Source organism: Polistes dominula, unplaced genomic scaffold (assembly GCF_049000335.1).
Source record: "Polistes dominula isolate Pdom_NZ unplaced genomic scaffold, Pdom_raw_medaka contig_25, whole genome shotgun sequence".
Taxonomy (NCBI): domain Eukaryota; kingdom Metazoa; phylum Arthropoda; class Insecta; order Hymenoptera; family Vespidae; genus Polistes; species Polistes dominula.
The window spans coordinates 1-113838 of NW_028301094.1; the positions used below are offsets into that span (position 1 = coordinate 1).

The following is a 113838-nucleotide window of genomic DNA, read 5'->3' on the forward strand; positions in this document are numbered from 1 at the left end:
ACCCTGACGCAACCCTGACGCAACCCTGACGCAACCCTGACGCAACCCTGACGCAACCCTGACGCAACCCTGACGCAACCCTGACGCAACCCTGACGCAACCCTGACGCAACCCTGACGCAACCCTGACGCAACCCTGACGCAACCCTGACGCAACCCTGACGCAACCCTGACGCAACCCTGACGCAACCCTGACGCAACCCTGACGCAACCCTGACGCAACCCTGACGCAACCCTGACGCAACCCTGACGCAACCCTGACGCAACCCTGACGCAACCCTGACGCAACCCTGACGCAACCCTGACGCAACCCTGACGCAACCCTGACGCAACCCTGACGCAACCCTGACGCAACCCTGACGCAACCCTGACGCAACCCTGACGCAACCCTGACGCAACCCTGACGCAACCCTGACGCAACCCTGACGCAACCCTGACGCAACCCTGACGCAACCCTGACGCAACCCTGACGCAACCCTGACGCAACCCTGACGCAACCCTGACGCAACCCTGACGCAACCCTGACGCAACCCTGACGCAACCCTGACGCAACCCTGACGCAACCCTGACGCAACCCTGACGCAACCCTGACGCAACCCTGACGCAACCCTGACGCAACCCTGACGCAACCCTGACGCAACCCTGACGCAACCCTGACGCAACCCTGACGCAACCCTGACGCAACCCTGACGCAACCCTGACGCAACCCTGACGCAACCCTGACGCAACCCTGACGCAACCCTGACGCAACCCTGACGCAACCCTGACGCAACCCTGACGCAACCCTGACGCAACCCTGACGCAACCCTGACGCAACCCTGACGCAACCCTGACGCAACCCTGACGCAACCCTGACGCAACCCTGACGCAACCCTGACGCAACCCTGACGCAACCCTGACGCAACCCTGACGCAACCCTGACGCAACCCTGACGCAACCCTGACGCAACCCTGACGCAACCCTGACGCAACCCTGACGCAACCCTGACGCAACCCTGACGCAACCCTGACGCAACCCTGACGCAACCCTGACGCAACCCTGACGCAACCCTGACGCAACCCTGACGCAACCCTGACGCAACCCTGACGCAACCCTGACGCAACCCTGACGCAACCCTGACGCAACCCTGACGCAACCCTGACGCAACCCTGACGCAACCCTGACGCAACCCTGACGCAACCCTGACGCAACCCTGACGCAACCCTGACGCAACCCTGACGCAACCCTGACGCAACCCTGACGCAACCCTGACGCAACCCTGACGCAACCCTGACGCAACCCTGACGCAACCCTGACGCAACCCTGACGCAACCCTGACGCAACCCTGACGCAACCCTGACGCAACCCTGACGCAACCCTGACGCAACCCTGACGCAACCCTGACGCAACCCTGACGCAACCCTGACGCAACCCTGACGCAACCCTGACGCAACCCTGACGCAACCCTGACGCAACCCTGACGCAACCCTGACGCAACCCTGACGCAACCCTGACGCAACCCTGACGCAACCCTGACGCAACCCTGACGCAACCCTGACGCAACCCTGACGCAACCCTGACGCAACCCTGACGCAACCCTGACGCAACCCTGACGCAACCCTGACGCAACCCTGACGCAACCCTGACGCAACCCTGACGCAACCCTGACGCAACCTGACGCAACCCTGACGCAACCCTGACGCAACCCTGACGCAACCCTGACGCAACCCTGACGCAACCCTGACGCAACCCTGACGCAACCCTGACGCAACCCTGACGCAACCCTGACGCAACCCTGACGCAACCCTGACGCAACCCTGACGCAACCCTGACGCAACCCTGACGCAACCCTGACGCAACCCTGACGCAACCCTGACGCAACCCTGACGCAACCCTGACGCAACCCTGACGCAACCCTGACGCAACCCTGACGCAACCCTGACGCAACCCTGACGCAACCCTGACGCAACCCTGACGCAACCCTGACGCAACCCTGACGCAACCCTGACGCAACCCTGACGCAACCCTGACGCAACCCTGACGCAACCCTGACGCAACCCTGACGCAACCCTGACGCAACCCTGACGCAACCCTGACGCAACCCTGACGCAACCCTGACGCAACCCTGACGCAACCCTGACGCAACCCTGACGCAACCCTGACGCAACCCTGACGCAACCCTGACGCAACCCTGACGCAACCCTGACGCAACCCTGACGCAACCCTGACGCAACCCTGACGCAACCCTGACGCAACCCTGACGCAACCCTGACGCAACCCTGACGCAACCCTGACGCAACCCTGACGCAACCCTGACGCAACCCTGACGCAACCCTGACGCAACCCTGACGCAACCCTGACGCAACCCTGACGCAACCCTGACGCAACCCTGACGCAACCCTGACGCAACCCTGACGCAACCCTGACGCAACCCTGACGCAACCCTGACGCAACCCTGACGCAACCCTGACGCAACCCTGACGCAACCCTGACGCAACCCTGACGCAACCCTGACGCAACCCTGACGCAACCCTGACGCAACCCTGACGCAACCCTGACGCAACCCTGACGCAACCCTGACGCAACCCTGACGCAACCCTGACGCAACCCTGACGCAACCCTGACGCAACCCTGACGCAACCCTGACGCAACCCTGACGCAACCCTGACGCAACCCTGACGCAACCCTGACGCAACCCTGACGCAACCCTGACGCAACCCTGACGCAACCCTGACGCAACCCTGACGCAACCCTGACGCAACCCTGACGCAACCCTGACGCAACCCTGACGCAACCCTGACGCAACCCTGACGCAACCCTGACGCAACCCTGACGCAACCCTGACGCAACCCTGACGCAACCCTGACGCAACCCTGACGCAACCCTGACGCAACCCTGACGCAACCCTGACGCAACCCTGACGCAACCCTGACGCAACCCTGACGCAACCCTGACGCAACCCTGACGCAACCCTGACGCAACCCTGACGCAACCCTGACGCAACCCTGACGCAACCCTGACGCAACCCTGACGCAACCCTGACGCAACCCTGACGCAACCCTGACGCAACCCTGACGCAACCCTGACGCAACCCTGACGCAACCCTGACGCAACCCTGACGCAACCCTGACGCAACCCTGACGCAACCCTGACGCAACCCTGACGCAACCCTGACGCAACCCTGACGCAACCCTGACGCAACCCTGACGCAACCCTGACGCAACCCTGACGCAACCCTGACGCAACCCTGACGCAACCCTGACGCAACCCTGACGCAACCCTGACGCAACCCTGACGCAACCCTGACGCAACCCTGACGCAACCCTGACGCAACCCTGACGCAACCCTGACGCAACCCTGACGCAACCCTGACGCAACCCTGACGCAACCCTGACGCAACCCTGACGCAACCCTGACGCAACCCTGACGCAACCCTGACGCAACCCTGACGCAACCCTGACGCAACCCTGACGCAACCCTGACGCAACCCTGACGCAACCCTGACGCAACCCTGACGCAACCCTGACGCAACCCTGACGCAACCCTGACGCAACCCTGACGCAACCCTGACGCAACCCTGACGCAACCCTGACGCAACCCTGACGCAACCCTGACGCAACCCTGACACAAACTCTTAAAATACCCAAAAAAACATATACACAAACTTTTAAAATCCCAAAAAAAACATATACACAAACTCTGAAAAAACCCAAAAAAACATATACACAAACTCTTAAAATACCCAAAAAAACATATACACAAACTTTTAAAATCCCAAAAAAAACATATACACAAACTCTGAAAAAACCCAAAAAAACATATACACAAACTCTTAAAATACCCAAAAAACATATACACAAACTCTGAAAAAACCCAAAAAAACATATACACAAACTCTTAAAATACCCAAAAAACATATACACAAACTCTGAAAAAACCCAAAAAACATATACACAAGCTTTTAAAATACCCAAAAAAACATATACACAAACTTTTAAAATACCCAAAAAAACATATACACAAACTCTTAAAAAACAACAAAAAAACATATACACAAACTTTTAAAAAACTCAAAAAAACATATACACAAACTCTTAAAAAACCACAAAAAAACATATACACAAACTCTTAAAATACCCAAAAAAACATATACACAAACTCTGAAAAAACCCAAAAAAACATATACACAAACTCTTAAAAAAAAAAAAAAAAAAACATATACACAAACTTTGAAAAAACTCAAAAAAACATATACACAAACTCTGAAAAAACCCAAAAAAACATATACACAAACTCTGAAAAAACCCAAAAAAACATATACACAAACTTTTAAAATACCCAAAAAAACATATACACAAACTTTGAAAAAACTCAAAAAAACATATACACAAACTCTGAAAAAACCCAAAAAACATATACACAAGCTTTTAAAATACCCAAAAAAACATATACACAAACTTTTAAAATACCAAAAAAAACATATACACAAACTTTTAAAATACCAAAAAAAACATATACACAAATTCTTAAAATACCAAAAAAAACATATACACAAACTTTTAAAATACCCAAAAAAACATATACACAAACTCTGAAAAAACCCAAAAAAACATATACACAAACTCTGAAAAAACCCAAAAAAACATATACACAAACTCTTAAAATACCCAAAAAAACATATACACAAACTTTTAAATTACCCAAAAAAACATATACACAAACTCTAAAAAACCCAAAAAAACATATACACAAACTTTTAAAATACCCAAAAAAACATATACACAAACTTTTAAAAAACCCAAAAAAACATATACACAAACTTTTAAAATACCCAAAAAAACATATACACAAACTCTGAAAAAACCCAAAAAAACATATACACAAACTTTTAAAATACCCAAAAAAACATATACACAAACTCTGAAAAAACCCAAAAAAACATATACACAAACTCTTAAAATACCCAAAAAAACATATACACAAACTCTTAAAAAACAACAAAAAAACATATACACAAACTCTTAAAATACCCAAAAAAACATATACACAAACTCTGAAAAAACCCAAAAAAACATATACACAAACTTTTAAAATACCCAAAAAAACATATACACAAACTCTTAAAATACCCAAAAAACATATACACAAACTCTGAAAAAACCCAAAAAAACATATACACAAACTCTTAAAATACCCAAAAAAACATATACACAAACTTTTAAAATACCCAAAAAAACATATACACAAACTCTGAAAAAACCCAAAAAAACATATACACAAACTTTTAAAATACCTAAAAAAACATACACAAACTCTGAAAAAACCCAAAAAAACATATACACAAACTCTTAAAATACCCAAAAAAACATACACAAACTTTGAAAAAACCCATAAAAACATATACACAAACTCTTAAAAAACTCAAAAAAACATATACATAAACTCTTAAAAAACAACAAAAAAACATATACACAAACTCTTAAAATACCCAAAAAAACATATACACAAACTCTGAAAAAACCAAAAAAAACATATACACAAACTCTTAAAATACCCAAAAAAACATATACACAAACTCTGAAAAAACCAAAAAAAACATACACAAACTTTGAAAAAACCCATAAAAACATATACACAAACTCTTAAAAAACTCAAAAAAACATATACACAAACTCTTAAAAAACAACAAAAAAACATATACACAAACTCCTAAAATACCCAAAAAAACATATACACAAACTCTTAAAATACCCAAAAAAACATATACACAAACTTTTAAAATACCCTAAAAAACATATACACAAACTCTTAAAATACCCAAAAAAACATATACACAAACTCTTAAAATACCCAAAAAAACATATACACAAACTTTTAAAATACCCAAAAAAACATATACACAAACTTTTAAAATACCCAAAAAAACATATACACAAACTCTGAAAAAACAACAAAAAGACATATACACAAACTCTTAAAATACCCAAAAAAACATATACACAAACTTTTAAAATACCCAAAAAAACATATACACAAACTCTGAAAAAACCCAAAAAAACATATACACAAACTCTTAAAAAACTCAAAAAAACATATACACAAACTCTTAAAATACCCAAAAAAACATATACACAAACTCTGAAAAAACCCAAAAAAACATATACACAAACTTTTAAAATACCAAAAAAAACATATACACAAACTCTTAAAAACCCACAAAAAAACATATACACAAATTCTAACTACACCCAAAAAAAAACATAAACACACAAACTCGTAATAAACCTAATAAAAAAAAAAAATAAATAAATAAATTGATACACACATACTGACTTAACCCTCGCGCGCGTGAATATTGACACGCACACACACATAATGAGTGAACCTTTGCGCGTGACCTTGACCCACATAATGAATGAAACTCGCGCGCGACCTTGCCTTGGATGTCCTTGACCTTCGATGACCTTGACCTGTAAAATCGGCTACAGGCACGGCCTCACGATTGATTGCCACCCCATTAACTAGAGACCAGGCCCCCTCTAATACTAGAAGACCCCCAATTTTCTTATTCTAATTCTTTACTACTACTACTACTATTATTTCATGCTTCTACTATTTCATACTTCTACTACTACTACTATTTCATGCTTCTACTACTACTACTACTATTTCAAGCTACTACTACATGCAACTACTACTACTACTCCTCATCATCCCATTTTCCAAAGGCTGTCATTCTCAGGAGCAAGCTGAATACAACGCTCAGGCCTAAGCGTGTATTGCAACCTGCTCCTGAGCGCAGCCACAGGAGTACTCTGCTTCTGCAGAGTCGGGGTCGCACCCCGATGCGTTGAAATCCACGCGCTTTGCACCTCCCTTTATACTAAATCGGCAAGCCCAACGCTACCGAGTTCAAGACGCCATCTCGTAATTATATATGCAAATGAACTGTACAGCTGACATACATCAAGTTGTAATGGCTTCTCCCTCTTGTCAATCTCGCATGACATCCATTACTTTACTTTAAAATAACATTGCCTTTTATTTTTTTTTATTCTATGTTATTATATACACAAGTGCAAATATTCTTGTTGTTGTTGTTTAAAATCTTTTATAAACTAATGTGCAGTGCTCGTCTATTTATTGTAATATAGTAAAATCTATTATGTGCAATGATTTATTTCTTCTTAAAGTAACATAACCACCACATGTGCCAATTTTATCTTTCTAACGTGATATAGCCTCTTAAAAAAATTAATAATTTTCAATATACGTTATTACACATATATGTCTACAAGTAAAGTGGTATTTTTCTTATGCTAACATATCCATACTTAGTGAAATGATTTGCTATTTTAATTACATATAACCTCTCTCTCAAGTGCAATGGTTTTCTATTTAACTTTTTACATAACCTTTAGTGCAATGGTTATTAAATTAACACGTTCCGTTCATTATATGTACAACTCACGTGGTTATTACATAATTATTTAATATTCTAAAAGGTTTGTGTTTATAATAAATTCAATTCTCTATTAAAATGTTCATGCATTAAAAAAAAAATTCCTTATACGACAAAAAACACATAAATTTGTTTCATAATTAAATTTTACAAATATTAATAATGACAAATAATGGTTGATTTCATTAAAGGAAAATTTCAATGGCTTGGATGATAGGATAGGTGACAAAAAAGAAATAAAATTTGACACGAAACGTGGTAATCCAAAGTAACCTAAAGTGTGCAATGGTATACTTTGTAAGTCGACAAGTAACCTTCTTTAAAGTGCAATGGTATACTTTTCCTGTCGACCTGTCCACCTGTACAGTGCAATAATATTCTTTTTACATTTACATAATAATAGTAAGTACAATGATATTCTTCTTAAGTTAACATAATAATACTAATAATAATAGTAAGTACAATGGTTTTCTTTTGTAGATCACAAACACAAATCCAATGGTTTTCTTCTTAAGCAGATATCTAACATCAAGTTAAATGGATTTCTTATTAAGGAAATATCAAACGTCAAGTCCAATGGTTTTTTTTCTTCACAAGATATCAAACATCAAGTCCAATGGGTTTCTTCTTAAGGTGATTTGGTGATCACTGCAAAAAAAGAGAAGAGAATAAGAAAAGAATTATTATAAATAAAAACAATATTATTCACTTAATTATGATTGCATCACTGTAAGAAATTTTGTTAATTAAATACTTTACACTTTACTACACAATACTTTACACAAAAGTACAATGTGACAGCAGGTAGCCATCTTGAATTTGTCCTAGACATGTGTTTTCTTTCGTCGTCTAGATGGCGATACATATTCTCTCTACCAGTCGGTAACTAAAGTAAAAATTTATGTTAACTTATACAAAAATTAATTATATTATATTAATTCACGTTTTATATGACAAAAATAAATGTATTTTAAACAATATTATAATACTTACTTCTTTAAACAACATCCTATTTCCATTATAAAATACATGATGGTATTTCTACAAAAAAAAACACAAATGAATTCATACAAATATATACATTTTTATGCTCTTAGTCTATTCCCAATAAAATAAGTGTACATTAATAAATTTAGTACATATAGTAAGAACTGCAAACATTAGAATGTAATTATCCATTTCTTTTCTTAATTTGTGATAACTAAGAAACATTTTTTCTATCTAATATTCTTTTCATAAAATATTACTACTCTATATATGGTTTGCTTCTAGTGAAAGTATAAACAGTGACATAACCACAACTGCAATGATTTTCTATTTCAGTTAACATAACTTCAAATTCAATGCTATTCTAAACTTTCTATTTCAAAAATATTTCATTAATATGCTAAAATGTATATATGTTAATAATAAATTCAATTGTCTACTAAAATATTTCTATTAAAATGTTCATGCATTATAAATAAAAAAAAAATACCTTATACGACCAAAAAAAAACATATATGTTTCTTAACTTGTAACAGTTACAATAATTAATACTTACATGTAATGGTTGATTTTATTAAAGGAAAATTAAATGGCTTGGATGATAGGATAGGTGATAAAAAAGAAATAAAATTTGACACAAAACGTGGTAATCCAAAGTAACCTAAAGTGTGCAATGGTATACTTTGTAAGTCGACAAGTAACCTTTAAAGTGCAATGGTATACTTTTCCTGTCGACCTGTCCACCTGTACAGTGCAATAATATTCTTTTTACATTTACATAATAATAGTAAGTACAATGATATTCCTTTTAACTTAACATAATAATAATAATAATAAGTACAATGGTTTTCTATTTTAGATTACAAACACAAATCCAATGGTTTTCTTCTTAAACATTGATATCTAACATCAAGTCCAATGGTTTTTTTTTCTTCACAAGATATCACACATCAAGTCCAATGGTTTTTTTTTCTTCACAAGATATCACACATTAAGTCCAATGGTTTTTTTTCTTCACAAGATATCACACATCAAGTCCAATGGTTTTCTTCTTAAGCTGAATTGCCGAGCACTAATCACTAAAAAAAAAGAATAGAATATGAACACTGAATTATTATTGTAAATAAAAACAATATTATTCACTTATTTAAAGCATCACTATTGAATTTTTGTTAATTAAATACTTTACTTTACTGCACGTGGCAGTATACAATGGCAGGTGGCCATCTTGATTGTGTCCAAGCGCGATGTATTTTCTTTCGTCTAGATGAAGAAACATATTGTACTTGTCGGTAAGTTAATTTAATATTTCCATCATTTGATGATAACAGCATAATCCTACCAGTCGGTACAATGAAGTAATAGCTTGTACCGCTGCTAGATGGCGATACATATTCTCTTTACCAGTCGGTGATAAAAGACTAATTTCCTAATATACATTTTTATTAATTGATTAAAAAGTTAATAAAATTCCAATCATTTATACTATATGATAACAAAATAAATGTATTTTAATAGTATTATAATATTTACTTCCTCTTTAAAATAACTTATTATAATATTTACCTCTTTACATATTTTTGTCTAGATTAGTTTGTAATAGTAGCAGCTGCATATTCTTTTTCCATAATAATAGTAATGAAATGAAATTCCTTGCAAAACAAGATATTTAATAACAAATACATCAATTTTTCTTGTCAGCCAATGGAAAAAAAATTAATATCTTCTATTACCGTGTGTACGTAAAACTTGATAAAAAATTTTGACATGAATTGAATGTCGGTAATATAAAGTATTTGCCACGTGGGTTATCCATATATCTTGTGATGATAGCTAAGATATACATTTCTTCTCGTATTCTTTTGATAAAATATTACACTATATACATATATTATTTTCTCGCAGTGCAAGTATGATAAGAACACAGAGTGCATTAAACTGGAATTGCGTGCAGAATTGAAGTGATGGTTAAAAAATCCCTCATGACTGTATGGGATATTTGGTTATGGATGGAGTCATAGGATTGCGTGGAAAGTTGAAGTGATGGTTTAAAAAACCCTCATGATCGTGTGGAGTCTTTCCTTTTGAATGGTGTCATTGGTATGCGTGGAAAGTTGGTGTGATGGAATTGCATGTAAAGTTGTTTTGCTAAGAAAAGGGACAGAAATGTTTAGATAATGCATAAAGTTAAGGGACAAACTAATCCACACATATATTTTAATAATTAGTAAAATTTCGTATAACAAAATAATATAGATGTACCTTAGTAGGAACTAGTATTTGTTAAAATAATTTGATAATGAGAACATCCTGAATTCATCTATATTTTAGGATTTAATAAAGAAAATTATTTTCCTTTGGTTATGACGTAATACTATTGTACCACACACCAATACATCCAATTTGTAACTATTTTCATCCAGAATTGGCAATCACTAATCACTAAAAAGAGAAGAGAATATGAAAAGAATTATTCTAAATACAAAATATTATTATTTTGATTATGATTGCATCACTATTGCATTTCTTTAATTAAATATTTAATACTGCACGTGGTAGTACACGACACGGCAGCCATCTTGATTTTTTCCACAGCAATGTGTTGCCCGCGAAAATTCAAATAATAAGAAATGTTTTTTTATCATTAATCCGTAACCACAAAATTAATTATAATAATAATAATAATACTTTTATTATCTGAAACAATATTTATTTTGCAAGTGTGTTTATGTAATCTTTTAAAAATAATTCATAAATATGTCACTTTTTTTGTTGTCCAGTTAATAAAAGTCGATTACTGTAACATGAATTACTACTACTACATATAATTGTACATGCATCGAAATATTTTGTTATATAATAATTAATTTTCCATGAAATTATACTCTTATGGTCACGCAAGAGAATTGAAATATGTATGTGTATATATAGAGTATATATTAATGATGATGCTGCTGATGATGATGATGATCTAACATAAAAGACACAGTCGAGGCAAATTCCTTTCTGATTTTACATTTTCTTTGATCCAATTAATCACCCCGTTCATTTATATAAAATTATATGTCGATACAGTCGACGATGATAAGTCGCAGCACAACAGTTTATACAAGAAATCCTTTTTTGTGTATGTGCAATGGTATTATTGTGGGGTGCAAAATAGACATATAAGTGTTTAATATAATAATGTTAGTTGCACTATTGTTGAATTCTTCTTATCAATCTTGATAATAATGATTAGGCATTTCTAGTCAAATTATTTACCTATCCTGTTAAATGAATCAGTTTATCAATCAGTTTGATATAGGTTTGTTTTTTACAAATGCAAGATTGCAATGCTTACCTTTTCACAAATTCTTCTCTTGATTATTCTTTGTTAGTGCACCTACATTCTATTTACCATATATTATAGAATAAAACTCTTGTTCGGATGACATAATCAATACAAATCTTCTAATCGTTAGCCGTAAGAAAATGAAATATATATCCATTGATCCAATGGTGTAACGGACTCCTCTTCTTTTGGGTATAACGTTCTTGGATTGGAATTTAAAATATAGATCTGCATGCTGAATTCATCTAAAAATATTTTTAAAAGTAGTTTATATATATATATATATATATATATATATATATATATATATATATATATATACCAAAATAAGTTTGAAGAGAGAAAATGTTTAGATAATGCATAAAGTTAAAAGACAAAATAATCCATATATTTTAATAATTAGTAGAATTTTGTATAACAAAATATATACTTTACTTACTAGTATTTGTTATAATAATTTGATAAAAAGAACGTCTGGAATTCATCTGCATTCTCGGATTTAATTAAGAAAATTATTTTTCTAAGGTTATGACATAACACTGTCCCACAGCACTTTATCCAGTTTAATTATTTTCATCCAGAATTGGCGATCACTAAATAAAGAATATGAAACGAATTATTGTAAATAAAAAATATTATTCACTTGATTATTGCATCACTAAAAGGATTTTTTTAATTAAATACTTTACACTGCACATAGCCTGTATTTATGGTATTCCAAGTACATTGACAGGTAGCCATCTTGATTTTATCCTAGTGATGTTTTATCTTTTGTCTAGATGGCGAAACATATTCTAGTAATCGGTAAGACATAATAACATTTACTTCCACTAGATGGCAGCCTAAATTTACTAGTCGGTACAGTGAAGTAATATCTAGTACCGATAGGTGGCGATACACATTTTACCAGTCGGTAATAAAATATAGATAACTTACACACTATATGTTTTTATTAATTGATTAAAAATAAATGCAACCTAAATCAATTTTTATATGTTAAATGTAAGTGTATTTTAATAGTATTATAATATTTACCTCTTCTTCTAACAAATCTATTATATTTGCCTCTAACATATTATTGTCTAGATTATTTTTAGTCAGAACAGCTGCATTCTATTCACATAATAATTCACATGGAATTCTTTGCAAGGAAGATATTAATTTATATAAATACATAAATTTTTCTTGGCAGTCGATGAACAATAATATCTTCCATCATCGTTTAGAAAACCTGGTAAAAGATTTTGTACAAGAATAGTGTTTCCTAATAGGATGTATTTTCCTTTTGTTTTCTTAATTTGTGATAACTAGGATGCATTTCTTCTGCTTATCTTCTGTTAGAATATTATGCTATATGGTTTCTTCCAAATGTAAGTATTATAAAAACAGTGCATTAAAAAAGCTTTCATTGTTGCAGTATTGTTGGATTCTTTTTATCGTTCTTTATAGTAAGGAGTAGACACTTCCAGTTTACCTCCCCTATTGTATGAATCAGTTATCAACTCCTACCCTACGAACTTTTCAGAAATACCTTATCCTACGAATAGGTATGTTATATTGTTGTATGTTCATAGTGACATCCATGAACAGACAATGTCTATGTTCAGCAGGATATCTTGGAACCTTTTTGCGGGTTTTGTTACATCTATTAACAGTCTACGTCAATGTTCAGGAGAGATCTTGGAACCGAGGTAATGCAAGACTCTTTTTGATGTGTGTATTACAGTTGCACACATGCGCAATGTTCGGAAAGTCATATAAACTGCATTGAATAAAGGAATTTTGACAGGTGACAACGTGCCAGTCTGAAGGTAAATCTCGAAGAGGAAAATACAAAGATCAATAATTCCGAGCTTTTCGACAATGGTATACACTCCTTTTGATTAATTAACAATTATTTTATTACTTTACTTATTATACACTTTACTTACATTACAGAACATTGTAGAAGTAGAAGTCATTACTGCAAGAATTATAAAATTATTACATAAAAGTAATAATAATGCTAAAATCAGAACGTTATAATCTTCAATTCTATTTATTAATTGTATGTATTAAATTATTCCTGTTTTTTTTTTTTTTTTTTTTAATAACATTTTTCATGATTCATTCAATATAAATTATAGCATAAAGTTGTTTCTAGTAATATGAACGTCGAGTAATAAAAAATAATGAAATAAGCAAAAAAGATCAGTATCTTTACATAATGATATTTTGACAGTAAGATGAAAGACCGGATTATCGGAAGAAAAGTTTGACAACGTTAACGCAAATCATTTTGGGGGGTTTGACGTTAAAAATGCAGGAAATGAGAAGGCAGATGAGAAAATAAATTGTACGAAACGAAAACGCGACAATAGCAGTTAAATTAAATAAATAAAGAAACGATGGGGTGGAAAGGTAAGGGTCGGAGGGTGTGGTCGCGTGCAAGCTGACTTTTATCATTGTCGCGTGTCGTTTGTGCAAACAACCGAGCTCATTCGAACCATCGTTCGTTCGTTCGTTCGTTTCATCAACGATGCATTGTTCGTTCGTTCGTGTAAAGAAGAGACCTGGTTTGTCCCACAAAGCATCCACGGGAAAAACGGACAAGAATTTTTCTCTCCAGAGAAATGGGCTGTCATTATTTTTTTCCTCCAATAGGTTTTTTGTCGTTATTAATAATATTATATTTAGACTTATTATAAGAAAAAGAAAAAAAAACACTGCTGTTACGTAATTAATCGTTTAATATTTTGACTTTGTTTATCGTTGTTGGTAAATGTTTTTATAACTTAATTAATTATAATTGACCAGGGGTAAAAACATTCGATCCACGTTCTCACATCGTCATAGAGTAACAGTTGTTTCTCTAATCATCGCAATCGCCGTCGATAAATTAAAGCAAGATTAAATCTAAATCACGAACTATAAAGAGGAAGGGGAAGACGTAGTTGGGTCTACAGTGCTGATTTCTTGGCTGATCGTTTTGAGATTTGCCAGAAGGATGAACCTTCTATATTCCGGGTATAAATGGGTAGAAAAGGCAGAGAGGATGAACTCTCTGAATATCGCGTGGGCTCTTCGTATTTGGAAGGGCCAGGAATGAACGCCGCGTCGGCCCATAATAACAGGGTACATCGAGACTAAACAAACATACACGCCCCTTGGCATCTTGCACCGAAAGAGCGTTAAGGGAAGAGATTGACGAACGAAAAGAGAAAGAGATAGAGAGAGAGAGAGGGGGAGGGAGTGGGAGGGGGAGAGGGAGAGGGAGAGGGGAACAAATAAAAAAGAAGACTAAAAGACCGAACAAACAAGAATGTATGGGATGAAAAAAAAATTATTTTCTGCCACATCACTCGAATCGCTTGTTAAGATTCGTGGAAAAGAAAGCGGCATAACGAAGGAAATATTATTGGACACGGTTCATCAGTATAAACATTTACAAGTCTAAATGTTACACGAGTTAAGTATACCTAGATATTTAAAATTATTTATGGACTAATAGATAAAGTAGTGTAAGAACTTTCGAAACTCGATATGGGACTGAATTTACGAAGCTCAGGTAGGATAGTTACGGTGTAATGAATAAATATCGATGAGCATCGAGGTCACGAGCTCGGTTAATAAATCGCTGATAAAGCATAGACGAGGAATAAATTGTAAGAGAAGGCAAGTAGCTAAGCTGAAAGGAAATAAACGTGTAGTTTGGGGTGAGCAGTGGAGTTGATAAATCGTTGAAAGAACGCTTTGAAAAAATTTTTTGTTCGATTAACGTTAAATACAGGCCAAGAAAATAGACGGAGAGAGAGATGGAAAAGCAGAAAAATCGGAAATATGTGCAAAATGGGCGAATGAAAGAAATACTACAAAATAAAATGGATAAGAAAGGAAAAAGAGGAAAAGAGGAAAAGAAAAGGTAGATGAGGCGATGGGGGCAAACGAGAGGGACTACAAGAGAAAGAAAGAGAAAGAGAGAGAGCATTCTGGTTTGTGGGCATAGCCATATTGCCGGCGGGCCACAATTATGATAATAGCTCCCCCTCCCCCGTCCTCGAGTCTTAAGTCTTGTTAGAGCAAGATGAGGGCAAGCAACTCTTTTATTTATATCTTCTCGTTTTCAGATTCACCCTCGTCGCCGGCGTTGGTATACTTCAGCGTGGATACCACTGTGGATAGTAGTGTGCTGTTTTTCCCCCGTAATGTAGCTCCACGAGGTCACGAGGTGCCTCCCTAAGAAATCGCTCTTTCCATAAGAAAACAAGAAGGAATGCATAAAGCTTAACGTTTTCTAATTCAGATGTTCATTTGTTTTTTTATGTTTATATCTTCTTTGATCTTATGAAGAACACGAATGTATTTCTATTCATACGAATATAAGTTTTTCTTTTTTCTAATTAGTAATGAAATAAAATGTTCTTTTTCCAGATAAATTCATTTGAATCTCAAGCTGATTTGAATTACATTTTTGTTAGTTTTACTTGCAATATAAAAGGTATGATATTACAAGCGATTCAGGATGCAACGTATTAGAAAATTCGCATATAAATAACGTCAAAGATTGAAGAAGAAGTATTTTTTCTTTGGGGAATCTCGAACGTATATACTCTTCTTAGTTACCTTTTGATCATTAGGAAAGCTAGAAACCAACGGAAAGACGCGTCTCTGGTACTTGAATCATGAGTGAGCGAAACGTTTGATATTACAAAAATCAAAGCTGGAGAAAGCTCGATTCACCCACAGCCGGTTTGGAAATATAAAAAATGAAAGGCCGCGTAAGGATGAAAGGGTAGGTTTTTCGCTCTTTTTCCAGAGGATTCAGTGGCCGTATAGAAAAAAAATAGCGGCGGAACTCGAAAAAAAAAAAGAGAGCAACATATATGTACGAGAGAACATCATATATACGTATACATACATATAATGCATACATATTTGCGTTGAACATACGTATGTTGAATGTTTGTAACCGCGTCTACAAAACGCGCGCAAACGTTGTAAAAGGCAAACGGAGCGTGTTTTATCGCGCGCTTTTCACCGCGCGGCCCTTTTGAACAGTACACGCGTAAAGCGTTAATTGGAGACCGCGTCGTGATCAGCCAAAGAAATTTCCTTTTTCTTTCTTTTTTTTATTTTCTCCTATATTTCTTTTTTTTCTTTCCTTCTTTTTTTCTTCTTCTTCTCTTCCTGTTACTTTTGCAGAAGCTTACTTTCAACACACCCGATACATACTACTGTACTATCTTTACACATATGTACTTCTTATCAGAATATCCATATGTTATATGTATGTATGATTTTCCGAATGTTGCTCATGTGTGTAACGATAATAATAATTCTAATAAAGAGTATATATTCAAACACAGGAATATATCTATATCTATACACTCTACATCCTATGAAGTTTATATGAGACGGCAGGAGATGTTAGAACAATAGGATGTTCCAGTTCGATAAAATCGTGGTTGAAATGAATCACTATCGTAAAATCTTCGATGGCACAAAGGATAACACAGAAAAACACACACAAAGGAGTATCGTAAGATTAATGATATATTATTACGTAAACATCGTCAGTGCATCTAAACTTACACAAAGGAATCGTCAAATTTAACGGAAAATAAGTACATCCAAAGATAATACAACGTATCTGTAATATGTTGGTCAATATTGCGGGTGTAGAGGTATCCGGTGTATGTGTGTGTGGTATGTATGTATGTATGCATGGTGACAAAGGAACAAGAGCAAGCTTGTTGTATGACGTCACGTTGTTACGTGAGAGCGTCGCGGGGAAATGGAAAACAAAGCAAGTTGGTTGTCAAGTGAATTGTTTTTTACGAGAAAGTGAGAACAATACATGCGTTAAAGAAGCGTTATCAAGCGATAGAAATTAGTGAATTTGAGAGAAATTAAACGAGCGTTTTTGAGAGGGAATAAGTGTGAAAGTGAGCGGTGAGGGACGATACAATTCGAGCGGTTCATTTTTTTTGTAAAATAGTGATACGTTACGTGCGGTTTTGTATTTAAGAGTTTACGAGAAGCAGCGGAGGGAGTTCATTTAATTATTGCGTGTGTATTGTAATAAACGTTTTGTTATTAGTTATCTTGTTAATAAAAGTGTTTATTTTCAATATTTTTGTGTGGTACCGGCTATGCGGGAAATTCGGATATCCTTAGTTGGATACATAATAAGTGTTTTCTCTACAATATTTATAATATAATAGTAAAAAAAAGTTATTTTCGTTCGGAACGAGATAGAAAGAGTAAGGGAGAAGAAGAAAGTAAAGGCAACGGATATTGATCGCGATTTGACGCAAAGCTACCGCATCGAAAAGGAAGAAAATGCTTGATCGACCTAATTTCGTTCTTCCGGCCGCTCTCCTTTCTCGATTGTACATCGTCGGGCTTTTTAAGTTAAAAAAAAATCACCATGAGAAAACATGCTTGAAAGTTCTTATATTTGATATATTTTTCAGAAGCCGTTAACAGCCGGCTGGAGGATAAGCGTTTTCGAATAAAAGGAGAATTTGGTGGAGAACTCGGGTAAGATATACGATTGTTTGTCGAGATTAGAGCCGACAAAAGGTTCCGTTCTGCCTCCTTAACTCTTTCTCTCTTTTTATTTTTGCCTTGATTTAAACGAGGCGTCCCGTATTTGCTCTAGATTAAACAGACCTCCGTAAGAAGCCGATGTACTCCAAGTTCTCCTCTTGTTTATGATACGACCAACGGCAAAGCGTTAAAGATCCATTGTACATACGCTTACTTCGCGGATATATTTAATTTTTTCTTCCCTTTTTTCTTCTTTTTTTTTTTTTTATTCCCTTCCAGTAATCCGACTTAATATCTTTCATATGCGAATGTTTCGTGATTCTTATCGTCGGTTTTGTGTTCCTTATACTCATTCTTTTAAAAAGATAATTTAAACAATTGTTAATTCATTATTTTGTTTCTATTTCTTTTTTATATTTTTATATTCATCCCTTAGTACTGTAAATCCTTTGAAGGATACTATATTTTTTTCTTAAGTAACATTTTTTTCATACTTTAATAGATGTTGTTTTATCAGGGAAGAATTTTGGCACTTTTTCTTTTTTAATTTACGTGTTCATAATTAATGAAAGAAAATTAAATGTTCGATCTCAGAAAAGAGCAATGAAATAAAGCTCGTATATCCGTTAGGAAAATAAGGTCGTGTAAATACCAAAGGTTAATGGGTTAATCCTTAGAAGATGACCGTAAAGAATGTCCATCATAGTTCTATTTATGTGAATTTCTTTGATAAATTTTTCATTGTGGACTTGGTTAAGAAAATAATTCAACGTATTAAAGAGATGTGATTTATTATAATAAAAGGTATTTATTTATAAGCTAAAGACTGAATCATTCGATATTTCCGGATCGGGAATATTCGGGATACTTCGACGCATTTATATGCACAAAGCAATGTTATTAAATGGTGTCACATTTTAAATATAATAAAACACGCTCGATTTCTTTCAGTCGCAATATTCTTACACGCACATTCATATTCAACTACCGCACACACTAAATAAGGGTATTTCCCAATATCCAACACACGCACTTTTTATCTCTCATCTTTTCTCTTATCCTCACAGAGATACGATGAAAACCCGCGAAGATAGAAAAAGAGAGATGAAAAGTGGGTGAGTAATAATAACGACAAAATAAATGAAGGAAAGGATTAAAGGGAAGAAAGAAGATGGTTATATAAGATCGATCGAATTTGCATCCGTTGAGTTCATCGATAAGGTATCGTGCTTCGTAGAAGCAAATACGAAACACTCCCGTGATGCTTTTTGATTTAAGACGTATAAAAGGAATATCCAACTGATTTCTCTTTCTCTCTCTCGTGCTCGTGCTCGTGCTGGTGCTCGTGCTCGTACTCGTGCTCGTTTCTCTTTTTCCTCGCTTCTCTCATCTCTTTACAGTTATACTCTTTCTCTCTTCATCACGAGCTTTTCAATCAGCCGCAAATTTACAAAACGAATCCTGCCTCCTTTTCTTTCTCTTTTCTTTTATTTTTTTTTTCTCTTCTCGACAGTAATAACGGCGTTTTATAATCAAGCACATCGTCGACAGAAAAAGGTATAAGAAAGATATAAAGAGAGTAAAAAAAGAAGGAGAATGATTCAAAGGAGGCTACTTGGGCGTCTGAACCACTCGTAAATGTTCAAGAATTATGAAAATGTGGAACGAATATGTCACTGGTCTAGATCGTTTTCAATTTTACATCGAGAAAGATGAGAATTTTTCGATAACATACTCGGTATTGTTTGCATAAGCGTGTTTGCAATATGCTGCGCAAATCTGAGCCGATTAATGTACATCGACTCGAATTTCCTCTCCCTTGTTTCTCTTCAAGACGATAATAAACACCGAACTGCATAACTTTTTTCCTCGAACGACGTCATATTAAATTACGATCCAGTAGAATCAAAATTCTCTTTAAAGGCTGTCACGTTTTAGCGAAGCGAACCTAACATGCAAAACAAATTTTTCTTTATATACTTTCTTATGGTTTTATATACTTGTTAATAATGCAAACTTTTTGGAAGAGCGATAAATTGTTTCCAATTATTGTTATCAAATAACGTGAATGATAGCAATTGTATATTTTTGTAGATCCTTTCACTCATTTCCTTTCCTTCTATATTTATTTAATTTCCTGTTAAGTGTTTGAAGTTAGATCTTAATTTTCGTTAAACAAAACCTTGTGATCTTTCCGATGCGAAAAGAGACCGATCATGCATGGGTTAGGCACAGCTTGTTCGAAATTTCAACATAGTGCAAAGAGATTAAATAGAGTATTTAAGATTTTGTTCTATTCTGTGGATATAGTACAAATTATTGCTCGTAAATAAATAGAAAGGAAAATTTTCTCGATTGGTATTTTTATGGGGGAGGAGAGAAGAAAAATAGAGTAACGACCTTAACTAGAGATTTCTTCATTGGAACGGAAATACTCTAGAAGAACTCCATCATCCAAAAGTTTCGAACAATCGTAGCCAAGTTTAGTTCTCGATCGTTCTTTTTACTGTGTCACATTTATTGGAAGTTTTCCATATCGATGCGACGCGACGCGACGCGACGCAAAGTCTGCAAAAAACGATTGCTTATTCTGTAGACGTTGGTCGTTCGTGCTCGTTAAATCGTAGTAAACGCCATAATTAACGAAGAATGTTATAAACTGAATACAAAAGCAGTAAAAATATGTATCAAAAAAAAATGATGGAAAAGTGTCGATTTGATAATACAATCTCAAGTTTGCGAAGTATGATTCGAGATAAAAAGAGGAAAAAAAAAGAACGTTGAAACCACAATTAGTCGTTCCGCTTCGACATTCTCTCTATTAGGATTATTATTTAGAATCCAAATATGTGGATAGAAGGGAGAGAAAAAACTCCTACACTCTATATACATATAGAATACATATGTAAGTATTCTCTTTCGAGAAGCGTGGTGGGTGGACTTGGAGAGAGGTCGGTTGAACTCGGAAAGGTTCGGTTAGATTCGGGCAAGCGACGACGAGCCCAGACGAACCATGGCGGTAGTCGTGTCGCCCATAATCGCTCGTGGCTTTCACGAGGTAACCCACGTTCGCTCCGTACAACTTTGCTTTGCTCGCTCAAAATCTCGTGTCATTTATCTCGTATTTTATCTGCGAAAAGTACTCATTCTCTCTTCTCTCGAAGAAGAATTGAATGAAACTACTACTGTTAATTGAAAAAAAGTGTCGAGCTGTCAAAGCGCGCGCGCTCCTTTTGACGACAGTGACGCACGCCGCGGTAGGGAGGTAGGGATAAAGAAATAGACGTAAAGAAGGAGGATACTTTGTCGCGTCGTGTCAGGCGTCGCGCTGCCAAGTCGTGCATGCGCGACGCCTTAGCATTTACCAGAAGAGATGATGACCTCTTTGAAAACATTTATTTGAAGTGTTATTTTGTTAAAAATAAGAAATAAGAAGAAAAAAGATAAAAAGCTACACACGTGTCATCCGTCATTTGATTGTGGCTGACGCTGCTTGCGCAGACGCAATGTCGCTGCTCGAACTGACGTCGATTCTTTTCCTCGTGTTTGCTTCACCTGCCTCGGGATACTTCAATCTTTTTCTCAGTCAGACAGAAGTACGCAAACTCATGGGTAAGTTCATTCATCGCGCGCTTAACGATAATAAACGTTCGATAACTATGGATATATGGTTGCAATCAATCTATCATCGGTTGTTCTGTTGAGATTAAATACGCGCCCATACATTAACCGCGAATAATTTTTCAAATATCTTATCTATCTTGTGATTGGTTCGTTCGAACCTCCTCCTCCTATTGAAATTGTCACCATTGGTTCTCCATATTTTCCAACATCATTTACGAATCAATAATCGCGATCGATAGATATTGTATGTATTTGTAATTTAGCACGAGTATCGATTTGCCTGAAGTTATATGTCGATAAGAATTTTATCGGTCATAAAAAAAGTGATGCGTTTTTATTAGAGGTAGTCGTAAAACCGTTCGGCATACTGGATCTTTTCATTGAAAAATTAATTATTTAATGTAAATACTGGTTAACTTGTGTGTACCTGCTTATTTAGCATCGCAATTAAACTCCTATACGATCGATATTAGAGACGTTTTTCATTCACTCAAGTTCGTACGAACTAATGAATAATTATTATCGCGTTACGTCGCTTGTACTATAAGCCTTCATTATCCTTAGGGCATAATTTTAGGTTCAGGCACAACGTATGTATGTACAACATACATGAAATCCCTCGAATCCTAGGTAGGTAAGTGGTGATGCGTAAAACTGTTTTAAAATACGACTGCCATCCTTCTATCCTAGAAAATCTATGTACGAGAGATAATTGGTACTAATGAGACATTTACGAAGGAAATGAATACGTACGAGCTTCTCAATTGATACGTGAATTTCGTTGGAATTGATCAAGCTGATCGTTTTACTTGGTCATAAGAGCGAACTAGAATCGTTTGTCGGTCAAGCTGTGAAAACGTTTTCCTACGTGCAATATTTTACAAACGATTAAATCTACGCGGCGGAATCGCAGGGGATTCTCTTTGAAGTTTCCAACAACAAAGTTAATAGACGCTTTAAAAGTAAATTTATTTATTGATCGAAAATATTTGCTAGTAACAATTACTCCATATTTAAATACAAAACGGAAGAATACATAGTCGTAATTAATTTCAATATTAATGCAATTGTATTAAAATAATTGAAAGAGAAAAAAAGTAAAAGTAAAAAGCAAAAAGATATATAACTTCTAAAAGAACATAGAATATATAATAGGATAGAAGATAAAACTAGTCTTTTATCGTAATATTTGAGATCGAATAAAGATCGTTCCGCGTTCTGATCGTTCCTTAAAAATCATCGCTCGACCGGATTGCATGTGAATCGATGTACCGGAAGCGGGGAGTAATTCGTGCAGCCCACTCGACGGCGCGAACTTTCCAATATTTCCTCGATAATTTCCACGGCGGCGGATAATTTGTTTTCGGCTCGTTGAGCCACGAAAAGCATTCAGCTCGTTGCCCCGAGTTCGAAACGGCAACGGTTCGTTCGTTCATTCGTTCATTCGTTCATTCGTTCATTCGTTCGTTCGTTCATTCGTTCATTCGTTCGTGCATTCTGGCGACACCTGAACCCACGCCTCCGATCAACGATTCTCTTGCTCCTTAGAGAAAAAGAAAGGGAGACAAAAAAAGAAGAAGATAGAGAGAAAATCGTACGTTCCATACATACTGTTTTCGACTTTTTTCAATGACTTATATAGAAAAAAAGTCGATCGAAAGGTGTGTCGTTTGATCGGCTTTCCCTTTGTGCTGCAGGTAGGCTAGTATCTATACCGCTGTGCTTTTGGGAGATACGCATATATTGTAGTACCTTGGATCATCTACACAATAAAATATTTTAACGAGGTTCTTGTTGAAGGTAGACGTGTTTTAGGATCGAGAAGATGAAGGAATTCGTTTATAGTTATATTCTAATCTTTAAACGCCGAATAATCGACAGATAGTTATGCTTATTGTACTTCTTCGTCTTATATTTTTTTTTTAGGATCTTTATTTAAATTTCCTATTGATCTTTATGCTTTATGCTATTTTGGAATGTTGATTTACAAGTAAATGTATATGTTAGTAAACTTGAATAATGTTATTTTTTTCATATTTTTAATAGATGCATTTTTAAGTGCATGTTTCCAATTTCGAATCGTTTAGTACGGTTTCTCGTAATTGTAATAAAGTTAGGATATCGAGTCTCGATTTGCCACGTCGAGAAATCGATTTTGATCTCTGTCGTTCCACTTGGTTACACCCTACACGGTTGAATCCTAAACAAAAAGGTACTTTGGCACGATCAGCTCCAATATTGAAGGCCCTCTTCTTTTATTTTGCTCTTTGTAATCATATTTCGAAATTGTCCTGCTGTAAAATATACGTCGTTGTATATTTCTTTTTATTGACAAGCAAACGTATATCGGCCTATAGACATAAATATTAATATATACGTAGTTATATATATATATATATATTTTAAAACAAGGTTTGAAAATCTTTGGGTTATCTGAAGGAAGCACGATCGCGCGTACGTGCTTGCCAACACCTAAGACTCGTATTGCACCCGAGCGTGGATAAGATAAGCTTCCGAATTCACATTGGCGTCGAGGTTATATTTACTTTACCAGATTATTTTATCGATCTTTGGACGAATAATTCGAGAAAAAAGGTGTTTTATCCGCTCGCGACATCATCGTATTCTAAAAGTTATTTTTATTCTTCTTTTTATATACAATATTACATATATTCTCATCTTCCTAATGTGCGTAGCTTTGCATCAGTATAATACAATACATATAGTAGAAAGAAATATGCAGACCCGAATGATGTTTAAACTTTTGAAAATCTTTTATAATCAAGCAAGGATTTTTCAATCAATTCACCCTCAAAACAATTGAAAATATAAATTATTTGATGTGATTTGTAAATAAGAAATACTTTGAAATTATTTTTTATTTTCAATCATAAATTTATATTTTATGTACAAAATTTCGTTGGAATTAATAAATGGCAAGGAAATAAAATCAATAGAATGATAAAATATCTCCTAGAGGAAAATATTATAATAAATTAATTATCATTTACTTATTGTTAAAATTAAATCAATGAAAGATGTAAGATGGTAAGTTTGGAAGTATATACAAAGTTTGGGTAAATTAATAGCGCATATCCAATTTGAAATACTGCAAAGCAGAACGATTCGTAATCATTCGTCAGAACTCCATGTCAAAACAGGAAAACACGATGTTCGCGAAGAACCTTGTGCCCGAGGCCAGTTTTCGCTCGTGTGAGACGAGCTTGGGTTCGACCTTAGCTAGTTAGGGTCTGACAGGCCCATCTTGATGTTGTTCGAGGAGTGGGGTCTTTTCAAAGGTCCCGCCTGGGCCCCGTGAAACCGTTTATGTACGCACAATGGCGCAGAAATAGGTGGAACACAAACGAACATTAAGAAATTCGATCGGCTCGAGAAAATGTATTTCGACAACAACAGTCGGACACGGTTGTGTTTCTATCATCTACTTTTTCCGATTTTTTCTACTTTTCTTTGTTAATCGATTATTAACATATATATATTTTGTATAACAAACAAATTAAACAAGTTTCTCAATTATCTAAATTTAGTCTGTCCAGGAGGTATTTTCTTTTTTTTTCTTTTTAAGTAGATATAACATTTTCAATATTGATACGCGAATAAATATATAATAAAATAATTATGAAAAATGTGAAAAAAGAGTTGTTAACTACTTCGAGTTAACTATTAGAATTCTCCGAAGAGAATAAAAAGAAAAAAGAGGATATGTATTTTATTTCGAACAATATTTTAAGCAGGTTCGATCGGTGCGATATTTCAAAGTGGATGCTGCACGCCTCTGTCGCCATCAATCTTCGGCTCCTCGTTAAGATCCGTGCTTTAAGACTTCGTTGGTGTGTAGGAGAATTCGTTTCTTAGCGGACAGAGGAGGGCGTCAGAGACAGTACGGGTTGTGTCGGGACGTCATTTACATGAGGACTCGTCGAGAAGAAAAAGAGAGAAACGAGACACGGACCCCCGTGGATTCTCCTCCGAAAGCCAACTTCCTTTTTTTTTTATTTTCTTCTTCTTTCTGTTCGAAAAAAATATTAATCCTTTGAGTAACCATCAATGATATGCTTTATTTGCGAACGTAAGTTGGGAAAATAAATTCTTACAAATGTTCCTTTTATAACAATATTTACTTTTTGGAATTATCTCATACGAGTTTTATTATATTTTCTTGCGAGCTATTTTTTTACGTATCTCTGGAGAATTTGGAAGTATCGTTTTGCATATTTTTATTATCTTTATATACTTTAATCTTTCATATTTGTAGGAAAATGTAGCTATAGAGAAATAGAGTAGTATTGCGAATCGACTCATAATGGAATTGACTTTTTTTTAGAAATCGTCTCTCTTCTGGGAATAAAAACACGCTGCGAGTGTAATGGATACTCTCTCTCTCTCTCTCTCTTTTATTTTCTTTTTTCCTTCCATTATTTCCTACCACCATTTTTCCCTAGGGGTATATCTTCTTTCGGATAGACCTTTTCTCTTGCAGATTATCACGAAGAGAACAGAAAAGAGAAGTGTCTCAGCGAGTAGTTTCTTAATCAAGAATAGCGACACTTTTCTGTCGGAATTTCTCATTACACTTTTTTTTTCTTACTCTCTAGATGAAGTACATTCAACGAGGACGTGAATAAAATGTAATGCGATCAAGCATTTTGTAGAAAAATATAAAATAGTGCTTCAGCGAGAAAATGAATACTTTTGAAAAATAAAAATAATTCATTTTTAGTTTTTAGGGAAGGAAGTTGGTAATCCTCCCAGTTCTCCTTTCACACACTCCTGTCGCCATATGTCGAAATCCCAGATAGACCGAGAACACATCTCAATCTACATCAACACTGACAGATGCTGTATCTGATTGTGAGTTACGAGTTTCTCGTTTCCTTCCATCTCGCGATGATGGTGATTCCTCGTTGATGGCCGACATAACGTTGGAGCCATATTGAGCACCGAAGAATAATATTATTTTAGCTCTCGATCCAGGAATCATGTCGTATAGCGTTGCGACGTTTGCTTTGGTTTCATCAATCTTTGAGATTCTCTCTTTCTTTCTCCCTCGTTCGACAAATAAACTGTAGCTGCGTTACTTATGATGCACCGGCCATACGGTGATTTGATTCCCTTTCTTTTATTCTCTCTCTTTCTTTCTGTCTCTATCTATCTATCTATCTATCTATCTGTCCTTTCCTTTTCTTTAGTTCTTTGTTGCGGATACAGTACGACGGTAGATCCGACCGGTTTCAGCTAGGAACGAGCTTCTCGATTTTCACGAAGGGGAAGGGTGATTCTACGACACAATAGTTACAGTACGTGGTTGATAGGAAATGCACAAGTCTGATCTCGATGGTGATCCCGTATTGAATAGACTCAGATTGGGTGCCAATTGGATTACTTGATAAAGACTTAATCAACTTTAATGAATATGTTTCTTCGTTTCCTAGTACGTGATCAGAAGACAAAATATCGATGAATAGTTGTACATTACTCCCTCGATCTAATTATTGTATTTTATTTATTATTATATTATAATATGTAATATAATATTAATTAAGTAATATTAGGTAATAATTATCGTACAAAATATCGACAGTTTTATAATCGAAACTTTGTACAAAATTATTTACATCCTGTTAACATAGACAAAATGAAGAATTATTTATCGCTCGTTTAAGCGTCAATTCAGGTATATCCCAAATTCTTGATTATATAGGAAAGATCGCGAAGATCGTAAAGCAATGTTTCGAGTAGCTCAGTCACCCTTCCTTCCACCTCGTTATGGGGCCCAAAAAAGCAGAGCCATCACGTACACCAGTAGTGTCGAGAGTCTTTCTCTCTTCTTTACGTGCATGGTCGTTCGAAGTGAATTATAACCGGTGTCGCGCGAAGTTACGCCTTCCTGGATTTAACCTATGGCCTGTGAGAGGAGAAAGGTGGAGAAAAAGAGGCCTGAGGTCGATGGGGGAGAAGCAGCAGAAGTAGTGGAGGCCGTACAAACGACGTACGGGTTGTCCAGGACTTGTCCAGGACTTATGGGTTATTCAGGAGAGGCAACGTTGCTAGAGAACAGGAACAAGAGAGATAGCGAAACACGTTCGTTCGATATATGCTAAGCAGTCGGCCTCCTGTATCGTGTACATGTACCACCATACGACTCTGGTTTCGCACGTGGGTGAGAGACGCATGTGCGTACGCGTGAGTATGCGTGTATCTTTATATACGTACGTAGTATATATGCTATGCATCCATGGGTATATATACGGGGTGTCGGATAGGTTGCTTTTACTTTGCGACTTCGATCGATCTGAGAATGATAAAAAGTGGGGAGAAAAAGTTTGAGCAACTCTCGTTACATTGATTTATTAGTCTTCTTTTTTCTCTCCTATTGTTTTTATTTTTTTACTTAGAAGATAAATGTATTTATAAGTATTGGATGTGGAAGTGTATACAATAGTGATGGAAGATTGTTTGGCGAAGTAACAAATTTTCACGTCCGATTTGATATTTTAAGTGAATGATTACATATTGAAACTTTTTTTTACATATAACGTATTTATTATCTATCTATTTGACAGACATACTGTCAGGTATTTATTGGTAATATTTAGCTCGACGTTTAATGTTTACAGGTAATACACGAATTTGTGGATATTTTTTTTTTTTTACAAATTCTTTTGTTCTTAGAACAAAAACATTTATGTTTAGAAGATATGTGCTTAGAATATCCGCCACCCCATATACGCCCACATCGTTTAGCCGGATGATGGCGAAAGTGAAAAATATCTCGTGCAGCCGTTATAGCACTAGTAGTATGTTCGCGTGCATATGCAGAGGCTCATTCGCGTTATTAGATCTCTCTCTCTCTCTCTCTCTCTCTCTCTCTCCCTCTCTCTCTCTCTCCCTCTCCCCCTCTTTCTTTTTCTTTTTCTTACTGAAGTCGTTGCCTCGAGAGATATCGAAGCATAGTATATGCCAGCTGCCATTGATTCGGTCGTTTACCCCATCTCGAACCAATAATTCCTTCATTTTTGCAAAAATAATGATGCTGATATGATAGAAATTTAATCTTCTAACATTATTACTAATATTACTATTTATTACCAAGAGTTGTAACTTGTGATTAGAAGAAACAGTATAGACTTTTTCATAAATTATCAATAACGAAGTTTGTGTCCATATACTCATCGAAAAAATATACCTATCCGTTAAATTATAATTATAATCAATAAGGATCTGTTTACTTATTTTGTAAAAAAAAAAAAAAGTATCATGGCAATGGTAGAGTAAATAGCGAACAGCAAAACGAGCAAACACTTAAAAGTTTCACTATAATGGAGATGAAATTCATCAAAGGTACTAGTAAATTCAACATTAAAGTAAGTGGACTAGTAGTTCTGCATCTGCAATGAATTTCTACTTTGCACGATGTCAAGTGATACCTGACATGATTCTACAAGTGTTTCAACCTCGAAATATGAATTTGAAGTTATGAAATATTTTGTTCTAAAAAGTAAACATAAGAGATTGATCAAAATTAATAAGGAGAAAAAAAAAGTTACATATGTTCGTAGTAAAGTTAAAAGTAACTTCGTTAACTTATTATTTTATGTAGATAATCTATTGATATTATTTGAGGAAACATATTGTAGCTGGTAGGACGTCTGTATCCCGTGGAGGGATCGTCGGGAACTTTAAAATCCTATATTTCCTGTCTCTTGGACCTGTGGATCACCCTTTTTTCTTTTTCTTTTCTCCTTTTCTATCCTCGTTGCCGTGCCCTTTTGTAAGGCTCACCACGGGAGGATCTCGTTATAAGCACACACCATGCCTCTCGTATTCCGTAGGTGTTAGGTTTCTGACCCAAAGCTCACAGCAAGAGAATAAAAAAGTACGGAAATGGAAGAGAGAGGGAAAGAGAAAACTTTGTCTTCCCGCTGTGTAGTAGACGCTGATTCACGATGGCCTTCTTTTCGGAACCTGGTTCCCTCTTCTTCCTTTATTATTAAAGAACTCACCTTATAGAAAGACCATACTACTCCTCGTCAACTTAGCTAAATGTGTAGTATTTTGACAGCGGGGGACGCCGATATTTTTTTGCAAAATTTAGCCGGGTGTTTCATAAAAAGCGCTCACCTTCCTTTAGCGTTGTGGTTCATTCGCTAAGATAGATTTCTTTTCTGTTCTCATGATCCTCGATGCTCGATCGAGAACTTAGAAATGTAAGTAGTAATTCATCGTCATTGTAACAACCAAAATTTTCTAACTATTTTTTGTCTGTTTAATAGGAACATTAACAATAACAGAAGGATGAAATGTTTTCAAATTTTTTATTGACATGAAGATTTGAAGCGTTCTATTGGTTTTACTCTTAGTTTAAAGGAAGATAACAATACATATATGTATGTATATATGTATGCCTTGCTCTCTACTGGTTTCCATGTTTCTTTACCTTTGATTTGAGGAGTGAGATCATTGAAGTAAAGGGAGTTAGATAGAAGGCACACATACTGTCCTCTTGCAGCAGCTTCTTCTTTTCGTTATGGTCCTTCCAAGTGGTAGCGTTCGTCGTACGTGTTTTGCGAGAAAAGAACCGAAGTGGTGCAGAACCCCTCGTGACAATTGTGTCTGGCAGTGCTTGTCGAGGGTCGACGCCTTCCCTGAAAAGGCCTTTCTCTCTCTTTCTCTCTCTTTCTCTCTCTTTCTCTTTACTACTCCCATCTTGGAGGCTCACGCTTGCACTCTGGCCTGGCTGCGGGCGCAGCAGACATCAAAGGATGTTCGGTGGTTACCACCCTTCTACCTATCCACCCTCATGCAAACTTCTTGCATAATTGTTCGGAAAAAGAAGAAAAAGAAGAAGTGAAAGAAGAAAGAGAAGTAGTAGTAGTAGATGGAAAAGGAGAGAAGAAAGCAAAAGAGAGATCACACAGAGTAGAAACGTAACGAGGTCAGAATCGAGCTGTTCTCGGTAGCTAGTAATAACGAGAGGAATTTCTTTGCTAGATTAAAAGAAGATTACTTTTTTATCTCATCGCCTTTTTAGACCGACATAAGAATACGAAAGGAAAGGTAGTTCTTTGATTTTCCTATTTCTTTGATGACAGAAAGTAAGAGAGAGAGAGAGAGAGAGAGAGAGAGAGAGAGAGAGAGAGAGAGGATTGACTTTTTTTAGCTTTTATCTCAACAACAGTAATAAATAATGATGAATCTTAGAGGAAAGAAAAATAAACGAAAAGGAAAAGAATGATATTAATCTTATTGACCTCCAGTATTCACTGGAGGTGGGTGAAGGTGGGGGCCAAAATCGGAAAATCTCAAACTCCCACCGTTTTAATTGTTATCGGCAACTGTTTTTCATCTTAGCAATCGTCAACGGTTTTCCAATTGTTATAAGAAAGAGAATAACACAAAGGACAGAAAATCGCTTACAAAGAAAAGGACATTGTAACCTAATAGGACGACTTATCGTCTACAAACGTTGAGAGTTTCGATTTTTTAACGACGCTAGTTTCAACGCAGACTATTTCTCTCTTTCTCGAAGAATAATTATTTTCCAAGATCTACGGGGGTCTATCCTTCGTCTTTTTTACGACATACCCTACAGCGTTGGGTCTGTTGTGTTCTTTTCCTTCAGTTCGTGAAGGAGGCAAAGATCTAGAAAGTGCCTCTGGCGGAACTTGTCGGAGGGCAACGGTGTCGGGGTCGTGGGTATAGGATATCTGATGCAGAAAACCGGTAAACGTTTTTTTCTGGACGGTAGAGGCATTGGCGGTGGGACGTAGGAGGAAATGAAGGTAGATAGTTGAGAAGAACACCGAAAGCAAAGACACGACCAAGGGGCATGGCACATTGTCTTCGGGTGGCTTAAAAATCCAACTCGTGGCTCGTTAACCGTCCTCCTATCAGATACCACCGAGACCCTTCTCTAGAAAAAGAGAGAGAGAGAGAGAGAGAGAAAGAAAGAAAGAAAGAAAGAAAGAAAGAGAAAGAATACACTCCATGCACCCGTATTCTTCTTCTCCAGCTTCCTTATCCACTGTCTTCGTCGACTGGTCCACGTGACCTTGTGTCCTACCGGCACACGATCCCTTGTATTTTTAGTATGTCTAGGTAGCTCGATGTTCTTTTCAATATGAATTGAGCAATGCGGTCATAGGGCCATTTGACTGTCTCTCTTTCCAATATTTTTCAAGAAAATGACATTACTACTATCAATTAAATAGATATTAAATAAATATCTCGATTGTATTGGAGAAGTCGATTACATTCGAGCGGAACGACTGCGGATCGATACGCTTAACATTTCTAATCTGCTGATCCACTTATCTGACCTTTTCTTCCTTTTGCTTTTATTCTTTTTCTTTAATCTATTACATCCTATCGGTAGAGAAGCTCTTTAATCAGACATTCCTAAATTGTATTATATTTTTATCGCGATTCGTGATTTTGTTAATTATAAATTTCATTTGTTTATACTTTTATAACTGGACGCGTATAGGTGTAACGTGAAGAACTTTGTAGTTGAAGGAATGAAATAAATGATATCGAATGCACTTACAATTAAATGTTTATACGAATTTGTCCACGTGCATGTCGCTTATCAAAATTATCACCGTACAGTAGCCCACTTTCGTAGATTTGTTGGACAAGCTCACGCTAATATTTGCGGCAACCGCTGGACAAATACGAGGTGATGTGAATCATCTACGCGAAACATTCGTATCGTTTTCTTATCCACGAGTATTTTTCCCCCTCATGGTTTCAATCTCTGCTGTCCCTTTTTTGATAAATAAACTGCTTTCTTTTCTCTATAGTATGACGTATAGTACGGCACTATATCTCGTGGGTAGAAAATACCTATCATGCCACGACGGAGCGCACACACACCTACACACACCTACACACACCTACACATACGTACACGCATACAAGATTTTCCGATAAGTTTAGATTTGCCGTGTCCTCTATTGTTCAAAAGTCCTAATAAATTTTGATTTACGCTATCTTGATTGTTAATGAAAAAAATAAACAGATAATAAAACTTAAAGAAAAAACAAATATACATAATACAATAAATTTTCTCTTTCTTTTCTAGGTCTCCAAGCGGAATTGTTTTACGTGAGAGAAGGTGTGATCAACGATTATGCCATTAAATTCGTTGTACCGGTTCCAGCGCAAGTTCACAAATTGCATTTCACATGGCAAAATCTTGCTGGCAGGCCGGTAAGTGAGAATTTATTTATTTCAAGATTTATATGATAAGGAATAATGTTTTCCTTTGATAAAGAAAATAAGAAGTTAAAAGAAACGATAACTCATTCGTTATCTGAAAAACGTCGACGACTTAGCGATATACGATGCAACCAGCTGACCGTTCAAATCCTCCTTCGTCAAGGTTGAATGGTCACGTTGAAGCTACTATCATATTTTTTTGTTCTTTCTTGTTCTTTTTCTTCTTACTCTTTTCTTCTTACTTTTTCTTCTCCTCAATTTCTCTTTTTTACCTTCTTAGAACATACTTATCAGGATTATCGAAGCATATCCCATTCCTATCCCACACCTCATCGAATTCTCGAACCAATACAATGGCGTAAGACTTGTATATAAGACTCTTTTAGAACGGAGAACTCTTGTTAAAATATCGCGAATAAAGGACAAGGAACGTGAGTACGTGAGTAAATCTATCATAATCGTTTTATGAAGTAAAAAAGTGTCTTATTTGACTTAAAAAATGAATATCCAATGTGGATAAAGTTTTGTTGTTTTTTCAATGTGTGTGTGTGTGTTTTTTAAGTACTTAGATTTTCTTTCTTTCCTCTCGTGTTGGTTTTCTTCGCGGTGGTCGAAGGAATGGTAGGTAGGGTAGATACCTGGACAAAGTGCGGAACGTAGTGTCGGATTGACTCGTCGACGAGGTAGAAAAAAAAAAAAGAAAAGATCTCTCGGGGTAGGACAAAGTGGTTCAGCCACTTCTTCGAGCTCTTCTGTGCGAGCTTCAGAGAGAAAAAGGAAAAGAAGAGAGAGAGAGAGAGAGAGAGAGAGTTATCCGAGAGAGGAAGACTGACGAGCGGTTCCAAGACATCCGTCACCTCCGTGACAAAAGCGGGTGTCCTGAATGGTAGTTAAACTCGCAGGTGGCTGTCGATCAAACTCTCCTCTTTCCACTCTTCCTCCCTTCCCCCCTTCCTCCCTTCGTCCATTCGTTCCTTCGTCCCTTCTTCTGTTTCTACTCACATTGTTTGTAAATCAGTTTGTGGAGAAGATAGGAAGAAGGGGAATGACAAGCATTTAAGGAAATTCTTCGATATGAGAAAAAGTTTGTATACGGTGATTATTCATAAATTAATTCGCGATAGTAAAACAAAAAATAAAATATTGATATTATTTTTTTCATTTTCACTTTTCACCGACTAAAGCTAATTTTGAAAGAATTTCTTTTTTCAAGTTAGATTTCCGAGTTAGATATTATTGTAGTTCTTGAGAAAGAGAAGAAGTGACCCCGAATACCGGATCGTTTGTAAACACATATCATTTGAGTCTCTCTTCTTGCGGACAACTTATTTGAAAGAAAGCTACTGCTTACACAGCGTCAAGTATTCGCGTTAGCACATTTACGGTTTTTTAATTCTTTTTGCGTTATACGTCTTACAGTTCTGTATGCGGTCAAATTTTTAGCATCAAGTTGATAAATCAAAATAATTACAAATTTATGAAAGTAGAAACAATAATATCGTTGATAGGATCATTAATTATCGTTCAATAAAATATTGAAACTCGTTATTTCATTTCAAGATTAATAAGATCAAATTAAAATTATCAACTATGAACATTTTAACTTATTAGTTAAGAAGCTGATGTTAATAGTTAGCCCAGATGGAAGAAAATCTATGTAGCGAGCTATCGTCACAGTTTGGAAGGCGTTGAAATCGAACGCCATTAGAAGCTATTCGTAGGAACATTCGTAGCCATTTCACGAGGAAGTTATTCGTGGTCGTAAGAGACCGCAAAACGAACGGTGGTAGCGACAAGCAGCGTAGTTGACGAGCCTCTTTTATACTTTTCTCTTTTTCTCTCTCGTTTTCCTACATCTAACCAAGAACCGATCATCATCTCGAGCTGGTAATCAGCCGTTGAGGCTTTGCTTTCCTACGCTCTAGTCTCTTCTTCTGCATCTTACAATATTTTTTTCCCCTTTCTTTCCCTCTTTCTTATTCTATTTCTTTCCATTCGTTCTCTAAACTCACTTTGCCCCTCGCGGTGCACAAATTGTCTTCCGAGAATGGTACGCTCGAGATTACCAGAAGGTTCAACGTTCTCGCTCGTTTAGTCTCGCCGACATTGTTTCATTCGTTTTCCTCCACCCTTCCACGCGGAAATACCAACCATTACCCACCTCCTCCTATACACCTAGGTAGTATACAATATAGCTACCTATACCTACCTATATTTATCGAGGCCATCGATGTATTAACCAAAGCCACGACTTTGTTAATGGATTAGAAAATACTCGTCAAGAAGAAAAGTTCGATAGCACCATTCAACAATGTTTCATCTCATGTTTTCGTCAAATGTTTGTTGATATACATACATATATCCTTATCCTATATGGAAGTTATGTTATACGAAAGCTGCCGTTATATCAAAATCGTGTTTTCAAAGTATTCTACAACACTACCATGTTGTAAAAAGATTGAGGATACTCAATTCTCTCAGGTTAATCTCATTGATCCATTAACATTTGATATATCACCCATCTCCTATCTCCCATCGTTTCAATTTCATTATCTTTTTTCCAGTTATTCTTAGACGGTTGTAATTTATTTGATCATTCAAATTATCTCAACTAACCCCAAATGCAATTGACTTTCAGCTTCCTTACACGTTGGACGTAGATATCAGCAATCCATCCGCTCTAAGCAGCTCTCTAAACATCTCTCAAACAGGCGAGATGCCGGTCGGTATCTTACAAACTTGGGCCTTAGCTTTGCACTGTGGTCCATACGATGCCGAAGTGAACCTTACTTTACGGATCAATGTTTCCGTGTCGAAGAAAAATACAACGAGTTTAGAATTTAGGCGGAAAAAGATCTGCTTAAAAGAGAAAAGCAGCTACACCGGACCCGAGGAGGTTTTAGTCGCTGCTTCTGGTTCTACTTCCAGTGGGCAGGTGTTTTACGCAGCCATCGGATGTGCCTGTGCCTTTATCGCTGCCATATGCGTTCTCGTGGTGGCCTATTACGTTCGAGATAAGAAGGCCAGAAGACATAGGGATCCTTTACAGTAAGATCCATTACCTCTTCATGCATACGTACGTTCGTCGTAAAAAAAAAAAAAAAAAAGAAAAGAAAAATTCGTTTTTGTTTCCTTTCTCATGATAGTAGAAAACAAAGCATCGGTGATAACGTTAAATAATGATATATGTATATTGTTATATATTAACGATGAGAGATGAAAGATATGTAGATTTCTAGAGATAAAGAAATCTTATTATCCTTGTAGAGAGTCCAGAGGTCTCAGCTCTGCGTGTAGTGTCGAACGAGGTACAGGAGTTGGTCCAGCGCAAACCTTCCTATCTCCAGAAACTCCACCACCCTCGGCGTCTGGAGCATCAGCCTCCACTTATAGAAGATTAGACGACAGACCTAGTCGAGAGCTGCACGAGAGAATTCAAGAGATCACCGTACAAAGGTAAAGACAAGTAATTTGAATGAAAAATTCCAAACGAAACGAAAAAAAAAAAAAAAGAAGAAAAAGGACTGAAAGCACTCAGATAATTCTAAGAGGTTATCGACACTCCAATCGACTTTCGTGCCAGATCAGGGCTTAAAATACATTTACGTTAAGGCCTATTTTCAAATAATCTGTGTAGATTATAGATATATACTGTGAGTCACAAAGAGTTACGTTAAAATATATGTACGTTAAGACTTAGCAAATATTTATTATATATTAACTTCGACATTTTAACTAATTATCGAGTTAACTAACGAGTAATGAATCAAATGAGTCATTTAAAGACTCACAATCGGAATTGAAATGATGGTGTGTGTTGGTTTTCTATAAGTTAAGACGTACGGCAAGAGCCATTAATTTACATTTCGTATTAAGTCGTGTCCTTTGTACTTTGTAGATGCAGGGTGCGTCTTCTCAGCATAGAAATGGAGGGCACCTTTGGTCGCGTGTATAGGGGTAGTTATCACGAGGAGGGTGCTTCGTCTCCAAGGGACGTTCTAGTAAAAACAGCCGCCGAGCACGCTTCCCAGTCACAAGTGAGTCTTCTTCGATCTTAGTTTTTTCTCTCCCCCCCCCCCTTAAAGTATGATGGAACCAATGAAGTTACATAATTGCTATATTTCCATCGTCGAACTATGCGAATCTTTTGCTAATACAAAGATTTAAAAGGAAAATCGATACGCGTGTGTTAGTATATTTCTTTTAAATTGAAGTATTACTAAAAATGTAATATTAATTAAATCACTCTTATCGATTACATATTTAATGAAGTCCAGTAACAACGTCGTCAATAAATCGATGAATCGACGAGTTCTACTAAACTGAGACACTAAACACATTACCTTTTGTAGGTCGCCCTTCTTCTACGAGAAGGTTTAGCTCTTTACGGCTTGAGTCACCCAGCACTACTCCCTGTTCTGGGTGTCTCGATCGAGGACAGAAGCGCACCCTTCCTTCTATATCCGCATACCGGTTACAAAAACATGAAGAGGTTCTTATTAAGGTGCAAGCTGAGCAGCGAAGGACCACCGAGAGCCCTTACGACTCAGGAAGTCGTCGAAATGGCACTTCAAGCTGCCAAAGGGGTTCAGTATCTTCATAGGAAACGACTTGTCCATAAAGATCTCGCTGCGAGGAATTGTGTGTAAGTACAATAATCTATCTCTCATTACTATTAATATACTATTCTTATCAGTTTCCTACGTATAAACATAACAATTCGTCATATATAGTAATTACATTGGCAGATCTGTCGTAAAAAAAAATGAAGAAAAAAAAGTATTAAATTAATTTAAATACCACAGACAAAATATAAAACTATTGATTAGATACTTAAGATTAAGACTGCTTAAAATGTAGCACATGTAAGTCCCTTTATCGTGCACTTTCTCTTTCATGTTGAATATTTAAGAGAGATAACGGAAATCATCCTTTTTTACGAGCACACGCGTTGCTCGCATCGAGCACTTTAATAAAGCACTTCCCTCTAACGCAGCCTCTGCAAGCTCCGAGGCCGTTACGTCTCGTTACCGAATTAATTGAGTGCAACGAATTAATTAAGCACCGTACACGGTTACTTCGGTGGCTCTTTAATTAGCGATCACATTGTTTTCGTCTTTGAAAAGTGATCTCAAAGTTCTTCTTCCCAACTTTTCTCAATTAACTACACAAAGCTTTATTTTTAAAGTGAAAACTTCTTTAGAATATATAGGCATAACGTTATTTTTATTATTATTAATTATTAACGTTATTATTATTATTATTAACGCAAGAGTTAAATGCTTTTTATTTTTATTATTATATTGTTATAATTGCTGTATTATAACATTATCTATCTTTCGTATGTTTCGTAGGGTCGACGATGATCTACGAGTTCAAATAACGGACAACGCTCTTGCTAGAGATCTCTTCCCTCAAGATTACCATTGTTTGGGAGATAACGAGAATCGACCAATCAAATGGTTAGCTATAGAGAGTCTACTTGGTAAAACGTTTACCACTGCATCGGACGTTGTAAGTATATAATATTCAAATATGCTATTATATAGCCATTTGATATACTATATTTGTTATATGTTTATTGTAGCAAAATGTAAAAGCAGCTTAATTGTTCTTACCTTTTTTTCTAGTGGGCATTCGGTGTTCTCCTGTGGGAATTAACGACACTGGCGCAACAACCCTACGTCGAAGTAGATCCATTCGAGATGGCCAGTTATCTTCGAGACGGTTACAGATTAGCTCAACCGATCAATTGTCCTGACGAGTTATTCGCAGTGATGGCCTATTGTTGGGCCATGTCTCCCGACGAGAGACCTACTTTCGGACAATTAATAGTTTGCTTGCAGGATTTCCATACGCAATTGACTAGATACGTTTAATGCTCGTACGAGTAATAGTGAAGAAATAACAATAATAAACTCCTTTAAATGTCGAACGAATTCGACTTGGGTAGGGGAAGAGGAAGACGTGTGTGTTCATGTATACATTTGTAAGCAGGGTGATCAATTTTAATCTAATCGTAAGAGCATAAGTATTTCAGTGAATAAGTACATAAAATGAAATGAAATGAAATGAAATGAAATGAAATATGTGAAACGAAATTATGAACATTCACTAGCATCTATTTCATTTGATACAATTCTTATTTACTTAAATACTTTCTACATGAATTTGTTGAAATTTTTGGATCATCCTGTATATATATATATACGTTCAATAGCTATCTCTCGCGTTCAAAGTACTTACTATTGCAAATTCGCACGTCGTTCACGTGTCGCTTATTTTACTCGAAAATCGAATAACTCGAATAGTCCATGCGTTAAGTATCGATCCTATCCAATTGTCAGCAAGCATTTCGTCTTTCCTCCGCATACCAAGCCACGATATATAGCCTACATATTAGAGAGAGAGAGAGAGAGAGAGAATGGGCATGTATCGGATATCGGATAATACTTACATAAATGATGATCGAAACGTCGTGATTAGGAATATTGGAAAGCGATCAATCTTCTTCTATTAGCGAGAAATCAAGAGAGTATTTCATCAAAATAAATTCGATAGTCTGCTTATAGCAAGGTGATTTGTCCATGTATGTATATAGTAGTGCGCGCATTGTGCATTTACGATCGATCAGCTTTCTATCAGCTCGAATAAGAAGGACAGGGTTTCGAATGTCGTCATCAAAAGGGAGGGTTATGTAGGAAAGAGAAAATGAATGCTTCCCTTGCCACGCTAGTCTTTCGACAGTGCCAATTCTTTTTGTATTTTTGTACATACGTACTACTTATATTAATTCTTCGTACGCACCTATTTCTGTATATGTATATTTAATATTCGCGATAAGCGTACGCTTCGAAATTCAACCAGAGGAAAATAAAAAAAGAGAATATATTCTATGTAAATATACGTATAATATACGTTTGCGTTTATTGAGTCGAGAGAGTCGAAACGATCGAAAATATTCTATGCTTTTTAGTAATATCATAGCCAAATGGCGAACAAGGAGAATAATATTACATCTTTTACATCGTCTCTCTTACGACTCGACGAATTTATTACTATAAGTATCCTTAAGAATCGCTATGAATGTACAAACTCTCTAGAAATGTTACAAATCAAGAAAAAAAGGAATAAGTTTATAATGTAAAGAGGGGAAAAAAAAAACACAAAAAAGAAAAAGCGATACGATAAAAAATGAATTTTTTTCTTTCTACACATTACTCCAAAAGTAAAATGTCGTAAAGATCATTTCTTCCTCTGATCCTCTTCTTCCTATTCTTGTTTCTTTTTCTTATTCGAAAAGTCGAATACCGACACCGTCAACCAACCTTAGCTATTTTCGTCTTCTTTCTTTCGAACGACAAGGGAGGAAAGAAGGAAATAAGGAAAGGGGAGGAGAAGTTTGGCGACGTTAAAAGTACGACGTTAAGTAACAGAAAGAAAAAGACTAAAAAGGCAGGCGAAGAAGGGTGTGTTTGAAGGAGTTTCCCTTTTCTCGGAAATCGTTCGTCAAAGGCAATGCAACTGAGTCCTGTAATTCATGCTGAAGCTGAAACTGGGTACGTCGTCGTTCGTTCGTTCGGCTGGCGACGCGTCGGGTGACTAAATTAATGGCGCATCGTTGACGTCTTGTTTAAAATGACAAATGGTGGTAGCGTAGGTTGTTCTCTTTCTATCTCTCTCTCTCTCTCTCTGACTACTTGTAACAAGATACATCGAGCGTGATACGATGCGTATAGAACGAACGACCCGTACAACGCGACGAATTCGTTTTGTTGGCCGAAATTGAGAGAGACAAAAGTATAATTAGCACGTTTATATTTGTCACTGATCATCGAGGAAAGTAAAAGAGTAAAGAAAAAATATCATTTGTGCAGATCACACATGTTAGAAGTGAAACCTTGAAAAAACCAAGCTTCGAGAGAATGAGACAATTGTCGAGTTTTGTGACTTACTTCAAGGATGTAAGTATGCCATAAAAGAAATAACAAAAGGGTACAAAAGTAAATGTATAATCTTTCGTTGATTGTATATGAATATGCAGCATATTTACATCGTCAGTAAAGAGATTATCGTAGCTAGTGTGTAAGATTTCATAATAATGCATGTCCGATTAGGCACGGTACATTAGGCGCTTGCTTTTCTACGCTCCATCAAACGCACACCAATGGTTCTGGATGGGAGCGAGTTTAACAACCGAGCTAGGGGTTCTTGGGAAACCGGAAGCTGGTATGTACTCGTACGTGTGAAAAAGAATGTAACCCCTGACAGATAATGTTGGAACGTACGCATAAATGAGTGTAATCGCTCATCTCACCGAGTAGTCAGTTAAACGGCGTACTTTCTCATCGATCCTTGTTTACAACGTTAACGGTGTTAGATGTTTCTCGTCATTTTTGCTGCAGTCGTATCTTTTAATTTTCGATTAATGCAAAATTGTAAACAAAAAACGAGTACAATTTATTACAAATTATATTTTTAAATTGATTTTTATTAATTTTGCGTATCTTACAAAAATATCTGAAAATGAAACATTTATTATATAAATGTAGATAAGGAAAAAAAATAGACAAAGCAGAGAGAGAAATAAAGCTATTTTCATTGAAGCACACTATCTCGTAACGTCAAAGGATCTCAGAGGATTTACGTAACACAAGACGAGAGAATAGTAACGATTCATTGTTGAGCACGTCACGAGCGTAATCACACGTATGCGCAAGCAAGTACGTGAATCCATGCTTTCCAAGTTTAAACGCATCCGTGATATAACCGGAAGGAAAGGGTTTCAAGTCTTTATTTCAACTCAAGTCAATTGTAATAATAGGATTTAAAATGAATTCTCGACATAATTGAATTTATTTAAAAAAGAAAATGTATAAAAATAAAAGTCTAAAGAGGAAAGATCGCTAGTCGGTTGACATTGAGGCAAAAGAAAGAATAAGAGAATGCGTTTATTTAGGAAGTCGCAAAAGGTTGCCTATTCTCGTAGGGCAACGAGGAACGGATTTAATGAATTTCAATGAGCTCGACGACCCTTCGTTGACGACAAACTTTGGGCAAACATCGAGGCCGCTTTGCAGGTCGACTAGAATTACTATCGGCCGAGTATGTGTAGTCACTGCAATCATGGGATTCTAGGGTGCATTCTGGAGTAGCTATTTCTCCTATGTATGTATGTATGTATGTATGGATGGATGGATGGATGGATGGATGGATGGATGGATGTGTGTATGTATGTATGCTCTTAGGAAACGACGAGCTACGAGTGCGTTTTCGCGAGCACGCCTTTTGCCGTTCATTCACAACGATTCCTGGTGGTCTAACAAGGGCTCTCCGTCCTTACCCTTTGTTTTTCTACCGACGTGCATACTCCGCCGTAATTAACCGGTCGTAATTACGCGCGATAAAGTGCATCTTTCTTTCGCACGCCACTTTCTTCTTAGGAGCTTTTCGACGATCCTGTTCACGCCTATATAACTAACTAACTAACTTATATATTTAGATATTTTTCCGATTTTCTAAGATTATCATTTAAAAAGGCACATCCGTTACATATAGGTATGAACAAAATTCGGATTCTTTTTTATCTTGCATTAGATGTGTGGTGGGTGTTTGCGTGAAAGAAAGAGAGAAAGAATGATTGCTTTATTAAAATGCGTGCGTAGCGTGAGGACTGTTATGTGTGCGTGTGTATGTGTGGGAAAGAAAGAAAGAGATAAGGAATGGTTGCTTTGTCAGGATGCGTGCGTCTAGCGTGAGGATGACGGAACGAGAGGCGACCGTTCCTTGTTTCTCGTCGAGCTACTGTTGTGTGTGTGTGCTATGTGTAGCGTGTGTGGCGAAGAACAAGCGCAAGCTTGTGTATGACGCATGATGGCCGAGGGTGGGAGTAGAAGCATCCGGTGTGTGTCATGTGTGTGCGTGTGGAGCGAAAAACAAGCGCAAGCTTGTTGTATGACGCATGATGGGCCGAGGGTGGGAGTAGAAGCATCCGGTGTGTGTTGTGTGTGTGCGTGTGTAGCGAAGAACAAGCGCAAGCTTGTTGTATGACGTCATGATGGCCGAGGGTAAGAGTAGAAGGTGAATTTTTGTGAGAACAGTGAGTTTTGCGAGTTAGTGAGTTAGCGAGTTTGTGAGTTTTGATTAGTGAGAGCAAGAGTAGAAAGTAATAGTGAGGAGAGCGAGTATAGAAGGAGATAGTAAGAATAAAGGGTGATAGTGTGAGCGATTTTTAAGTTAGCGAATCTTTGTGAAAGCATTGTGAGAAAGTGCGTAAGAGAGCTCTGTTGAGTGTTACATTAGTGTAATAAGTTAAAAATATATTGATTAACTCTAGCAGCGGCGGCAACACGTGGGATTTACTATTCTTAATAGAATAAAAAATAACCCAAGTCTCACAGATGTTAGTAGCAAATATGTTTTGAAAGGTTTTCATTATTTAAGAAAAGATGAACAACGACCATCGTTATGGTATAAATTAATTTTAAATGAGTTTCTTTATACATTACTTATTCTTTCACAAAACAGTCATTTTGACTGCTTTTGTGCAATATAGGTATATACAAAGTCTCGGGCAATCTAGTGTTAATAATAATTTATATTCTAGAAATGTGATTATAATCGATGATCATTATCTTTCACGTTAAAACTGTCAAAGTCTAATTATTGATTTTTCTACGCTAATTAAACCATCTCAATTAGCAGGATTAATAATCTTGGATCTTATAGTAAATAAATTCAGGAAGTAATTAAGATTGGCAATCCAAGACATCAAATTAATCCGGTATAAAAAAATTCTTCTTACCGATTTCTCCTTCGTATGTCTTGATTTTTTTTTTTTATTTTATTCTTAGGATTCACGAAGGTCATCGTAATTTTCTCAAGCAGCGATCGTTATTATCCTGCACGCATCTCGTACATTTCATCTCCCTACCCTTTTTTTTTCTTTTTTTCTCTGTTTTTCTCTTTTTTTCTCTTTTTTTCTCTTTTTTTCTGTTTTTTTTTAATGACCAAGATAACCACGACTTTGACGTTAGTAAAGACAACGGATTTGATATTTGTCTTTCGTTCAGTGACGACGAAAAAATCAGTCAACTTGTCACGTCCTTTTTTCTTTTTTTTTGTCCTTTTTAAGCGAGATGAAAAAACTTGCAAGATGGTTGATCGTTTATCTAACTATTATCTTTGTGAAGGAAACAGTTTCTGATTTAAACATCTCTTCGAAGATAGATCTCGACTCGAACGAAATCCATGGAATATCTTCCGATAGTCCTGTCGCTGTCTCAGACCAAAAGGAAAGAACCATAAATGTCCCAAAAGATTCATCGATACGCATCAAGGAACAATTCAACAACCCATGGTTACATCGGTCGAGTCAATCTTTCGTAAGATCAAGTTTCCCAGAAGATTTGAGAAAACGAAGAACGCATCAATCATCCGTGAGCATTTTTTAGAATTTAATTAATCATTTTATTTTTATAAATAATGATATTAAAAAGTGTCGTCATATTTATCGTCATATTTATCGTCTAATTGAAAGAAATAGAAAAAGGTTATGGTTTGAATTTGATGAATGGGCTGTGCAAAGCGATGACTTATGCATTTCTATAGAGGGAAGGATATTATAAATTCCAGACTGTAACTCGCGAATCCATTTTGCAGGAAAAGGGAATAAAGAAAAGGAAAGAGAGGGTTATACAGGGAATCTTAACGTTTCATTTATTTTCTTTTGAAACAAGAAATACTCGAGACGCGTATAGCGTAAAATCGTTTTACGAGTATTCTCAACGACATAAACTGTAAAAAGTATGACTTTTATGGCAAGTGGGCCGCATTTCAGCCCTATTCCTTTATTTCTTATTTATCTTTTACCGAAAGAGCCAAAGACCTAGTTTCTTTTTAGAAGAAACACTTCCTGGTTAACATATTTTTTCTTAGGATAATTATTCAATGCGACAAGATGATAGTTTATTATTGATAACATTTATTTCCAGTTTTATGTTCAAAGTGCACACAAGTTTATATTTCAAAGAATAATTATTCATTAAACAATAAATGTTACATTTGTTAATTTTGTTTTAGGTATCACCGGGAAAAACGGCAAACGCTGTAATAAACAATGTAAGAATTTTTGTAAACGGAAACGAGACAGGAAAGAAATCGAATGTAGGTTCTTGCGAAAATGGTGTTTGCGACGTATCAGTTTCATCAAGAACCAACGAAGAAGGCAACATTGTCACGGACGTACATATCACCGTAATCACCGTGAGCACGAAGCCGAACATCGAAGTCGACGAAATCCCTGTCATCGATGGATTTCGAGGCATCGAAGAAAAACCATCTCCCATGTCACCTCCCGTGTCACCTCCCGTGTCACCTCCCGTGTCACCTCCCGTGTTTCATTCTCATGATCATGCGATACCAACTTTCACTCATCTTCTACGTAACGATATACCGCAAGTAATTTTTGTCTTTATTCTTATCGAAAATTTATTAATTTTTATTCAATATTTATGCTATAATCAATTTCATTTATTTCAAGTCTCCTCCCATGCATAAAATATTATATCCATATCATTTGTTTGTTTTTTTTTTTATCAATTACGTCAGGTTCAAGTCCGTGGATTTCTAGAACCAAATAATGGGGAAGTTAATTTCCAAGATCGAAGGAACTACGGAAGAATATATCCGACTTGGTATAACATGCGTAATCACGAACAGCACTTATTCAACAAGGGTTTTCAAAATTCAAGGCCATGGTTTCCGCGAAGAGTTAAAGTCGATGATAAGATCGAACCTCCGCTGAGTAAAACGAAGCAATCCGAGGAGTAAGAGATTTCTAGAACTTAAGAACAATGCGACGACTATCATCGTATGAGGATTCTCCCGTTGTAAATGTAAACGCGAATGAAAGCAAGGAAAGAGAACGAATACTATGAAAATGTCGTAAAATCACTTGTCTTTATTTTTTTATCATGAAAGTAACAATGACATTTGATTAATAATAAATATGAAAAATCTTCTAAAACGATACGTTTAGCAAATGCAAACGAGTATTTTTATTATTTTATCTTATTGTTTGTCTTTGTTAATCCTTTTATTTCTTACGCATACAAGGTAATATTTAGAAAAGTGGAACTTGCAATATGTATTAATTACCCTGAGAAATAAACATCTCGCTTTACGCTCGATGCGAACATTAGTTTAATTGAACTTTTACATCTGCATATTACATACGGTTATAAACGAGTAGATATACAAATTAAATGCATATAGAAATATATGTATACATATTTCTATAATAATATAGCACATAATTGAATATTATTACATTAAATAACATTATTAATCTTCGACAGTACGGAAAGTAATCTTTCCATTGTCATTTAATCCAGTGGTTGCTGATTTATGAGCAATAGTCCTTCCAGAATCATCTGTAACACTGGAAGATCGGGAACTAGCAAAGACACCAATTGGTCCTCCTGACGGTGCTGGTAATGGGTCAGCAAATCGAGATTCTACTCCTGGTGCAACCTATATCATTGACGTTTACAAATTATAAATATTTATTAATATTTTTATAAGAATTAACAATTGATTTATGATCTCAGCAATTAGATATAAATGATTAGATAACAAAACAATATGTAGCTGTAAGATAATTAGATTGTTAAATGACAAACTTACGGGACTTATCTGACCGGCCTGGTAACCACCTCCAGGTCCGACACTAATACTTGAAATAGCGGATTGAATTCCTGGATCAGAAGAACCAAAACCATAACCAGGACCACCTCCTCCTCCTATTCCGTTATTTGCGTCGAATAACCTGTATGTTTAAAAAACAAAATAATATTTATATATTTAAACACAAAATATATTATTTATGTGTAAATCAGTATGGGAAACACTCGACGAAAAACTTACGCTCGTTGTTGAGCTTCGAATTGTGCTTGAATGCGCCTGAAATGATCTTCCATCATGCGTTGGTGGAATGAGAAGCCGTTGTCAAAATCAGAGCCAAATCCAGGGTTAAATCCAGGTTGGTAACCAGTACCTATAGAACGTCGTTCAAATTCATTTAGGAAAAATTTGCTATTGAATTCTATTCGAAGTTATTTTTTTAACCCCTTAAAAATGTTCGTTGTCGAAAATGGACGAGAAATAAAAGTAAGTTAGACATTTGGTGGATATTTCCTTGTCATTTGATGACAAGGTATTCAAGGTTCAAAGGTTTTCAACATATCGCTTTACATTCATTAACATTCTACGCGATCATTTATCAACGAATCGTGGTTTTAGATAAGCTGGGAATTCGTATTTTTCCGTATTATTACAAGTTTTAATGATCTGTCTTTCCAAACAGATTTCATGATTACCTACGTTAATAATAGATAAGCATTGACATTATTTTTCAACGACAATGATTAAATTGATTTTTTCGTTTTTTTTTTTTTAATTTGAAATTAATTTTCATATCATTTCTACTGTAATAACATTCGGTTCCAATTACTACAAAGGTTTTCAATACAATTTATTTGCCATTAGATCAGACAGTCATATTCCTACCTACGGCACCAGGAGAGTATCCTGAATTATCCGGAAATGCGGTTCCAGCACTATTATCGGGGAACCCGCCACGACTATTAAACGATGGTGATGATCCAGAACTATAGGAAGCACCTGCAGCTGCTCCAGCGTATCCGGGTCCAGAATTAGTCCAGGCATAATTAGGTCCCTGAACCCCATTCGCGGGAGGATAATCGAAATTGGGACTGTATGGACCTCCGAAAGTACGACTTGGGAAATTTTGTGGGCCGCTGGATGGTATGGAGTTAGGATTATTAACTGGACTGGCATTATTTCCAGTTGTCGGATTATTCGAAGGTAACTTGTCGGACTTGTCTTCCGTATTGAAATAAGAACGAGAATTTGTTTTAGGTTTCACAGGAGTATTTTGAGAAGCGTCATTGGTGGCCGGCCATACATTTTCGGATCCATATCCATTGGGATTGTAGTAAGGATTATTAAAAGGAAATCCACCGCGCGAATTGAAAAGTGGATTGTCTGGATTACTCGACGATGATGCACCGGCGCTGGCGAAACTGCTAGCGGATGCACTCGCCGACCCGGGACCATGATTGGTACTGGTAAATGCATAATTAGGACCATAAGGAGGTATAGAGTTATATCCTGGGAATGGGTAACTACCAGGTTGCGAATAACTCGGATTAAATCTTGATTCGTTAGGATTAGAACCTGACGACGGTGAGGATGGACTTTTGTCTTTGTTATCGGGCGTATCTGCTTTCATTCGAGGTGATAAGGCCGATGGTTTTTTGTCTCCTTTTTCATCTGGATTAGTTGGCTTCGATGTAGAATCATCTTTGGTGTCGAATGCCGATCTTGATCCCAACTGAGGCTTATTCGTAGTCGTTTCTGTTGATGTTGGATTTGATTTAGTCGTAGGTTTAGACGAGATTGCGTTGGAGGTGGTGGTACTTGGTGGTTTGGTCGATTTAGGTTTTGGTGTAGTAGTTTTCGTGGTGCTAGGACTCGTAGTGCCAGGACTCGTAGTGCCAGGACTCGGAGTGCCAGGATTTTTGGTGGTAAGACTAGTATTATCCTCATTACTCTCAGTAGTTGTCTTAGCATCGGTATCCTTGGAATCAGCCGCACGTTTAATTATCTTGACTAAATCGTAGTCTTCCGGCCCGTAACTATCGACACTCCTTTCGACATCTTGATCGATAAAAAAAACATAATACACGTACAATTATCCGATTAATAATATTCGAATTTTCATTTTTCCTACTCGTATACATGCTATTAGTCCAAGGATACCATTCCATTTTCTTGACCACAAACACAAAACACATTTGATATTTTAACGTAGTAATATGTTAACCAACATAAAAGTAAGAGTAAAAAAAAAAATAAAAAAATTAACTTTATATGATTTTATTGAATGCGCATTTATACATTTATGGAATACTTCCGATTCAACATTATCGAACTGAGAAAGGAATAAGAAAAATGTCATTTTGTCACGAAAGTACGATAAAACACGTCTAACCAGATTTTTTGCGATGATTTTTCACTTGAGTAGCATACTTGGAGAAAGTTTGAAAAGCAAAAAGACATTCATTGTCATTTAAATGAAATGAAAATGAAGAATAAACGATTCGTTTTGAGATGGTATTATGGCGATGAGATGCAGAACGATAAGAAAACATAAAGAGAAAACGGAGGGAAAGGAAAATATCGATGTTTTTGTCCGGGTCAAGGTAGGGAACAGAAACGAGGTCATGGTTCAGAAACGTCTCGGTAGATTATTTCACTGTGGATCGTGATACTTGTTGTTTTACATACATATTACATGCATATTACATGCGAACAACGATACTACGGCGAACTATACTGCCATTACATGTATACATATATCGATAGACAGATATGACTATCTATTATCGCGATTATAGACACATACATAGATACACATACATAGATACACATACATAGATGCATAGAGATGATAGTTTATTTTGCCAGTACGATTCGCAATCGGAGTTTAGAATCACTTTGCGCATTAGACGAAACCGGAAATTCTTGAAAGTCTTATAAGATGTAACAGTTAAATCACTTTTACAATCTTCTTTTAAATATACTTTAATATTTTTTACGATATGCTATAATCATAGAAAATTTTGTAATAACCATAATTTTCAATTGAAAATCATTATTTATGTTATACGTATACTATATACGTGAGGGATTCAACATTAATTAACATTTTCTAATGCGTATAAACGTTTGCAAAATTTCCATGAATTTTTGGGTTATCGAATAATATTCCAATTGATTCAAAACTTTAGACATATGTTCAAAGTTCATTCATCGCTACATAAAATGCATACACATACGTATCTTATTTGCACTTATGTTTAATTCCTATGGCTATACAGTTATATATATATATATATATATAAAACATAAATACACAACGTTAGTATTCGTCATGATAAACAATTAACAAAATTAGTTGACTACTAAATTAAATACACAAGAACAATAAAATATCCAATAAAATCGATCGATCCGTTGTCGATCGGTTTTACTCGACAATTTCGAAGTTTAAGAAGAATAGGTTACTTTTCTTTCACTTTTTATTCCTAACTTTGCTCTTACGATTTGTGTTATATAAATGAAGTTGTCAAGACATTTTCACAGACGAACGAATTTACGTCTCGGTTATCTTGCAACAGTCTTTGAAATCCCGGTTCTCGGCAATTTGTCTTAAACACACAAGGCGATTTGCGTTTACGTAAGATAGCTTCGAATTTGTTTCTTTTTATTATTAATCTCGTAGATTAAAAATGATTAAAAAATGATTTCCCCTTTTTTATCCCATGACGACGTTATAGAAGCGATTGACAAATTTCTAAATTTTATAGAGCATATATAATATTATACAAAACATAAAGATAGAAGTAATATGATACAAGAAAGGTTAAAGAAAACAAAAAAGAAATACAATTAATTTTCTTTTAATCATTATAGTCTCTTTTGTCCGTTAATGTTAGCATAAATGACAGAACAACGATCGAGTAAGAATACGTTTACGTGTTAGTGCACGAATCTAAATGAACATAACTCGTACCGTTGGAACCGATGGTTACATTATTTTTTCTTCTTTCTATTTCGTATTAATTAATATTGTTGTAAAAAGGAAATAAAAAACAAATTAGTACTCACCTCTACGATTTCTACTAGCACGGACAAAGGAATTCAAATGGGCGTTGGATCCAACGACTGCAAAAATGAGCAGTAGACCGTACAGTCTGATATCCATCGCAAATAAAGATCGTTCAAATTACGACGTGCCTTAAATAACAGTAACAACAAAAATGCACAAAATAATAAATAAGAGAAAAAAAAGAAGAATAGAATTTAATTACGTTTCGCTCTTATTGGTCTCTCTTTTGTCGTTGATATATCGTTGATATAACAAGCGGAGAACGCGCAAACCAAAATTTTGCCACTAACAAATTCTGACGTACGTTGTGTTGCAAGAGAATGACTACTGAGTCAGCTGGAGTTGGCGATCATCTTATATAGCATTCGCTCGTATCAACAACGTTACCTCCTGAAAGCATCTTTTTCAGGCGCGATAGCCTGTCTTAGCGAAAACTTCGACGTGGAAGAAGAAAAAGAAGAAAAAGAAGAAGAATTCGTCTTCTCATGTAGGAACATCATCTTCGAGCTATTACGAGTGTGTGTACGACGGGCGAAACGTTGGAATTTCACAAAAAATTCATTCTTTTTTGACTCGTCTTAATGAATGATGTAATCTTTCGATATATATTTAGACACATACTCTATAAAAAGTTGTTATCAAGCAGCAGCAAATGCATTGAAACATGCGAGTTGTATCTTTTCGTTTAATTTTGATGATATACGTATAGGTAATTTATATATATATATATATATATATTAATCGTATAAACCTTGGCAATGATCTTGTTTGGTCTATACCACCGAGTATCGTAATCGACCAAAATCTCCATTCATTTTTGTACGTCCGACGAACCTTGTAGACAAATTTTTTAATCGTTTGAGCAAAATAGTCGATAACCCTGAACGATAATGTGTGGCCAAGCTAATCGATGGTCAAAGTTCTTTCTAGTTATTCAAATAATCCAATTAAATTATTTCAACTATGATTTTTGTTTTGTGTCTTATTCAAAAAAATATATTATTATTCTTCTTCTTCTTCTTCTTCTTATTATTATTATTCTTATTATTATTGTTATTAAGAGGAGAAGAAAAATATGGAAATAAATAAAAACACCGTAAAGAGAGATAAGACGATTTTCTCATTTTCAAAAGTAGAAACGAGTAATTATTTATAAGCAACCGGATCGTGACCGGTCTGGCATATCCTGTTACGCGTTGATAATCGATCGTTGAGAATCGAAAAATAACGTTTCTCGCACCCCTCGAACATACGTAGGTAAAGTACATAGCCAAGAGAAAGAATTAAATAATAATTCAATTTAATATCTATGGTTCATCGATTAATGGGTAGCACCTATCAAATTACTACCTGCCAACGTTTCCAATTCGAAGAATATTATGCAGTTAATTGTTGGAATGTTATCATAGGATGAAGACAAAGAAAATCACGTCAAGTTGTTATTTAAGTGTTTGAAATATCACACAGGAGACTCACCGATGAATGAATCTTTTTCGGTTTTATCGTTTCGAACAATGTTATAAAAGTAAATTTAAAAATACATTTAAAATACATTTAAAATACATTTGAAAATTTGTATTGAGATTTTAAGTTTGTAGTACACATTTTCTATGCGACAAAGGTATAAAGAAGACAAATAATGAAATAAATTACTTCCTGAAAGTAGAACAAAATAATTGTCTGACTGGAAAGATATATATATATATATATATAATTACATATGTATAAAGGTTTATCCAAAATTATCAGAGCATTAAATCATGAAAATAATGAACATTAAAATATTAGTCATTTGGGTGGGTCATTATTCAAAGAAAAAATAAGACAAGAGTGATAATATTCTGATCGGTCTGAAAATGTTGCAGCAAGAGAAAGCCGTGAAAGAAATTATCTGCGTACGATTCATCGTAAGTAAATGATATCCTTGCAATATTTATCTATCCGTGTGTGTACAGATGTCGAATGCACGTGAAATAATATTACATATCAGGAATTGTTTTGTTTAGATTAGAACGTTCGAATTTGTTGTCGAGCGTCAATTGAACATCCTCGATTTAATCGAAAAATCTGGAAAATATTTTTATTTCTAAAATCTAGAAATATTTCCATTTGTAAAACGTACGAAGAATCATCGAAGATCCAACAACGGCGTCGTCGTTAGTTATTAGTTTTTGATAGAAACGTGGCTGACGCTATTGATCATTATAATACTGGGAAATACCCACATTGGCGAAAGTAGTTTACCTCGTACGTAATAATTCATTACCATGAACAACGATTTCTTTCATTCGGTTCTTCTTTCTTTTTTATATCTATTTTCCTTGATACATCGATTGATAAATTTCATTATCAAGGTAAGCAAAAGTATTCCCGAAGAAATGAAAGTATTAATAAATTCGATGCACAATATTTCTAATTCTTTCAAGATTGTTTTATTCTTAAAAATTCATAAACATATTATAATCGAAAAGAGAATTTCGTGATTCATCTTTCAAAATAGAAATTCCACGCGTGAGATTACCAAATTCTTTTCTTGTCAAATGAAATATAAAAAGAGATTCTTTTGTTAAGCACACTTTAAGTGCTATAAAATAAGGAAACAATTCCACGCGTTTATCTTAAACCCTCTTAGGAAACTTTGATAAACAAGGCAGGAAAATACAAATACCAATGGAATGTTACACTCATTAGGTTGTTAATGCTTTTTCTTCGCTTTTAATGTTAGCTTTTTCGAAACGTATATAAAGCAAAAGGACAATTTTCAATTCTTCAGTATTGCTCGAAAATTCGTCGCGTGAAAAGCTTCAAAGGAAAAGGAAAAAGAAAAGAAAGTACATAATAATAATAATAATAAACATGTCGACTATCGCATTTTTAATTCTGGCAGCCCTACAACTCTTGCACGGTATCAAATGTAAGTCTTACATTTAAGGAAACGTTAAATTTATTTCATTACATTATTTTCTTTCATAAATATGAATAACGACAAATTTGACGTAAGCGAAATTTAATATGAGGAATTGAAAAATGCATATATATACTGTTCGTGACTCATTCAAATGCAATATCATTTAATAAATCAACTCTAAGTTTTGATTACATATGTTATTGATTTTTGTGAAATATTTTGGTGAAAATGATACGAGCTCTAATGATATTTTTTTCTTTATTCAGGTACTCCTGTAAATAATGAAGAAAAAGTGGATAGAATTACGAGAGATGTACAGTTCTTAGAGCAACGCCCAAGACTATGGTCATCTTTTACAAATTCTTGGAACATTCCTGATCTTTCATCTATCGGTGATATTTTCAAGGACGATGATAAGGAGGACGATGATGACAGTGATGCAGAGAAAATACCTGATATAAATGAGAGGCTTGGAGGATTGGAGGAATCACAGAAAGAAATGATTTCGCTTTTGAAGAAATTATCCAATGGTGAGATCAGAATCATCTAATTGAAACTATTATTTAAGTAAAAATCTTACGAAAAGTAACATATTACTAAAGATTTTTCAAATAGTCTATTTAATTTTAAGTGACCAATATGATAAATAATTCTTAATGTTACTATACAGATATATCAGCCATGAAGGATCAAATGCAAGAACAAGAAATAAATAAAAATCAACAGAGTCCGTATACTTATATTATTATAATTCACGAAGGAACAGACGTAAAAGTTCACAATTTTACGAGTAGTACGTTCCTGACTAGTCCGCCTATCATAGAAACGTCCACTTTCCAGACAACTCAACAAACTCAATCTCAAACAACCGAACAAAATGAGAGCACTACTGTAAATTCTAACGCTGAAATCGAAACAGTATCGATCGAATCAATTAATCAAGAAAGTTCTACACCCAATATTATTTCTAGTACATCTTTTCCGTCAGAAACGGAAATTCCATCAACAACATTAGAAACTCGAGCTGAAACAATTGAACAAAATGAGAGTACTACTGCAAATTCTAATATCAAAACCACACAAGTATCGATCGATTCGAATAGTCAAGAAAGTTCTACGCCCAACATTATCTCTAGTACATATTTTTCGTCAGAAACGGAAATTCCATCAACAACGTTAGAAACTCGAGCTGAAACAATTGAACAAAATGAGAGTACTACTGCAAATTCTAATATCGAAACCACACAAGTATCGATCGATTCGATTAGTCAAGAAAGTTCTACGCCCAACATTATCTCTAGTACATATTTTTCTTCAGAAACGGAAATTCCATCAACAACGTTAGAAACTCGAGCTGAAACAATTGAACAAAATGAGAGTACTACAGTAAATTCTAATGTTGAAACCACACAAGTATCGATCGATTCGATTAGTCAAGAAAGTTCTACGCCCAACATTATCTCTAGTACATATTTTTCTTCAGAAACGGAAATTCCATTAACAACGTTAGAAACTCGAGCTGAAACAATTGAACAAAATGAGAGTACTACTGCAAATTCTAATATCGAAACCACACAAGTATCGATCGATTCGATTAGTCAAGAAAGTTCTACGCCCAACATTATCTCTAGTACATATTTTTCTTCAGAAACGGAAATTCCATCAACAACGTTAGAAACTCGAGCTGAAACAATTGAACAAAATGAGAGTACTACAGTAAATTCTAATGTTGAAACCACACAAGTATCGATCGATTCGATTAGTCAAGAAAGTTCTACGCCCAACATTATCTCTAGTACATATTTTTCTTCAGAAACGGAAATTCCATCAACAACGTTAGAAACTCGAGCTGAAACAATTGAACAAAATGAGAGCACTACTGCAAATTCTAACGCTGAAATCGAAGCTGTATCGATCGATTCGATCAGTCAAGAAAATTCTACACCCAACATTATTTTAAGTACATCTTTACCTGTTGTCAGTGAAACCACAGAGTAGTCGACTGTTTAAATATATTAAAATGTACCAATTGTAATAAATAATAAGTCGTAAAATAAGTTATACGCGCAATTTATAATATCTGAAAATATGCATTGACGTAATATATAGTAATCTTAATTCTGGGTATAAAAATAAAAAGAAGAAGAAAAAATGAAGCAATGAAAAATTCCATGTTAATACACAATGTTTATTAAAACACGAGAAAATATGTTCTTGAGTATGCATTTCTTCAATGTTATCACGTATTCATTCGAAATTATGACTAATCAAACGGGAAGTTTTTAATATAATTTCAAAAGAGATAATTTCAAGTCAAATAATGTCAAATTATGTTTTATTTTTATCGAAATATATTCAATATAAAAGTGTAGAATCTTTTCAATCTACCTTGATCTACTTTAGAAGAACTTTTGTATAGGCAAATCATCGATGTATTATATCACTTGTTTCTTGAATTAAACATAAGTTATACATACATATATACATTCGATCATTTTGTATAATTCTTCGATTAATGAGAGTACTGTTTTTCTATGTATCAACTTAATTAACTCTATCTATTCTCTTAAGATTATGTGCGTATGTTTATATATCTGAATATGTTTTTATCGATTCTATCATCGAAACTGTACAATTATTGCACAAGTCTCGTACACTTTGACAGAGCCTAGTCAGAAGCAATCTTGTGGGATTCCACAAGGCCATTATAGCTGACTATAGCGTCACATACATCGTATTCAAACGACGTTCCGTATCCATCTCGTTAAAAAATAATAAGAAAAGAAAGACGAAAAAAACACTAAGAAGACGAAGAAACGATGGACCTTTATTTTTACGAGGGAGAGAGAAATAAACAGTTATTTTACTCAGAATACTATTGAACTTATGAAATTATGTCATTGGGTATATATGAATTCGATGAAAATCGAGATGCCCGTTCGTTCGATGACCACGAACAACACTTAAGAAGAAAAGGATATATTACGTGGACAGAGACGACTAGAATTTAAATGTGACTTTTAAGGTCATGCGTATACATTAAAAAAGGGTAGAGCAGAGTCACGGAGAACTCAGAACGTTTTTAGACATGGCTTCGTACGTTAAGTACTTAGTTTTTATTTTTTTCTTCCGTCGTTGTGCTCGCCAGAGCAGGTAAGGAACCTTTTACTATTTCGCTCGAAATGACCGAATATTTTTATTTTTATTTTCCAACGTGCGACCAAATGTGTGACAGTGTTCTCTTACAAATATTCAAACTGTGTCACAACACAGACATTTATGATTCGGATTAGTATAGAAAATTTCAAGTGAAATGGTGACAATTCAGTCACCATTGTGATGCAGTGTGAATTATTGGAACGTTGAAGTATCGATTATATTTTATCTCTTACTATGGAGTACTTGAAATCTAGACGTTTGACAGTTGACATGCATTGTTTCTTTTTCTCCTATTTTATCGTGACATGTATCTGAAATGTGAAAATTAGTTTGTAAGATAATAACTTTTGAAACATGTGGAAGTTGTATATGTCGTGAAATTTTAAAATCAAGGACAGGCTAAGGGAATAGTTTATAATTTGTAGGAATATTACTTTGTTTTGTAATTATTAAAATTTAGTCGAATTTTTCAAAAGTATATTAAAAAGTATACAATTACGGCCGCATAGAAAATTCGCTGAGTTTTCTTGTCTTCTCGTTAAAAGAAAAAAACGAATAGAGAGAAAGAAAGACTACATTTTCCAACGTGTTCGACGTGACGAGAAAAAGAAATGGAAGGTTATAAAAGGTTTAGCGTGTTCATTCCCTTTCGAACAATTTCCTCTTTTCTACGTGTCACGAAGGAAATGTTTTCTTCTTCTTCTTCTTCTCTTCTTTCTCTTTTTCTCTTTTTTTTTCTCTTTTCTCTTTTCTCTAGTCTCTTTTGTTTGTTTTCCTCTTCATTCATGCTCGCAGACGATCGCGTGCACTTCAACGATGAACACGAGAAACGATGGAACACACCACCAGAACTGACACCAGAGCAGGTTACCAGGAAAAAGGTAGAGACGATAAATGGAAGAGCTGAGGCACGATTTCTTCCATTCAGTGCAAGCTTCAACATAAACTCTGGCCAGGACAATAGCGAGGCTTTGCAATTGGGAGCGAGCCTCGGGGGTATCAGTGTATCTCACAGTTCTAGTTTCTCTCAGGTTGCAACCAATTCCTTCGGGAATACAGGGTATGAGTAAAAAGAATTTTACTCGCGACTTCCTATTTTTACGACTATTTATATTTTATATGAAAAGGTAATAGAGTAATAGAGTAGTAAATAAAGTGTGATTAATTGTTTTTTTAAGATCTTCGTTATCTGCTAGTCAATCTTCGTCGTTCGCTGCAGGATCGGCAGGAATTTCTGCATCGAATGCTAATTCATTTAGCGTTGGTCAAACAAGTGCTTCCTCTCAAGCAAACGCACAAAACGGCCAGGCAAGTTCTGGTTCGCAGGCATCGATTGGTTCTTCCGTGCAAGTTCTCTCCGATGGTTTGATACTAGGACAACCTCAAGGTTCAAGAAAACCAATTTGGACCAACATCGGACCTAATCATGATTTTCCTGGTGCGATATTCAAATATTCATCATTATCTATGCATAAACCTGTTGAATATAACGCGAGTCATTAGCATAATTCGATATAAGTAATTTGATACCTTGTCAACAGGTCACCCAATCTCCAACAGACCAACATTAACTATACAAGAAGCACCAATCACCGCCACTAGCAGCAGCAGCAGCAGCAGCAGCAATGGACCGAAACGACCGATAACGTTAACGTTAGGTGGCTACGATTCGCGCTGGCAACAAAATAGACCACAACTCGAAACGAACGAATGGTATCCTAACGGGGGAAGCAACTTTCAAGGACATCAGTGGAGGCCACATTCAAAGCACGAGTATGCTCAAGGCTATCCGTCGATTCCTAACTCGTGGTTGCAGGGTCAAGGACAGTCAACAAGCGGAGGTTCTGCTAATTCCGCAGCTCATGCTCATGGATTGATTACTTCGGTTCATCGAAATCCTTATGGACGAAACGATGGCAACTTTGCTAATGTCAATTCCATGAATCAAGGTGGACTATCTATGGACTTTGTCAAATTTCCTAGACAAACTCATATTCAAAGTATACCAAGAGAATTTGTCAGGAGCAAACAAACGTTCAATGGCAAACATCGAAAAGAAGAAACGGATCTTGTAGAAGGTATTGTATCGGACATCGCAGATACGGTATCGGATTTGTTAGATATTTCGTAATTTTATTTCTTTTGATCTACCGACACTATATTTTAGTGATAATTCATTCATTTGACTCACGATCGTAGAGTTTGATAGATGATTAACGATCTGTTCATTATTTCCTTCTCAACGTTATCTCCTTATTCGAGGATGCCATTCCGAGAAATTGATCCACCTTGAGAGATACAAAGAATTAATTAATAATATTCTCATAAATCTCTTTGCACAGGGATGCAGATTATTATTTATCGTAGCGTTGTAAACGCTCTTTCATTCAAAATATGACCAAGTGCGTTTGCAATTATAGCATTTATATATTCTATGAATCAAAGTATCGAGAAATTGTATTGATTGTCCCATTTACGTCACTGCAAGATGCGTCAAATAGGTTCCGGCGTTTAAACAGGTGAAGGTCAAAATGCACCACAAAACCAACGAAAGATAATATCGTTCGCGCTTCTATTAAATGATGGTACAAAAAATTTCCTCCTTAACATCTGTACGTACATCTTTACCAACATAAGATAAAATAGAAGAAAAAATAATTATGAAAACTTTTACTAGTCCTCTCAAAGTACTACCGAATATATAAAATTAGAAAAAAATTCGAAACCATTTACTAGTACTATAGTAATAATAATATTAATAATTATAATAAACAAGGGACATGCCAAGTTATTATGTTGCAACGAGAAATACAAATGGTTTATTATTAGTATTATTAGACAATCTATAATTATTATCGGAACGTTAAAAACGTCATACGTGTATAGTGCACGTTTGTACGTGCAACAAACGATTGACTGAAAAATAAAAAGTTAATTGCAGGAAACGTGATCGCTACACTCGCAGTAATCAGTATCCATGAATTTTTCTTTCGATAATTTGCGATATTTTGATAGGGGGAAGTGCGAGTGACTAACTAATAACAAGCCAGTACGGATTCTGAAAATCCCCGATCAATTATTACATACTATGGAATTCATTATTCGTATGGTCTAGAATAAAAAAGAAATAACTCTATATAAAGTAATTCATTTGAATGAATTTAATTGATGCAATGGAACAAAAAAAAGAAAATATTTAAAAGAGGAAGAGTTAAACCCTTTTCTCATAGTCGCGTTCTATGCTTTGAATTATTGACTCGATGACTTTTATAGCTTACATACTCGTAGCCATTAAGTAACCCCGTTAACGATCTCGACCGTCGCGTCGACGTGTGCTCTACGAGTAGGAGGTAGTAACCCACTCTCGATAGATAGCATGCATATATGTCAGATTTGTAAACGATCAACGACCAACCAATCGACGATTGGACGAATCGACGAGAAGGAAATGTGAACAAAAAATTAATGATAATCCTACGAAGGATTATTATTCTTCCGTCTGACCTGAACAGCAATGGTCAAGGATAAGCAGGATTAACGTCCCTCTTCTTGGCGATCGTTACTGTCATCGCGGCATTGCTTTCAAATCTCAAGCGAGTTCGCATATAGGAAATGGCCAATGATCTCACACTTTTTTCCAAGTAAGAGGATTGCGCAAACGATTTCGAAGAAATGTAATTATTAAGCTCTACGTAAAGATGATTTAGGGTCCTTGCAGATTATTTATGTAACATGAATTTTTATTAGAAGAAACAACAAGAAACAAAAAGACAAAAAACAACAACGAATTACAATATGCACAAGAGAAAAGATTTAAGCATGAAATTAGATAGATATTAATAGTGCGTATAATTGTCTTGGGAAAAGATCTAATTAACTTGAATTGAAGGGATTAAAAAAAGTCAAAAGGAAAGGAATAAGACGTTAAAAGCGAAAGGAAAAGATGAAATCTGTCTTTATTTTAGGTTGCATACATTATCCGGTAGCATGGATAATGCTTTCGAGATATGCTCTACAATGTTTAATCTAAATATAGCTACATCGTTAAGATAATCATCGGTGAGAAAGAAGAGATAGGTGCAACAAGAGAGTAGAAAAAAAGTATATAATCGTCGAAGAAGAGAGATCGCGAAAATGCAAGGCATCCTGGCTATGAAACGCATTTAACTGCATCCATACGCAAGCAAGCAAGCAAGCAAGCAAGCAAGCAAGCAAGCCTTATTCGCCGCCTGCAGACTCGGTCTCCTTGCTCTTGAAAACAAGGGGACGTACTGTTCCTCGATCTACAGGACGATTCATAACATATTTATTTTGCCGTATTTTGCCGTATTTTGCAGTATTTTGCAGTATTTTGCAGTATTTTTCCAATGTCGTTATTTATGCTACGCTATTACCAAAATGATATCCTTATTATCAGATAAGGATTACGTAAGGGATGCTGCCTTTCTTTCTTGCGACATTTTCTCCTCGATTCTTCCTTTCACCGCGAACACAAATGATGATGCACATGCGTCGCGCGTTCTTATTTATATTATTGAAAATATGAGTGAAATAAAAGAGAACATTTATTAGAACGATTAAAAACCTGATAATAGGTTTGTAAATATCACGAATCTCGATGTGAAATATAAAAGATATTATTTATGTTATTATTTACTCCATAAATTGTCTTAATAGATGCTCAGTTCTCATCTCAGCACGCTTTACAAGTTAAATCTCATTGTAACGAAATTCATGGGACGAATTGCAAATTTGTTACGTGGTTAATGCCTTGTAAGACTCGTTTAAAATAAACGGAAGGAAAGAGAGGGAAGCCCGTACAAGTCGTCGTCGTCGTCGTCGTCGTCGTCGTCGTCGTTTAACCGTTGTAAGGTCAAGGCCGAGATGAGAGGTCGATGTTCAATGCACCATAGATGCACCTTAGATGCGCCATAGATGCACCATCGAACCATGGAACTATCTTTAAAAATGTATGCAATGTTCTCTTCTCCCTTTTTTTCTCCGTGCAACGTGGAAATAAATGAGCAGCGATCGCGAATAAAAAATGCTTACTTATCTTATTTACGTTAATGCAATGCGCTCGTTCGAGTTGCACTTGGAAAAACCCGTCTGAGACGTTAATATTGAACAATGAGTAATCAATTCGCTTTGATTTTTTATCTCCTGCTATTTAAATATTTTATTTAATTATATAACTTTTATTTATATTCATCCTCTAGAAATATATTTAATAAATTATTATGCGCATACATTTGATTATATACTATCAGGAATTATTCTTTTTCCATCCACTGACAATGATGAGATTCGAACGACGATGATCGTTTAAAGTCTCAAGCACGCAATTAAGGGAGAGTTCTCCTCTTGAGAAATTTCATGAGAGATGACGTCTATTCTGTGTGACGAAGAAAAATAAGATGCCGATGATAACAATGCAACTCGTTATCGAATAACGGCGAAAGATGATGCCGAAGGAAGAGCACATCGTACGTACGTAAATACTTTTGTACGTATCGTTATTTAATCTTAATGCATATTCCCGGAAGTCATTTAATTCATTTTCGAATTACCAACGTAAATTATTTATCGCTTCGATAGTACAGAATCGATCTTTTTCTTCTTTTCTCAAAAAGACAATGAACACTCCAAACTTTATGATATAAATCCGTGTCAACAAAATGTAGTCTTTTTTCAATATTCAATATATAATTATAAAAGATATAAAAACCAACTCAAATCATTATTATAAATCGATATTGTATATTCGAGTTGAAAACAATACAATAAGATTGGATTTTTAATTTTATTTTTTCTACAAGATCTTGTGTATTATATCATTACTAATAATTGACTATACACCCATAGATTTATGTACATATACATTCATACATATAGATAAACGCGTAATTGCAATTTTATTCTTTCCTTATAATATCCTTGCGGTTGATTGAAAAAAAAAACAAAAAAAAAAAGACAAAAAGAAAGAAAAATAATAATTTGACGCCTTAGACTCTAATAAGAGAGAAATGATGAATATTATGATCAGTAAGAAATCATTTTTGCGGGCTTTGTAGGAAGGACTATTTAGATCATATTTTTAGATCATATTTTTAGATCATGACATTTGGTGGAAAATCCAAACCGTAAAATGCGAAAATGCGAATGGTCGAATGGTCGAATGGTCGAATGGAAAAATAACAAAGTAGGATGGAGTGGTGGACTATCTTCTCATAACAACTCACGTATTCAATTATATAATACCTCGTGTAGATCTTTGTCGTGCAAGGATCGATGCCTATAAAAGCGGCAACATCAAAAGATATCGTTGCAGTGCATCTTCGGATTTCTGATAATCCTAAGATGGCTACTCTTATTATTTCTAACCTTCTTACCTTTCTCTTGTTGGCTGTTGCAATAGTTTCTGGATTACCTGCATCCGATGAATCAAGTGAGTTTATTCTACAGATCTTAATTATTTCTAATTAATGAATTTAATTATATTATGTATATAATGAATTGATTTTTCTACAGAAATCTCTACCGATACCAATGAGGAAAACTCAACTTTGGTATTGGACCTTGTGCCTCCTATAGAAGGAGAAGATGATAACGGAAAAAATGTCACCTTGTTTATTATAAATCTTTACGCAGTTAGAAATCATTCTGGCGAAAGTTCGGAAGAAATGCTCGATAATAATCTCGTACGAAAAATGCCCGATATCATAGGTAAATTATTTTCAATGATAGTTTCGTAAACATTGATAGTATAGAATAGCGATTGATACACAAAGATCATTTATATTCCAGGTCCTTTGGCAACGTTATTCCTATTGGTAGAGGAAGGAGAAGACGAGGAACCTGTCGATCTCGACAAAATGGCAAAGTACATGGAGGAACGTGGATTGAAAATCGATAAAATCGAGGAGAGTGGTGAAACGAGTGTACTGAAGACAGAAGTACCTGACAAAGATGTAGACGACATCAAGGAGATGTTGGAATCTACGGCGTCGGAAAAACTATCCAAATCGAAGAAATATAGAGCGAGAAGAATGGCTTGCCATAAGTGCCATGGTGGTGGAGGTAGAGGTGGTGGAGGTGGAAAAGGCGGTGGAGGAGGAGGAGGTAGTTATCAGTATTACGATCCATACGGAGGTAACTTTACTCATAACAATTGTCTATTATAGCGCACTATAGTTATGAGTAAGTAGAAATTAGTCGCACGGCAAAACACGAAGCTTTATTAGATGTTTGTTAGATGTTTGTAGAGTATATGTTATAATGACATCTAAAAGTATTGCTGCTAATTCAAATATCTAAAAATATGAACATTTCATTTGTTATCGTTCTATTCTTAGGACAAATTGGCGTTATACCAGTATACGTGGTACCCGTTGCAATTCAACAACAACCGCAGTACCATCCTCCGCCTCAACAATACCATCCTCCGCCTCAACAGTATCATCCTCAACCGGTGTGCGATCCGTGCCAAGGGTACGTATGTCACGTTTTCTTTATTATTTTCTCTATTATTTTCTCTATTATTTTCTCTAGTTTTAATTATAATACCAAACCATTTATTGTATTTTAGACGCGGTGGTGGTGGCGGTGGAAGAGGTGGAGGTGGAGGTGGCATTGCATACGCACAAGCCAGTGCTCAAGCAAGCGCCGGTGGAGGTGGATGGTGAAGAACTTTTACAATAATCCCCTCGCTAGGAGTATCTTCAAGGAACTTTTATACTTTATTTCGTTAATATTATTAACGAAGGATAGAACAACAAAAAATCAAATTATAAATTAGCTTTGAAAACTGCCTAACATTAATCACAATTTGTTAAATAGGTTATTTCATGGGTAGGGAAAAGAAAAAAAAAAGAAAACCTGTTTATTATCCTCTCTATACTTATTACTAATTGTAAGAATAAGTAAAGACACTTTGTTGTTGACTAGATTAGTCGGATGGTCTACGAGAAATATTTCTAATATCGATAAAAAAGTGATATTGTAGGATACTGTCGTATATTCAAAAATGTATATTCATTTTAATTCGTTTAATTATGAATGTAATTACCTTTGACTTATTTACCTAGTAATTTAAGAGAATTTAGTGCATCGAATATACCTTTATTTTACTAAATGATCTTCGCTAAAGAAAACGCATAAACAGGTTTAACGTTATATCGATAATGTTCCTAGAAATATTCCGCATATATCTGGGATTTCCTACAATAATGAACAGTAACTTAATTGACTTTACTCGCAAAGTGGAATGAAGTTACATCGTTTTAATAAATGCCACGCTGTAATTTGTATACCTCATTAAATGTTAATACCTAACCGCAAGTTGGAGTTGCAAGTTGGAGTTGCAAGCTGGAGTTGCAAGCTGGAGCGTATATAATCGTGAGCTGAGAGAATTTCTAAAAATTACAAAAAGTTCCATGGGCGTTATCGCGACGACTTTAAGATTTTTCAAATGACTTCATCCAAAATATGAAAATCTTGAATTGTACGTTTGAAGCGTTAGTAAAGCCATTAACCGGAGCTACCTGGGTATCCTGGGTATCCTAGGTTGTCTGCTTTTTTACGTTCTAGGGCTGTCCTAGATCGACTTTAAAAGCGGTGTCCAGTATCGAGACTATAAATAAGAGTAGGGTGAACGAGTAGGCAGATTCCAATGAGCGACTCGAGTCGTGGCTGCTGCTGTGTAAACTGCTAGTGTTAAGAAAGACGGATCCGTAATTATGGTACGACTTGGGTGAACGTAACGGTAAACTTTGAATTTTTGTTCTCTCCATTTTTCCGGATACGGAGTAGGAGTAGGAATAGGAGAAGGAGAAGGAGAAGGAGAAGGAGCAGTAAAAATAAAAAAGAAAATATACAATAAGAATATGATGAGGATAGAAATAAGAAAAAAACAAAAAAAATTGTCGACGAAACGAAGCCAATTCGAAGCGGCAAGAACCCACTTTGGGTTTTTGCTATTTTAAACGTTCTCTACCTGCTTCGAGACTCGATGATAATTGGCGACTTGAAATTATATCCTCGTCTTCGATTATATAGTTGAGTTTTTTCAGGGATTTGCTGAAGATGAGAGAAAGGAGATGAGTTTTTACCTTCATCGCTCTCGAAACCTTCGATTTTCATGCTATTTAAATTCCTTTGAAAGTTTACCTCCTGCAAGTATAGATGGTATCATTATAAAAATTTGATTGTGTTATTAATCATTAAATATCACTAGATGACACATTTTTATTTCGAAACTAGACTTGTCTATAATATAAATAATCTAATATGAAATAAGTAGGGATAAATCGAAATTCAATTAACCTTGAATTTATTTGAGAAAGATGAGAAAAAGAAAAGAAGTTGGTTAAACGTTTGTGGGTTTGCAGGTCGACGAATACCCGTTGGCGTCCATCATCGATGTCTCGATGTCTCGATCTCTCGGATTCTTCGAAGACGCTTTTATAGCAGCAGCTACATGAGGAGCACGGACTTTCCGGTCGTTGACCGTCAACGTCCGATGAACGGCAAACGGCAAACGGCAAACGGCAAACGGCGAACAGCCAACGGCTGTAGTGGATTCTCTTCGAAGAGCAAACTGTCGCGGAAAAACTGGGAGAACGAGGAGGAGCCGACTTTGGTAAAAAAAAAAAAAAAAAACTTACTCTCTCGGATCGACATGAGGTAATCAAACGAGCTCTATCCGTGAATCTTGGAATTTCTCAGCTTTCGATCTTATATTGATACTTTTTCATGGAAAGTTATTTACATCGATCGAAGAGTATCTCTTACACCTAATATATATTTTATACTATAGTAGGATAAACACATTAGCCTATCTATTATCGACATAGTTAGGACTAGTTCGGAATTCGATCGTCGACGCACCGTTAGTATTAATAGTTCTGACACTGCACCTAAGGCAGAAAATAAAATAAAGAAAGGAGCGAGAATTAGATTGTACAGAAAATAGCTGCTCGCTAAAATATGTTCACACATGAAAGATATTCTTACATTTTTACAATTCGATATTATTTGAATTGAAGATAATTGTGTGATTAGAGGCAATAATTTCATTTCTTTGAAGTTTTTAGCATCCATGCGTGCTCGTAAAGCTTGTAAAGCGAAGAACCGGTTGGTTGGCGAAACAACTTCAACTTTGTTGGTTTATAAAAAAAAAGCGCGTTCTGGGTCTGTTGCACGAATGCTTTGGAATCGAAATTTTCCTTTCTCGCGTGCAGAGCTTTTCTCTTGGGAGAATCGAGCGAACGACGACCTTACTGAGCAATTTGACGCGGCCTAGAATCGCAATAGGACCATCCTGCCTACCAATTGCGAACGATCTAGTTGTGCCACGTCTCACGTTCATTCTATGCATCGAACAGCATGCAGAATCAACAACCATATTCATTAAAAATTTGTAGTCATGACTGTTCGATCAATACAAATGGTTACCAACGAAATGGCTACATTTCAACAGATTACAATAGAGAAAAAGGAATGAACTGCAGGAAAAAAGAATGAAAGATGTGGGGTGTTATCTTGAAGCGAAGAAAATACTCGGTTAATTGTAAGTGTAATGGAAAGTGAGTTATAACGGTAAATAAAAGAGAAGAACTGCGTGCATCGATTTTTCACGGAAGCTTAGATCAAAGATATACTTCAATGCAGAAACGACCCACTAAACCAGAACACGGTAACTGTGTTAACGACAGAAATTACATATGCTCGTGTGTTCTCCAAATGCTCTTATGCGGTTAAATCGAGCGGAAAAGGGGCGTGCGTAGTCGTCTATGATCGAAGAAAATAAAGCTACATAGCAAAAGAAAAAGATTAAGCATTTCTTTTTTTTATAGCAAAAGTTCCTACGTGTATTGTGTTACAAATTGGTGTGCATAAACGTACCTATATTTATATCCAGCAACAAAAAGATACAAGGAAAGTGATGTAATTTGAAATCTTGCACGATGACGATGTTGCGTGACGCGCGCAAAATCCTGCAAGTTCAAACCACTAGTCGTTAACACCTGTCTCCATGTAAGAGAGATTGATAGATATTGAAAGAGAGAGAGAGAGAGAGAGAGAGAAACTCGAGTATTTCTAGGTCGTACGCCGCTCCTGACCTTTCACCCAGGATACATACACCCAGCAAACACCTGAGCAAACACGTTCGAGATGATAAAATGCCACTGAAATCATTCTTCTCTCTTATTAGTATACTTATTAGTATGCTATCTTTTTAAGAATCATTAAGATTTATTAAATAATAGGCTAACTCTAAATATAGATATAAATTATGTTACGAACATAGTTTAAAAGCTAAAACTAAGGATATTTGATCTTCTCGCGAGAAAAATTTCAACCTTGGTTTCTCTCCTCCCCTTCTTCCTGATCATTCGAGCGAATCCGATATACCTAGGTAGTAAAAATGTGAAAGATCGAAGGTCGCCAAATTGATCGACGGACAATAAGAAATCGATAAATCGTGGAGCCGAGCTGGTGTTGCTGCTGGTTGCTGAACGTTTACTCCGGGATTCTCGAAAGGATAAGGCACGTAAGTAAGTACTTACGTGTTTCTTCTCTTCTTCTCTTCTTTTTGTCTTTTTTTCTTTTTTTTCTCCTTTTCGCCAGAAATTCTTTCTAGCGGAAATCTTCGTCTCACGACGAAGAATTCAAGCAACTGAATAGTAATCTTGACATTGAAAGACGATAGAACCATTCTAAAAAGCTTTTTGACTTAGAACACAATTACTCTAAATATACTTGGCTAAAATGTCAAATTTCTGTTAGACCTTATAAAACGGATAAAACATGATATTTCTTTTAATACGTCGAAACATAAAGGAGGCATTGTGTACTCTTTTGGAAAGCCCCTCTTTTATTCCCGCATGAAGATCATTGAAATTACCGTTAACTCTATCATTTCTTTTTTTCTTTCTTTTTCAACCGATTAAATCCCGATTGAATCCTGATTGAATCGAATAAAATACTAACTACGAGAGAAATTTATAGTCATGCGATCCTTCGCGCGAAACCTTCGGTATTTTTTATAATGTAGATACACAGTGAAATACGTAAAATGAATAAAATGAATAGACGAGAATACAGATTTATCGTCATTAACGTAGTTCGAGCGAGTAAAACTGTGAATATATGCATCAGGGATTATAATGAAGCTCTTTGCTTGTATCCTTTGATCTTTGCAAGCACGACCAATGAATCAGCCCCTGTCGTCCATTCGTTCAAATCTCAGGCTTTATTAGTCATAATTTTTATTTATCGTTTGCCAAGCTTAAGGTTTACGCGATAACGTAATTCAAAATGCGACGTAAATAAACATTTTCTATTATCAACATGTTTGATTATGTATTACTGATATTTGATTTAAAAAAAAAAAAAAAAAAAAAAAAAAAACCAAAAGAAATAATTAGGCAAATCTACTTTGATACCTGTATGGAAATGAATTTTCTACCAAAGAAAATTGAATCGATGATGTTACCATTGAACAACAAATAGAAGTACCATGTCCACCAATATCCTTTCTTTTTTAGGGCAATTTTGAGACGATATTAAAAGTGTGCTTACAATTTACTGTACGATTGAGTTCGTTGCCGAAGAGAACAACTCCGTGACTTTTTGCTCTAATATTAACGGAACGGAGTTAAAGTCAAGGGGGGCCTTTTCAACCGAAGAGGGAGAGAAATAGAGAGAAAGAGAGAAACGATCGGAGGGGTAGGGGGTCCGTAGATATAAAGGAGAGAGCCCCGTACTCTGGGGGCCCAGTACCGTTCAAAGATGCAGACTACCGGGATGCTGCGAGGTACCAGGGCCATCTACTTTCTCGTACTACTCGCGCCTCTCGTTGATAATGCTCGTGAGTAAAAGGATAAGATCCCTTGTGAAAATCAGTGACGTGAAGTGAGAACCGTGATTAATATTTTTCTGTGCATAAATGAAGTGCATACATTTATCTTTAATATCGTATGTGTCGAATCAAATAATTAGAATTTCAAAAGATTTTCAGTTCGCAATTTCGTCTTTAATTGCGTAGATTTTCTTGGTCAACATTTTGACATCTACTCTTGCATAATCGTTTAGTAAAAAAACAAAACAAAACAATAAATACGATAACTTTTCTTATATGTTATGATGATGTTAATTTAACAATTAGTTTACTTTTCCAATTAGTTACTTGATTAATGTGCACGATTGTATAATTAATCTACTATTACTCCTATTGGCTCCTTCAACAAAATCAATGATTCGAGATTTATATAGGATTACATTTCTATAAGAGATGATAATTGTTGTCAATCATACGTTCTCTATCTTCATAGATTCGTATCCCTATCAAATATTGCCCAGCATCCCCGGCTACATTCCTGTATACATAAGAAATGGAGATCAACCGTTGGAGGAAATAAATCCTGGCTTGGCCGAAGCATTCCACGAACACTCGGGCTTATCCAAGGTATCGATTTTGCTGTGATCCTCTGGAACAACAACTAGAAAGCGATAACTATAATCGTTTAACAAGAAAGTTCGATACAAAGTAGGCCTGAATCTAATTATTTTCTTAACGATCCAACTCGTACTTAGCGATACATATATTTGTAAATAACCAACTTTAATAATCGATAGCATTTGAAGTATCAGTTTAATGGTGACACTAACGTTCTAACGAAATATTTCTAACATTGAAATGAAATTCAAGAGACATCATTTATTCTGACGCAGAGCATTCGATTGGATCACAACTTCAGTCAGCTCGAGTCTTCTATCGAGGAAAGCAGAGCCAACTCAGTCGTGGATAAATCGAGAAAAAAATATTACCCTGCATATGCTAGGGAATCCGGAAATTCAATAGCCGGTAATGAGAGGCGCGAGGAAGAAGATACGCACGCTGAAAAGAATCCTGACTTTCAAGTACCAAAACTCGTTTCCCTTTACGAATTGCACGAAAAATTGAAGAAGGCGCAAAAAGAGGATCAACTGAAGGATGCTTCTTCCGATTTCAGGGTGTCTCTGGACAAAGTAATTTTCACAATTTATTTCCATGAAATAATTTGTTCAAACGGCTCTAATATTTCAAATGTTTTTGCATAAGAATTCGCTGCTTATTCGCTTCGTGAGTCATGTCTTGCTTGATTTGAGTCGTCATTTGAAAATAAATATTATTTTACACGATGTTCTCATATACGCAAATGACGAATAAATACTATGACGCTTCTCCACGAAATGACCATTAATTATTTGTATGCGCGTTGAATCTTCGATTAATTATGCTACGCGTATATCGTATTTATATGCATAAATAATATCTGTAGATCTTTATCCATCTGTAAGGATTGCTGCTGATTGAGCGGATAAAAGGAACATATTCAATGTCACTATTTATATCTCTATATTATATCTGGAGAATTTCTCTTATTCGCATCATGTTACAAGAAAATGAAACATCTAGTTAGGATTTGATTCAGCAAATCAACCAATTCTTCAACCGATTACATCGTCAATCATTCTGATTAATACAAATGCAAATTGACATATATTTTTCGTTTGTTTTTCAATAAAATATGCTATGCTGTGGTTTTTATTTTATAGGTAAGTTCGATCTTATCGACAGAAAAGAGGGATAATTCAGAGAGACTGTCGACAGCGATTGAAAAAGAGGAAAGCAAACCGAATGATTTATACGATCCTAATCCAAATTATCCTGAGCTACCTGCTGAGATCGGGCACAATCGTGATACTCCGCAGGACTTCGTGTCTGTGATAGGATTAGAATCACTGACCGAGCAACCGAACGTCGTTCGCCAATACAAGGATCTCTCGCATCTTATGGAGGAGAAAAACGCGGTCGACGATAAAAACACGAAGGAGGAGAAGGAACCGGTTAAGGAGCAACGTCCTTCGGATATTTTGTCGAACGTGCAGAAACTTTTGCCAATCGCTCCACCGGAAGCTTACGCTACGCCGGAAAAATCCGACGAGAAGGTTGATGAAAAGGAAAGCGGCAAAAAAACGGAAAAAACGGAAAAAACGGATAGCAAAACAGAAACATCAAGCACGCAAGAGCCGACTCCTCTCTTTTATAAAGATTTATCTCATCTTTCTAATGATCAGAAGGTGATCGAATCTTTCAATGAGAAGGATGATGACAAATCAGAAAAGAAAGAAGAAACTTTTTCAGATGCCGCCGTTAAGGATACAGGTATTTATTTCGAAATATATTATCATTTTATATAGAAAAAGTATACAATTGTATATTCCCTCTTACAGTAGTTAAAGAAACAGCGAAAGAAGAGAATCCTACGAACGTTTTCAAACTTTCTCCAATTGCTTCGCCAGAAGAATACGAAACGAAAGAGAAAACAACGAAGAACAAAGTTGAAGAGGAGAAGCCTATCAATACGTCGTTGGTTCATCTACCGATTCACCAACCAATTGTCCCTCTTTATAAAGATCTCTCTCATCTCCCGAACAACGAAGAGGAAGAAACGGCTACCGAAAAAGAAAATGAAACGCCGATAAAGGTGGAATCTCCTTACAATGTTTCAACAAACGTTTTCAAACTTTCACCGATTGCACCACCAGAAGCATATTCGAAAAAGGACGATCAAGATACTGTCCCTAGTGATGATAAAAAAGCAGAGTCTTAGCGAACATAACAATGATGTATCAACGTAATCTCGAACAAAAGAGATGATCATTTTATCGTCAACTTTAATCTCATTGATTGAGAACTCCTTCGTCGATCGATCGATCGATCCAGGATCCTCTCGTTTTCCATTTTTTTCTTGTTCAACATGAGAGGAGAATCCTTTATAATATAGGCACGTATAATATTTCGCTCAATTAACGTTGTTCCAAAAAACTTTGTTCCAATTTACAGAAGCTCTCGAAGAAATATTGTAAATTTGTTGAAACAATAATCTTCGATTTCTCTTCGTCGTCAGGGTAACGACGTTGGTTTGAGCGAAGGATCTTTGAAATAGGATTTTGAAACTTCATTTATAATAAATCTTTGAAAGATTTTAGCGTTTATTTCTTAAATCGCCCGAGACATGCTTCAATCGATACTGTTTTATTGAAAAAGATAGATACACGAGATAGCAAAACATACTTTCATTTGAAATTTTATTAATACAATTAGCCAATACTTGATATAATGTATCTGATTATTTAGAAACATTATTAGACATTAACTTTTATCTTATAATTTATTTCGTATCCTATAATTATTTTCACCACTTTTTAAAACAAGCGTTACAGGAAGTTTCTTAATGCCAACAGTTCTGACTGCATTCGAACCAGCAACGATCCAATTTGGTGCTATTTCCTCATCCACGTATATATTAAAGTAGGATCTACGATCCTTGAAAAATCTGTCACTGGTAAGAACGAAGATTTTGTCGTAAAGTTGACAAATATAAGCCGGTAATTTTTGGCCATCTTCGGGCATGTAGAAATCATCAAGAACGTGACAATGATAATTTCCTTTAGGCAGCCTGGGTAATATAAGTTCAGGGTTTTTCTTCTTTACTTCTAAATTCAATCGATACTTTGGATCCGTTGCATTGTCGATACGAATTTTAGCTATTCTAGATAAAGCTGATATGAGACAACGATTTTGATCCTTTACGCCGGAACACAAATCAATTTTCGTGTCCGAACTTAAATTCTTCGATGATTGATAATGACTCGGTGGATCGTCGATAATCGAAGAACGTGAGATCATTTCCAGCGATTTAGTTGTATTTTTCTTTTCTGTCGTCGACACGTTTATCCTTGATTCTTTTACTTCGATCGACTTGGCACCGATATTAAAGACAAGACACGTCAACACAATCAATAAAATAACGTGATGCATAGTGTTACTGTACGATTATATTTATTACGATTGAATGTTACTCGTAATAATTTTCATAAATTCAATTATATTTGGAATGTCTTGTTAAAAGACAATATCGAGAGCGTCGTCGTAATGTCTTGCTGGAAGAAAATTAGCTGAAACTGAGAGAAAAAAGAAATAAATAAATAAATAAATATGAAAGTAATATCTACGAGTTCAAGCAAAGTGTGAACATTTGTCTTATTGATTTTCTCTATTATCTCGACTTTCAATTGATACAATTTTCATTACAGATTCCACATTTATATGGAGTATGCGCAAGCGCATGCGCATAGTGATGTCAACAATTTAATGCACGCGTGGCTTGCGTCTCGTTCTTCCAAAAGATGTAGATACATCCATCTTACAAGAAAATTTTTGCATTCTTTTAACTACTGATATTTTGTTATCAACAGTAATCTTAAACTATTTAGTTCTATCGTAATCAAAAATAATTCCTTTCTAAAATAAATATTGATAAATTTCAATCAATCGGTGTGCAAGTCTAACCTAACCTAACCTAACGTAACCTAAAATAGGTTATACTACAATTTATTATTATCCATTTCGACAAGACTATTAATAAATCAAATAAATCAAATAAATCAAAGATTCTTATTAAAAGAAGAAAAATGGCTGGACAACAGCATTCCTTCCCACCTGGTTTTCCTAATGTGCAACAATCTGCGATGAGAACACAATTTGGAGGCGGACAAATGGTTACCGGTTTAATGGGACCCCAACAAGGTGGTAAGCATTTACAATAAAATTGTTAATTAATAAGAAGTTGAAATATAGAAAGAGTTATAGAATAAAATAAGATATATTGATGTAATTGTGCTAGGTATAGTAAGTCCTCAGCAATTTGGAGTAGGTGTTGGTGTTGGTGTTGGAGTTGGAGTTGGAGGAGTAGGTTCTAACGCTATGGGAATGCCAAATGCTCAACAAGTTTTAGCCCAACAACATCAACAACAATCAGTTTCCATGCAACAACAAATGCAACAGATGCAACAACAACAAATGCAATTGCAGCAACAACAACAAGCAGCTCTCGTGCAACAAACTAATCAGACTAATAACCAAGTTACTACACCACAAACACCTGTTGCACCAACGCAACCTCCTTCTCAACAGCAACAAAATAAAGACCTTAATACTGTCAGCTTGTGTAGATTTGGACAAGAGATTGTACAAGATATTGTAAGTCGTACTTTAGATGTCTTCCAAACACTGAAAGTAATTCAACCACCAAATGGTAAGTTTTCATTGAAATCAATTGATTCGATAATTACCAAATTGATACTATAAGATTCTATTAAATTACAGGTACGCCACAAGGAGCTAGTATTGCGAACAGTAAGAAAACTAAGGTACAAGAACAGTTAATGACGTTAAAGATGTTATTTAACCGTTTGAGGCGGATTTATGAAAAATGCAATGAAAATTGTCAACTTCAAGGCATGGAATATACACACATTGAAAGTTTAATACCATTGAAAGAAGAATGGGATATGAAATCAGAGGAAAAAAAGACTTCGGAAGCTTATAGATTAGCGTATAAAGAAAGTGAAGAAATAATGGAGGTTTGTAGAAATTTAGAAAAGATTTGAAGATTTGACACGTTTCTTATTTGATTGTAATGAATTATTTTATTTTTCTAGGAAGTAATATCCAAAAATAAGCACCTAAAAGAAATCATTGACAAATTAAGACGTATCATTTTCGAAATAAATATTATGTTAAACATGCGCCGATCTTAGATTACGAAAATAACTGAAATATTTAAGTATATTAATAATATTTAGGTACATATTTATTATTATTTAGGATTGACTGATCCTATAAGATAAAGTAATATCTTAATTAATATAAGAATGTGAAGAGAAATGTATGACTTATCTACCTCTTAGAATAATCTTACTATAAGAAAAAAAAAAAAAGAAAAAAGAAAAAAAAGAAAAAAAAACACTAATCTTTCTAAGAAAAAGCCATAATGTATAAAAATACATTAATTTTTGCTAAGAAATTTTATCTATCCCAACGATCGAGTTGACGTTTATAAAGAGTATAAGCATGCGCATCGCGGTGTCAACAATTTAAAGGATACAATGCAAGTTGTACATTTAACGGGAATAACGTACATGAAACGATCTTCAAATAAATTTACTTGTGTTCTTTTAACTGTTGATATTATTTTATCAACAACAATCTAATAAATAACATTTAACTCTATTGTAATCAAAAATACTTCTTTACTCGAATAAATGTTAATACGTTTCAATTAACCCATTTATATTATGACTTCACTGAAAATATCGTATTCAAACGTTAACGTAGTTTACATGCCAATTGGCTTGTGTGCCATTCTGCGCGGCCATATTTTACCAGTATGTGCGAAATATTTCGCGATTGCTGAACAAAATAAGTTGTAGTTTACGAAATAGTTTGTGCACAAAGATAAAAGTTAATCGTCATGCGGGGAATATTTCGCTTACAGATCCATGCAAATGCGTTAATTAATATGTGAAGTCTAAGTCTAACATAAAGTAACCTAAAATAGGTTATACTACTATTTGTTATTGTCGATTAATAAATAGTATATTCTTATAAAATAAAGAAAAATGGCTGGACAACAGCATCCCTTCCCATCTGGGTTTCCAAATGTGCAACAATCTGCGATGAGAACACAATTTGGAGGTGGACAAATGGTTACCGGTTTAATGGGACCCCAACAAGGTGGTAAGCATTTACAATAAAGTTGTTAATTAATAAAAAGTTGAAATATAGAAAGAGTTATAGAATAAAATAAGATATATTGATATAATTGTGCTAGGTATAGTAAGTCCACAGCAATTTGGAGTAGGTGTCGGTGTTGGTGTTGGAGTTGGAGTTGGAGTTGGAGGAGTAGGTTCTAACGCTATGGGAATGCCAAATGCTCAACAAGTTTTAGCCCAACAACAACAGCAACAACAATCAGTTGCCATGCAACAACAAATGCAACAGATGCAACAACAACAAATGCAATTGCAACAGCAACAACAAGCAGCTCTCGTACAACAAACTAATCAGACTAGCAATCAGGCTACTACACCTCAAACACCTGTTGCACCAACGCAACCTCCACCTCCTCAACAGCAACAAAATAAAGATTTTAACACTGCTAGCTTATGTAGATTTGGACAAGAGACCGTGCAAGATATTGTAAGTCGTACTTTAGATGTCTTTCAAACGCTTAAAGTACTTCAACCACCAAATGGTAAGTTTTCATTTAATTAGGTAAATAACAAATCAATAATTAGGTATGAATGATCAGGATAGAAAATTTCATTTGATTACAGGTACACCACAAGGAGCTAGCGTTGCTAACGATAAGAAAACTAAAGTGCAAGAACAGTTAAAAATGTTAAAATTGTTGTTTAAACGTTTGAGACTCATTTATGAAAAATGCAATGAAAATTGTCAACTTCAAGGCATGGAATATACACACATTGAAAGTTTAATACCATTGAAAGAAGAATGGGATATGAAATCAGAGGAAAAAAAGACATCGGAAGCTTATAGATTAGCATACGAAGAAAGCAAAGAAATAACAGAGGTTAGTAAAATGTCAGAAAAACTTGAACTCGTATCGTATTTAATTCTAATCAATTGTCTTATGTTTTCAGCAAGTGATATTAAAAAATAGGCACCTTAAAGAGATAATTGATCATTTAAGACGTATCATTTCAGAAATAAATACTATGTTAAATATGCGTCGTTCTTAGATTATGAGATATATATGTATACTTGTTTAATTTGATTGTTTTTTAATTAATAGATTTATACTATATGATATAGTTATATTATAATTAATGTGAAAATGTCAAGAGAAATGTGTGATTTACCTACCTTTTAGAATAATCTTAATATTAATTATTTATAATATTCTCAACTTCCATGGAGATAATATCGTTTGTTCTGAGAATAGCTTCTGGAATTATTCCAAGTGGAGTCTCCAAGTTTCTCACAAATAATTCCAGGCAGTCGATGTCAGAGCCACGAAATTCACCAGTAACGCGTGAATTTTCATACAAATTAAATTTGGCCTTTTTTCCTAAAAAATCAAGTAAATAAGACAATAATTCACTAATATAACTTTAAGAAAGAAAGCATTGAAACAACCACGTTGTTACTACTACTTTATATGTCCAATCATCATCGGATATTATATTTCAATTGCAAATAGATCAAATCATTGAAATTTGGCCTAAAAAATATTTGAATTCTTTTTCATAGCGTATTATTCAAGTTAAACAACAAAAATGGAGTCATACTTTATTGGCGCCATATTCAAGTGTTACTTTGAATATACAAAAATAGGAAACAATAATAACTATTTACTCAATTTCTCTTTAATTGAAGTTAAATACTTATTCGAAGAATACAATTGATTTTAACATTAATACATTTAATTATTAAAATTAGGTTAAATATGCGAATCGATAAAAAATCAAGAGATATTAACATACCGACAATACCAGTTATCATACGTAGAAAACGTTCTCGTAAAAAAGCACGTGCTTCTTGATTCTCCGCCGACGAAAAGTCGAATTTTACATTTTCTTCGTTACTTTCAGTATTATTTTGTTCTTCTTTTTCAATCATCTTTTGCGAAGAAGTATTTTTGCGACGATTCAGCATCGGTCTTTACTTATGGCGGAGAAAAACAAAGAATAGTTTGGCTATAGTATTACTGCGCATGCTTCCTCTTCCTGTGTGCGCCAAATTTAAATGTACAATATGATAGGGACATATACGCGACGTTCAGATTTGTTATTAATAATTTTTATTTAACATTCATTTTATGTTGTTTATTTCTACGAGCATATTTTTATTTTCTATTTTTATGTATAATAATAATTCATATGATTGAATGTGTATGCGTTGAGAGAGATATGGCGGGAGAGATCAGTCGGTCAGCGAATTCGAAGAAATGTTGTTTCTTTTGTATCAAGTACACATAGAAAAACATTTTCAAACAAATATGTATAAGTTGATTAAGAGGGAAGAATTAATTTCCAAATGGATCTTCGACGCAGCAACTTCCTCGCGGTGAAATTCAGTAACTGATAGATATTACTAACGGTGTCCACAGAATTTCTATGGTGCAACATTGAAGTACTATTTAATTGTGACATGAATTGTTTCTAATTAATTGTTCGAATGATTAATTTTAAAGCAATTTTCTGCATCTAATCGTATATACACGTTCTACATCGATAAACTTCATAAATGCATTAATGCATTTCGTTCGTTATTTAAGAAATACATTTGTTATCTATACCGAAATATATATATACTTTTCAGGAAAGTGTCAATCTATAACCCACATTTTCCAATAGAGACAGAGTTTACAGTCAGATAATGACCATATTTATCCGGATATCTAACAAACGTACTTTCTCGAGCATGAGGGTAACCCGCAGATTTTGAAGTTGGTCAAGTGAATTGCTCGAGTTTCTCTTCACTTTGGAATCGATCACGGCAGAGCGAGGATGACCTCTCTAATCGCTCTATTTTCAATCTTCATTCTTTGCGCTAGCGGTAAGAAATTGATAAATATTTTTGATTATTTTTAATACAATTTCATAAAGTTTCAATAAAATCTGATATTATTTTGTTGATGAATTTATAAAAGTGAAGTGTGATATTATCACGACGACAATCAAACCCCAGAGTGCAATGATTTTGAAGGAAAATAACAGTCGTTCCTTGGAGAAAGAAACACCGTGGTCGAAATATACGGAAAAGCTGGAAGACAATAAAATAAATAAGAATACAATGGAAACGTTCAACAAACGAAAATCCAAATTCTTAGGAAGTCTAGCTTTTCTAGCTGGACTTGGTTTTGGTGGACTCGCCAGTCAAGCTGCATCGTCAACTGTGAAAGCTTATGCAAAGTTTCCTCAAGCATCAATAGCCATGAACTTTGTTCCTTCGAAACAAGGACCTTATTTAGCTGCTTATTACGAGCCTTATCCTTTTGTCCATAATCCTTATTTTTATCATTCTCCTTTGGGATTCTATCCTTTAGTCGATCCTTCCAAATTACAATCCCTCATTGGTGGATCATCTCAACAAAATGGAATCAATCGTCCGACTCAAATTATTACTTTATTCGACGATAAGCGGCCTTCCGATTCTGATTCCGATGATAGCGAGGAAGAATACATAGTTGAAAAAACAAAAACAGATAAATCGACAATCGACAGTGTTTATAATAAACAACAGACAGAAGGAGAGGTAAGAATTTAACAAATAATGTATTAAATTAATACCAGAACAGAGAATCGCGTGACATACATTCCAATATCGTTATGATTTTTCTTATTCTGTCAAATAATAAATTCTCTATTGAAATGTTTTCAGACGACGAACGGAGTCGTTGCATGTGGAACACGAAATAAACTCAAGGAAGAAGCAACTGATGTATCCAATAGAGATTCTACAGCGTACGATTTGGAAGAGTTACAAGAAGATGCCGATGACTCGAAAACAATTATGAATAGAGTCAAAAATCAAGCTCATAATTCAACGAGTTTCAGGCCTATCAATAGTTCTACTGTAAGACCTAATTCAAGACCTAATTTAAAACCTACTCAAAGGCCTATCCCAACGCCTATTCCAATGCCTACTCCAACACCTACTCCAACACCTAATCCAAGACCTACTACTACAGATACAGACACAGAAGGAAATTCAACAACCATGGAGAGTAATATTAGTTCTACGCCATTTTTTGGTTATTACGGAGGTAATCCACAAGACATAGAACACATTGATCTCATCTCTGATATGCAACCACCCATTTATCACGAACCTAATCCGATCAATTATCATTTACCTTATGAAAGACCTGCCAATTTTTATCCCGAGGAGAAATATCAATTCTATTCGAATTCTTTCCCAAATTCTTATCCCTCCGGACCTTTCATTTCTGAACATATAACAGATTATTCGAGCAATGATTTCAATCGATTTGTATATCCACCCGATAAACATTCTCCGCCGTACGCTAATCAATTTAAACCTCTAACGTATAGTTAATATTCATATTTGTAATACATATTTACGAACACGCACAATGATCACCTAATATCAGTATATCGTTAATCTTATTTAAAATAATTTCGTCAATAAAAATGAACAATACGTAATTGAACGTATCTACGTGAATACAGATTTATCTTAAATAACGTTAGAAAATAATTTGATTTTGCTATTATTTTTTGGTGGGTAAAAGACAGGGTGAAATCTTCATTAAGACAATCATCCAGGGGTGTTTGAAGAATTTTGTTAATACATAAAGAGTACGTATTTAAATCTTTTCATTTAAATAATTATGAAAGTAGTTTAACCAAATAATTTGATAAAATTCAATGAAATATTTCATTTATCTCACATAGATACAATATACATTTTGGTAATATGAAACTATAATAAAAAGTATATATAATTGAATAACTTATGCTACTTTGATAATTATCAGCTTATATTTAAGATGTGTGTGTGTGTGTGTGTGTGTGTTGTAACGTTGAAAGAAAAGCATTATGGCTATATATCGAGATGTAGTTAACTTTTCAAGAAATCAACATATTATTTATAACTTTAATCGCTATCTCATATTCATATGAAAACTTGTATACGTCATATATTTATAATTATTCACCATGATTACATTTTGATGATACTTATACCCCCGATAGAGAAAAAGATAAGAGAATCGCGTTTTTACAGCCGTTCTTAGGTGACGCTTCATGGGACTTTGTTTGCACAATTGTTTGGACATTCGTGCGTGATCGTATGGACGTAGAAAATCCTTGAAACGATAATAAGAATAATTCGTCACGAAATCGAGCAACGATTATATACATACATAAAATACAATATGTTCTATTTTATAGACGGTGTTAAAGAGAATCGAACGATTTAAATAGCAAAACTAATAGCAGATCAAACAAATCTTATATATATTGTTTTTTTGATAATGCAATTCACTCAATTTCACTTGTAGTCAAATCATAGATTTTATCAAACTAACACGGTTGATAATCAATTGCATTATCAAAATGAAAGACGAGGAGGGTACCCACTTGGAACGGGGTTAGTTTTTGGAAAATCGTTTCGTTAATCCGTAATCGTAAGGGTTAGGAGGGGGACATATATGAGAGAAAAATAATCGAAAATAAATGAAAATAAATGAAAATAAATGAAAATAAATCACAGCTCGTCTCCGCAGCACAGTCTCCGCCGCCTTGTCTCTCGGATTGAATACACGACGCGTTCTTCCGTCAGTCCATGCCGACCAATTGGACGATTCGCGGCAGCTTCCAACGAAGAAACCTGTTTTATTTTCGGACGAATTTGGAGAGCCGGGCTTCTCGTCTATTTCGAGATACCACCGTTCTGGTATTGTATCTCCAAAGACATCAGTAATTTGCAAATTTTCACTAACGATCTATGACTTTCTCTTTTTAATGTACTTATTTCAAAGAATGATATTTCTGCTCTACTAATATGTGTACTCCCTAGGAATAACTTGTTTTTATAGATATATATTCTATTGGTATGTAATAAAGACAAAACTGACGCGTGCTAACAGTTTAAACGTAGTGACACAGAGACACATATACATTATATACATATGGCGCGGATCGAACAACACCGGTGAACGTGGAATCGCGTGCACGATTATGCAACAACGCGTACCATAGGAAATGATCGACTTCCTTTACGGAAGTGGCAAACACTTTTTGGTGCAGCTGATATTATCAGCTGATTTCGCGCCGACGGACTTAACAAACGACGTTACTTTCTGAACGAATTTAGAGATGCGAAAAATAATGCAATTTGACGTATTTCATTGGAAAGACAAATATTCATTTTCATCTCTTAATCTTTGTCCTTTTTTCTATTTATTTCCAATAGTCACGCCATCGCGCATCGATCGACGAAAATCAGCAGTGCTTTGTCGGTTCGCTTCGAGGATGCCTAACTAAGATATATCGAATTAGATCTGGTCTCTTTAAATCTAAATATACGTCGAGTGTCAGGGTTGAACGCCCTGAGCTTTCCGGTTCTTGCCTCATATACTTTGGTTCTATCTCTCTTGTAGGTCTTTTTTTTCTTTTGGTACAAGCACTTACCCTACCTCGTTTTATTTTTCTGATGTCTCTTTTCGTCATTCCTCATTTTCTTCTGTAGCTTGTTCTCTCTCTCTCTCTTTCTCTCATACGCGAAACCTAATAGCCTTGTATCCTCTAGGACACTTCAGGACTATTTCCTGCGAATACACGTTGGACGAGCCGGATGGGAAACCGCAAATATAAAGCCCCTTACGGTATTCCAATAACATTATACGCATGCGTTATAGCTACATACATATACATAGCAAAGATGTTTGGAGATCGTTTTTATTTGGACAACAGGAAACGTTCGAATTTTTATTCTGTTAGACTGAATACGTAGGAGCTCCTGTTCATGTATACATTTCCGGCCAGTTCAAATCTAAAATAACTGTTAACCGGTTAATATTCTTGATACGGTTTATCTTTGAATCTTTTCGTACAAGTATCAATTATTAGTTATAATTATGATAGATTGGCCAATCCTCCTATCCTATAATAAAATCCTATTTTATTATTAATCATTCTTGTATCTTATATAATCGAGTATAGAACATATACATTACTTATATTTATGACAATTGAAAATAATATACGGCTGTAATATGTAAAACGTTAAGATAATACGACTTTAGTAAGCAAATAGGTGTACGATTTTAGAATCACTTTTCGCAACGGATCTTCCCGCGGATCTTCTTTCCCTATCGGTCCCCTCTCTTTACCCCATTCTCGCCGTTGGTCGTTTTCTTTGTCGTTCTGCGTTTAACAACTAGCAAAGGGTGAGTTTGCTGGGTGAGGAGCCTGCCTGCCGATCGAGTATGCATCGCCAGGAGCGACATTAACATTTGAACGCTTCAATTTTACAAGACCAACCCAATTTTCTTTCAATGTTCTACGTAAGACATTTTTATTGTTGATAATTATGCATCAATAAGATAAAAATAAATAAATGATAATTTAGAGAATAACTTTTATAAGAATACTCGGTCGACTTTGTATTTTATTAAATTTATGTTAGTGGAGATTTGAAAAAAGAAAAAGAAAAAGAAAGAAAAGAGAACGGCCCAGTGGACAAAAGCAGAGGCATCGACGGTGGGTGCAGCAGGCGCGTGCAGTAAGCGCGTGCAATAAGCGCGTGCAATAAGCGCGTGCAATAAGCGCGTGCAATAAGCGCGTGCACTGACATAGGCAGAAACATGTGCAGGGCAAACGGAGAAACGAAACTCTCTCTGTGTGGATACGCGTAGTAGACGCAAAGCACGCTCGACTAAGAACCATAGACTTTGTGGGCTTGGGGGACGATGGAGGAGAGACAGCTGTGGGGCAGCTGGCAGCGCGTGCCACGAACCTATGGGGTCTCCTTTCTCGACGACGACGATGACGACGATGACGACGACGACGACGACGACGACGACGACGACGACGACGACGAAAGACCAAGACCAAGATCAAGACGATGCAACTATATCATAATACAAAACAAAAAGAAAAGAGATTTTGCAAATTTCGCTATTACAATTTTTAAAAGGTGGAAATAATAAATTAGAATTTTCCTAGATAATAAAAGAATTTGAAATCATAATACTTTTGTACTTTTGAGAGTGCGAAGAAAGCGAGACGATCTAATTTCATACGCAACAAAGTTATCGAGGAACCATCGGTAATCATCGAAGCGCAAAATATGATTAAAATAGTGTACTATCTTTTCAAATGAAGATATTCCTCGTGTTATACGAAAATGATTGAACGAGAAATCAACGTGCGGAAAGAAAAAATCGCGCTTCGATGGGTCACAGCAGAAAGCGATGCGATACTCACGGAAATTTACTGAAACTATAGGAACTTTCGCTTTTAATATCGTGACGAAATTACCGTAACGATGAATCCTCCTTCCACTTGTTTCATTGCTCAACGTATACCAACATACATTCATTCGCTCTAGTGTTACAAATTCACTCTTTTAACGTTTTTCATTTTCTTTTTTAACGTAAAGAAAAGTCATCATCGTTCCAATTATTATCTAACTTTGTAAATTCAACTACGTAATCTATTAAATGTATTTTTTTAGTTAATCTTCTTACATAGATGTGTTATATAAAAAAGAGAGAAATGTAAAAGTATTTCAAGGACTAAATGGATCGAAAAAGCTATATTTTATAGGATACGAACAACCCTAGGGTTTGTTTACTACAAAGCAGTTAAGCACCATAAGCACTTCTTTTCTCATTAACTACGTAGCCTTCCAAGGTTTATGATCTGTTGGAATATGGAACACGGTAAAGCTCTAACCTCGTAGTTTGATTTAGTGTAGCAAAATTTCTTCGGTAATATGTTCAAACGTTATTTATTTTAAGGCTGAAACGAATTGAATAAAAAAACTGAGCTTCCTCATTGCTCTTTGTCCATTGAAATGTTTTCAATCTTAACAAACAATGTAGTCAGGTGCCCACCCCTATAACGAGAGAAAGAAAGAAAGAAAGAAAGAAAGAAAGAAAGAAAGAAATTTCGATAGTCATCGAATTATTTTGCCGATGCGTTGACAAAATAGTTGTATCTAAAAGGAAAAAGATTTAAAAAGATTTTCAATGATACTTTAACAGTTATGATAAATGCTCGAGTATAAAGAAATTGACGATATAACAAAAGTGGAAGGTGCTTTTGCAAAATAGAGGGAAGACAAGAAAAGAAATTTGTGAAACACATCGGAATCGGACGCAGCTGGAAAGTTTGGTGGGCTTTTCTGGAAAGGTTTTTCGTTCGTCTGAAAAAAAAAGAGATCAGCGCGGGTTCAAAGCCTTCTCGAGGGAGCGTTTCAGGTTGGCGAACATCTGCCGTCCTCCACGACGATAATAATTCGAACAGCTGATACCTATGTACATCGGTACGATTCGGCTCGTCTCGGTTACTTTCGGTGGTTATGAATCTTGCGTTGGGATCGTTCACGAGTGCCCTGGGTTCGTTTTCTTTCTCTTGATCTTCCTTCCAAGGGTGGAAGAAAGGAAAGGAAAGACCTCCATCTTACTTTTTTTTCCCCTCTCTCTTGTCTCTTTCTCATCCCTTCTTTCATCACGTTTACATTTCATCTTTCCTTGTTCCATCGGTGGGACGCACGTTTTGGAAAAAGAGGGCAGGAAACGCATCTGACGTAATCATCCTGGTTAACCGGTTCAAACGATTTCTTTACATTTTAAACAAAAAAAATACAAAACTATTGTTTTGCAATTGAAATCGATAGAAATATAGCTATAACGAACAGAGAGAATTTTTGTTGATTAAATTTTTGTCATCGAATTTTGGCTAGAAGAGAAACAGTTTTTTGTTCGTTGCTTAAAACTCTCGTAAGAGACACGAGGTTAAAAATATCCATATATTTGTAGCAGGCTCTCGATCAAGTTGAGACGTTCCTGACCGAATAATCGTGTAGTAGAGTAGGGAAGACATTTGAACCAATAAGAAGTCGGTAAATGGAAGGATCTTGGGAACTGGCGCGCCGTATGGTATTCCCAAAGTATAAAGCGGTCGCATTCGCACGTGGGCATTCGATCCTGTCGGACGTGTATGCAACTTAGAGATACATGAAGGAACAATAACGTCATCACATCACCGCCACCACCACCACCACCACCATCCTAACTATTATTGGACCCTGGTGTTGTCGCCAGCGTCATCGTCATCGTGAACTTTAAGTGATACAAAGAAACTCATCCATCCCCTTAGTTTCTTCTTACTACATCGTCATCGTCGGCAAGTGATTCTTTTTTAAATCTCCCGCGTTTCTTTTCCTTTGAAAAAAAAAAAATAAAAAATAAAAAAAAAAACCAACCGAGCGTCGCCCCTCTTCGTGGTTTTTTTTTTTTTTTATTAGCCAAGATAGTGTGCCATCGTTGTTCTCTCCCCACTACTTACTAGCGTATACCTCTAGCACCCCTCTAGCACCCCTCTAGCACCCCTCTATTCGATCAGAGGCAAATTTAACGCGTCAAGAAATAGTTCGTGTTCGATCAAGGAAGGACGCGGATCGTGTCGTGCAAGATTTCGGTGTTCTCACCCTTTTCGTTGGATTATTAATTAAACAGTGGGATTATTTGACGTGTACGTACAAGTGTTAAAAGAAACATCTTGAAGAAACAACAGGTTAGTTATCATCATCCTTTTTCTTTTTTTATTCTTTCTTTATTCTTTCTTTATTCTTTCTTCATTCTTTCTTCATTCTTTCTTTGTTTTTCTTTGTTTTTCTTTTTTTTTCTTTAATTAATTATATTCGACATACATATGTTAGGTTTCTCGATATAGATATTTTTCGCATGTCTACTATTTATTTTTGTCTGTCTCTTTTTATGACGATAGCAAAGGTATATCTATCTATCATTCTACGTGTGCACTGTCTATGCGCAATGTTCTAATTTCGCGTTCCTTCTAATCTCGCGTTAAGGTTGTATGACGTTGTTGAATATATTTCAAACTGCCCATTATATACGCGCGAACAAACGGAAATACATTTTGCACGTTAGATTACCTATCGTGAAAATAAAATATATGTGAGAGAATATACGGAAGTGTATAGGTATGTTTTTCAAAAGTAATTTCGACCCAGCTTATAAGAAAGAAAGACACAACCGAAAGATTCTTCGAGTCTTGGACTTTCTTCTTGTTCGAAAGTTGTTGCACTTTCGTTCAATGGACTTTCATTTGATAAGAAGAATTAGCTTTGCGGAGAATGTAGGTTTCGACTCGTTACTCGTTTCTCTTCAAATACATTACACACGCATACATATATATATTTAAACCATATTTAATTATTACAATACAATAGATTCATACTTTTCCAACAAAATAACAATTTCAATTCGCTATCTTCACGAAAATAGGAAGTAATAAGACACCAAAATTGCCGGTTGTTAATGACTGACAAGGAGTGAATTTTCGTTTATACATGTATATAAACACACATGCAGTGTGAGCATGCTGCTGAGCGTGAGAGAGAGAGAGAGAGAGAGATAGAGAGAAAAGATATAAGTTTATGAGAAATACAAGGTGTATTTAGGTGTAGTTATATTCATTTTTCATTCGTTTCTCAACGATGTCTTGATCGCTCATTCGACCGCTCATTCGATCGCTCATTCGATCCTTGCTTCTTAAAACAGACGATTTTTCTTTCCTTGCAAGTTATCTGTTTCTCTCTCTTTCATACATTTATATTTTAATTTTGTAATTATATAAATGTATATACACTTAAAATCTTGAATACTTACATATCTATTTGTAATCGCGTACTTTCGAAAATATGCTCGTAGTTAGCCACTCGAAAAAGACTACTTTCGCAATTTACTATGATGTCGAGAATTGTGCTCGATGCTTCCACAACCGTAGACACACGGATTTGAAGGAAAAGCCTGTGTTTACATGATGAACGACAAACAGCGAACTTTTTCGGATTGGACCAGGCTGCCTGTGCCTGCATATGTTTGCTTGCTTGCTTGCTTGCTTGCCTGCCTGCCTGCCTGCCTGCCTGCCTGCCTGCTTGCCTTCCTCCTCGGGTAAAACGATCCGCCTGGAAATCTCCCTCGGCGCTCTACCGAATCCCACTTCTTTCTTTCTTTCTTTCTTTCTTTCTTCTTTTCTTCCTTCCTTCCTTCTGCCCTTTTTTTCCTTTTTATCTTCTTAACCTATCTTTCTTAAAATTTTTTCCTTTTCTTCGATGGCTGCTTATATTGTTTTACATCGATAAAAATTCTTACTAGATATATATTTCCAATTTATATTTGTCAATCTAAACGTGCGATAGAGAGTAATATGAGACGAATGGATAAAGCAGTACGCTTAATATCTTGATACCGTCGAAAACGTGGCTCAGTTTTTCAACGATCATTTCTTCTTAACGCTAACTAAATAGATTATTATTTAGATTTGGAAAAATGCGCCATCGTAAAAAGTAGCCATCGTGCTTAGATATTAGTAAGCATCGTTTGATCGTGCTTCAACAAGTGTTTTCACATGAGATGCAAACAATTCGATAATCGCGTTATCGACGCTTCGTCGAGTTGCCTATTTGAAACGATCTCTTTTGAAATTCTTTCAAGTCTACGTGAAAAATATTCATTTATCTTTTTACTCTCTCTCTTCAAATTTACATTGCAATGATTATTACTACGAGGGTTAGAATTTTCTTTGTCGTATAATAAAGTTCTTTATTTCTTTCTCAAAGTGTGGCCTTTGTGACTTTGGCCGAGAAGATATTTTCGTGGGCAAATTCGAGCGCGTGGCAATTGGCCAGCATCGAACACGCGCTGTAAAACTCCTCGTACGTCGTCGTGACGATGTTCATGACGATGCTCATGACGATGCTCATGACGATGCTCATGACGATGATGTAGAGATATTTGTCCTATGCCATCGAAAATTCTCATTGGCCAAACGACGCGAGTTTCTCTATTGTGTCGGAGTGAATAATCGATTTGACGAAGATCGAGTTATGACTAACTCAACTCCGCTTAACGGCTGTTGTTCTTTCTTGAAGCATTACTTTCTCCGTCGAGGGTTTTAACCGTATATACCTGAAGGGAAGACTAGAAAGGATGAAACGTTTTTCAAATACCCGTTACTCTTAGTATTTAGATAGATTTTTTAGGTTCTTTAGGACCACATTCAAAAGGGCAACTAAAATCTTTTTTACAATAGCTGCTTTAGAAATAAGGAAAGGGAACCTACTTGGCATGTACATTTGAACAACCCGAGTTATATATATATATATAGATTTAATAATTTATTTATTTAATATTCACATTTTGTATTTATTAAATAATTGGCCGAGCCGATCGTTCTGGTAAGGTTTGCGACTAGGAGGATGGTCTAGGACCTTCCGAAAGAGAAAAGAAAAGGGAGGGTGGGAAAAGGTTAGTGGAGGAGTAGAAGAAGTTGAAGGAGGAAAGAAACCGAACGCACTACAACAATGTGATTATACACAGTGCTGCACCGGTTTTCTGCAGCAGCAGCAGCAGCTGCTGCTGCTGCTGGATCGTTTTTGGGGATTCGGCAGAAACGAATGAACGAACGAACGAACGAACGAACGAACGAATCTACGGATGGATGGACGGTTGGACGGTTGGACGGGTGGACGGACGGACGGACGGACGGACAGACGTATGTCGGTTCTCGGGTAAAAGGGCCCGGTGGTGTTGTTTGTGGTGGGGATAACGAAAGCTAGGCGAGACGAGAGAAGCGTGTTTGGAAGGAACGAAGAGAGAGAGAGAGAGAAAGAAGTACGCGTTGGGTCCTCGCCGAGGCCCGGTGCGCACAATGAGAGAGGGACGTAGCAGCAGTTCGTCGTTTTAGCTTGCTCTCAAACGGGGAAGAAAAGAGAAAGAGAAAGAGAAAGAAAAAGAGAAAAAGAGGACCTTCCGTTTCTACAGACTCCGTCTCTAAAACCCGAAAGGCGAGAGCCCTAAGAAAAATACCCTATACACGATCTACCTGAGCAAGGTATAGGGTCTAAGCTGTGCTACCTCCCTTTTTCAGGCTCTCCCAACCTTGAATGGAGGTCAGGGTTCCCACCTCCTTGCCCTTTTCTTCTCCTTCCTCGACGAGACTCCTCTAGCTAGCTCTCTCTGTTTCTCTTTTTCTTTTTTTCCTCTTTCTCATCTTTCTCCTTCCCTCGCGGCTTCCGTGCAAAGGGGGATTTTTATCTGTTCGCTTTGTATTGTACATGTTGAAGTCATCGATTCGTTGAGAGAAATAGAGAGAGAGAGAAAGAAATGGCTCGTAACGAAGGGAAAACCGTTTTCAGTAACAAGATAAGTTGAATATTTGAAAAATGCTAGATTTAAAAGGACTAAATGGGAAATGAATAATAAGAAAAATGTTATTATCGAGTAGGAAGAATTTCTAGTTGGTTCGACCATAAAAAACGTCTTTTTAATATGAAATTTTGTATATATTTTCAGGAAGAGCAAGCTCGTATTAGTTTGACCTAGATGCTGTTGAACCAACGGCGGCACGCCTAACTTATTTTCATCCCAACAGTACCAAATAAATAGTCAAAATTGATCAAGTGGTTCTTTCATCCGGCGGTGATATCGCCAAATTTTGGAGGATGTTGATGTCTGGTGCCGCCGGTCTTGGTGGTGTAGGCGCTGTGGGAGCACCAGGCCCGGACGAGCTCGTTTCCGGGCTGGGTGCTCTTGCGGGTGCCACACCTCAGCAGAAAGATACCACCTGGACTAAGTTATTCGTTGGCGGTCTACCGTATCATACGACCGATAAAAGTCTTAGGGAACATTTCAGTGTTTATGGGGATATCGAAGAGGCCGTTGTCATCACCGACAGGCAGACTGGAAAAAGCAGAGGCTATGGTTTTGTGAGTAATCAATTCTGTTTTGATTAAAATTATTTGTATAAGTTTAATTTGACTAGAGGCTATTAAAAAGCATAACGTTTATTATAATAGAATGAATTACTGGTAATAAGAATATATACATACATAGAGCTTATGTTTGTTTCTTTTCGAAGGGGAAATCCGGTATCTATCAATAAACCCGTAAATCATTGCGATTAAAGCAAGCAGCAACTAGTTTTCAGGTTGTTGCCAAAAATGTAGGAGTTCTCACACGATGGTATTTACCTCTTTAATTCGTTGATAAAGTTCTTTAGCAAATGTTGCCAATGCAAGTTACTTGACTTAGAAAGCAGGTGTTTGTCTTATCGTTACACCACTTAAGATAACATGGACATTCAAGCATTGATGTTACTTGCTATATATATATATATATATATATAGGTTTTTGTTGATTAGCGGAAGTATCCGTTCGTAACTAGACGTTCGCGTTCGGAGAATCCAAATGAGATGGATCAACCGATTTTGTTCATAGGTCATCATGGGAGACAGAGCGGCAGCTGAGAGAGCCTGCAAGGACCCCAATCCTATCATCGATGGTCGTAAGGCCAACGTTAACTTAGCAATTCTCGGAGCTAAACCGAGGAATAACTTGCAAACTAGTAAGTTCACTTATAAATTTTTTGTCAAGCCCTTTTTTTCTTCTTATTTCATCTTATCGTTAGAGTAATGATTGTACTATCATTTGATCAAATTTCCAATTGTTTTTTTCTTCTCTATAGAGAATATATAGATTGGGTATATCATATTTGGTACAATTTTCAGGGAAGAACCTTACATCGCGTCGCGTCGCGTCGCGTCGCGTCGGTTTGGTTTGGTTTGGTTTGGTTTGATGTTTAACCTCGCGAACATTCAGTCTATTTTTAAGCAAATAATGAACATTTCGAACTGTGTTCAAGAAATCGTAAAAAATTGAAACGCGAAAGCACGGATGAGTCATACAGCGTTTGCCTTAGGATATTATAGTACTACAGTGCTTGGTTATTCCAAGATCTACAGTTTTACTTATTTCCAATCTGTTTAGTACCGAAAGCACATATGTATCTACACGAGCGTTTTACGATTCTGACACTAATACTTATGCTGGAAAAGTGAGTGTTCTCTGTAAATCATATTTATCCTATCGAATGTCCAATGATACGAAAAAGTTGCTCGGCTTCAATAAGTTTTATCTTGCCAGAAGAACATAATACATATTTGAAATTTTTAAGTGGGAAATTACAATATGTAAAATTACACACAATACAGATTAGATATAACGTTTTGTTCATGTTAAACAGTAAAATATAATATTTTCAACGTCAACGTGTACGTATAGTTTATTGTTTGAAAATGTGGAATATCGTGGAATGTTGTAGGCGAAAAGTTCGCCCTTTATTGTAAATCTCAATCATAGCTAACTTATCGTACGGTTCAGGCGTTTGTTTCTTTAGCTAGATGTTGATAAAGATAGAAGATAGAGTATAGTCGCGTTACGTAACCCTCAGTTTGATCTTTGATCCTAAAAGAGAGTGTAGTGAGGGACGATGGTGGTAGAGCACAGAAAGGGCGAGAAACATTTTTGAAAGCCCAAATGAAGTGGTAGTAGCGTTCTCGGCATCGTTCTCTCTCTCTCTATCTCTCTCTCTCTCTCTCTCTCTCTCTTTCTTTTTCTTCTAAATGGCTTTAGGCCAACATAGTTTTGGAGTCTGATGCGAGTTTAAAATTGCCCTAACCGAGCCCCCGAATTTACATTTGTTCTTTTTCTTTTTTTCTTTAGTCACGTTCTTCCTTTCAATCGGTTTTATTTTATTATTTGTTTTGTCTCTTATTTCATTGGATGCATTTAGAAAGTATTAATGGTGCGTCTATTTTTCTATTTGTGCGCAGTGTTGTTCACGGTGGACGATTAGAAAACGCAAATAGAAATTAACTGAAAATCATTTATGATTTTAGCATTCCCATTTGCTACTGGTATTAGAGCTGGATATCCTGCGGTTCTTCCTGGCCAGTATGGGTAAGTCTACGTTGATGTGATTTTTTTTTCAAATAGATTTAAGAACGTAAGTGTTGTAACTTATCGCAGAATTTAGATGAAGGAAGCGGCGTAAGAAGCATCGAATCGGTCGTAAACATTCGTTTAAACTTTTTTATGATTTTCAAGGCAACTAGACAGAAAGTAAAAAGAAAAATCAAAAAATCAAAAAATCAAAAAATCAAAAAGAAAAGAGAATTATTTTTTTTTCTAAGATCCGAGACAAATATTTTTTACACTCACTCGTATAAATTTTGATGTATACTTTAGTTTGTCTTCTTTATTAACAATATATTTATATTAATAATAGTAAAATATATATGTAGGTATATACATAAGTGTTCGTTTAATTGGATACGATTCGTGGCTGAGATCATAGATTTAGTTGTTGAAGACTGTCTTATATATATAACGTTTCAGCATCCTGATGCGTGCGCGTAAGGCAGCAAGCAGAGAGTCCTCTTTTCGAGATCCTTGAGAGGGCCGCGTGGGCCGTTCTAAGGAGCAAAAGTAAAACAAAATCAAATGAAACAAAAAAAGAGAAAAAAGAAACAAAAAATGATGAAACAAATGTTTATGAAAGAGAGATTAAAAATAACGAACGAAAGAAACGAAAAATAGAGTTCATCTTCTGAAAGAGAAAAGATGGGAGAGAAAGAGAGAGAACCTAATATATATATATATACTTATTTGTAAATATATATATATATATTGGCGAAAACTATGAAAGAAAGGGTGAGAAAAAGGGAGGGAGGGAGAGAGAGGGAGAGAGAGAGAGAGAGAGAGAGAGAAAGAGGGAATAATATATGGCACACGCACACGTATAGGAAGCCACACGAGTACCTACGAATTTCTTTCGATGAAGTATACACGCTACTTGCAGGGGAGATTTCTTCGGAGGGTTCGGTCTCTTCCTCTTTTTCATCTACCGTATTTTTGTTCTTTTTGAGTTGTGTTTTTTTTTTCTTACATTCCATGTTTCTACTTTCTTGGTGAAGTTTACGTTGAAGTGATAAATAATTGAGATTGCGGTTGCTGAGCGAGTTGCGATTGTTTGTTTACTGGTTTTGACTCTTTCTTTTTTTTCTTTTATTAATTTTGTTACTTTTTTTTTTAATCTTATATTCACTCTTCAACTACACGCTCACACATATTCTTTTACTTTTCTTAATCAAGCATAATCACAGTAATGACACGGTAACGCGATGATTTTATTTTATAATTAATTATTAATATCTGCGATAATCTTTAGTACTTGTTCTCTCATTGCTAAATTTTTCCGTCACTCGTTACGGCTCGTTTCTGTGATTATATGTCCACGTAATTTTGTTATTCCTTTCTTATTTTCATTATTTTCCTTCTTTTTTTTTTTTTGTCCGCTATGATGCCTCTGGTGACGGTACACTTGTTTTTCATAATTTTAATAAATCGATTGTTTCTTCGATACTTGAATTAGTTGTAAAACTAAACTTAGCTGTAATTTGAAAAAAGTTCATATAGAATTAGAAATGGAACGCATTGAAATAGAGATTTTCGTTGACTTCTCCGGGAGCCATTTAACTCAACGCAAATATTTATTCTTTCGCGCCGGACGAAAAGGAACGCGTGCGCGTGCGCGTATGCGTGCGCGTGTGAGTGCGCGTGTGAGTGCGCATGGTGCTCTCTTTTCCTTTTGTCCGGCTAAAAGCAAAAATAGATTTTATCAGCTACGTCGACGAGGACTCCTCCTCATAAAGAGAGAAAGAGAAAGGACAGAGAACGACACGCCGAGTGTATCGTTTCGATCGTGAAAAATCGACCTGGCTTGGCCCAGGACACAAACCTTGCTGCATCGTTCATTTTTTATTACGTTTCTATCGATTTTATCGCGGTTCAATTTTATTTGGCACGACCAGATTCTTCCGTGTTACTTTCCGAACGAAACTTCTTATGTTATTGTACTTGTATTGTACAATATAACGAGCAAATGACTTTTTTCCAATTATAATTTTAATTATTCACTTGGAATTGATCGCCAAACTGTAATTATAAATCGGAAGATAAGTTTTGAATAAGAGCGATTCACGGTACGGTGAATCGGTATTTCGTATTGGCACGTATCTTAAGTTTCGCGGAAAACCGGAAGTCTCTTTTTGGAACATGGGCAAATAAATAGAAAAAAAGAGATATAGATAGAGTAAAGGGAAAGAAATAGTAAAGAATTAGTACAGGCTCCGCTAACCACTGTAATATTAATAATAACCTTGTGTGTGTGGTGAAAGCTTACACTACACTTGGTGTCGCTATTGGTGTTGTATTTTTTATTTTTTGGTGTTGTACTTGGTGGTTTTTCTTTTTACATTATTTCTTTTTTTTTTTTAGAATTTAATTATAACAACTGGGAGAAAAAGAAAAAGAAAAAGAAAAAGAAAAAGAAAAGGAAAAGAAAAGAATCGGACGCGTTCGTGAAAGAGAGATGAATGAATACGCGCTTTCGACCCCATGGACGAGGAGAATTCGTTCTTTTTTGCTGTGCACCGCGATTCAGGCCCCATGCAAAGCTCTTCGCATCTTTCAACAGATATTCGGTCGTCGTCTTGTCGTTTCAAAAGCGTTATATGAGAAAGGAAAAGAGAGAAATTTGGCGCGAGTTTCGAATCCCCTCCTCCTCCTCCTCCTCCTCCTCCTCTTATTACTGCTACTACTACTACTACTACTACTACTACTACGTACTACTACTCCTCTGGCACTTGGCACGTATAAGAAAAGTTTTAAATATTGTTGCGTTGGGATTTATTTTCGATGGGGACGCAACATGGTGGGCGTTATAAATTAATGGTTAGCCAATGAGAATAATCGTCTAGTATGTAGTAGATGCGCGCGAATACATGTAACATAGGTGAAGGCGTAATTGGCAAGGATATTGCTTGCGTCACGTTCTTCTTCTCTTCATTCTATCACCACGTGGCAGAAAACGCGTGTCCTCGAATTAGCGAAACGTAGGTGGGATCAAGTGAAATCTAACACCGTCCAGCCCGCCGACGCGTCCGCGATGCTTCTTCCAACACGGAAGATGTTGAATTCAAAATTCCTTCCAAAATTCGAGATTTACTTGTTTCCTCTTATTCGAATCTTTTTTTATTTTTTGTTGTTGTCATCGATAATTCGATTAAAGGAAGTGAATTTTGAACCACAAAAGAAAATTAGAATGCATGAAGTTAGTCGATCGATAGAACCGACAAGAGAAAGAAAGAAGATAATAAAAAGACGTAGTCGTTGTCGTCGTGAACGAACCAACAAACAACGACGACGACGACGACGACGACGACGGCGACGGCGACGACGACGTCTCGCGTCTCGGTGTCGGCCATCTTTGTGGCTCCTGGCGTCGGTCCAGTCTTTATTTAGATCCACCTGTCCCCTGTGTCAACTTCTCGGAGCGAGCCGTCGCGTCGTCTCGAGAAAGGAAGAAAAAAAAGAAAGAAAAGAAAGAAAAGAAAGAAAGAAAGGCAGAAAAAAAGAAAGACGACTGACTTCACTGCTCTCCCTCGTGAAGAGGATTTAAGAGTCTTTAAGGCCGTTTCCGCGCTATCGCGACGTCTATTCTCGAAGATCCCTTTTCTAGTTCGCGTCGTCTTCTCTCCCTCGTTAACGGGATACCAAAGCGACGAGAGAACCTACTTACACTTTCCTCGACTAACGATTAGGACGTCTGCCAAACTGCATTTTCATCATTGCGTCTGCATACACAATTCCTTCTTTTTTTTTTTCTTTTTTTTTTATAATATATTTCGATTATTTGTGTGGGGGTTGTTATGCTTGGTGTATGGATATATATATATATATATATAAGTTTATTTAATTTGAAATTTAGGAACTCGATTTCTCCTCTTTATTCCAATATATTTGTCGAACGATTTAGTTGGAAGAAGAAGTCTTGGAAGCGACAAAACTTCTTATTACTCTTGTTGTTTTGCTCGCGTTTCGCGTCATAATCCAGAATGTCGTCGTCTAAAAGGAAGGACCCCGCTTCTATTTCCATTATCGCGACCCTCTTCTTCTCCACCTGTCGTTGTCGCTCATCTGACGCAAATTCTTCGCGATGTCGTCTTCTTGCAGCCTCGTCGAACTATCGTGTCTTTTAGACGATGATCGACGTTACAAATGTTGGCGCTTATGCCACCAAACTTTTCTTCATTTATACATCTTGTTTGTTACACGCGACATTAATAATATATTGCGACAGTTATAGTCGACTCAACGAATTTTTTCATTTCAAATGATTAGTAACGACAAACAATTTCTTTTTCAAAATTTTATTTTCGTAAAATTTATATTCCATTGTTTTTTTTTTTTTATTGTGCATCGCCCCCATCGTGCATCGTTCTTTCAACGAACGCAGTTTGTTTTCCCGCGACATGTATTTCATCCTCAAGATTCCTCCCTCTCTTCTTTATCCTTATTGGTATTCATCATTTATTTCATCGTAGTATTTATTTTTATATTAGCATCCTCTAGTGCATATTGCTCGAAAAGTCTTAGAAAATGTATTTATGTTTTCTTAAAGTCTTTATCTATAGTCGTGGATGCAGACAGTTGATCTTTCAAAATAAGATAATAATAATAATAATAATAATAAAATAACTGTTAGAACTATTAAAATGTGTCAAATCGAAAAAACTAAAGAAATGTTCAGTGTTTACGTAGGAAAAGCAATTAAAGTATGACGAGGCACCACCCCCAGGATTCTCTATTGGTCTGGCCCGGTTTCCGTGGATTGGCGGATGATCCCATTGGATTATCCAGGGCGCCGGCGCCGCGGTACAGCCTTTTGGCGGCCTATCCTCTCTCCCTGCGCATCAAAAGCAAGCAAGACACGACCCGGATACCACGCGGGACACCTTCATTGAGTTCACACATGCGCGCGATTACCTACACGATTAATATTTTCCACTAATTCAGTAAACAAACACAATTATATTCATTATTTCATCTCAATGAATAGCTCTTTTGATAGTTAGTAGGTTTATCGATTAGATTCTCAAAGATTCCATATATAAAAAAGTTCATTTAAAAAGAGATGATAATGTTGAAGGTCGAGTAATCCCCTGACCGACTTTAACTATATCTTCATTCGTAATTCGAAGAGCTAAGAAACACATCATTTTCTTTCCATAATATGTACATACAAGCTGCAAACATACGTCAGAGCAGGTGTACGATGACAATAATTTCTAATCACAATAACGTTCTGCCGCGGTTCGCACCTGCACCCTCTTAACGAGCTTGAAACATATGCACGCATACATACTATACTATAAATACAAGTATATATGGTGATTCGAAAGGCTACGTGTTCCTTCCCACAAATTTACTAGCCCTACCACAGATCTTCACCTTTACGTGGAGTTCATTTTTACCTCCCTATTCTCCTCCTCTGACATCGACTCTTTCCCTATTTTCGTGCATGCGTGTGAGTAGTCAAAGTTGGTGAACAAGTCGAGAGATCCTAATCGCGACGTACGACCACTTTACGTCGGAAATCGAGGGTGGTCACTTAGATCCGTCACGAAAGGACGATTCCACTATCTTCGTGACTTATCAACGACGATTTCTTTTCCCTTCCCCATTTCTCTCCAGGAGTCGTCTTCGAGTCTTCTTATTACATGGCACGCGCGCTTCAATTTCTAATTCTTTTTTTAATGGTCTCTTCCTTTTGGACGACTCATCCAACAGGTTTTAACTGCAATCGCGAACAGATTCTTATTCGCATTCAGCATTTCATGTTGTCAATCGATATCAAAATAATTCGACCAGCAAAGAATATTTTGCTGCAAACGCGGGTCTACACTCATTTACATCCGTACTCATTTACAAGCGGACAAATATTTTAATATTAAAACAAACTCATTTGTTTGTCACTTTGGCTTAATAATAATAATATTTGATAATTCGTTAATGGATATACAAATGTATGTAGGTAGAAACTACGTAAAGTGAGTAAATTATCGGTAAATTGATGAAGCTAGAAGACATATTATGCTCACTTATCTCCACGAGGAATGGCATAATGCGTTCGACCCCCCACACCAATATGCACACTCACAAACTCACAAACACACAAATTGAAAGAGGGTTACATCGATCGTATAAAAGCTTTCCGTATAATGTTCGTTCAGTCGCGATGCGCCACCACGCAATTTTACATCGTGGCGAATTACGGGACGTATTAAAATGACAGTACGTGCATTTTGCGCTAACCTACCAAGGACGTCGATGTAGTCGCTGATAAACGATCGATGCGAACATAGAAATATCTTCAGATACTTTATTTCCTTATCATTTCAATAGAATTTAATATATATACCTAATGAAATGAATCGAAGTAAGACTCGTATAAATAACCAAATTTTGTTTCTACAAGCATGATCATCGTACGTATTCCAAATTTGTGTGCTAATATGTTATATATGCACCTATGTCGGTTTATATCGTGCATAGGTGTAATAGGATTGAGATTGAAAATAGTCGGGAGGACGATAAGTAGGAAAGAAAAAAAGGGGAGGAGGTTGGAGAGAAAAGAGGATATAGAAAAGTAGAGTTGAGCACACGCGAGCCATCCATAATGCACAGGCTTTGCTAGAGATGCGGATGACAGATAAGTTCGATGGAAAAGAAGGAGGTGTAAAAAAGAAATAAAAAACAATACAAAATATATATAAAGATATGGAAAAGCGGGACTTGGACAAGAACAAAGAATGAAACGTCTGATAGTTTTTAAAGCATACTTTATAAACACTTTTATTTTCCATATTTAATATTTGATCTTTCTAAACATTTCGATAATTAGTTTTCGGCCTAATCGAATCTAATCGATATGGTAATTCTAAACATTTCTAACATAAATATTTCAATTTCGAGATAAGATTAGTAATCATGTTAAGTGCATTATTCTTTGTTTTTTCTTTTTCTTTTTTACGTTGGATATTATTATATTATAAATTTCCACTCTTGAGTTTCCATTTGAAATAGCACATTTCATATGTTATATTGTCGTGGAAAAAAATGTCTGTTGGTTTATTTTATTTATTTATTCTATGATAGATACAAAGAGTTTATGTAATTCAACAAGAGCACTTTACAATTAGTAGGGCAATTTCTATTTATAATTGAAGAATGCAATTGTAGAGAGCAACGTAATGAGTGGACTCCGTAGATGATTACCTCGAGAGATATCTTGCCTTCGTAGTTACTTTAATAGATCGGTATTCGCTATAAAAGGGGATTATAAATCAATCGAAAAATGATGGATCTACTACGCGTCATCTTATAGTATGATCTGCCGGATACTACACTCGTTCGTTTGAAAGTATCGTCATGGAAATAGCAGGGGAAGAGAGTAAATTCGAGGTTAGGAGCATACCAGTACCAGTAAAAGCTGGTAACGCGCCAAGCCAGATTTGTTTTTGTGACGATCGTCGATCGACTTCCAAACAGTTCATAAATCTTTTTTTTTTTTTCCATTATTTTTTATTGTAATTTGAAAATATTCGTAATGAAAGTTAAAAAGTTCGGTGTTGCGAACACTTGAAAAAGTTCGAGGGTGATTTAAGGAATTTTCTAACGCGACAAAGGTAAGACGACAGTTTGGCGTTTCCCCAATGGTGGTATGCGATGGCCCCGGTAATCCGCTTGCCGGAACTTGGAGAAACCGGAGGAACGGGACCGGTTCGATGCCGCAGGACGACATATTGATTTTCCTCCTAGACTGGACACTAGCCGTTATCGATCCGTTAAAAAGTTCAGGGCTGTCTCTGGGAAAAAGAGCCGAGGAATTATCCTCGTTTCTGATGATTTGCCAATCTATATCTATGTCTATGTAAGTCTTTCGTATTTCTCGGAAGGAGACACCAACTTTAACGGATCCGTATCTTCTTCCTCGTTTTCTTTGAGATCGGGAAAGCTGTTTAGTAAGAATAATGATATCGTAAATAGGAAAGAAGATATAAAATAAAAATTGATTATAAGAAGAAAACAACGTGTTGTTCTTGATTTTGATTTGATTTGATTTGATTGAATTTTTCTTCTCTTTCTCTCTTTCTCTTTCTCTTTTTCTCTCTCTCTTATCACGATGACTATTTCTCTGTCTCTTTTTCATTTTTGTTGTTTCTCTCTTTAATTCACGTAAAAGCTAGGTACTAACGTTGGTGTTAGATAATCGTGTGCCGTGTGCCGAAAGAGTATTTCTCACTCGTACACGTTTGTTATTGATGGTTTGCTGTTGTTTTGCCAACACGTTGAAAGGATTTTTTCTTGGATTGTTGCGTAACTTTTTTTTGTTGTTGTTGCCTTATAATTATGTCACACATTATAAACACACATAATACACACCTGCGAAACAGGATTCGCTTCCTTTTGCGCTTTCCTTTTCCAATATAAATAGTTTCCTTGAATTCCTTTTACATTCGCTGGCGATCGCGTTCCATGATAATTACTACTTGGGTTTGAAAAATATGTAGAAGAGAGAGAAAAAAAACAAAACTATAAATAATAAATATGTATATATTTAAATGTATAATAAAATATTCGGTCGTTCGCTCATCTTGCCGGTGGTTTGGTGGTGTTGTTTGGTTTTGGTAGAAAGTTGCGCACGAGCGATAGACCGTTAACATCGATCATGATATTCATTTTCGTCTTTTTTAATGACGTGTCTTTAACAATAAAGCACCCAGTAGTGAGCCAGTGTTGTAGTTATAAACTTATCACCAGGTTTAATAAACATTTCTTCCTATCCATTGAACAATCCTATCACAGAAGGAAGAGAATTGTTCTTCCGAAAACGACCGTGCTCCAAATGTGTAGAGAGCAAAGTATCCAAATATTTCTTTCCAATTGAACTCATTGTAAATTAATGAATCGGAGCGCGGCAGTTTTCGTGAGGTTTCAAGAAGCCTAGATAAAAAATATGTCAAACAGCTTACCCCAAGGATCGTTTTCACATTTCAGAGTACCACCGGGCTACGTTTACCAATCTCCTTATCTGGCCGCAGCGGCGCCAGGCGGCTTGGTACCACTTCCGGCGACGCAGTTGAGCCACGCAGCCGCAGTTGCAGCTACGCAATTTTACGATTATCAAAATGTGGCGGCAGCGGCTGCCACCTATCCCGGTACTTCCTACAATTTCGCAGAGGCCTATCCATATACCAGTGCTGCTGCCGCAGGTACGTTTACATGATATGACGATAAATTGTATCCTCCGCGAGGATGATACAAATTACTTCAAGTTATCAAGATTATTACCTTACGAAGAACACCTAAATGATTAGCAAAATTTCTTAACTTTGCAAGATCCTAACTACGGTCACCATTACTACCAATAACAATGTTGGCTGAACAACGAATGTTCTCTTTAAATTCTTGTCATTTATCTTACGGATTCTTCATTGTGGACTACGCCGAGCGTATTCATTCCAGTCTTAAATCAAAATATGTACGATAATGAAACATTTCAATTCGTGTTATATTTGTGTTCAATTGGTCTCTGATCCGTTTTCATTGTTCAACATATAGTATTGTACGTTGTTATTTGATTGTGTTGTTCTATGGTAGTCGGGGTGACAATAATAACTACGATAAAGGTGTTGGTAATAGTTGTAAATTTGATGTTTGTAATTTGTGTTGTAGGATATTAAGGAAAATTTGGCAGAAAGTAAATATAGTTATGTTATTTTTGCAGTAAATGCAGCGGCAGGTTATGTGACGCCGTACACATATGCAACCTTACCAGGTGCAGCAGGTTTACCTGCTGCTGCTGCTGCTGCAGCAACTGCGGGGGCTGCTTTCCCAGGATTACCATACCAAACGACGCCTCAGGAAGCAAGATTACAATGAGATATGGATCTCGAAGTATTGTCAAAAACGAGAGTCGTTCATAATAATAAGCTAGAAATATCGCTAGCGCCGATTTCGACGATAGGTTCCTTCCTATCGTTTCTGTTTTATAATCAAACTAATAAGGGACAAAAACAACAACAACAACAACTTCACGATTAGTAATTATAGAGAGAGAGAGAGAGAGAGAGAGAGAGAGAGAGAAAGAAAAAAAGGAAGATAAGTTTGTTTTTTAAGAATTTTAGAAGAGATTTTAATCTTTTATATTCAACAACATTAAATTGACGTTGATCTCTTCGCACGTGCTAATTATATAAACAAGATACATATATATATATATAGATATATATAGATATGTATATTCATATACTTTCTCTCTCTTGTGTAACGTAAGTCAATTGTTTTAAATTTTATAAAATGACGAACGAATTCTCGTGTTGACATGTTTATGTTGAAACGTACATATTTACGTTTCTATCTTATTCTTGGAAGATTGTTTATTGTCTAATAAGCGTTCTCCGCTTATAGTATATAAAAAAATACGACGAGCGATCGTGTTCGATCGCATAGTTTAGACACTATTTTACTAGATTCTATTTATTCGTGCGTGTGAGTAATGAGATTAGAAGAGAGAGAGAGAGTGAGAGAGAGAGAGAGTGAGAGAATGAAAGTGTTGAATGTGTAAGCATATCGTGTCGGCGTAACCCAATTTTTCGTCATTTTTCGTTCCTTTTTAAATCGTTTAGAAAACTATAAGAAAGAAAAAAGAAACAAATGGAAAGAAAAATTTGTCCTAAAGATTTTGCGTCGACATGACATTGTATCTATCATTGTATCTATTGGAGAAGTTAACACTAAGTTTTACGTTATCTTTGTTAAAACGAAAATACCGAGTCGTTTGTTACTCCTACTCTGTCATAAGAACTACTTCTTGTCAAGAAAAAAATATATAGATGATTTTAGATAATAATAAGACGATAAGAAAAGAAATTTGTCGTTAATTCGACGAAAATATTAATAAAGTGTCTTACTCGTGTGGCCTTATCTCGTACGGAGAACATTTATTTTCATTCAGGCATAGCAAGAAGAAAAGATCGATATTGTTTAAATAATGATGCGCGAGCGAGAAGGAAGTAATATGAGAAAAGAGAAATCTGATCAAATTTTCTTAGTATCTAAAAGAAAAAAAGCATATTACGAAGAGGAAAGAAACATAGGAAGAAATGGGATTAGTTTCCCTTTATAATTCTGTGCCTTATGAAACTAAGCACAATTCGTTTATAGTTATAATAACTAGAAACTAGTCAATAATTTATAAAAGGTGATAACGTCTCATTAAACGTGAATGTTATTTGACCGTTGGATAAATCCGTTATACGGGTACGCCAAATGAGAATGCAAGCGATGACGTTTTGGGACTTTGATTGGTCGAAAGATTTAATAAAACACCTAAATTATTGCATTCGAAAAAGTGAAAGAATCGAGATATGAAACAGGAGAGGATGTCTAGTCCTAAACATTGTTAAATCATACGAAATATGAGATCTGCTCGATTCTATAGATTTTTAAGTAGAGTATGTTTCGCGACAAATTGAAAATAATGAAAAAATAGAGATTGAGGAATCCTTCCTCCTACTTGCTATATAACCTCCCCCGGGTTATATAGGGTAGCTTAATGTATCGTATTTATAATTGATTATTATAGTTATCAAATAAATTTATATTATATATTACCATTACTATTAATTTTAAATAGTTATTATTATTATTATTACAATTTATAATACTTGATTATATTTTATTATTACTATTATTGTATTCATTATTATTGACATTAGTTATTGATTATGTTATTATATTATTTTTATCTTTATGAATTGTCGATGATTGTGTACTTAAGAAGCTCGTTTTATAGCGTGAACGAGTGTTGCGAATACAACTAAATAATTTAAAAAAAGATTAACAAAAAAAAAAAGAAAAAAAGAAACAGAAATAACTTCCATCGTTGACGAGCAAAGAAAGATAGTATTTATACATACAGAAATAGAAAAAAAGCCATGAGCGAGAATAGATCTTTCGTCTTAACTATGAATGATCTTTTCTTGGATAATATAGATGATGAAAGAGTCGACAACTGTAATATATTATCTGTTATCTTAATTAATAATAATTATTATACGATATATTGATAGATTAAAGAAAACTTGGAAGCAAATATATTCCATCTGAAAGAAGCCGATGCGAATTTGTTATTAATTAACATATCAAACTTGTTTTATTGTTATTTGAGAGTAAAGGAATTACTCGAATTACTTTAAAAGAGTTAAAGTAACAAAAGATAATTCTATAGATTTTTTGGTAATCTTGATAACCTTCTCCTTTTGGATATTATTTTTATAACCGCTCGTATTTTCCACGCGAAGTAATTTGTTTTCGATCATTTTCTTCCTCTCAAGTGTCCTATTCTTTTGAAATAAATTCTAATTTGTTCGTAAGTCGTTCATTCATTTCGTATTTTTGGTATTTTTGGTATTTTTGGTGCAGGTGTTTGTTACGCGTACAATTAGCTTGGTTTCTAACCAAGAGAATAGAGAGCTCTTTGTAACCGTTGGAACGATCGACGATCATAGTCGTCGTGTATATTCTCTTCTGATGAGATGTCAGCACCAGTGCAATTCATTCAGAGCGTCCTTTGAATGACGTACCTACCGCTTATCATTCGATTTGATGGGGCAATAGTAGTAGGGGAGCATTACCATTGATACAAACGAGAGCGAGCTCAGTAATCCCGCGATTATCAGCGCAAACTGGAACGCTCTTGGGGCCTCCAGATCTTTTTTCTCTCTCTCTTTCTCTCTAAACTAAACCGGCACAACTAAACGCGCGCGCGCGCGCGCGAGAGAGAGAGAGAGAGGAAGAGGGCCTACGGAGAGAAAAGGACAAAGTTAAATCTTAACGTGTTTAATCCAAGGAGACTCGCGACCCTGAAAGTCCTTTCCTTTCCTACGGAGAGTCCATGCAGAAGGCACTAGTTTAAGGCCAAGGTGAGAGATCAAGATTCTACTTGTCTCACGTGCCAATCATTACATTTTTTTATTTTTATATATGTGCATATCATAGAAAAGTATACATAGATATTGTTCCCCATTAACAAAATAAAACAAATTTGCTTTCGTATCGATAACACCTGTCAGCTACTTCAACATATAGGTAGGTCACATCATTCGGGTAGGCCATGCGTAGTAGTTGAGTAAATTTTTTTTTATTTAGATTTTGCTTATTTTGGAAAATAATAATTGTTCTATCTACAATGTATTCGATGTTTTCGTAAATTGATAAGAAATGTTAATCTCGTTGAAATTCGATGTGATAACTTTCCTCGACGATCATTCCTGAAGAATCTCACTTATCGCAAGGCGGAAGCATTCGAAAGTGCACGTTGATGTGATCGTTGCCAATGAAAATCTTTGTTCGCTCGCTCGCTCGCTCGCTCGCTCGTTGCAATTTCAATTACATAAGTCCGCGTCTCAGGTAGGTGTACACACATGCACGGAGATCCTACCGAGCGCAGTTCTTGCCTCGACGACGATTCACGCAAAAAACGACTACTTCCGACTTCAGTATGTAAATCTTATTTATCTTTTTCTATTTATTTTTCCTTCTCGCAAGGCCAATCTTGCAACATCTTAACACATCTAACTTTTTACAATTTTTCTTCTCCCTCATGATCAAGTTCATTGCACTACTTTGATAATAATAATTGTATTGTTCTGTTTCTTTTGAATTTGTGTCCTTCAAATATATCTTCTTATTTTTCTTCTTTATCTATCGTTTGAGCACAGAATCACTGATAATGAGAGAAATCTAACATTAATAATAATTTATACGTACATATGAAACGCGTTATCTACCAACATTATTATATTTTCTTTTCTTTTATCATTATCAGACAAGTAGATGGTAGATCGTAGGCGAACGATTTCGAGCAATTTTTGCAAATTGCGGTACAACGATCGTAATCAGAGTCGCGGAAGTTAATTGTCTTTTAGTGGAACAAGCCTAACTTCTCGTTTGATCTAGGCGTATATGGATATTACGAACACGGAACGAAATAATGCAAAATATTGTTCGAAATTATTTTCGATATCGCGATTTCAATTGATAAGCAATCGATTAGATTTGTCTTAATTCAGTTTAATCTTCAATTCGTTCATACTTCTTGCCCCGAACCGATAATAATATCTTTGATACGCTCGAACAAATATCCATTATTTATTTGTTTGTCTGTCTGTCTATCTGTCGCGTAAATGCCTTACTTATAATATCGTATTTCATTCGTGAGAATCTTATGGAAATGTACACAACTTACGTAAAAAGAAAGAGAAAATAATTGAGTAGAAGTAAATCATTGAAAAATATGACGCTTATACGATAGGTCGTAAAACGTTAATTACAATGTTATAAATGAAATCACGTAGATTTAAAATTTGTACGATACGAACTATTGCAAAGCAGAAAACGTTGGCGCGTTATTTCATTCGAGGCACATATAATTACGCAGATTCATCTATCATAGATAAAAATGTCAACGTAGCGTGTTCTGAGTAGATAAACCGCGATTTCTTCATCAAGACTTTTGCCTTCGACGGCGAGGCGATCTCGGTATCGATTACCATATCATAGTATTTATATCAATTCTTAACTCTCTCTCTCTCTCTCTCTCTCTCTCTCTCTATACACGTTCTATAAGCAATTATGTATGAAGCTTTTCCAAAATTAGATATAAAAGATTTTTCAGCGACGTCAAAGGGATGAACAACAGTTGCGGAATATTTGGGATTTATCCCAAATGGCTACGAGATCGAGCTACTCCGAAGAATTTCATAGCCGTTTACGGTCTTTTGGGTACCGTGCAGGCTATGGCTTTCATTTATATCGTCGTCACCCTCACGACATTGGAGAAAAGATTTAAGATACCCAGTCGTACGACAGGTAAGGTCACGTTCTCAATAAAGAAGAGAAAACAAAAGAGATCAAGTTAATGCATTATAAATTACTTGCCCTATTTAAAATGTAAATATTCGCTTCATCAAAATATATTATTATCATCTTTTTTTTTCCTTTTTTTTTTTTTTCAAGTCAAGATTTGAATATCAGAATCAATAGAGATATTATAATAAAGTTTTTGAAGAGCCATTAAAACCGAAGATCCATTCCCGCGTTATAATCCTCGTTTGACTTTTGCAAGACGGTACATCCGATATCGTGCGGACCTCCACTTATCTAATTCAAGCTAGACCGAGGGTCTTTCGCAGGCTTTGGTTTTATTTCTTCGGTCCGATGTACCACTTGTCTCGTACGAAAAGACATCATAATTTGCTATCTTCTTAGAGAGTTGATTAAATCCAATCCATTTCGAATGAAAAACGTTTTCCATTATTTCTGTATTACTTATCATCGAACTCAACCAACGAATTGCATTCTCAATGTGTATGCCTTTAACTGCTTACGTTTTCATTCCAACTCACGCTCTCGTGTAACGCATTCGAACTTTATTCATATATATATATATATATGTGTGTGTGTGTTGGTCGACTAGGTAAGTAGTTCCCCTCTCTCTTTCTTTATATATACACACATATATATGTACCTATATGTCGCAATCACAGAAGTGAGAAATATGTCGTTAGATGGACCAACTGTGTACATGATTTGCACCACTAATATACTCATGTGTTTGTGTCAGTGTTACACGAGAGCTTTGTTGTTAATCATAAAACGACATCTTCTAGCGAGAGGGTAAGGGGATACGAAACGTCGTCGTTGATCACTTAAAGGCATTCGCAGTTGCAATTTTTCACCTTTTAACGATCGATCGAATTGTAAACGTATTGTAAACGTATTGTAAACGATGTATAACGACTAACACCATTTAAAAACATAAACGTTTTATTTTTTTCTACAAATATTATATAATTGAAGAACATGAAAATAAGATAGACGTTTCTCTTATCAAGTATCGTGTTACAGGTTTGATACTATCGGGAAACGAGATTTCTCAAATTCTCTCTTTGATTTTAACGTATTACGGTGGTTCTGGTCATCGTCCAAGATGGATCGCAGTGGGTGTTGGGCTAAGTGCATTGTCCTGCCTGATTCTTGCACTTCCACACTTTATATTTGGTCCTGGGAGAGACGCGATGGCTTTGACGAAGGAATACCTGGATCAAACTTTGCTTAATGCCACGACAGTACCAAGGGACATTGCGATTTGTCCACGAATGAACGAACCGGAACATTGCGATGACGAAGCTCTTTTAGATGTTAGTCTTCTTCCCCGTTTGCTTGTATTTCTCTCTCAATTCATCCTTGGAATTGGCACAACTCTTTATTACGGACTTGGTCAAACGTATTTGGATGACAACACGAAAAAAAAAAATACGCCTATGTTATTGGGTGAGTATTCAAATAAATGTACAAATAAATATTCTATAGTCATATAGAAAACGTTGTTTTTGTGTTAGAGTCTCGCTTATCTTTTACTCTAGCGTCATTTCTGATACAGATACGGATAATCTGATGACCGAAATTGTCGATAGAATGGATAGATAATGTACAATGATTAGAATTATAACCGAAAAACTTTGAAAATAATTAATAATTTTGTTCTTTAGGTTTCACGTTCGCCCTTCGAACCGTGGGGCCGGCGATTGGTTTTCTTTTGGGATACGGTTGCTTGAGTCTTTACATTGATCCAACCCTTCATCCTGTTATAACGAAGAAGGATCCAAGATGGTTGGGTGCTTGGTGGCTGGGATGGATCATTTTAGGCGTTACCATGGGAATGTTCTCTATACTGATAGCCATGTTTCCACGGGATCTTCCAAGACCACGTAACACTTTGAAAAAAGTAAGTTTATTAATCTTACAAATTCTATATAACAAATAAATATTATTTATCACATTAGAATGGTGAGTTGCCATTGAAATTGGAGCAAGCCCTTCAAGAAAAATCAACGAGATCGTCGTTGTCGATAAAATCGACGAATTCATTGAAGCAGGAACACGTGCCGACCATGCGAGAATTTCCAGCTGCCATGAAACGACTTTTAACTAATTGGTTGCTCACTTGTAACAATCTTAGCGGTGTATTCTATGTTCTCGGCGCTTCTGCTTACATCACCTTCTTGGCGAAATATCTCGAAGTGCAGTACAATACATCCGCCGCTGGTGGCACAGTTATTGCAGGTTTGCATGTTATTTTTCAACAACAACAAGTGTAAAACACTTTAACCGACACCGTTGTGTCGTGTTGTTAATCGTAATCTTTTTAGGTCCGTTATCTTTGGTGGGCATGGTATTAGGATTTTTATTATCAGGATTGGTAATAAGTAAATTCAAGCCAGGCCCTAGGCCTCTGCTCGCCTGGAACGTCCTCGTTGGTGTATTTTTTGTCGCAGGACAAATCTCTTTCATTTTTCTTGGATGCTCTGATGTAGGAATCGAAGGAGTCGACCTTAAAACAATGCAGTGAGTATGGACATTGACTTGAAGTTGTAATGTAAATATAAAACTATGATAATAGATAATAATAGACGATAATTACCGATTGTTTTCGTTCGACAGAATGAATTTAACGTCCAATTGCAATGCTGCGTGCAATTGCGAATACGTTAAATACGCACCGGTCTGTCACGAAGCCTCGAGCACAACTTTCTTCTCTGCCTGTCATGCAGGATGCCGTACGATCGTCGACGATAAAGAATTTGGTAATTGCAGTTGCGTGCCACCGATAGAGGTCAGTTTAACAAGAGATCAATTAGAAGAGAAGAAAGGGAACGAAGGTTTTTTTGAAAACAAATTCCAGCCTCTTGACGTCCGATTATCCACATATTCGGACAAGGTCCGAGCTGGTCCCTGTCCCTCCAGTTGTAACGGACCATATATACTCTTCACAGTGCTTACATGTATCATACAAACTCTCGCTTGTTCCGGCAAAATCGGAAATGTCCTTGTAAATTATAGAAGCGTCGAAAAAAAGGACAAAAGCTTTGCCCAGGGTGTCACGCTTATGATTATTTCACTGTTCGCCTTGATACCAGGACCAATAATTTACGGTGCGATCATCGATTCGACCTGTTTGATCTGGGAGGAATCCTGCGGGACTCGAGGCAACTGTTGGTTCCATCACAGAGAAAATTTTCGATATCTCGTTAATATCTCGTCAGTTGGTTAGTATTATATTTTCTATTAGTATTCTTTGACAAGGTTCGACAAGGTTCGATATAATATATAATATTCTTTTTTAGGATTTTCTATAATAGGAGTATTATTCGATGTAGCCGTGTGCTATCTCGGAAAAGATTTAGATCTTTACGGGACACTTGAGAGCGACAAACGTCGTGAATTCATTAAACAGGACAATTTCGAGGATATCACCGACTTGAGCAAGAACAAAGTTTTTAATGGGAACGCGAATCAGAGGATAGAACGCACGCCTCTATAATGTTCTGTGCATTTATATTCAATGTAATGCATTTAAGGGAAAGAAAAAGAAGATACACTACAGAGAGAGAGAGAGAGAGAGAAGATGAAGAAAAATATTTTGAGGAAGAACGTCTAACCGATGAGATGGATCGGATTTGTAATCGTAGAAAATTGTGATTTTATTACGAGATCCGCTAGGTACCTGAAAATTGCCGGGAAGATATCTAATAAATGTTACGAACGTTGACCGTTCGTATTACCACGAGGGGGATAGCATTATTTTATATTATATACTATATATATGTATATATATAGTATAAACGTACATGTATATATACAATTATTTTAATGTGATCGAAGAAAATGCTCGCGTTGTACACATACACACACACACAAATCTAGAAGAAAAGAAGGCGTACGAAAAAAGGAAGTTTCATTTAGATTATTGCTCGAAATAAACAAAAGTTTCCAATGATGGGTTCACCACCTTATTATACACCCATATGTATACACATAGTATTTATGATTTACATTTTGCAGGTCGTTGATAATTTATTCGCACGACTTTTTTTCACCGTCCCTGTAATAAAGTAGGAGATATTTGTTTTATTAAAAAAAAAAAAAAAAGAGAAAGAGAAAAGTAAAGAAAAACTAAGAATAAGAAAAAGATAGAGCGAAACGTCGAAGTTTTCTCCTGTTACCAGCGTCATTATCGTCGCGGCACCTAACGCGTTCAGATATCTTTCGCTCGTTAGCTTCGAAAATAAAATACAAACGTGTATCGTCGTCGAAACGTTTTACGATTTTTTTTCCTATCGATCGAAAGTATTATCGTGAAAGGTTATGAGTCGCTACATCATATTTTCATTGAAATCAAATTAATTATAAGATAACGCGAAAATACATTTTAAATATTGCGTATATCTGAAGACTAGTAGAAGAAATCCATCCATTTCGACGAGAAACCCTCCAGATTTTAAGTTAAATCTCTCACAAATAGGGGGTAATGCCCAGTCCTGATAGATGATAAAAAAAAAAAGGGTAAAGAAATAAAAAAAAGTGGTAGGTAAATCGTTCTCGATCGTAGTATAGTCGTCATCATCCTACCTTACTGTCTCTACTACGAAAGGGTGAAGAAGAAGAGGAAGAATAAACGGAACGAAGGGGTCGTCGTCTTTAGACCTCGGCCAAATTCTGGATGGACGGAGGAAAAGATAGAAACAGAAAGAAGGGATTACTATAGCGAGCCTGAAAGTAAAAAGGGAGTGTTTGTTTGAGAGTCTTTTAATTTTTAAGCCCACCCAGAAGAGCCACGAGGTGGTAGATAGGACTATGTTGTAATGAATTCGCGACGTCCTCGCGACGTCCTCGCGACGTTCTCGCGACGTTCCCGTGACGTCAGGACGCTGCTATCGATCGCCATCCTACTTCCTTCCTTCTCGGAGGATGCGCCTTTCCTCTTACCTTTTACGGGATTTACGAAAGATGCGAACGAACTCGGCTATCTTTTTTTTACCTCCTCGAAAACAACGACACCAGAGAGAACGATTATCAATCTATTTACTTTTTCTATTTTATCATCGTTTCGATCGATATCGAATAGTGTGTACTGTGCTAGGATTGATAAGGATTCTTCCAGTAGTCATTTTGAAATAATCATTTTTAGAGTCTATACTACGTGTCATTGATCTTTTGGGCTTTGTTTTTTCTTTTTTTATATTTATAAGATACACGCTTTAAATCGAGAAGATAACCTACTTAAACTTAATCGTCTCGCTATCTTCATTTTAATAATTATAAAAATATTCATGATTAGAAGAGACTAAAGTAATTTTTATCGTCATTCTAAATGAATTTTTCATTAGCGATATTATCAATGTAAACAGTTTATATGTACATACGTTAAACAATTATTTTCCGCGCGATAGGATGAAACAATATGCTTACATTTTGTCGATAAATCTTCGATATCTTATAACAAATAAATATTAATCAATAGTTGGATGAAAAATGAAAGAAAAGAGACAGGAAGCTTATCGAT

At 35.9% G+C, this 113838-nt stretch overlaps 14 protein-coding genes and 3 long non-coding RNA genes across 44 annotated transcripts; 13 read left to right on the forward strand and 4 right to left on the reverse strand.

The window, feature by feature from the left end:
- Positions 1-6203: 6203 nt before the first annotated feature.
- Positions 6204-8205, forward strand: LOC149031164 (uncharacterized). The gene is made up of 2 exons (XR_016177892.1): positions 6204-7483; positions 7632-8205. It is a non-coding gene; the product is annotated as an uncharacterized LOC149031164 (long non-coding RNA).
- On the reverse strand, positions 7803-12603 carry LOC149031165 (uncharacterized). Of its 10 annotated transcripts, none has more exons than XR_016177887.1 (9): positions 12451-12603; positions 12201-12354; positions 11771-12006; positions 9994-11696; positions 9770-9856; positions 9617-9690; positions 8984-9506; positions 8434-8481; positions 7803-8326 (listed from the first exon to the last, which is right to left on the reverse strand). It is a non-coding gene; the product is annotated as an uncharacterized LOC149031165 (long non-coding RNA). The 10 variants fall into 10 exon arrangements; XR_016177890.1 differs by having other exon boundaries at positions 12446-12549; XR_016177885.1 differs by lacking the exon at positions 12451-12603 and having other exon boundaries at positions 9994-10260; positions 10690-11696; positions 12201-12341.
- Positions 12604-12858: 255 nt separating this feature from the next.
- LOC149031166 (uncharacterized) lies at positions 12859-16140 on the forward strand. Of its 2 annotated transcripts, XR_016177880.1 has the most exons (5): positions 12859-12995; positions 13179-13308; positions 13369-13452; positions 13551-13627; positions 13700-16140. It is a non-coding gene; the product is annotated as an uncharacterized LOC149031166 (long non-coding RNA). The 2 variants fall into 2 exon arrangements; XR_016177881.1 differs by lacking the exons at positions 12859-12995; positions 13179-13308 and adding an exon at positions 12998-13131 and having other exon boundaries at positions 13336-13452.
- A 5170-nt stretch (positions 16141-21310) lies between these two features.
- On the forward strand, positions 21311-43492 carry dnt (tyrosine-protein kinase Dnt). Of its 4 annotated transcripts, none has more exons than XM_089176440.1 (9): positions 21311-21904; positions 27639-28110; positions 33021-33148; positions 35796-36205; positions 36425-36613; positions 37056-37194; positions 37510-37802; positions 38512-38671; positions 38788-43492. In XM_089176440.1, the coding sequence occupies exons 2-9, from the start codon at positions 28032-28034 to the stop codon at positions 39034-39036; spliced, it is 1647 nt and encodes a 548-aa protein (XP_089032566.1). In that variant the 5' UTR covers positions 21311-21904; positions 27639-28031; the 3' UTR covers positions 39037-43492. The 4 variants fall into 4 exon arrangements, 3 of the variants coding, with proteins under 3 accessions (XP_089032566.1, XP_015188549.2, XP_089032567.1); XR_016177879.1 differs by lacking the exon at positions 27639-28110 and having other exon boundaries at positions 21312-21904; positions 38788-40957; positions 41035-43492; XM_015333063.2 differs by lacking the exon at positions 27639-28110 and having other exon boundaries at positions 21312-21904.
- On the forward strand, positions 40981-46206 carry LOC149031167 (uncharacterized). Of its 2 annotated transcripts, XM_089176444.1 has the most exons (5): positions 40981-41121; positions 41275-41386; positions 44387-44595; positions 45239-45616; positions 45767-46206. In XM_089176444.1, the coding sequence occupies exons 1-5, from the start codon at positions 41083-41085 to the stop codon at positions 45986-45988; spliced, it is 960 nt and encodes a 319-aa protein (XP_089032570.1). In that variant the 5' UTR covers positions 40981-41082; the 3' UTR covers positions 45989-46206. The 2 variants fall into 2 exon arrangements, with proteins under 2 accessions (XP_089032570.1, XP_089032571.1); XM_089176445.1 differs by lacking the exons at positions 40981-41121; positions 41275-41386 and having other exon boundaries at positions 43993-44595.
- A 136-nt stretch (positions 46207-46342) lies between these two features.
- On the reverse strand, positions 46343-51268 carry LOC107072815 (uncharacterized). Its single transcript, XM_015333062.2, has 6 exons — positions 51115-51268; positions 50912-51040; positions 47726-48898; positions 47084-47213; positions 46844-46985; positions 46343-46690 (listed from the first exon to the last, which is right to left on the reverse strand). Exons 2-6 carry the CDS (start codon positions 51006-51008, stop codon positions 46502-46504), a joined length of 1731 nt encoding a protein of 576 aa, XP_015188548.2. The 5' UTR covers positions 51009-51040; positions 51115-51268; the 3' UTR covers positions 46343-46501.
- Positions 51269-51414: 146 nt separating this feature from the next.
- LOC107072817 (uncharacterized) lies at positions 51415-56029 on the forward strand. The gene is made up of 3 exons (XM_089176442.1): positions 51415-53826; positions 54087-54350; positions 54491-56029. Exons 1-3 carry the CDS (start codon positions 53769-53771, stop codon positions 55816-55818), a joined length of 1650 nt encoding a protein of 549 aa, XP_089032568.1. The 5' UTR covers positions 51415-53768; the 3' UTR covers positions 55819-56029.
- A 1735-nt stretch (positions 56030-57764) lies between these two features.
- LOC107072820 (uncharacterized) lies at positions 57765-62228 on the forward strand. Its single transcript, XM_015333066.2, has 3 exons — positions 57765-58039; positions 58158-58417; positions 58521-62228. The coding sequence occupies exons 1-3, from the start codon at positions 57765-57767 to the stop codon at positions 59108-59110; spliced, it is 1125 nt and encodes a 374-aa protein (XP_015188552.2). The 3' UTR covers positions 59111-62228.
- A 964-nt stretch (positions 62229-63192) lies between these two features.
- On the forward strand, positions 63193-65288 carry LOC107072821 (uncharacterized). Of its 3 annotated transcripts, none has more exons than XM_015333067.2 (5): positions 63193-63427; positions 63511-63705; positions 63787-64131; positions 64335-64470; positions 64568-65288. In XM_015333067.2, exons 1-5 carry the CDS (start codon positions 63271-63273, stop codon positions 64662-64664), a joined length of 930 nt encoding a protein of 309 aa, XP_015188553.2. In that variant the 5' UTR covers positions 63193-63270; the 3' UTR covers positions 64665-65288. The 3 variants fall into 3 exon arrangements, with proteins under 3 accessions (XP_015188553.2, XP_089032572.1, XP_015188554.2); XM_089176446.1 differs by having other exon boundaries at positions 63196-63427; positions 63787-64104; XM_015333068.2 differs by having other exon boundaries at positions 63203-63427; positions 63787-64101.
- A 4405-nt stretch (positions 65289-69693) lies between these two features.
- Positions 69694-73016, forward strand: LOC107072819 (uncharacterized). Its single transcript, XM_015333065.2, has 5 exons — positions 69694-69853; positions 70317-70450; positions 70717-71013; positions 71584-72193; positions 72262-73016. Exons 1-5 carry the CDS (start codon positions 69775-69777, stop codon positions 72639-72641), a joined length of 1500 nt encoding a protein of 499 aa, XP_015188551.2. The 5' UTR covers positions 69694-69774; the 3' UTR covers positions 72642-73016.
- Positions 73017-73102: 86 nt separating this feature from the next.
- Positions 73103-73852, reverse strand: LOC149031168 (uncharacterized). Its single transcript, XM_089176449.1, has one exon. It carries the CDS (start codon positions 73850-73852, stop codon positions 73196-73198), a length of 657 nt encoding a protein of 218 aa, XP_089032575.1. The 3' UTR covers positions 73103-73195.
- Positions 73853-73859: 7 nt separating this feature from the next.
- Positions 73860-82255, reverse strand: LOC107072812 (gem-associated protein 7). 2 transcript variants are annotated; one of them, XM_015333060.2, is made up of 4 exons: positions 82137-82255; positions 78382-78557; positions 77762-77966; positions 73860-73995 (listed from the first exon to the last, which is right to left on the reverse strand). In XM_015333060.2, exons 2-3 carry the CDS (start codon positions 78551-78553, stop codon positions 77782-77784), a joined length of 357 nt encoding a protein of 118 aa, XP_015188546.2. In that variant the 5' UTR covers positions 78554-78557; positions 82137-82255; the 3' UTR covers positions 73860-73995; positions 77762-77781. The 2 variants fall into 2 exon arrangements, with proteins under 2 accessions (XP_015188546.2, XP_089032576.1); XM_089176450.1 differs by having other exon boundaries at positions 78382-78562; positions 82137-82251.
- Positions 73995-75760, forward strand: LOC107072824 (mediator of RNA polymerase II transcription subunit 30). 2 transcript variants are annotated; one of them, XM_089176447.1, is made up of 4 exons: positions 73995-74620; positions 74718-75128; positions 75200-75456; positions 75535-75760. In XM_089176447.1, exons 1-4 carry the CDS (start codon positions 74506-74508, stop codon positions 75631-75633), a joined length of 882 nt encoding a protein of 293 aa, XP_089032573.1. In that variant the 5' UTR covers positions 73995-74505; the 3' UTR covers positions 75634-75760. The 2 variants fall into 2 exon arrangements, with proteins under 2 accessions (XP_089032573.1, XP_015188558.2); XM_015333072.2 differs by having other exon boundaries at positions 74022-74623.
- LOC107072823 (mediator of RNA polymerase II transcription subunit 30) lies at positions 76029-77745 on the forward strand. 2 transcript variants are annotated; one of them, XM_015333071.2, is made up of 4 exons: positions 76029-76609; positions 76707-77129; positions 77212-77468; positions 77539-77745. In XM_015333071.2, the coding sequence occupies exons 1-4, from the start codon at positions 76495-76497 to the stop codon at positions 77635-77637; spliced, it is 894 nt and encodes a 297-aa protein (XP_015188557.1). In that variant the 5' UTR covers positions 76029-76494; the 3' UTR covers positions 77638-77745. The 2 variants fall into 2 exon arrangements, with proteins under 2 accessions (XP_015188557.1, XP_015188556.1); XM_015333070.2 differs by having other exon boundaries at positions 76070-76612.
- LOC107072826 (uncharacterized) lies at positions 79313-81731 on the forward strand. Its single transcript, XM_089176443.1, has 3 exons — positions 79313-79456; positions 79551-80155; positions 80282-81731. Exons 1-3 carry the CDS (start codon positions 79408-79410, stop codon positions 80957-80959), a joined length of 1332 nt encoding a protein of 443 aa, XP_089032569.1. The 5' UTR covers positions 79313-79407; the 3' UTR covers positions 80960-81731.
- Positions 82200-105544, forward strand: LOC107072825 (RNA-binding protein 38). 3 transcript variants are annotated; one of them, XM_015333074.2, is made up of 6 exons: positions 82200-82321; positions 90978-91390; positions 91902-92028; positions 93362-93422; positions 102426-102640; positions 103156-105544. In XM_015333074.2, exons 2-6 carry the CDS (start codon positions 91127-91129, stop codon positions 103308-103310), a joined length of 822 nt encoding a protein of 273 aa, XP_015188560.1. In that variant the 5' UTR covers positions 82200-82321; positions 90978-91126; the 3' UTR covers positions 103311-105544. The 3 variants fall into 3 exon arrangements, with proteins under 3 accessions (XP_015188560.1, XP_089032574.1, XP_015188559.1); XM_089176448.1 differs by lacking the exon at positions 82200-82321 and adding an exon at positions 86553-86785 and having other exon boundaries at positions 90982-91390; XM_015333073.2 differs by lacking the exon at positions 82200-82321 and adding an exon at positions 86807-87171.
- A 530-nt stretch (positions 105545-106074) lies between these two features.
- Positions 106075-112272, forward strand: Oatp33Ea (Organic anion transporting polypeptide 33Ea). 7 transcript variants are annotated; one of them, XM_089176438.1, is made up of 9 exons: positions 106075-106354; positions 108109-108302; positions 109341-109766; positions 109985-110220; positions 110279-110558; positions 110645-110840; positions 110937-111108; positions 111178-111541; positions 111620-112272. In XM_089176438.1, exons 2-9 carry the CDS (start codon positions 108122-108124, stop codon positions 111814-111816), a joined length of 2052 nt encoding a protein of 683 aa, XP_089032564.1. In that variant the 5' UTR covers positions 106075-106354; positions 108109-108121; the 3' UTR covers positions 111817-112272. The 7 variants fall into 7 exon arrangements, with proteins under 7 accessions (XP_089032564.1, XP_015188565.1, XP_015188562.1 ...); XM_015333079.2 differs by adding an exon at positions 106842-106930 and having other exon boundaries at positions 106076-106354; positions 108100-108302; positions 110937-111541; XM_015333076.2 differs by adding an exon at positions 106842-106930 and having other exon boundaries at positions 106076-106354; positions 110937-111541.
- The last annotated feature ends 1566 nt before the right edge of the window (positions 112273-113838 follow it).

Excerpts from the sequence above, each read along its gene's own strand:
- dnt (XM_015333063.2), top strand. The coding sequence starts at position 21,799 with ATGTCGCTGCTCGAACTGACGTCGATTCTTTTCCTCGTGTTTGCTTCA. Across the intron at positions 36,206-36,424 it reads AGACATAGGGATCCTTTACA|AGAGTCCAGAGGTCTCAGCT; the intron begins GTAAGATCCATT and ends TTATCCTTGTAG. Across the intron at positions 38,672-38,787 it reads TTACCACTGCATCGGACGTT|TGGGCATTCGGTGTTCTCCT; the intron begins GTAAGTATATAA and ends CTTTTTTTCTAG.
- LOC149031167 (XM_089176444.1), top strand. The coding sequence starts at position 41,083 with ATGAGACAATTGTCGAGTTTTGTGACTTACTTCAAGGAT. Across the intron at positions 44,596-45,238 it reads GAAGAACGCATCAATCATCC|GTATCACCGGGAAAAACGGC; the intron begins GTGAGCATTTTT and ends ATTTTGTTTTAG. Across the intron at positions 45,617-45,766 it reads TACGTAACGATATACCGCAA|GTTCAAGTCCGTGGATTTCT; the intron begins GTAATTTTTGTC and ends CAATTACGTCAG.
- LOC107072815 (XM_015333062.2), bottom strand. The coding sequence starts at position 51,008 with ATGGATATCAGACTGTACGGTCTACTGCTCATTTTTGCAGTCGTTGGA. Across the intron at positions 46,986-47,083 it reads TTCGAAGCTCAACAACGAGC|GTTATTCGACGCAAATAACG; the intron begins GTAAGTTTTTCG and ends TTAAACATACAG. Across the intron at positions 46,691-46,843 it reads AGGCCGGTCAGATAAGTCCC|GTTGCACCAGGAGTAGAATC; the intron begins GTAAGTTTGTCA and ends TCAATGATATAG.
- LOC107072817 (XM_089176442.1), top strand. The coding sequence starts at position 53,769 with ATGTCGACTATCGCATTTTTAATTCTGGCAGCCCTACAACTCTTGCAC. Across the intron at positions 53,827-54,086 it reads ACTCTTGCACGGTATCAAAT|GTACTCCTGTAAATAATGAA; the intron begins GTAAGTCTTACA and ends TTCTTTATTCAG. Across the intron at positions 54,351-54,490 it reads TTTGAAGAAATTATCCAATG|ATATATCAGCCATGAAGGAT; the intron begins GTGAGATCAGAA and ends GTTACTATACAG.
- LOC107072820 (XM_015333066.2), top strand. The coding sequence starts at position 57,765 with ATGCTCGCAGACGATCGCGTGCACTTCAACGATGAACACGAGAAACGA. Across the intron at positions 58,040-58,157 it reads AATTCCTTCGGGAATACAGG|ATCTTCGTTATCTGCTAGTC; the intron begins GTATGAGTAAAA and ends TGTTTTTTTAAG. Across the intron at positions 58,418-58,520 it reads ACCTAATCATGATTTTCCTG|GTCACCCAATCTCCAACAGA; the intron begins GTGCGATATTCA and ends CCTTGTCAACAG.
- LOC107072821 (XM_015333067.2), top strand. The coding sequence starts at position 63,271 with ATGCCTATAAAAGCGGCAACATCAAAAGATATCGTTGCAGTGCATCTT. Across the intron at positions 63,428-63,510 it reads ACCTGCATCCGATGAATCAA|AAATCTCTACCGATACCAAT; the intron begins GTGAGTTTATTC and ends ATTTTTCTACAG. Across the intron at positions 63,706-63,786 it reads AAAAATGCCCGATATCATAG|GTCCTTTGGCAACGTTATTC; the intron begins GTAAATTATTTT and ends TTTATATTCCAG.
- LOC107072819 (XM_015333065.2), top strand. The coding sequence starts at position 69,775 with ATGCAGACTACCGGGATGCTGCGAGGTACCAGGGCCATCTACTTTCTC. Across the intron at positions 69,854-70,316 it reads GCCTCTCGTTGATAATGCTC|ATTCGTATCCCTATCAAATA; the intron begins GTGAGTAAAAGG and ends CTATCTTCATAG. Across the intron at positions 71,014-71,583 it reads TCAGGGTGTCTCTGGACAAA|GTAAGTTCGATCTTATCGAC; the intron begins GTAATTTTCACA and ends TTTATTTTATAG.
- LOC149031168 (XM_089176449.1), bottom strand. The coding sequence starts at position 73,852 with ATGCATCACGTTATTTTATTGATTGTGTTGACGTGTCTTGTCTTTAAT.
- LOC107072824 (XM_015333072.2), top strand. The coding sequence starts at position 74,506 with ATGGCTGGACAACAGCATTCCTTCCCACCTGGTTTTCCTAATGTGCAA. Across the intron at positions 74,624-74,717 it reads AATGGGACCCCAACAAGGTG|GTATAGTAAGTCCTCAGCAA; the intron begins GTAAGCATTTAC and ends TAATTGTGCTAG. Across the intron at positions 75,457-75,534 it reads AAAGTGAAGAAATAATGGAG|GAAGTAATATCCAAAAATAA; the intron begins GTTTGTAGAAAT and ends TTATTTTTCTAG.
- LOC107072823 (XM_015333070.2), top strand. The coding sequence starts at position 76,495 with ATGGCTGGACAACAGCATCCCTTCCCATCTGGGTTTCCAAATGTGCAA. Across the intron at positions 77,130-77,211 it reads AGTACTTCAACCACCAAATG|GTACACCACAAGGAGCTAGC; the intron begins GTAAGTTTTCAT and ends ATTTGATTACAG. Across the intron at positions 77,469-77,538 it reads AAAGCAAAGAAATAACAGAG|CAAGTGATATTAAAAAATAG; the intron begins GTTAGTAAAATG and ends TTATGTTTTCAG.
- LOC107072812 (XM_015333060.2), bottom strand. The coding sequence starts at position 78,553 with ATGCTGAATCGTCGCAAAAATACTTCTTCGCAAAAGATGATTGAAAAA. Across the intron at positions 77,967-78,381 it reads TATGATAACTGGTATTGTCG|GAAAAAAGGCCAAATTTAAT; the intron begins GTATGTTAATAT and ends TTGATTTTTTAG.
- LOC107072826 (XM_089176443.1), top strand. The coding sequence starts at position 79,408 with ATGACCTCTCTAATCGCTCTATTTTCAATCTTCATTCTTTGCGCTAGC. Across the intron at positions 79,457-79,550 it reads CTTCATTCTTTGCGCTAGCG|TGAAGTGTGATATTATCACG; the intron begins GTAAGAAATTGA and ends AATTTATAAAAG. Across the intron at positions 80,156-80,281 it reads AACAACAGACAGAAGGAGAG|ACGACGAACGGAGTCGTTGC; the intron begins GTAAGAATTTAA and ends AAATGTTTTCAG.
- LOC107072825 (XM_015333074.2), top strand. The coding sequence starts at position 91,127 with ATGTTGATGTCTGGTGCCGCCGGTCTTGGTGGTGTAGGCGCTGTGGGA. Across the intron at positions 93,423-102,425 it reads GTTCTTCCTGGCCAGTATGG|AGTACCACCGGGCTACGTTT; the intron begins GTAAGTCTACGT and ends TTCACATTTCAG. Across the intron at positions 102,641-103,155 it reads TACCAGTGCTGCTGCCGCAG|TAAATGCAGCGGCAGGTTAT; the intron begins GTACGTTTACAT and ends TTATTTTTGCAG.
- Oatp33Ea (XM_015333079.2), top strand. The coding sequence starts at position 108,122 with ATGAACAACAGTTGCGGAATATTTGGGATTTATCCCAAATGGCTACGA. Across the intron at positions 108,303-109,340 it reads GATACCCAGTCGTACGACAG|GTTTGATACTATCGGGAAAC; the intron begins GTAAGGTCACGT and ends ATCGTGTTACAG. Across the intron at positions 110,221-110,278 it reads CACGTAACACTTTGAAAAAA|AATGGTGAGTTGCCATTGAA; the intron begins GTAAGTTTATTA and ends TTATCACATTAG.